This window comes from Apus apus, chromosome 1, assembly GCF_020740795.1.
Source record: "Apus apus isolate bApuApu2 chromosome 1, bApuApu2.pri.cur, whole genome shotgun sequence".
In the NCBI taxonomy this organism is placed as follows: Eukaryota; Metazoa; Chordata; class Aves; order Apodiformes; family Apodidae; genus Apus; species Apus apus.
In genome coordinates this window covers 127,808,857-127,943,844 of record NC_067282.1, presented here as the reverse complement: position 1 = coordinate 127,943,844, position 134,988 = coordinate 127,808,857, and the positions used below count along the sequence as shown (strand labels likewise).

The window sequence follows — 134,988 nt, the reverse complement described above, 5'->3', positions numbered from 1 at the left end:
AATATGATCAGCCATTCACTCATAATGAAAAGCTAATGCCTCGAGAGAATCCAAAGGTTGGAGTTCATATTGGCCTCTTATGAAGATAAAAGGGACAGAGCTAATTCTGAACGGATGTCATTTGTGTTTCCATGCGGCTGTGTCTTTTATCTTTTTTTAAAACCTGTCCTAAGCTGCAGCCCTTTTTAGTGTACAAGGATTTCTTAGTGTCACTGGATGGCCTGATAAAGGGCAGAAGAAGTTTCTCCTCACTCTTGGTGTCTGTTTTGGGGGGGAATTGGCTTCCAAAGAACCCATATATGGAGCCTACCAGGCTCTGCTATCTGCAGTCAAATAGCCATGCTCAGTTCTCAGATTATGCTTCTCAATTCTACCTGATCCTATTCCCACTCCACACATGGAGAACAGATCTGGAGTCAAGGTTATCCACCATGTCACTGCTCTATTAGAAATTCAGTCCCCCATTTCCCAACTTGGTGCTCTCATTACTGCTTCTTTTCATCCATTGCAAGCATAGGCTAGAAGTGGTAAGTTGATGTGTTTCCACTACAGTTTCTAGAAAGTAGGAATGAAAATTTTTCCCCTCTGCTCATTTGTTTCCTTAGTGATTTTGTATTAAGATCCTGTGCACATGAATGGGATACAGAAGACAAGAGAATGAGATAGGACTTCTGTGGAAGCCTCTCTCTTCTTTGGAGAAAAAAGGCAGGGACTGTGCAACCGACATGTCTTCCCTGGGATGAAAGGAAGAGTGAGAATGAGGCATTAAAGGAATGGGCTGGAGAACTGGTTGCATGTAAATAGGGCTGAATACTATACTTTATAAGACATTGAGGTAGAACTCTTTCACTGTTCTCTGAAGAGATTATGTTCATTAGAAATGTGGTCTCCAAGGCACTTTCTTCCTGGCCATGATTCCACAGAGATTTCTTCCAGCAGCAATGCTGACTCAAGCAGCTCCTCTCTTTTCAGGTGCTGGTTGGGCAGTTGTACAGCTAACTGGACTGTAAAACTGAGCAGGGTTGTTAAAAAAAGTATTTAAAACTTAACTGAGCTCCCCTACCACCTCTGGGCATTTGGCAAGCCCATAGACTTCTGTCGGGCCCACGGGAAAGAGTGATCTGCTTGATGGGAACACCCACAGAACTGGGCCGGTTGCTGGGGTGCTGGTCTGCCCTCAGTGATGGTGATAGACATCTCCCCCTTGCCTCAATGCTCTGCATGGCCAGCATTTCAAGAGGATTCATTATTGTCTCTTCCAGGTGGCCAGAGATCTGTAGTCAGTCTTTTCTAGAAGAAACTGAAGTTTGCCTTCGCTTTTTCTGCACCAGCTCAAGCAAGGGACAGTACAGTGATCCTGCTGTGCCCAGTAATCCGACTATTACTGTGTTTAGAACAGGCTAATCTGGAATATCAATATAGATAAATGTGTCTGCAGTATTAGACAATACGTTGCTCCCCTTGCTGATGCTGCAGCATAGATGGAAACGGATAGAAGACATTTCTGTTCCCTAACAGGTAGACAAGTGTGGGAGCATTGAATGGTGCATGCATGGGAGCAGAGAGTAAGGTTTGCATTCACAGGTCAGATAAATAACAAATCATTATAACTGATAGTGTGATTCTTCATATGTGTACCATACTTCACTGTTCAGTGGTGCTCTCAGTCCAAGCTAATTGCCCGTCTTAAAGTCTCACATGCTAAACATCTGAGTTAGCTCCAGGAAAGACATACCTTGAGTGTGTGCCCATTTCAGACATGAAAGTCTGAGGGAAGGCACAACAGAAATGAGCTGTGAGTGGATGAGTGTGTGATAATAACACTGTCCCTTTCTTTTCTCCTTTCCCAGCACTCCCTGTTCTGAAAGAGCTCTAGGCACCTTGACAAAATTTAACTCAAATGATCTTTTATAACTGGTCAGTATGTCCTTAAGTAAACCTTAAACCCATTGCAGAGTTAGGCAAGAGAGGAAATACCAAATCCTGACATCTCCTCCACATGCAATGCCCAGAACAAAAACACAGATGAATTAGAAAGTAACAAAAACATCTTGCGCTTATCCTTGAAAGTGTTTACCACAACTGGAATTTAGCATGTGAAGAGGAGAGGTTTCCAGCATCATAAACCATCAAAAAGGAAACTGTTACTTTACTGGCTGATTTCGGGTCTTTGACTTTAGCAAATATTCTTTTGCTAGGGCAATTAACTTTTTAATAGAAGCCTCAAAATAACTGGGATTTTGTTCACTACATAGCTGGTGTAGCAAAAAATGAAAGCCCATAATCCCTCATGTATTCAGCAAATTCAGGTGCAGTTCACCTTAGAGACTCAGCATTAGAAAATCTCAAACAAAAAAACAGTTTGAAAAGCATAAAAGGTGCAGGGTAAGAACAGGAGTTCAATTGCATTTTGCTGCTGAGAAACTGCTATGGTGTGTTTAGCACCTGAGGCATTTTCCCAGAGTAAAGATTTTTACAAAACATTAAATTCTCCGTGGCAGGAGGTATTCCCCACCTATATCCCATAGGATGGCATGCAAAACACTCTACTTCTTTGGGCTAGGATCAGACAAATAGGCTGTGACTCTCTGTTGCTTACTGTGATCTGTTTTGCATAAATCACTCTTCTCCTGAATATTTATAGAAAATTAAGAAGAGTAACACAGTTTTGCTTTCTCTGCCTTTCTGTGACATGCTTTTGGGGTGGGAAGAGTATTAAGCAACTCCTGATTTCACATCTTGGCTGAAAGCTGCATGTACTTCATGAGATACTAGATCACAGACTCGTAGAATCATCAAGGTTAGAAAAGACCTTCGGCATCATCAAGTCCAACAATCTGCTCTACAAGCCCCAACCACTAAACCATCTCCTGAAACACCATGTCCACCTATTTTTTTAACACCTCCAGGGATGGTGCCTCCACCTGCTGCCTGGGCAGCCTGTTCCAGTGCCTCACTGCTCTTTCTGTGAAGAAATTTTTCCTAATATCCAACCTGAACCTGCCCTCCTCCCCATTTCCTCTTGCCCTATCACTAGTCAGTAAGGAGGTGACGCAAACACCCACCTCACTACAACCTCTATTCAGGTAGTTGTAGAAAGCGATGATGTCTCCCCTCAGCCTCCTCTTCTCCATTCTTAACAGCCCCAGCTCCCTCAGCCTCCCCTCAGTAATATCTGTTCTCCAGACCCCTAATCAGCCCAGTTGCCCTTCTCTGCACCCTCTCCAGCACCTCAGTGTCCTTCCTATACTGCAGTGCCCAAACCTGCACACAGTGCTCGAGGTGCTGTGTGCAGCCTCACCAAGGGTGAGAATAGGGGCAGGATCACCTCCCTGGTCCTGCTGGTCACATTATTTCTGATGCACCAAAGCAGGTGCATATCTTCCCATGGTAGTTCTGTGCCTCTAGCTCTTCCCAGCCTTCCCTTTTTTTCTTTTTCTTTTTTTTTTCAGATACTTCACATTAAATATCTCCTGTTGAATCCAAGGGCACAAGTCCCATTTTGGCTGAAAAGGACTTCTCTGTGTATGTTTACATAAGATGTTTACAAGGCTAATTTCAACTCTTTGTATTGGAATCATCAAATACTAGGATAATTCAGTAAGCTAACCAAATGGGGAACAATTAGCCATCCATAAAAGATTCCCAAAGCCCTGGATGCGCTTATGGGCCTTTAGGTAGTACCAGATTTTTTAAAAAGCAAAACTGTGGGATTTTTGAGGATGTAGTTCTGTAGCTAGGTCTACTGCTAAGCTTTCTGATGTCTTCAAACTAGCCATTTCACTTACTCCTGCCTGCTGAACAGAAGTGTGACTGCTCCAAACCCCCCAAAAAACTCTGTCTGTATCAGTAGGCCACACTGAGCTGTGGCCCAGCAGATACTTTGAAAAATTAAAAAGAAACACGAATGTTGTCCCTGCTTCTGAAGACATCATGCTAAATGGTGCTAAATATCTGTCAATAAGGCCAGTCTCCATAAGTATTTCTCTTACATGAATACATCTGTGGGTTTTGCCCCAGTGACAGCCTACAGCAATGACTTGTATAATTCAGTATAACAGTGTGGAAAAGTTTTATTCCTTTCCTAACACCTTGGGTCTTTTCCATTTAATGTATTAGGCTTTTATGTTTGTGGAATGTCTTGTCCTCTGGATATTAGGTCAGACTCTGAGGCCTAATGTACTACTAATAAACATGAATTGACTTATTTTTAGACAATGAAATACCAGCTCCTGTTTGGTGTGACTAGAGTAAAGAGCAACCACTCAAATACCTCAGAGTGACCACTGAGTAGTGATAGCAACAGAATACAGAAAACTTCATGTAATTTCATGCAAGGGATTATTCCCTTGAAATCTGCTCCAAGAGTGCCATTCTTCATTAAAAGCACTAAAGCTGGCATCCTTACACAGAGCAAGCTGGGTCTCATCTTGCAAGAGAGATTTTTCTTGCAAAGAGAGAATCAATTTTCTCACTGGCACAGCCCAAGAACAGCCAGGAGCATGGGATAGCCTGAGGTGAGCCCTGTAGCCACATGGATGCCCTATATGCTTACAGCCTGTCTTACTGAGAATCAGTACCCCATGGAGCTGTCTCCTGCTCCTTTGGGATGTAGAACTACATGTATTTCAAAGGTGATCTCTGACTGTGCCTGGGACTACAATTTTAGAATTTTTATCTATCAGTCTGACAACTGACAGATAGCTTGATCTTGGGAAGTTAGCTGTGCTCTTAACAAAATGGTAAGGACACACATATTAAAAATGCTCGTGGAGTACAACTGCTCCTCAATGGTGAGTTAAGGCAGTTCAATGTGGCATTAAACCTAAGTCAGATTAAATAACTTCTCGTCTCTTGACCTGAACATCAGAGTGCTTCAGATAACTATATATAGGCAGTGGAAAAAAATCATTGCCTATAACTAACATTGTTTATAAAAGGCTCTAAAAAGGGCTATTTTCCATTGCCGAGTATAGACTCTTTCATTGAGTAGGAAGGCCAAAAGCCCTGCAGAACTCCCCTTATCATCTCTGAAGCTTGGCCGTCACAAGAGAGGAACTGCTACAGCAGTACTTTACACTCTTTCTTGGCTTGCATCTTGACCCAAACCTTACTGAAGTCAAGGAGAGTCTTACCATTGATTTCCATGTTCTTGGGACTGGTCCAGTGATCCAAGATGTGCACACTTGGCGATTTCTTTTCAGGCTTAAATATTTCTTTTTACTTCCAAGAGGCAGAACACACAGGATATTAAGCAGAACTCTGATCAAAACTTTAGAGTATCTTCACTTTAAGAGTGAAGCATGTATAGGTACTTATGACCTCTGTTATTTTGGGAATATTGGTTTTGGCACTTCTGTACATGGTAACAAGAGGGTGAACACTCACTCTCTTTGCTGAATAAATAAATGTGACCACAGCAATGTTGCAGGGAGTCATTCCAATTACACTGTAATATCTACCAAAAGTGTCATGGCTTGGAAACGGAGGTATCCAAAAACAATAGTTATGTTAGATTATGGTTGTGAGTCTTTTACAAATCCCCTAGGGAAAAAAAGAATCAAACTGAAGCTGGTGAAACTTACAATACACAAAGTAGGAGTCTATCTTCTCTTCTGATAACTGTGTACAGCTGAGAATGCAGAAATGTGGTCTTCTAAGGTGTATTGAAGGGGGCAGTCCTTGCATGTCAAGCTAGCTGCCTGCCCTGACGGGGATACCGATGTCTCTTTCCCATGAAATGCAAAGTGTGCCTTAATTTAAATAAATAAATAATAATAACAAAAATAACCAGGTGAATTTCTAGCCCATTTACAATAAATAACAAGTTCCCATGTCTTTCCATCTTTAAAGAGAGCATAAATCATCGTGTATTTTATTTGAAAAATGATCATAGAGATTGACCATGTTAAGATGTAAGAGGAGAAATGAAACAGATGCAAAATATTTACTTATAAAGGATAATGAATTTCACACTTCTCTGTTTCAGACAAAGGTATCAATTTGATATGAAAATAAGGAACTTATTATTTATTGCCCATCTGTTATGAAAAGGTTTCTTCTACTCTTTGGAGGGCTGTAGAATTCCTCACAGTGTAAACAAAGGTATTTCAATTCTATGCACCAACACAGAAAAGACTTTTATGGAAATTCCATTTCAAGTAGCAAATCATAGAATCAGAGAATCAGAATTATTTGGATTCAAAGGGACCTTAAAGATTGTGCAGCTCCAACTCCCCTGCATACGCAGAGACAACTCCCACTAGAGCATGCAGTTCAAATCCCCATCCAACCTGCTCTTGAACATTTCCAGGGATAGGGCATACACAGATTCTCTGGACAACGTGTTCCATTGTCTCACTACACTCACAGTGAAGAATTTATTCCTAATATCTAACTCTGCCCTCTTCCAGTTTTGATCCATTATCCCTTGTGCTCTCACTACATGCCCTTGTAAAAAGACCCTCCTCAGCTTTCCTGTAGGCCCCCTCCAGGTACTGGAAGGCCACTATGAGGTCTTCCTGGAACCTTCTCTTCTCCAGGCTGAAGAACCAACCCCAACTCTCTCAGCCTTTCTTCAGAGGAGAGGTGCTCCAGCCCTCTGATCATCTTCGTGGCCCTTCTCTGGACTTTCTCCAGCAGCTCCACATCCTTCCTGTGTTGGGGACTCCAGAGTGGGATACAGTACTCCTTGTGCAGTCTCATGAGAGCAGAGTAGAGGGGGAGAATCACTTCCCTTGACCTGCTGACCACGCTTATTTTATGCAGCCCAGGATACAGTTGGCTTTCTGGGCTGCAAGCGCACATTGCTGGCTCTTGTTGAGCATCTGGTCAACCAACACCCACGTCCTTATGAGTCTAACCCTAAAAAATCTCCAGACACCACTTTAAACCTACAAACAGTGTCACCATATATGGCTTTTGAAGTGTGGGATGCTAAGCACGTGTAAACCTTCATGTAAGTGGAGTCTGAGGATCCTGGTTCTAACGTTTCCTCTTTTTTTTCCATTTCTGTTCTTGGAATTACACTTCAGAGCTGAATTAAATATAATACATGAGCCCTGACACCAAGGCCATGTAGGTAATAAGAAAGACATTCTAGTAATTTATTTCAGGTGCCTCTCATTATTTGTATAAAACACATAAGAGATAAAAAGTTTGAGTCACTCTAAAACTGGGACTTCTTGTTGACTGGGACCTGACAGGAGGGAGGCTAGTGCCAAGCTGGCAACCAGTATCCAGGCTTCATCTGGACTTGAATTTTCCTAAGTGCCTGTATTGCTGGTAGCTGACAAACAAGGATATATAACCAACAGAGTATGAGCTTCATGCTGGTCATTAATTCCCTTTCATGAGCCAATGTGTCCCCAGAGACTTTCTTTTTCTGTCAGATCATTGCCCTGAAAGGAACAGATTTAAAATGTGGCTATCTGGGAACTTTGATGCATGCCCTTGAAGAACAGCTCTTTTTTGTGGAATGCTAGAGACTAAAGTTTCCCTCAGCCTCCTCCCTCCTCCCATCAAACATCAGATACAGGAAACAAGTGGGTAAACTTCTTGCAAGCAACTGCTCTTTCTCCACTCATTGCCTTCTATTAGGAAAGCAGACAGGAGAAGAAATGTACAGTGGTAGACCTGTGCTCTAATTTCATGGATGTGGGGGTCTGAGATCAGCCTTGCAGATCTAAGAGCAGGATTTTCCCTTTGGTCTTTGCATCTTGGCCGAGTTCTTGCTAAACCACTTGGTCTGTACATAAGAACCTAATCCATGACATCCTGCTGTGCAGCAGGCAGCCTGAAGTTTCTTCTCCGCAGAGCTTTGAATTACTAAGTTTGTTAAGAACAAGTGGTTAATTTGGAATGAATGCTGCCTTATCTAACTGATTGCATTTGGAATGGCTTCATGCTTCACAGTGCTTTTCAGATGCTTTTTTAGAGAGTTTAAGCAAAATACAGCTACCAGAGGATAAGCTGTTTCTGAAGACATTTGGCTCTTGCAGCTAATTTGTTTGCCAAAGAAAACTCCGTGTTCCAATTCTGTGAGAACCACTGGAAACATTTCTCTTGTTGTTGTCTGCTCCACTTTGCTTTCTCAAGCAAGTGCCTATTGTCTTCACTAGACAGGAAATCTCTTCTAAAGTCTCTCTCTTTTCTCCATCAGAGCTGATTCTTTTGCTACCTCTCTTTTCCTTTTGTAAATATCACAGGTTTCTGCTGCCAACTATTTTATCTTACTCCTTATCATATTGCTTTTCAGCCAACAGTCTTTATAGAAACCTTTCTACCTTTTGAAATAGTAACAGTGAAAAGGCAATTTCACATAATCTAAAATAAGCACCAAACAATTGTATGCTAAATAGCACTCCCATTTTGTGTAGGGCATTGACTGACACATACCTAGTTACAGGAAGCTGTGCATGAGGTATCAGTATATATGTTTGGTATAAGCATCTAATATGGGATGTAACAGCATTTGATACAGCAAAAGTTTAATTATTAATCTCCAATATAGTAAAATTTTATATGCATGCTTAACCAAATTCCTTTGTCTACATACAATCAAGGCAGCACAAATCCTGCTTTTAAACAATTAAACCAAACTTTATAGCATGCTATAAAGTGACTTGTTATATCAAAGTATAGTTGTATCGCAGGATAAGCTTATTCTACCCTTGTGTCCAGGAGGACACACACTCAAAGTTGCTTCATGTCAAAGCAATGAAGAAAAATATTTTAAAACTTTTTCCTTCTTCAGCTAATAAATGTTTTGGTACCTAATTTTTTAGGACTATGTCTCTGGAAAGGGCAGTCTGGCTCAGAAAGCAAAAGGTTTCAAACTCTCTGAAGTTCCTTAGACCTATTTATCTGCTACCTCAGCCAGAGACATTTAAAATAATCTTTGGAACATTTCCAGTCTAATTTTCTTATCCCTGTATGGCAAATGCTTCCCACCTCTATTTATGCCTTACAAGGAACCTTTGTTTTAATGGCAGCATGTAAAAAAATTCCCCTTAAGTAATTGCATTTGAATTTCTATTATTAAAAAGTCTTGAGATAATAAACTTAACACCATTTATTGATTACAGAATACATAAAGCCTTACCCTATTAGCAATGTTTGCATTGTGTATATTAAAAGTAAAATTCAGATTCCAGTTGCCATGTGCTCAGTGTCTGGCACCCCACCCTGATATTGTCAGAGTTGTTCTTGGGTGTAAGATTCTGCCCACGGGTCCCTTCTCATCTCACTCCAATGTATATTGTCTTCAGAGCTGTTGCTCCAGAGTGAAAAAGTGTAAGAAAAAGCAGATTCAGATGTAGATATTCATTAAGAGCCCAATTTAAAGATACATCTGGCAAGTTTTCATGGCATGTGAATAACATGTAATCAATCATGCTAATGACACACTGTAAAAAAAACTACAACCCACACAGCTACACAAAACATGAAATGGGAACTATTGGGCCTAAGCATAGGGAACTGGAGTCTGGGATCACCCTCACTGAGATGACTGTGAAAAAATACAAGTTAATGGTGTAAGTAAGAGCAGAATGAGTCTCACAACATTGCAGGACATTTCAATTAGTGGGGGAAAACTAACTACATTTCCTGAAACATACCATAGCGAATGAAACTTGCAAAGCAATTCCTCTGGTGCTAAGATGTTTGAGAAGGTCATGGCCTCTTATGTCTGGAGGCAATCAAAGATGAGTGGTTTATGGGTTCTGTGCAAGTCAGAGTTATTGCATATACAGGATTTTATTTGGTGATATGATTTTAATGAAGTTTTACGAAGTAAAATATCTCCAAAAGACTCTAATGTTGATTTCATATTGGTGGAAACCTGGGCAGAGAAAACTCAGTGTCAGGAGGAAAATTACAGTATTGGGAAAACAGTATGCTAAGATTAGCTTCTAATCTTGGGGGAAAATATTAAAAAAACTAGTGTTTCAATTCTGTCGACATTTAATAAATTATATTATTCAATATAAGCAAACAAATCCCATCAGCAACCCAATAGCTACATCCCTGAGAAAAGAAACCTCAGATATGTTGTTAGGGTGCCTTTACAGGGTACAAAGGTCTGGTCACACTGTATGGGCTCCAACTGTCCTATGCTGCCATGCTGTGATGATCTTGGGCAGCAAGGATAAGAGGAAGCCCTCCTTTGAAACTTTCTGATATTGCTTCAGTGTCTTCTGTTTTTAAAGCCTCCTTCCCATCTAGGTCATTGTAAGAGTAAGTAAGCTAATGCTTGAAATGTTTATCACTCATTAAAGCCACTGAGTTATGCAGGTGAGGAAAATGCTATCATTTCTTTAATAAAGAGCAGAAAACTGAAATGGAGCATGGCTATTCAGAAGGTCACTCTGCCAATGGTAAACCTACAAAGATGCCTGGTGCCCTGTCATTAAGGTGTTTCTGCTCCCACTTCAGAAATATTGACCCTGTCATTAAGGTGCTTCTGCTCCCACTTCAGAAATGCTGACAGTCTATTGACTACATCCCTGTGTTTCAATTATAAAGGAGAGTGATGTTATAAATCAGTAGTTAAGGTTACTTTTGCTTACTTTGACCAATCCAAAGTGCTCTTGAATTCTTTCAATTAGACAAGGGCATATTACGTGTATTGCACTGAATAAAACAGAAATATTAGAGTGAATATATGAGCAATGTCTGTTGTAACAATTTGAGATCTTTTAAGACATTTTGATTTGTTTATTCAGTGCTCAGAGTAAATCACCAGATTGGAAAGTAAATGTGCCTGTACCCCACTTCTTTTGTGGTAGAGCCCTAAGAAGCACAGCCTTCCTGGGTAACTTCTTGCATGTCAGTAAACTCAGTCCTGCGGACGTTTATAGACATGCTTAATTGTTTGTACAGGAATACACAGACTGAAGTCAATAGGAATACTCATATGCTTAGAGTTAAGGACATGCTTAAATATTTCCGGGACTGAGGCCTGCCTTCTCCCAATGGAGAATTATGCTCTTACACAGGCTTTTCCCCCAGTGTGCTTGTATAAATCTGGCCCTTTAAGTTTTACAGAGCCGAACTGCTCCACTCTTACCGTAGCCATTTTGCAACTGCTGACTGCTGGGTGCCTGTTCTGCCTCCTAACTGGTTAGTACCTGTTATGCTTTTCCACAGCCCTCTCCTTCTTATCCCTGCATCTCCCACATGTGATTGAAAAAGGTTCATTCAGCGGTAAGTCTGACTTTTCTTTTGTGTTTGATCATGGTGCAAATGCTGTAACACATCATTTGCCGTTATTAAACGAATGTACATAGCTTTGAAAAATTCTCTATTCTTTAGCCAGTACTGAAGAGCAGGGTTTGTTCCAGTATGCAGCACTTTACCAGATTACATTGATTAAGCAGTCTTGTGTAGGCTCTTTCCCTTGCAATTTTAAGCAAAATCTTTGGTTCTCTCTCTAGCTCTAGGCAGCTCACTGCTTCACTGTCTTTGGTAAATACTTAAAACAGGTGCAATACAGGTGCCCTGTTTATTGCATAAGTAAATTTCATTTTGCAGTATTCTTGGATTTGATAATAAAAGGCAGAGGTTGTAGCTGATGATGATAAGAGCCAGGGTAGCTCAAATACATGCTGCGTTTCAAGCAGATGTCAATGGATGCCGTTTTCAGATCTGTATCAAGAATTGATGCACCAAATAGTGTCAGTAAATGTTTCCACCCTTGATAGGTATCATATGTCAGCTAAAAATCTGGATGCCACTGGATGCTTTAGAACTAGCTCCTCAAGAGTAATATGGAATAACACTGGGATAAGGATACTGGCATAACAAGGATATTGGAATAATAACTTTGAAATAATAAAAAATAGTATTTGAAAATATTAGGAACTAAATTTGGAAGCCTAATCTCCATCACAATTCAGAATTTTTAATAAGAAAGATTGACAGGCTTGCCTACAAATTCATGTTTGATGAAGCAGCAAGGGATCTACACAGTCATCTCTTGTGAATTGGTTAGTCTACGTGAAATTTGTAAGTAAGCTCAGCAAGATAACTAACTTTGCTGGCACGCCAACACCTTGTACTGAGGGAGTTTGTGAGCAGTAGCTACTACGTCATAAAGCAGTCAGTCATTACACTGCAAAATGATCGTCTTTTTCTGTTTCTTGACTCTTCCAAGCTTTGCAGGGTATTTTGGAAGAGCTGATAAGACTGTAAGATAAATAACAGTAGAAGTTGTCACTGGTTTGAACTTGTCGTGTCCCATAGCTTGAGGAAAAATTTAAGAGCTGTGGTAGTGGGGAACACTGAGCTGGCAGAAATAAGAGTGTGAGGAGATAGACATTATCAGTGACTGTGTTCTGTGCTGTTACAAAACGTGGTGGTTGGGAAAAGCGTTTTCAGCTCTGGAGTTTGCAAGACTCCTGCATCTTGTTACTAGTTGTTCTTCTGTGGTGCTATGGGTGTTGTCAGGTGCTCATTTTCAAGCAGAGGTGTCACTGACAGATGAGGAAGCAGCTCCCTGCAACAGCTGTACCAACATCCTGCCTGCATTGCATCAGTTGTATCTCTGAACTGAAGTGCATGCAAGTGCTACGCAATTAGTCTGAATCATAGTACATTTCATGTCTATGCTTTATATTGGGTCATCCACTGCAGTCACAGCAATCCTGGACTGTAGGGCCAGGTGTGTTATCCTTGCAGCAGTGGAAGTGGTCAGGCTGAATGCTGGGCAGAACCAGGGTATTCATCACTACAAGGTTCAACATGCCCATGGGTTTTGTTGATTACTTTAAGTACCATCTGCAATAGAGGCTGCTTTCTCAGCACCCTGCCTTTGGTGCAGGTGCCATAGGAAGATTTTTCCATGGATTTGCAGTCCACATGTTGCCTTTTCAGGCAGTAGAAAGCATTATCTGGTACAGAAAAGATGCCTGTTTCCAAGTGCGTGCAAATGTGTTTTGATGTGCTGCCTTCCTACTCCTTGGCTTGTGTTATGGGAACAACATCAATATAGTGGGAAATCCTTTTAAAACGTCTAAGATTTCATTGTTACTTTGAAGACTGCTGCGCTGGCCTGTGGGACAGAGCTGTGTTGCCATCTGGGAGGAATGCAGCTCTGCTTTTCTCCACACGAAGCCATCCTGGCTGAGGGCCTGGCAGGGCCTACTTCAGATAAAGCAGACGGTGTCTTTCCATTCAACCACCTTTCATTCAACCACCAAAGAAAACTTTGTTCTGCCTTGCTGTACAGCTGTTATTTTACAGCTCTGTGTTCCCAGATTAAGGAATCGGTTATATTTATAACTTGCAAAATGTCTTTCCCATTAGCGCTTTCCTATTTGATCTGCGTGGGTGGCCTTCAGCTTCTTGGCCTCAACTATTCCTTAGCCTTAGTCAATCTTGCTAGTTTATCCTGTCCCCTGCCCAGCCCAGAAATGGTTGATTGTCTTTTACTCAATACATCACCTCTATTGTGAACTGCATGTTTTTATTTGAGGACGGGCATTTTGTCCCCACTGCCAAAAGTCCAAAGAAGTTGTCTCTTCCTCCCTTGCTCTCTCCCATCACTCCTCTGTCTCCCCCTCTTTTTTCACTCTTTGAAGCTGTTTGCCCTGGGCTTTAGATCTCCTAGGCACACTGTCGCATGACCCCTTTTGTTTTCGGTCAGTGTTGGCAGCTTTAACTTCATTTTCAGAGGTCACGCTTGTGCTGAAAACACCTGGGACTTTCACATAACATCTTAAGCTCAAATGCTGGTTTTGTGCTTCTCAGTCCATGTTACTTTCCTTTACCTAACTATGTTTTGTAGGTGAACTGTACTAGTCTTCCAGATCATGAAAAGCTTCTGAAATTGCAGACCACAGTAAGTCTGAAAAAATAAAAATAAAAATAAAAATAATAATAAAAAAAAATATATATATATAAAATCACAGCCATCTCATAGTCAGTGGAGCACCAAGAGCAAAAGGAAACAAATGTATATTAACCTGTGATGAACTATTGCAACTTTTGTTATTTCAAGGGAAAACTGATTCATGTTTTATGAGTACTTGACTCTTGCAGTGCCAGAAATCTCTTACTTTTAATCTATCAGTGCACATCAGCCCAGGAGGCAAGCAGCATGGTCTTCAAATGAGGTTGTGATCCCAACAGAAAAGGAATATATCCTCATTTTGTCCCTCTTTTACATCTGTGAAGGAATCCATCACTTGCAAAGCAGGAATGCCCAGCCTGCAGCATACAAACTGCTCCCAGCCAGCCAAATAATTCATTGCAATCTGGCTTTGGCCACCTTTCCTTAGAGTCCTTCATATGTGAGTGACAGACTAATAAATTAGCCTGGAGAACTAATTAGGAAGGAAAGGAACAGCAGTCTGGTATACCCTGAGTAGCACTCTATAGCTCAACTTTCATTTAGAATTGGTTGACTTTTTTTTTAGAGAATCAGTTGTTTCTTGTGACCGAGATGGTGACTTTTTTAACTACATGGCGTGTAATCTCAGACACTTCCCTGTATTAGTTGTGACAGTTGCCCAGCCCCTCCAAGACAGCCAGGAAAAACAGGGACTTCTAACCAGAACCAGAAATTAACTGTGGAGGAGAGAGGGTTGTGAAAGTAAGTGTTAGTGCTGTCTTAAGAGCAGTTTGCCAGCTTCAGTGACAGCTATTAGTCCCTTTCTTTAGCACCTCTGGTTCTCCGTGGTGAAGGATGCTCACCAATCCTGACAGCAAGGATGACATTAAACAGCATTGAAGTCAAAAGTGCAAGAAGGAGACACACAGGAAGATGCAGAAAGTGCTTTCATTATCCCACATGAAGGTTAAGCATCTGGAGTACTAGTCAGATCACATAAGACAGAAGAAGACAAGTGTTTGTTCATTTATTTCTCCTAGTATCTAGTCTCCTCTCCTGATAAGAACTGTAAACCTCCCTGGACCTCTTGTCATGGTCCTAACCAAATTCTCTGTTCAGTGTTTGAAAGGTCTTCTTGCCTGTTTCCTCCATCTCCTGACAATGAGGTAGTGTTTGTATTTTGCACTGGGTGAGAAGGAGATCTTCAAAGTGCCCCATTAACAAGCATTTACCTTTCTGCTCCTCAAGGGCAGGTCATAGCTCCTCTTCCAACAGGCACCAAGAACTGTGGCTGAGCAAGAGCTAGGAACAGAAATAAGTCTGCCTTGATTGTCTGCATGGTGCTCGCTGCCAGTGAGACAGGAGGCTGGCATCAGATATTTTAATGCAAATGGTGGCACACAACTGCTTGTTTCTAGGATGTGTTTCCCAGGGTTTCCCTGTTGGAGATAGCAGTGGATCCAGATTTAAGGACCTCTACATTTACATTATTACTTTTTCTTAAAAATTCTCCCATGTGTATGAAACTGGGAGATGGGCTGGGGACAATAGTGTTGCACATCTGACACCTTACTTTTTCAGGCCACTTTAGGCCTGACCCACTTCCCACTAGGAGGGATGCATGTGCCTTGGCCTCACATCACCTAGTCAGACAACTTCACACAAAATGCTCATGAATGTGAACTGAGGTGGCTAAACTGCAGATCTGTGTCCCACTCTCTGCCACCCAAGTTACAGCAACAACAATGGAGGGAGCAATACATTTTTTGGACTCTGAGTTTAAGACAGTACGGAGCCCAGCTACCAACAGTGAAAAGGCAAGAGACTCCATTTAAGACACTCCATTTCTAAGTGCATGATGCTTAGTTTCTTTCCTTTTTTAAACAATATAACTTCAGCAAAAGTGTTCATCCTTGCTTGTGGTGAGGGAGAAGAAACAATACTTCTGTGCCAAGGCTGCTATTAGTCCAAGTTCCAGATAAGCAGTCCTATGTTTGAGGAATCCCTCAGCTTTCTGTGTTTACTTTTAATCTTCCATACATTGCTGGAGCCAGATGACAGGGACTTGGAAAGGCTTAGGTCCTCATTGTAGCAACTTGCTTAAGTCTTTGATAGGGTTATATTAATGGCAGAAGAGATAAATTCAGAGAAATCAAAGGGAAGTTTATTTGGGCATGTGACTAGAATATTCATCCAGAGCATTCATTCTAAGCAGCTATATGAATCAGAGTCACTAGCAAGGAGAAAACAATCTCAAACTATTATCCAAAACATTTAATTTTCTGTTTCCTCAGCATCTTTCAGAAAGTGCTGCTGTCAAACCCTTTGTTTGAAGGAAAGAGTCCAATTTGCCTCCAAATATGAGATGTGGGCACCTGAGTACTAAGGTACTTGATCATTTCATCCCAGTTCTGAAGGTCTTTATGAACTTACCCACTGAATTACTTCTTGTCCTGGTTCAGCAAATTTCCAGTTATCTTTGCCTGTAATTTATATTCCTTTCCCCAGCTTCCCATCCAGGTGACTGCATGCACATCCAAGCATATTTGAATGACTATTTCAAGAAAGAATTTGTGAAGTACTGCCAAATGTTTTACTGAACTCTAGCTATTCCTTTATCTGCTGATTTTGTTCTTTGATTTAAGAAAACAAATTATTGGATTTGTTTGGTATGTTCTTCTCTTTATCCTATAAATTCATGACATTTTATTGATCATAGTTCAGTTTCTAAGAACATAATGCAAGATATGCTGGAAATTTATGGAGCTAAAAAGCTTGACAGAAGTTTGTAAAAACAAGCTTCTGTGGACCTTTGATGAAGTGTTAAATGTTTACAGATTACTTGTTGTATTTTGTTTTGGTTTACTTTGTCTTAGACATTATGAGCAAAATTTATGGGATGGTAACTACTAGGTTTGCTCATATTCTTGTTTTGATTGGTTTTTTAATGAATCTCCATTTTTTCCAGTAATAAAATCACTAAGGAACCTTATTATTACCCCGGTCCATAAAAATATTCAACCATGAGTTTAGCTTTAAGCATAGAGTAAATTTTACCAACCTCAAGAAAGCTATTCTTCTCTTTAAAATTGGACATACGATTAAAGGCTACTTTGAATCAAGACCTGTGCAAGCAGGCTGAGTGAACTAGATCCATTTAAATGCAGACCAAGCTATGAAACTGGCTCTCGGTAAATCCTGTGTATTTTTTTGAAGAATGAATCAATAAACCACTCCCACAGCCAGATGGACAGAGTAGGATTACAGGTTTAAGCAAGGAATTTGTTAGAAGTGGTTACTCTGATTATTAGCAGAGATCCACTAAATGTTTAAAGCACAGAAATCTCCCTGACAGCAGAATTTCAGCTCAATCTATTATATTTTACTTTCATAAGAAAGGAATGGATTTTACAAGGCAGTAATGAGAGGGACAAATCCTATGAGAAAATAATTTTTTTATATATATATATATTTATTTATATATATGTATATATAAGAATTATTGCTATTATCAAAGGCCATCTGATCTTTTTTCCTCAAAGATTACAAACTTTTGGATTTATTTTTTTTCACAGCTTCTGCTTTTCTCCCCTAGTGTCCTTGTTAGACTCCATATTTGACTTTCCAGTGTATTTCTTGGCATTAACATTTGTGTTATTTGCTGTATTTGCACCTCCTGAGCTGTAGTTCTTGAGAGCTGGTTGAGTGACAGAGCTCAGAGGGTTGTCATCAATTGTGCAGGGTCAAGTTGGAGGCTGGTAGCCAGCAGTGTTCCTCAAAGGTCAGTACTGGGTCCAGTCTTGTTTAACATCTTCATCAGTGACCTAGATGAAGGGACAGAGTGTATCCTCAGCAAGTTCAGTGATGATACAAAACTAGGAGGAGTTGCTGACACACAAGAGGGCTGTATTGCCTTCCAGTGTGACCTGAACAGGACGGAGAGTTGGGCAGAGAGGAATTTAATTAGATTTATCAAGAACAAATATAAGGTACTTCAACTGGGGCAGAACAACCCCATGCATCAGTATAGGTTGGGTCTGACTTGCTGGAAAGAAGCTCTGATGAGAAGGATCTTGGAATCCTGATAAACAGTAAATTATCCATGAACCAGCAATGTGCCGTTGTGGCCAAGAAGGCTAATGGTATCTTGGGATGCATTAGGAAGAGTGTGGTCAGTAGGTTGAGAGTGGTCATTCTCCCCCTCTGCTCTGCCCTGGTGAGGCCACATCTGGAATATTGTTTTCAATTTTGGGCTCCCCAGTTCAAGAGAGACCTCAAGAGAGAGGAACTGCTAGAGAGAGACCAGTGGAGGGCAAAAAGATGACTGGAAGATTGGAGCATCTCTTTTATCAGGAAAGGTTGAGAGAGCTGGGGCTCTTCAGCCTGAGAGGAGACCTGAGTAAAGTGCATAAATATCGAAGGGGCAAGTGTAAGGAGGATGGAGTCAAGCTCTTTCCAGTAGTGCCCAGCAACAGGACAAGGGGCAATGGGCATAAACTCGAACACAGGAAGTTCCATCAGAACATGAGGGAAAACTTCTTTACTGTGAGGGTGATGGGGCACTGGAACAGGTTGCCCAGGGGGGTTGTGGAGTCTCTTTCTCTGGAGACTTTCAAGACCCACCTAGATGCAGTCATCTATAATGTGCTCTAGGCAATCCTGCTTTAGCAAAGGGATTGGACTAGGTGATCTCTAGACATCCCTTCCAATCCTGATGATTCTGTGATTTATGGAGCCTGCACTGTTCCCACTGAGTAGGTCATTGCTTGGGGGAATGGAATACTTGGTAAACAGTTTGTGGAATAATGAATGACTTTGGGCCTGACAGAAACAGACACTTGAGATTATGTGTAGGCATTGTAATATCTTTGGCATCTATGAAGACTTTATGGAAAAGAAGATGAAGAAGAAAATCTCAAAGAAGTTTTCCAAGCTACAAAGTCAAGCTACATGCCTAGTTTGCAAATTAACTCATTCCTGAAGGCTGGTAGAGGCTACAGAATTGAGGATGTGAGGTTTACCCAAAATGAATCGTTTCAGTTTACTTCAGATAATAGTTCCGGAGTTTTTCTAAGGTAGTAAAAGTTGTCATGTAAATTACACTCAACATTTGATTACTGGAAAAAGTCTGGGAAAGACAAAACATTTCTGGTGAATTAAAAAGAAACTCAGATGGCCACCTCTGTTCTGCAGGACTGGGGTTCTTAATTTTATTTGAGGATAGACTACGGTTGTCTAAAGCAGTTTTGTTTCTGAAAAAGAACATCTTCACTGAGCTTGTAGTGTGCTAATTTTCCAGTGTACCTTGTGTTGAAAATAGCTATGGATTTCAGAGTTTTGCCTGGGCAGTTTCAGAAGGTTAAAGCAGGTGTCACATGACTACATGAAGTTTGGGATAAGTGCAGTTTTGAGCCATCATAAAGCTGCCATTTGCTTCAAGCACATCTCGATTTCCTTCTTGGAGATTTGGTCTCTCGACATAGGCATTTTTGATTAACAAGCCTAACTGCAGTTGCCCAGGGAAGTTGTGGAAGCCCCATCCGTGGAAGTGTTCTAGGGTAGGCTGGTTTGGTCTCTGAGCAACCTGATCTAGTGGGAGGTGTCCCTGCCCATTCAGGGGGGTTGAAACTAAATTATGTTTAAGGACCCTTCCAACCCAAACCATTCTGTGATTCTGTGAAATCTAGCTTTTACTTCTTTCTCATAATTTATTCAAACAAAACAAGACCAAGTGAAACTACATCTGAAAAAAGAAGTAACGTTAATTTAGAATGTTATTTAGCTGGTGTCATGAAAAGCCCCTCGGTACCTGATGAACTGCATTGAATCAATGAGTTCTGACAATAAACCCCCATGAAGGGCAGATATAGTTTAAAGCTGCTACAGCATAGAAGTATAGAGCCCCTGTAATCTATCATATAAAATAATTTTATTGGTATTCATCACATAGCTATGCAGGCAAGAACTATGTAGTACACAGAGAGACTGATCAAGCACAGAGCTCACCATCAGCTTTAAAATGTCACAAGCGTTAACTCCAAACTTAACTGTATCAGTAAAATCTGACTACACCTACTGAAGCCAGGCATTAAACCTGAGTGATACTAGAATAAAGTAGTAATTAGTTGTATGTGTGGTGGTTCTCCCCAAAACTATATTAATGACCTGAACATTTTCCACTATTTAGATTGGCTTTTTCCATACATCCTGGATGCAAGTGAAACTGTTCAAGAATAAATATTGCTGAAAAAAAACCACCCACTTCTGCCTTCCTCTTTAGTCTTTCACTTAATGAGACCCGGATCCAAACAAATTCATGATTGCCTTGATATTTCTTAAACTTGACCTATGAAATGGTGGTGTGGATCCTTCTCTTCAAAGATTCCATAGGAGAAGATGAAGGACCTATGAGATCACAGGATTAGCATATGAGATGATGGAGTTGACTTCATGCTCTCTTTGCCTGGATGCTATGAATGGGGAAGTGTGTAGTGCAGCAGTACTGTTATTGCTCTCCACTTTTGTGCCACTGACACTCCTCAGTCTCCATGGAATTGAGAAACAGAGAGGAAGGAACCATAGAGACTGCTGAGCCCTTCTCCTCAATCCACTCATGGTATTGCCACTTTTCCACTCACATATAAATACTCTCTGAGTCAGGATCTACATCAAAATACTTCACCATATATTTTTGTAGTGAACCACTAACATGATAAGTGGAAATCTGAAGAGAAAATAGATCACTGAATGACTCTACTAAAGGAGAATTTTCCTCTTTCTGTCTAACTTCTACTATCCATCATCCTCATATCCCTCTGAGAAAGCTACATGCAGCAATCATTATTCAGGAACCCACATCTTCATTTATGTGGAAAAAAACACAGCAAAAACCACATGAGTTTGAGAAAAAAACATTCCCATGAGAACTTTCTTTTGCATAACTGCAGTTATCTGATTATAGTAGGAGAAGGGTTTTTTTTCACCTTTACCCTTGCCTAAGACCTTGTTCTGACGTCAAGTGCCAGGAATCCAAGATGGCCAAGATTATTGACCTGGGGCATATATGCCTCTGGCTCAGATCCCTGCTGTCAGGAGAATCACTATGTCCTTACAGTCTATTTTATGTGTTTGAGTGGTCTAATTTTCAAGGAATCAATGTAAAAATTATTGCCCCAACCCTCCCATTTCTTCTACCTTTCAGTTCTCCAGTCAGCCAGTTTCTACCTCCTCAAGACTTCAAACATAAGTCCTTGTCATACCACAGAATAGACATTGTGACTGTGGCAGCTGAGGTCACACTCCCTGCAGTATGTACAAATTTCCTTCCTGGAAGTTTTCTCCTCAGGACATAAATTCAAGGATCATTCTCTGACCTGTGATTTGACTCATATACTGGGATTATGGTGTATGCTCTGTCAGAGATGTAGAAATGAACAACTGTCTGTCTTCTGAACTTAATGGGAATCACATTTAGTACCTTTGTGCAATAACAAAGATTTTTTAAATTGTACTCCATATGAGCAGTGGGCTGTGTCACATTTGAATCTGACTCAAGATATTTTGTAAAAAAAGCTACCATTGAATATTTTAAAACATTTAATCTTTGACCCTCAGAAGCAGATTCTGTCACTGTCACACATTTGATTTAACTATCTACTGTGCAAATGTGAGACTGAAAACTCTTACATTGTCCAGCAACTTCAAAGCCAAATTTCTGCTCCATTACCCACAAAGATTGCACACGGCAAACATCTACAAGCAGTAAGTTGAGGTGCTTGCTACACAAAATACCATATGTAAAACAAACCCAAGATTTGTATTAAAATTCTTTTCTCAGACACTGAGAACATAAATGGAAAACAACCAAAGTTATTTACAGTGCTGGACACAGTATTTTACTGCATAATTAAATGTACAGGTTTGGATTTGTGTGTTTTTTTTTCTTTTGCAAATTGCTGCTAAATAGATGTGCATTAGTCATATCAGACAGTTTAAAACATATTTTAAAACTTAAACCCTTGGAACTAGAAAAGAAATTAATGTTTTTTAGGACACAAATGTTAAAACCTTGGCTTCTTTTTTGTGGTAGATAATTATTTCAAATTAGGCTTCCCCTTACGTATTCAATTTGTATTTAAAACCTTTTGAGCCAAATTCTGCCCTCACTTCACAGCTTCGTAGTCCTAAGTGCTGAAAACAGGTCTAACCAAGAGCAAGACTTGATCATCTGTGTTCAGTGATCATAGTTCATTACTAATCAATGCAGTGGGATTGACCCCAATTAATAGAGGTTCCTTTTCCTATGAATTCATGTTTCAGATGATCTAATGGTATTTCTTTAACCCTTATCACAGGAAGAAAGAGTCTTTCATCTCCTGTTATAGTTGAACAATCTCTCTTGCTTTTCTAACTCTCTACAAGGTGTCTGCCTGGATTTTTCAGTGCTTACCTTCCTTTTCTCCCACCCTCCATGGAAATAGCTTAAAGAGAACTTCGATAAAATCTTAGAGAAAAAGATCATCATACCTTATTCCTTAGCAGCCTTCCCTGGACACATCAGTGTTTTATCTCAAATAGTCTTAAAGTAATTCACAAAGAATGGATCTGGTTTATCAGCAATATTCTCCCCTCCCTACGATGCAGGTAAAGAATAACAACACGCTGTGTTTTAGAGAGGTGACAACTGACATGCTGCAACCACAGCACCTTTTTACAGTAGGTCCATCCAGATTCACGTACGACATGCTTCTGGGCAGGAAAAAATGTGCACTGAGGAACTGTCCTTCTGTCAGAGGTCTGCTTGGCATCTCAACCCTTGGACATACAGGTAGCGGCCCTTCATTATGCAGCCCTTGATCAACTTGCAACTCAAGACTGAAAGCAGAGCAGGAGATTTGGGAAGGTGGATGTAAAGATGGCGTATGGTGGTCTCAGTCTCTTTGCTCGTTGGCTGCTGTGCACACGTTTGCTTCCCAAGCATGATTTAGAGCAGCCTGGTCTTGATCTCACCTAATTGTGTGCCTAACAGCTATAAAATAGGACCTTGTGATCGATATGTCCGGAAACATGAGGTCACGACATCAAAAGGCGAGTTCTGTAGTGAAAGTATGGCTTTCAGGTGTTGCTAGCTTCAAAGCTCAGCAGTAAAACAAAGGAGAAATCTGTATTTGGGAACCTTCATGGAAAGCGTTACCACTTGTTGTTCATCAGAAGTACCAAAGCAGCTAGTAATTAAAATAATAATAATAAAAAAAATAAAATAAATTATCTGTCCCATGAAAGTAATAAGTTTCAGGATTTTTTCACCACCAAGGTGAGTGAAATAATAACTGGGAACGTCGTTGCTGAGCTCTGCAATAACCTGCACAGAAATAATGCACAGACCTACAGCAGTAGCGAATGGCCAACTCTCCCAGGAAAGGTTTGCTTGACTTTTTTGCACCACATCTGTGCTTGCTTTGTCATTCTGCCATCTGCTGTAACCAAATACAGGCAAAGCATTTCAGAAAACAACCCCTCCAAACTTAAAAATGCTCCAACCCGGAGCACAGGTCTTTACTTCTCACAGGCTGTAGTGCTTGTTATCCTCTCCTCCTCCTCATCCCTCAGGCCCCCCTCCCCACATGCGTGATGAATTACATACACGTACCAAGCGTGGAGAACACAGAATCCCATTGATTTTGCCACAATGTTCCTATTAAATTAAACAAATGGTTATGCCCTTCGCTTTGCTGCACAAACGGATTTGCTGAAAGGTCAGAAATAGCAGGTCATTATCATTACAGTTTTATTTTTCAAACTCCCAATCAGACTTGTTTCCTGTTTAGTATTGTCTGCAGATACAAAATGTATAGCTGAGCAAAAGAGTGATTGCTAAAGCATCGAAATAGCAGAGTATGAGCAGAGTGGTTTTTGAGCACACACTCTGTATAGTCCAGTTTCTTCCTGGTGCAGCCGCACAAATCTCTTGGTAGCAGTAAAATTGCTGCACAGACTTCATTCCTGAACACATGTTCAAAGGTGATAAAATAAATGCAGATGGTTTCCCAAAACCACAGTGGAGCATTTTTTTACTGTTACTAAATGGACTGTAAAAAAACTAGGGGAAAAAAAGGATAAAATACAGTTTCACACAGACAGGCAATTTCAGAATAGCATTCGTTTGTTTGGGAGAAAAGCTAAACAAAATGTGTGTTTATATGAACTATTGGCAAAACAATATTGACACAGCATCTGAGCTGCCTAATGGGAGTGAGTTTTAGAATACTCAAATTAATCTAGTGTTGCAAGCTGAATATTTTGCTTAATTACTTTATACATACAAAAAAGTTGGAGAGGAACTTTAAATTAATTGTGCCATGACTGAAGTTGACAATAAAACCATTCCCAGCTACAGTGAAAAAACAGGATTAGGCCTTAACAAATTTATTACAGGCTTTGTTTACAAACATGTTACAAAATTATACAGCATATGCGTACACAGGATTTACAAGAACGCGTAACTGATGTCTGCGATTGCTCTGCTCTCAGGTTGTGATCTGCTGGTTTTTCTTCACAGGGGGCCTGATCCATCTTCCACTGGGGAAGGTGAGAATTTTTCCCTTGACTTCAAAGGAAACTGGATCAGATCCAGAGTGTAATACTTCCGTTCATTGTTATACTGGGGTGGGAAAGAGGCAGCAGATCTAATAACCTTACACACCATGTTTCTTCCTTATTTAATGTGTTTCAAGTGACAGACATTGCATTTACTCTGATAGATTTTTGCTGGCCACTTGTAAAATACTTTGTGTATTGGTAAAGTTAGGAGTCAAAGACTAGTTCCTGTTAAAGGAATTGTTGCTACAAATTGTTTTCTTCGAACGAATAGAGAATGAACCTCCCTTGATTTTCAGTGAGTAGAATAAAGGCATGAGAAGCAACTCCGATGTTTGCATGGCTACAAACCTATATTTTCTTGCCTATCTTCATTAGAATTTGTCTGGATTTACAGTGTTATAAACAAGCATCACATCCACACTGTAGAACCAAGGTAGTTTCCAATTAATGGGATATTTGATCTGTAAGTAACAGCGACTAAACAAGCTCAGTTTGTTTTCTTACTTCCTCTTCTCACATGGAGGTAGATCTATCTAGCATACTGAAGCATAGAGATCCCTAAAGTTAATGATCCATGACAGTATCTGCTCTCAATTAGACTCAGCATCTGAAGATGATCCTTATTTGGGAATTCAGGGTGCAAAATTAGATGTTTAACTTGCAAAATTTTCAGAGTGACAGGACTCCGAAAAATGCGCTTGTCCCTCCAAACTGAAAAATTAATGAATAGTGATTGTTTTTTCCTGTTGAAACTAAAACTTTCCTATTAGTAAAACTAGAAAAAGTTCTGTTGAGGATTCATTTTTTTTAATGTTTGCCAAGAAAGGAGAATGTGGGAAAAATTCTAGTCAGATCTATCAGATACTGAGTTCCTTGTTTGATTTCATACTCTCATTCCTTTAAAAGATTGCCTTCATATCGAATCTCTGAAGTTATTATTGCTTGAAGCAAAGTTAGGGTTTAGTCCCATGAGTTGATGATATTTCATGTGAGATAGGTACTGTGGCCTCATGTTGAAAATTGAGATGGTTCTCAAAACCTTTGTTTGTGGCTTCCCCTGCAGAATTATACCTACACACTCCAACATGGCTTTCAGACTCACTTCTAATGCTTGGCCTCATGAGCAACGTGTCTGGTTCTCCAGTGGATTTATGATGTATAATGCTTTCTGTAACAGATTAGGGGAGACCACACAATTTGGTGCCTTTGATGGCTTGTTTCAGATTTGAGATTGGTTCTCTGGGAGAAAAAAATCAATGAACAAAGGCATCCTGCAACCTTGCTTTTTGAGTACTCTGATTTCATTCTCATTTGTGATGCTGAACACACTACAACAGTGAAAGCTGAACTGTAAAAACCTAAGACCAATAAAGCTGTAATGTTTTCTGAATGGCATTTTTCAGCTCTGACTGTATGTTAAGGTCTAGCTAGACATAGATAACATATGCAGGCCAATCTTAATTCTGTTGACATCCATGACCAGACTCTCATTTATTTTTATGGGAGTGGGATCCCATCCAGGGCATTATACAGCTAATGTATAATAGACTATCTCTTCAAATAGTGAAATTATTGCTGTGCTCAGTGGAGTTACACAATAATACAAAGAGGAGTTTGAGGTATATAGACACTAGCACATTTGTCTGTCCTAAGTAGCAACTCACCTGTATTATTGAAGAGCTTCATTATAACCTTGGGCTACCCGGATGTTAGTCACCAGGCTGCTCAAAAAGCATGTCCCTATTTCATGTCCCTATAAAAGCTACCAGGTTTGTCGAGCAGTTCTACACATTTTTCCCTCTGTGAAAAATGGAGAATGGATTGCTGAGGAGAAGAACATCTTCGTACGGGTGCATAGCTTTGACAGTCATGCCAGGATGGAATATATTTCTTTATTAAAATTTGCAAGCCAAGGGCTCTTTTAATGATAAGACACCACCAGCTTTGTTTCTACTTTAAAAACTCAGATAGAGAGGAATGATGCAAGAATGCAAACAGAAGATAATTGATTTGTGTGAGGAGGAAGAGGCTGAACACAATAAATAGTACACTCTGAAGAAATTATATTAATGCACAGTTTAGACTGGGTCTTAGCTCCAGTAAATTTTTGCTGCAAATATTTCAGACTTTTTTCATATTATTTCTATGATGAGCTGGCAGCATTAGAAACAGTTGCAAAAGCAAATGTGCTTCAAAAACATAAACAAAAGTTACCGGATCATTGGCAGTCATTCTGAAATGTTGACAGAGGGAAAATGGTCATTTAGCTGACAAAACTGGCATCATACACAGACATTGTATTTTATGGCTACTTGATGCCTGTAGCATTGATATAAACTGCAGGCTGCAACACATATTTTGGTCCATTTTTGTTTTGATGATGAGGAGTCAACACTGCATCCAATTAATGTCCTGATTGAGGGATATAAATATGTACACAACTCTTGACATGGATCTGATTTTTAACAAGTTTACTAAATGACAGTCACTGGGTTGACAATACTGAATGAAAAAATACTGATTTTACACAGGTTTTACAGTAAGGTTATGGTATGCTGCTAACAAGCAGTGTCATAAACACAGTCTAAAAAACCCCGGAGCTGCCCACAGCAGATGCACACACCCTTTGCTCTTGTTTACTGAGAGAGAAAGCTTATATACTGTAGATTTGCTGAAGTTTAATAAATAAGGTCAACTTATAATATATAAAACAATATAAACATTTATATGCTACATGCATATCATATAATTTAAAGTAATAATTTATATAGCAAAGAGATGCAGATTTATGTTCTTCCTATTTTCCTTGACAAAGCGCACACGCAGGAGGTGTCTATTCTTATCCACCTCCAGCCTACCAATTTGTTGTTTTCTGAAGTCAGTGCTCTAACGTACGTTTGGGATGTCTTGCATTGGGAGTTCCAGTGCTTGTCATCAATGCCACGGCAGCCATTTTTTACAGGCTTGGCTTCTTTACACCTCGTTTCATAAAAGTATTGCTTAACTGGAGAGTTGCCTGTTTTAATTTCTCCCAGCACAGTTACCTGGTGTCCTCTAATGTCAATCGCAGACGATTTGTCCGTGACCCATAAACTTTCACTGTCACAAACGGAATATTCCCCTCGGTGGCTTTTATGCTCGGCATACCTTTTCCGCCGGGAGGTTCTGTTCACCACCACGGAATTCCCAATATAATCCTCCATGAGGTACAGTGGCGGTGGTTCCAGCGGCGTGTTGTCACTCAAGAGGACTCGAGGAGAGTTGTAGCGTTTCTGCTGCCTCAAGAGGTCTGTATCCATTGAGATAACTGGCTGGAAGTCTGATTTCACATTTTCGTCTCCATCCATGTCTTGCTGAGTGTCTGCTTTCTGCACTGTGTTTTGATAGTTTTCCTTAATATCTACCATCTGCTTAGAAAGCTTGTTTTTCAAAATGTCTGCCTGAATGAGTTTCATAATAAGAGAATTTATAGAATCTTCTGGCAAACTCCTTTGATCCATGTTGGTAGACTGGATGCCACGAAGATAAGTGAGAAATATCACATAAAACAAGATGGACATCACCTTGTTCACCTGTAAGATCTGCAGAGAAACAGAGAATCAATATAAAAACAATTCAATAGGGAAGTTTACTAAATGCTGTAGACTTCAAAAATTGAGATTTGTGTTTAACACGTCTTACATCTGCACATTAGAGATACAGACAGACCACGTGTTTCTTTGAATATAATTTTTCATTGTATTTTATAATGAATGTAACTGGGTTATAGCTTCATTTTTTTCCAGCGTGCCATCTATACTTCATACTTTTCATTATTACCTCACTTTTCCTCTTCCCCTGTATAGTGGCAGATATATCAGTTAGGCCCTTTCTCTACAGAGCAGTTAGCTACTCTTGGGATAGTATTTCCAGCTCTCAGCAGCAGAGATAGGCCAAGTTAGTTCTACACAGTCTGTTTTACAGAGTGGATTAGTTTCACATTTCAAGATTAGCAGATTGTCTAATGGTGTATAATGAAGAACTTCTGACTTTGCTTATTATTGTCAGTTTTTGTTTGCTGAAATCTCATGGATCCCTTAAACTGCTATTCAACCAATGGCTTGTGTTTAACTTTATCTTACTTGTGTCATCATATACTGGAAATAAATACTGTGCTTCAATAGCTTTTTTTCTCTTTCTATCTCTGGTACTATAATGAAAAAAATTCTTGAAGGAAAGGGATGCAGTCGAAGAGCAAGTGGGGTTTCTTATATTTTTAATTCAGAAACCAGTATTTAGACTTCTGCAACAGAAGTGAGAAGTTCATATGGATGCACAGATCGTTTTGTACAGGTTGCTTGCACAGTTGGGGTTTGTGGGGGTTTTTTTCTTTGTTTTTGTTTTCTGATTGGTGTTGTAGTTTTTTTTGGGGCGGTAAGTTTGGTTGGTTGGTTTCGTTTGGTTTTCAGTGAGTTCCTTCATTATGTTTATATGAATTGCAAAAAAATGGATTGTAGTTAGGAATTTGCAAGGACAGATGGAGGACCTCCTTTAATCCACCCCTTGGATTCTTGTTCAAAAAGATCAAAATGGACTCAAGATCAAGAGACTGAAAACTGGCCCTAAAAATGTGCTTTTTCTGTGTACTGTACTTAACCATGAGCAGCTCTATATGGATTCTTGTAGTGTCCCTGTCATTCTATCTTCTGAGCATCTTCTAGAAGTTCTTTTGTCATTTCTAGGCAAATCTTTCTGTTACCTTGTTTATGAAGTTGAGAATTGTGAGTATTCATCTAAGGTGATGGGTTTTTTCCCTGTAGATATCTGTGTATTTTGTATTTGCACTTACATCATGTGGGAACCCCTGTCTGTAGTACTACTTTAAGTGACTCATAACAGTCTTGAACTAGATTCTCCTGTGCTGCAAACATGTACACTACTCTTCAGACCACTAGCACTCTGGGATGAAGACACAGAGTTATAGAAGACAGAACAGATGGAGATGGACGAATCCTCAGTAGATCATCTAGTCCAATCACCCTGCTCAAAGTCAGCTAGATCAGCTTGTACAGGGCTGTGCCCTGTCAGGTTTTGAATATCTCCATGGATGGACACTCTGCAACCCTTCTAGGCAAACTGTTTCAGCGTTTCACCACCCTCACAGTAAAACATCAAACCAAACCACTCCAACAAAAAAAAAAAAACCCAGCTCATGTTTCAGTATTATTTCCTGTATCTCAAATTGGGCCCATTGCTTCTTGTCCTTTCTTGGGACACCTCTGAGAAGAGCCTGGCTCCATCTTTTTTACTCCCTTCTATCAGGTATTTCTGTTCTGTGGGCTAAAAAGCCCTAGCTCTCTCAGCCTTTTCTCCTATGACAAATACCCCAGTTATTTAATCATCTTCATGGACGAGCTCCTGTACGTCCATGTCTCTCCTCTACTGGGGAGCCCAGAACTGGACACGGCACATCAGGTGTGGTCTCACCAGTGCTGCGCTGAGGGAAAAGGATCCTCTCCCTCAACCTGCTGGTTATGCTCTGGAAACTCTTTTTCCCAGAAGAATCTGCAGAAGAATCAGATCTCTTAAACAGAATTTTTTCCATTTCTTCAAATCACCACTTTCTGCTTAAGAAGGCAAACAATTTTCTATTTAGTAAGGCAAAGAAAAATAGTACTGGAGAATCCTCTATCCACACTAAGCAAAACTCCCTTTAGCAACAGTGAGTCGTCCCCACTTCATAGTTTGGAACTGCAGCAAAATCAGAGCTACCCTCAGTGGATGTGTGATCTGTCCTTTTATGGACAAGAAATGTGTTTTCTCCATTCTCAGTTTGTCACAGTATGAGTTCACCTAAATCTAGACTGTTGCTTGCAGCAGTGTTATGCTTTGGAAAAAAAAAATACCAAAAACAAAACACGAAGTTTTTTAGTTACCATACAATTACTGTCATACCTAAACAAATACTAACTTAATGTAGATGGATCTCAGAGCCCAGACCTTGCTGTATAAAAAGACCTCTTCCTGCACAATTTGGTCTTCCATCAGTAAGTTATGTGCTTTTAAAACCAGCAGAAGTATTATAAAACAGATGTCATTCAGCAGATTTCTTACAGCACTCAGAAGGGTTAACCCACACTCAGTATGACACACAAGTCCATAGGATTGTGAGCAAAGCTCTGACAATGCTCAGCTCAAAAGCTGAAAGCATTATTCATGCCAACATGCAGCTGCATGTAATCACTGGTCTGCTTAGTTTCAAAATCGAGTGGCACTAGCAAAATACACAAGTTGGAGCAGGTGATGAGGTGGGAAAAGTAAGACTGGAGTTCCTGCAGACTCTCTTTAATGTCATGCTGCATGCAAAAGGGCTTGGGACCTCAGGATTGGTGCAGGTCAAATAAACTGTTTTTCTCATTCACGTAGGAAACCTGTTAATGAAAAAAATAAAAAAAGTATTTTTCTGAACCTCACATAGAATGTTTTGTAGACTTGGTGGGGAGGATGTTAAATATTACTTGTAATTTTATTTGTACATGGAAAGTTATTTGCTGCAAAAATACAAATCGTAGAATCATAAAATGGTTTGAGTTGGAAGGACCTGAAATATCATCTAGATCCACCCCCTGCATGGTTAAGGACACTTCCCACTAGACCAGGTTGCTCAAAGCCCCATCCAACCTGGCCTTCAACACTTCCAGGGAGGGGACATACAGAGCCAATCTACATTTTTCTGAGATGTTTTGGGGTGAAAAATTTCAAAAGAAATTGCAATTGCTTGATGAGATTACAGTTTTCAGGGAGTTCCTCCAAGACAGTTCCTAAGTGGCTTGTTCAGAAATTCTGGTCCATGACTGGAAATTGTCAAGCTTCCTGTGAAGTCCAGCATGTCAAAAGATGCCTACAGCACTATTCTAGCTAAGAGAAATGGACATCACTGGGAAAATGCAGCTGGTTTACTGCCTTGACTATATTTTGGATATTAGACACTTTAAAAGTGTATTGGTTTGCAGGGCTGGGCAATATTGCTTTCAGCAAATGGCTCTTTGCCCAAAACAGAACTTTGTGCCTGTCTGTATTGAGCATCATTTGCAATTTGTGCTTTTTACTTTTTTGTTGTAGTTACATGAATAGGAAGGAGAGAAATATGTAAAACATGGAAATGTTTGTGTTTTCATGTTTTCAAAGCAAATCCTTCTGATGTTTCTGGATGTGCTACAAAAGTTATGCAATGTAATTCACAAAACACAAAAAGTGCTTGCTCAGTATAGTGAGTGAGTATGTAGTTAGTAAGGTATCTCTAGAGAAGACATGCATCCAGAGGTAAGATTTCAACTGAGGTATCCTACCTAAAAGAAGACTGACCTAACTTACAGGCTCCTGGGGCACAGTTTGTATGGTCCTTAGCAGAAGCTACTCCTGCACAAGTATAGCTTATAATAGCTTGATTTCTGGTAGAAAGACACATTTTGCTCAAATCAAACTTCTAGTTCACTGATAATTGTGAAATATTTTTGCTGTTCTTCGAGGTCCTTCTTGTGATTTTCCACATATAAATCCCTGAAAAGGTTCACTGTAGCTACCTTTATGAAGTGTTGGCAGTCAAGTAAATGTGATGTATGGTCTTAGAATTGGACACAATAAAATTTGCATTCATAAAGGACATATAGACTAGATTTACTGCACTTAGGATCTGGGTCCCAAACAGGCATAGGCAAGCATTTCCATGGTGTCCTCAGAACAAGAGCACAGTCCAGTAGGACATTCCCTGGTCCAGTATCAGCTAAGGTAATGTTACTAGATACAAATAGAAATCCACAAATTGTGACTACTTCCATTTAATTTCTGCCCAATATCTGATGGTTCTGGAGTATTAACGCTTGTACTTTGGTTTGGTTTCTGTTTCCACAGGCTGTCAGAACAGCTGTGACACCCAACCTAGCCAACACTAATGCGTATGACAGCACATGACTTAAATGGGTCTTCAGCATGTATTGAATATAATGATACATCCGTTTGAACCAGTGTTAATCATCCTGCTGTGCAGTACCTACTACGTATCTATCCTAAAAACCATGTGGTTGAAGAACAGTTTAGATAGTGTGAATCCAGAAGATCCAGCACTTTCTCTGGATTTACATAAAAAGGTATTCCTTGCTGGCCTACCTGTTTATGGTGAACTCATCAGTTGACTAGGGACTCAGTGGCTGGAGGTAATGGCAGATCATTTGTCTCACTTTGTGCCTGTGCCACAAAGACTGCAGGCAGCTGCCCAGGCTGACACAGTCTTGCTGCTGGGATATCAATCTTGCTTTCTGTCTCTCTCCTGTATCACCCAATTCCTTTTCTATTCCATATATTGGGAGCTCAGCAGGGCTGCTCACATATTCCAGAAAGCTGTTTTTCCTAAGCAGCTGGAAAGCTTTGGATCAGCTCTGCTTTTGTGCTTTGATATCCTGTGTGCCCTTCTGGATCTTAGAACACACTTTTAATGCTTAGAGCTCTTGCTGGAGGTAATTAAAATGATGGTAAATAGAGTGTGGCTCTGAAATCACCCTTAAAATGAGCTCAGAAATCACTCTGCTATGTGCAATTTGGAAAAGCACTGGACATCCAGGTACAAAGACATACTGGTCGCCTCAAGTTAGCCGCTTTGTATAGTGTTAGTGTCCCCTCACTCAGAGATACTGCCCTAACTTTCAAGTGATTACCAGCATGGAACAGAAGGCAAGACAACCTTTAAAGGAACAAGGAGTAGAATTAAGTTACAATTAGCCCTTATGAATGGTGCAGAGGGTTTGTGGGAGCATGCATCACAGCATGGCAGGAAAACCAGCATATCCTGGCAATAGAGAGCCAGCTGTTAATTTGCACTAAACAAGTCTGACTCTGAGATTGCTGACATTTGTGGCACAGGGGCTAAAAACAAACACCAGAGGAAAGAAAATCTTATGCTTTGCAAAGTTTTATGATCCTTCAACTGTCACTTAGTTTTACTCTATTTTAATGATTTGTGTTCCTGCCTGTCGCTGCAGTGTTAGCAAGGTATTAATGCTGTCTAATCTAGGTGTCTCGGGGAAGGCCTAAATAAGCTTACCTATAGCTTCCATCAATAATTTGAATATCCAACAGACTCTGGCGAGTAACATTCTGCTCTTTTTAGACACAACACTTCACATAGTGTTGGAAAACTGTTTTGCTCTTGGTCATTTAAAAAAAAAAAACACAACAAAACTGTATTGCTTCATTTTGATTAGTCTCTGAACAGTCCACACAGCTGAAGAGCCAAGTGTCATTTAATATGTTCTGTGAAAATAATGAAATTCTAGTACTGTGAGATACTGCCTAAGTATTTACTTTTAAGTCATTGCTGAGCAGAATAGGAATAGAAAGAAAAGTGACTGGTGAATTTTACATTCAGCATTGTAATACCAAGTACGATTTATGTAAGTCAGCTTGAAGCATTTGGCACATTCTGAAAAATTTAAAAGCAGCTTTTGTTCTTCAGATTGAGCAGCTAATTATCATTTGTGGTAGCTGGCAGTTTATTCAGGTTTTGCAAAAGATGACAGTGTAATTATTCTCATTGCTTGCTAAGCACTGTTTTTACAAACTGACAGAAATCAACAAGTAGCTGAATGTCCCTTTGATTCCCTCATCTTAATAACTATGTTGAGAAGAAATGCAGCCCTTCTCCTGTGTGCTTAGAGAAACAGTGAAAAGGTACAAAACCAGAAACCTGAATATTCAAAAAGATGAGAGTACAAAATAATAACACATTAAAATTTGTACTGTATTTCAAAATGGTTATCTACTATTTGTACAATATGTGCCAGTAAAACAACATAATAAGGTGTATTTCTACAGGGTGCTGAATGTCTCTAGAGACACTATGACCCACCTGAACATTTCTACTTCTCAAGATACAGAAATTTCAACACATACAGATTGAAGATAAAGATTTCACAAGTGCCAGATACACTAAGCCTAAAAATTCAGAGACAAAACCAAGAGGGACTGAGTTAGGGCAGCTTTAAGTGTTAACTCTCCCATCCTCAGGGCCAACCAAACTGTAACTTAGAGTGAAGGAATTTGCAACTAATGCATTTCTCTTGCAGATGGGCTGAGGATGAGGCCACCAAAGTTTCTTAAGTCTCTGCAGCAGGTCAGTTGCTTTTAATCATACATTACTCAAGGATATTTTCAAAAGAGAAGACACATCTGAGCACTAAGCCTCAATAGCCTGCAATGAACAGTATTTACCTAATCTCTGTTGGAAATTGAGTTCAGCCTACTGAGTCACTGACATTTCCTTTTCCTCTTTAAATGACTGGCTGAGCAAAGCAGAGCAAGACAGCTGTACACCCGAAAATTAAAAACTCATCTGCACTTCGAACCAATCTATGATACTACATATGACTACTATTGTGACCATGACCCTATGAGACACCGAGGAAAGCTTTACCAACTGGTGACACCTTTCTGAGGGACAGTTTTGTGCTAATACATCTGCTGTGAGGAACAATTTGTATTCTGAACACTTAAATGTGCTGCACAGAAGCGTGGCAGTATCAGCTCGTTTCAGACACGGCTGATTGCAACGGCACATGTGTCTACATTTGATCTTTTCACCAATATATCTTTCTGGAGATAAAAACGTGATTGCCTTACACATACCTGCCTGTTTCCAAGAGAAAGGTCAGGAGCAGTTCCTCAGTGCTTACCTCACTACTTGGAACAGCAGCTGCTTCTCACACCTTGTGCAAAGTTAATTCTGTTATATTTTGGCCCCGCACCTTCCTCCCCTGCCACTGACATTGTCTGGAGTTCAGAGCACTTGAGAACCCCCAGAGGCATTTGACACTCCCCAGCATCCTCTAGCAATCCCACCAAGGGACCTGACTATTAATAATGTCCGGTACAACATTGACCTCACTAGCTACATCCCCAGATCTATAATCAACTACAGAAGTAGACAGGCTTTCCTCTGTCACAGCTACGTCTTTTTCTGTTTTGCTTCCTCTTCTCACTATTATTTTTGTAAGATGATATTTACTCCTGTCTTTCTCTGCCCTGGCTGCCATGGTATCATTTTGCATTAACCAGTTGACTAATTAATCTCTCTATTGAGAAAGTCAGGTTTGGGAAGCTGGACTCCTGATTTCTCCAATTTGTTGGAAGAGTTTGGTCAAGTAAAAATCTCTGTTCATTACCTTCTACATCTGCAAAATAAGGAACCCTGTGGAACGATGCTGGGGTTTTATTACCCTAGATAAATACCCTAACATCCTTTGCTTTCCCCCTCAAGGAGTTGGCTGTAGTTGCCAGGAAAAGTGAAGATTTCCTTTCTTTACACAAGGCGCGATAGCATTGCAGTATGATGTCCTGCACAGTGCATGGGAGGTGCCTCTTTGTTTTGAGAATAGTGAGGCATCTTAAGAAACATATTTCCATAAACCTTCTTAGTGCACACCATCCTGTTTTCATTTACCATTCTCATGTCACTGATACTTGAGCTGTCTATAAGCATTTAAGTTTGTCAATACTGACAAAGTAGGACGGCTGGTGTTATTCCCGTTTTCCAGGGTAACTGGACTACACAGAAATCAGACAATGATTGCAAGTTTATACAGGTATTCTGCTCCGAGTTGAGGAACAGCCCCGGGGTTTTCACATTGCACTGCCTGGACCAGGAAAGCCCATCTGGAATGCTGCATGGAAGTCTGATCAATGACAAGCATGAAATGCAAGGAAATAAAAACAATGCCATCTGAGGTGAGCAGTCAGCTGGATCTTAGTCATGACAAAGAATTGAAGTCATAGTTGGGTAAACAATTTCCTGAAAAGCTGAAGCATTTCTACATAATGTTCACTGTGTAGCTATGAAAAATGTCTAAATCATCAAGAAGTCTAAAGATCATATCCTTAGCAATAAATTGCAATTACTTGACTAGACCTGTGGTAATTTTACAAAACCAGAAGATTTGCTCTGACCTTTACACTTGCTGATTAACTGTTTGTTAGTTAAACTTCTTGTTATTTTTTGTTAATAGCAGCAGGGCCAAGCAGTAAACAAACAAACAAACAAAATTGCAGCTGAATTTGGAGGGGATGCAAACAGCAGTAAGCAAAGAGAAATACAATCTCTGCTGGGGAGACTGAGACATAAAACATTGGCAGAAAATTACAAAATAAAAGTCAAAGTATAAATTACAAGCTAGTGTGCTGGTAGAATAGTGGTATTGAATGACGATATGCAGAGGGGAAAAGAAATTTAGAAAGGAGCAATACCTGATCAGACCCAGGACTAATCTAAAACTTTGGAAAGGCACAGTATTTAATAAATGCAACTACTGAAGCACTGCATCACAGAACTAGAAAGGAATTAATGCTTTTTGTAGCACCACAGAAAAATCAGGAAAGCTGCTTGAAAGATTAAAGGTATTGTCATACGAAAAGAAAATTAGGAAAGAGAAGTAAAAATTACTAGAGTGGTTGTATAACTGACCTTTGAAGAAATTGCCTTGAATGTGCAAGCCTTTGCTAAGAGCTGACAGAAAGGGCATGACATGAAACCCAGTGCATAGATACGGAAAGTGTAAGCACCGGTGAAAGAAAGCATTCACTTTAGGGTGGGGCAAAGGAGTGCAATCAGGAAAAATAGGATTAAACCAAGGAAAGGGAAGTTAAGCTGATCATCAAAAGGAGTTTTCAACCTCTGCAAGATGTTTGTAACAAGCCCAAAGCCACAGCAAAGAGGTCTGGTTTCATGTTTCGTTGCAGGCCTGAAACTCCATCTAAGTCTTTTTTTAGAACAGTTTGAAGATCCATTAAGCTTTCAAGTCAACCTGGACCTACTTTGGTTCAACCAGGGCTGATTAACTGTCTTGTATTAAAGTCAGGCAATAGTTGCAGTTCCTCTTCTTTTTGTCAGAGACGCTTTGAGGGCTTAAGCTCTCCATAATTAAAGTTAAGAGTAGTGTTCTAGATGAAACTCACTGCTTTCACCTCCCCACAATTCTAGGGGGTTCAAGCCTGGTGTCTGTACATGTCAGAGACATTACTGTTTGGTGTATATTTCTGGAAAAAGCAAGGGAAGGCATGGAAAAGGCTGAGATGAAGTGGTTCACATTTATAAGAGATTGCTCTTCTTATTCTATTTTTCAATACCAGAGGTGGGTTTAATCTAACTTGGTAGCAGAAGGAGCATGGTAAGCAACTCTCATATCATCAGAATTTCACTTCTCCCATGTTAGGCTGTGAAAGAGCAGCCTTCTAGAGACCTTGCAATGTAGGCTGGTCTGATGTGTTTTTACATTTACATTCCCACTGGATATCTTACTTTGTAGGAAAAATAATTCATAGGGAAAAAAATTAAAATGTTAATATTTAGTATTTCTGATGCTAATAAACTCAAAAGGAAAGTTGTTTCAAACTGTGAATTTGAACACAATTATTTTGCTGGATTTCACATTGAAAAAAAATGGGCTTCTGTTTTGTTTTGGTTTAGAAACTGAGAACTTCCATCTTTTTCATATCTTTCAATTTATTTTTTCTTTTATGAAAACAGTGAAAGCAAGCAAGTAAACAGAAGAAAATAAGGGTTAAGCTTAAAACATGTTAAAGTATCAGTATGAAAAATCTTGCACCCTTCGACCTAGTTTATGGGTGCATAAAGACCTCACACCCACAAGGAAGCAGGGAGACAGTAATAGGGAATGTCAGTTAGAAATTACACGAGCTATTGTTTGATTTGAATGAAAAAATTCCTGCAGAGAACCTGAGATATTTCTGTTGGGGAAAAAAAAAAAAAAAAGCATTTATTTGGTTTTTTGACAGTTCTTCTGTGACCTTTGGATACAAACGTTTGCCTTGAGAGTAGGAAGGCTGTTAGGGCAGTATTGCCTCTCAAAAGGACTAGAAAAATTCTTAAGTTGCCATTTGCTTAGAGCAGCACTGCTGCTTGAGAGTTCCTCCCAAGCCATGTACTGCCACCCAAGGTGTGCTCCATGGGGCTGGGATTGTGGTGAGCCATGGTGCAGGAGGCCTGGTGAGGAAGCTTTGTGTCATTTCAGCCAAAGATGCTCCTGTGCTTCCTTTGCAAAAACCCATGACTCGGGTTTTTTAAGCCATACAGAAACACATCCATGGCCACTTTGTGAGTGAAAGTTGTTGTTTTCTTCTGAATTGCCTCTCCCTTTTCCTCATTCATGAACCTCCAAATACATGTTAGATGGGCAGATGCAAAGTATCTGATGCAGAGTTCTCAGGAGCTGGACTCCAGGCCTAATACCATCAGTAGGATGCTGAATTCAGCACGAACTGGGCAAAGTTTTTGCACAATGAGGCATGAGAGGGAACGACAGTGTAATTAGAGACAGTTGAAGTTTGACCCTATAAAATGCAACTGCATTGTTTGCATCAGGACCATAGTGACAAATTAGCATTGGAGTATATAATTAATACCTTTTGTGCTACCGTCTATAATTTATACATTTTCCATTATCTTTGCACAAGTACAGTAGCTTGCACACAACCAGCTTAATACTATATTTTTAAAGAAATTCTTAGTGAGAAGCAGTCTTGTATTTCTCACCTCTGTGCCCAGCAAGATCATGGAGCAGATCCTCCTGGAACATCTGCTAAGGCACATGGAAAATAAGGAGGTGATTGGTGACAGCCAACATGGCTTCACTAAGGGCAAGTCATGCCTTACCAATCTGGTGCCTCCTAAAACAAGGCTACAGAGATGGTAGATGGTGGCAGAGCAACTGAAGTAATCTACCTGGATTTGTGCAAGGCTTTTGACACTGTCCCACATGACATCCTGGTCTCCAAACTGACAAGGCATGGATTTGACAGATGGACCACTTGGTGAATAAGAGATTGGCTGGGGAGGGGCTTTTCATCAGAGAAGATAGTGAGAATACAAGGGGTAATGGTTTTAAACTGAAAGAGGTGAGATTTAGGAAGAGATTCTTCACTATAAGGCTGGTGAGGAACTGGAATGGGTTTCCCAGGGAGGCTGTTGATGCCCCATCCCTGGAGGTTTTTAAGGCCAGGTTGGATGAGGTTTTGTGCAACCTGGTCTAGTGGTAGGGTTCCCTGCTCATGGCTGGGGAGTTGGAACTTGATGATCTTTGAGGTCACTTCCAACCTTAATGATTCTCTGATTCTATGATTCTATGATAAAATACAGGTAAGTGTTTTTTGGGAAAATGTAAGCTAAGTTTATTTATTTGCATAAAATGTAAGCCTTTAGATTAAAGAGAGCTTGTATGCCTAAAAGTTTGTACATTCCAACAAGCTAAATAGACTGGTCTAATAAGAGAGATCATCTCTCCCAACAATGGTGCTCTGTTTTACACTTTGAAATCATGATGGCTGTCCAAGAACTGGTCCCAGCTGCACAGTGAGACCCCCGAATCCTTCTTTTGGAGAAGAGCTAGCAAATACACTGTGTGCCATGAAAGACTGTTGCACTTTTCCCCATTGCATCTGAATCTGTAAAAAGTCCATTGCCCATTTACAGAAAAAAGTACCTCTGCTAATTGACATTACTTTATAGCAAATTGTTTACATGTAGGCTTGTCCTGAGGGTAAAGACTGTTCCGGTAAATCTAGCTACTCTGCATTTTTTTCCTTGTAAAAATTTGCCTGAAGTGGAACTTTTGCTTGTGAGTCCCCTAATTCATCAATGTTCATGTGGATAAAATTTCCAGTATGCAGTTCTTGAGACACAGTATTTTTCGAATTTTAACTCTCAGTTAACACTCTGCTGTAAGTTTGACTATATTTAGGGGCTACTGCTTTATTAAGCTTGTGATTTGCCCCACTGGAATGTAGATTGCCCACCCATTAAGCTCACGGTTGAATACTCTGCTAAACTGCATCCAAAGTTATCTGCTAATTTGCAGAACTGAGTGTATCCCCACCCCCTTCCAAAGTCAAGCCTGATCTCTGTGTTCTCCTACTGCATTAATGCAGGCTCTGCATCTCTGCCAGGTCCAACACTCATCACAAAACTGCCTTGTTTTTAGCAACCATTGTGCTTTTTCTTATCTTTTGATCCAGATGACATCTTGCTGTTGATACCCAATGCCTCACTGCCGCCCTTTGCCAAAAATCTTTTAAAGAATAATTTTGAAACTGGGAGTACTTTAACAAATGCTGTCTCGTCCCAGGCCTATGATCTACAGATACTTGATAGAAAAACAAAGTTTTTAACTGGGCATGGAAAAGAGACAAATGAGATGTAGAGCAGCTGGCTAAAACATTGGCCTTGCCTCTCCTTATACAGTCAACAATTAGGATGTCATTTTAGGAATATTTTCTTACTGAAGAAATTCTGGTTATGAAGTGTTTTATTTATGAGCATGGGAATTTTATCTCAGAGTATGGGACCTAAAAATAGAAAAAGTGTTTTTTTTGAATACTTATTTTCATCTTTTGTTGTATGCACACTTTATATGTCTCATGAAAGAATCCTACTGACATCTTGTCACCACAAGGATTAGTTACATCATTGGATACTTGACTCACAGATTATATGAGCTATGAAGATGCTGCTGCAGGAGTTTACTCCTTTTGTGAGACATCAGATGTTCAGTGCTGTTAGAGGCAAGAAATCATGCTTGGACACACAACCCCCACTGTGATAGTGGAATCTCATGTAGTGACTACAGGAAAGATAGAAGGGAATAAGGGAAGGCTGCTTGTAGTCTTCCTGCAGGCATGGCAACTCTGCAGCATGAACCTTTTTTTTTCCATCAGTAAGAATTACTTTTGCTATTCTTTTACAGTTTGGAGACTAAAGCCCAGAGAGGTTATATGACTTCTCCCAGGCCATGTAAGCAGCCCAAGGTCATGTAAGAAGACAATGAGAGAGTGGGCATTCAGACCTTTGTCTTGTGATACCTTTGCTGTGGTTCGTCCTGCCCACTCGACTAGCCTGTTCCTTCTGGTTCTTCCCAGCACACTGTTGTCCCCAGGCAAAGCCCATTGAGTTATCTGGCCAGAATCAGAGCTGCTTCCAGGCTGTATTTTTTCCTATCGAAATGGTAGCAAAGGGAAACGGTCCTTACTCTAGTTAGAGGTAACTGGCAAGCAAGCAGAGTGAGGGGAAAAGGATGTGGAAAACATTGCCAGAGGTGTCCTTGGCTGGCTCATCTAGGAGATCTCAGGTGTCTTGAGGAATTAAGAATAACTTGGAATCAGCTTTAAAAAAGAATCAGGCCAAAGTAAATCGACCATAACAGTTCAGTAGTTTTCCCCAGGAACCAAGACAGCAATCAGGGGAGAGATTTTTGATTCTGCACATAGGAAAAGCTGGGTCCTAGACCTCAATTTTCACAGTAGAAATTCCTGATTAAAAAGGAGCCAAATGCTGTTGTGCTTCAGGAAGTGGGAGAATTAGGGATGCTTACTTTGGACGACAGTGTAACCTTACAGTGTAGCCTATACAAGGGGAGATGCACAGCTGCATCTCCCCAGGAGCAAAGTGCAGAATATATTGTGAGTCAGAGTCACAGTTCCTCCCTATCTTCCCTCCACCACCACACACACTCCCTTTGCTCTGCTACACAAGTAAATTACTTCATCCCTCTTTTATTTATTTTTATTTTTATTCTTTTTTTTGCATGGAGCAGTTTACTCTCCCATGCTCCCAGCCAGCTCCTTTGGCTAGCAAGGAAGGGGAGTGTGGTAAAGCTTGGGCCCTCTGCACTTCTGTCCTCTTTAACACCTCTTCTCCACCCACTTCCTCTCTGCAGAGAGTATTGATGAGCAGCCCCTGCTCTCCTTGCTGCAGGCAGAGTTGCATTGAACAAGCTGAACTTGAACACCCATGGGAACAAACTCAGAGGGGTGAGAGAGGGATAGTCCTCCCTCCCTCTGGTATTCCTGTCCGAGTAGGTACTGGCCCTAGGAATGTGTGGCGAGTTTAACCTAGCAAGTGTAATTTGTACAGATTCTGAGTTAAAGGCCTATGTTAAAATGATACAGGGTATTACCAGTGCTAGAAGATGGGGGAGCATGCTCACTGAAAGCTGTGGAAGACCAGCATCTTCCTAACCTGATTTCAGACTGTTACTAAAAAATATGGAAGGGAGCCCACTGTGAAAACAAAACAAAGCAATCACATCCTTAGGAACTTTTGGGAGGCAAACATATGGGGAAACTCTTTATTAAAGGCAAGAGGTCAGTCAACATCTTGGGATAAGTAGATGTAAAGGGGATAATAAATTCTCAGAACTTTTTGACAATGGGAATACAAAGCTTGGTTGAGCTACATGCAGGAGTAAAGAGCTTTTCCGATGGAAGCCAGCTTTTCCTGTGCCTGGCACTGATTGGAAGCCTATACATACTCAGGATTTATCTCCTGTGCCTTCCCAGAAAAAAAAAAAAAGCACACACTTTCCTCTTTTCTGTCCCATGCTTCCATCATCTCACCCTAAAGTACATCTCAGGGCTGAAAGCACATCAAGCCTCAGAAATATCCTCCTTGACTGTGTCACGAAGGCCCCTTCCTTGTTAGCATACATATGAGGATACAATTTATGATTTCAAACTTTCAGTAGGGCTTTGATTAAGATATAGGTGATTGGAAAGCAGAAGAGAACCTGGCAGGTCAAGACTGGGGTATTTAGATCACAGAATCACTGAATCACCTTGGTTGGAAAGGACCTTAAAGATCACCAAGTCCAACAGTCAACTTAACACCTAATCATCTGGACTATGGGACTCAAGTCCCATATGTGCATATGCAGAGGTTGGAATTATAAGCAAAATACTGTGCTAGAGTGTAGAAAAGATAGACACAGATTTTGGGATTTCTAGAAATTAGGAAAATCACAAAGCACATTTATTCCTATTTTAAATCATTAAATGGTATTATGCTTGGAGACAATTGTATATGTGCAACTCTCAAAAATTAAAGCTTGAGGCCAAATTCTGCTTTTGGTCATGCAGAAAGCAGATGACTCCAGACTGAGTTGCATATAACTGAGGTCATAATCTGGCATAGTGTCCAAACTGTCTCAGTTTTCTATTAAGCTAAAGTCAGTACTGGTAAGCTGTTACGAGAAAAACCAATAGGGAATGGGTCAGGTGTTAATGCTCACAATCAACATGATTCCAAATAAATGGGGGGAATTTAAGAAACAATGCTGTGTCTTACAATTAAGTTGCTTGTTTAGACTTAAAATACCTCTATTGACTTGACTGTGCTAATTCTGATTTACCTTGGTACAGGTTAGAAGAAATTGTGAGTCTGTGTTTAGAGGCTCTTTCCATGTCAGATCTCTAACAAGAGTGAAGAAAGGAAGAATATGAAAAATTCTAAGCAACAAGGTCGTAAATCCAAATTCTCTTCTTGTCCTCTTTTCTGTGCTTTGTGAACAAGCTGAAACTAAGATCATAATTTTTCCAAATTCTTTTCTTTCCCTGAAATTTTGGAAAAACATGAGTTTATGCTGTGAAAGTTGGAGTCTTTTGTTTTGCTGGCTCAGATTCTCTACAACTATGTGAAGGGAATAAAACAGCATTCCTGCAAGAAAGAGGGGTGGCTTGTGTACACTCTAGTAAAAAAAAAACCTTAAAATGAAAGTATCATTCCACAAAAAGATATTTTAATGTCACTAACTTCTCCTAATCTGCAATTTTTGGCAGTGGAGAAAAGAGTTTTATTCAGAGACAGTGGTCTCTCAATTTTCTTTCATTTGTTTCTAACTGAAGATAAATTTTCATACTACAATAAGGTCTTAGGGTCAAGATTTGAAATTTTAATTTTTCAATATTTTCCTTCAATTTCAGTAAAACTCCACAGTTGCATTAAGGGGTATAAATCCCTTGCACAACTGGGGTTAACTTTAAATCCCTTCTGGTGTGCACACTGAAGGTAAATATCCATCCTACTTATCTGTGCTGAGTTGTATAAATTACATGCTTTCTGTCAGGTGAGGTAAATCTGCATCACTATGAATTAGCCATTCCGAGGTTTTGGTTGAAATCTGGTTTCTCCTACAGGCACAAAGGGTTCAACTGAGAGGTTGCAATTTTGGTATGTTTTTTACTTTTCTCTTTTTTCTACTTAGTCTAGTCCTTGCTTCTGTCTTAAAACATTACATTGCAGGATAGAACTCGATATATCGAGTAATCAAAAAAGCACTGTACCTTTTTAGCTGAATATAGAATCGCAGAATCATAGAAACATCAAGGTTGGAAAAGACCTTCAAGATAATCAAGTCCAACTGTCCGAAATACGTAATCTAGAAGACAGTATCTGAGACACCTAGCAGGAGGTTGAATAAGAAGTTGTTCAAGGAACTCAAGTACAGCAAAACAGGACCAGCAGCCACAAATTGTCCCATGGCTCAATTTCATGATTGCTTGCTGGTGTCTATTTCTAGACAGACATGAGAACATTTTCAGGACATTAAGTTTTTCCAGATAGGTAACAAGAAGTAAAGTGCTCATTTTATACTAAAACAATCTTCACACTCATAAACATCTTACAGAAAACAAAAAATACAAAGAATGAATATTTTTAACCATTACATATTGAAAGAAAATACATAGCCATGACGATTTATTAGCTCTTGTCCTTTCTGTGCTGGGAAGCCAAAATTGCAGGCCTTCTCAGCAAAACAAAGCAAACTAAATCCCACAAAGACCACAGTTAGGAAGGGGATGGGGTTGGGGGGGAGAAGAAATACTACTTACCATAATTTCTCTTCAGAATCATAGAATACCAGGTTGGAAAGGGCCTCAATGATCGCCTGGTCCAAATTTTTCTAGATACAACTATAGTTTATATGAGGCTGCTCAGCATCCTGTCAAGCTGAGACTTAAAACAGTCCAATGTGCAGGAATCTACCACATCCCTTGGGAGACTATTCTAACGTTTGACTGTCCTCGTGGTAAAAAATTATCTGAATGCTCATAATGCTTGACTAATAATATATACATATATAAAACCACCTATAAGTAAATAGTAATCGTATTCGTTTTGCAGCTTACATGGTTCAAAATTACCTTATGAAGTTCCTTTTAGTTTTTTGGGGTTTTTTCTTGAAAACATGCTTCTTGCTTAAGTTATTCTTTAGGATAACACGTTCCATATGCCACACAGCCTTCTATGAAATAGTTTAGACTAAATTCTCCTTTCATCGCTGTGACCTAATTTTATGGACTTACTGCTGTGGAGAACTAATCTGGATCAGTCTGAGATCACACCCCCCTATTTTATAAATGTCATTTAACTCACCACAACTTTTTTCCCCTTTTCATAAGAATAAGCACAACCAAGTCTTTCTTTGTAAGTGTTGCTATTATAAACTCCCCTAAATTCTACATCTAATTGAACAGTGCTTTCTGACTCAGTTAATTATTATAGTACTTGTTTTCATCGAGTGAATTTTTAACGTAATGCAACATAGAAGCTTATTATCTTCTTTTTTCTTGGTTGCTATTCTCTGGAGGAGATGTCGAAGAGTAATACCAAGTATTTTTCTATGCTTTGCGTGCAAGATTAATTTCTTCCTCGGCAAATACTCCTTTTGAGGGAGTATTCTTTTTTCTTGGAATAGATTGCATTTAGGATCTTTGCAAGCATTATTTTCTTTATACCTTCTCATCAGGCTTCTGTGCAAGAAACTTATGCACTTAAAAATTGTCCAGACTGTTGAGTTCAGTAGTTAATTAAAAAATTCTCACTGTGGACTCTTTATGTTCCCTGTGCCACACCTCTCTCTCTATCACTAGTTGAGACTGAAGAAAAATCCACTGCTGTTGATGCAATGAAACTTTTGCAAACCAAGCACAAGTGACAAAAGAAGGGCCCTCTCTCTCTCTGATTCTGTTCTCCCAATATTCACGTTCTTCAAATATTCATATCTATAATCCTGATGCAATTTCTTTTCAGTGGTTTAATCTGTTTGCTATCAGTTTAGCTTGTGCTTGCTCTAGAAGTGGAAAAAAAGATCAAAGAGACACTTTCTAAGTAGACCACACAGAAAGGTTGCACCAGTTCAGCTATGAAATTTTGACTGAATCTATCTCAAAGATGCACTGTTTTATAGCAGGATCAGTCAGGGATTGCACTACTTCTTCTTGCCATTGACAAAACCATATGGGCAGAAGACTCTCTGAATTTTTCCTGGCAAAAATGGTTTTCTATTCCTTTAGTTTACTTTTCTTGTGAAAGATAGCTATACTTACACAAAGAATGATCCTGCCTCTGGCAGTTGTTACCTACAACAAGTAGTGGCCTGATGGAGTCAATCTGACAAATACTCAACTGTAGGCCCAGGCCAGACCTACACTAGAGTTGATCCTGCATAGCTTTTTTGTTTTTAAAGTACAAATCTCTGCAAAACAAACTCTATGTGTACAGCACTGCCACAGATACACTGCTGCAAAGTCCTTGTGTTGCATAGATTATGCTTGGGAAAAGGCATGGCTCTGTTGCTAGCAAAATCCCTTTTCTTGTCACGTGCTGTCATCCCATTAGAGAGCTTTTTTGGCAGAGGCAACTGGCAGAATTGTGGTTTAGACAACCCCTTCTGTTTCCCTCAACTTTATTAAATTTGTGATTTGAAATCTATAGTATTTACTTTCATGATATTCCTACGGAGCTGAATTGTGCTCAATTATTCCTGTTTTTCAGGTGAAAAACTGTCAAGCAAAGAGACAAGCAGACAGGGTTGCAGAGGTAGGGATAGGAGCTGCAAAACACAACCCCCTCTTCCAGTTTTGCTAAGCAGGTCCTTTCTGACTCCAGAGAAGTTCCTGAAAACCTTAGCCTTGGTGGATAAAGGAGACCAGAATTTGAATGCAGAAAAGGAATCTAATTAACAGAGAACAATTGAGCTTTACACCTCTACTCCAGTTCTTCAGCTGATGTGTGGTCACTTAGAGCTCTGAAAAGCTGAGATAGTGTTATTTAATGTGTACAGAAGAAATTGATGTTAGAATCTTAGTTATTTGTATTAGAATTTTTCTGGTACTGAGACAGTGGTAGTCTGACATCCCCTCAAACATTATTTCAGGTGCAACACCTCTTAGTGTTCAGGAGGAGTGCAAGTCTTGCATTTGAGTGTAAATTACCTCTCTGGCACAAATAAATACCAAGAAGCCAAAGTTTGTGTCAGGATCTCAGTTTTGAACTTAGCATGCATGGTACAGAGAGCCTCTGCTTTAATTTAGGACTTCCATTCCAGCTTGAATGGTGTAGTAGTCAGACCCTGCACAAATTGCTCGTTTGGTATTTCTGTTCTGTAATATTATCTTGATTTGTTTCTATAGGACATTTGATTCAAAGCCTTTAATGAAGAGTTGAGAAATCCTGTCTTTTTGCTCAATAGCAATTTATGTCTTCTGCAATGCTAACTTTTCTGTGTAGACTGCAGGACCCTGTTAGTTTACTTCAAAAAAAAGCCTACTTAAGCCCAGAACAAAAGCTTACTTCACACACTAATTTTCTTTAGTGTAAAAAAGAGTAGAATAGTCTGAAATACTATTTAAAATTGAGGAGACGAATCTGAGAAGCTGAGGGAATCTCAAAGAGTTAAAAGTAATTAATTTAATGAGAAAAAGCATGAGTCAATGACTAAAAGTTTATAAGATGACCATCTGAAAATATTTTGAGTTCAACAGATCAAAATAGCTTGCTTGATTTGAACTTTAAAAGAAATAAACAAACAAAAAATCTGTTGAGAAGCACAAATTGGTTTATTGCTGGGATTGAATAGACTTTACTTCCACACAGTTCAAGTTTCATTGATTTTACTTTTCTGATTCAAAATATTTTCAGAAATTTGGGAAGACTGGGAGGTATGGTGTGGTTGTTACAAAGTGAGACTCTCATTTGATTGCTAGATGCTAGCAAGCCAGTTGTCTGAAGGATAGTATAATTAGTGGAATCACAAGAATGCACAATATTGTCCAAAAGATGTGAGGGAAAATTATTTAAAAGTTGCGAAAGTCTATTTTTTCTCAGAATAGTGAAATCTGAATTTTGTCCAAATGACTAGATTTTCTGTAGTATAGCATCACCGAGCAGTGTCATTACTCTGGTTTACATCACTGTGAGGATCTGGCCCTTAAATGAAGATGGTCCACTGCTTTGTGAAACAACATCATTCAATTAAAAAAAATACAATAAACCTTGATTGTCAGCATTTGTCATACAGGAACTGTTTTATGGTTGATGCCAGTGCACTTTTACACTGGTTCTGAGATTGGTGAATTTCTTTCTTAATGAGAAATTTAAAAAAATAATAATCTCCTCTCCTCCCTCCCACCCATCTTTGCTCTTCTCCCAGCTGTCGTCACTGTTTATAGTTTGAGTAAGAAAAAGCAGATATTTACAAGTACAGCCAACTTCTGTGTTGGTATAGACTGCCTGAAGACATGTCTATGCATTGTGCATCCAGCTATGTACGTAAATATAACCTCTATTCTTGTCAGCCTTTCCCCTTCCCTGCTTTGTTTTCTTAAGCCACGTGTTAGATCTTTTCAGTCAGATTCTGAGCTTTGTGGGAGTGAGGCTGATGTCTTCATGCCTGTACATGATATCTGTCAGATGTCTAAGTGGGAGGCTCTTATCGCTCTCAAGCAGGGAAGACCAAACCTCCTGTTTTTATTGACCACTGCTGTGGCCTCTCTCCTGATCTGTGAACCTCCATGCTGGATTAACTGAGGTTGTGGAGCAGGAGAAATGTCATGTGCCTGTGTTGCAGCTGACTGTTCCACTTCATGGGGCTGCATGAAAGCAGCATTACAAGATGATTTTTGTTTTCAGCTGCAGTCTAATGCTATGGCCCTTCTCCTGACTGGATATATGCCCATCGGACAATTCCAGAGCAGCTTGATTAACTGCCAGCCCCAGATGCCAGAAGCATGTCCCCACTTCCTCTCCCCTTACATGATGGAATCTGCGGGGTCTCATTCACTATAATTCAGAAAAGTTGCATCTTACACAGTCTTTGGGCAGTGAGACCAGGTCTTAATGAAGGTCTCCAGATGTTATTGCAATAGCAATAATAATTAAAAATCTACCATAACTAAATGAATAATTACAATACATTTAAAATCTGTCTTTTTATATAGTCTGAAAAAAAATAATAAAATAAAAGTGGCAAAGAAACAGTTACAGTCCTATCAGACTGGGGCTTCACCACTATGCAGACTGTGTTTGTGGCTTTCCAAATGCTCTTGACTTCAAGTACTGCAGAGGCCAACTGAAAGCTGACAGTTCCCAGAAATTTTGATTTTTTCTCATTGCTCTGCTAGTCAGAAACTAGTGTCCAGTGGTTAAGGTCACTAACCTGTGTTCAGTTCCTAGTTCTCCTGGGAATTGCTATTATAAATTTGGGAAAGACATTAAGGACTTGTTTATGCTGCTAAAATTAACTTCATTGTTTTTTTACCGTAGCATTACTGACGAATATGTTACTGCCACAATGTTACACCAGGAAGGACAAAACTTCTTAGTTTTAGTCTGAGATGTACTCTCTCAAGTTGACTCTTAGTGGGACAGTTGAAGTTTTTTGGTTTTTCTGTTTATTTCACCTTCATTGTAGTTTTGGCCTTTTGTAACAGGAGTGCATTTAGTGGCGCTGAAGTCAAATAAGAATGCAGCTTTCTAATCCTACTTTTCTACCTGTGAAATGGGCATGACAATGCTCACTAGTTTTATCTCGATGACACTGTAGTATATTGTAAAAACTGAAGACTTTATTCATTGTGGAAGATGTTTGTGGGAGATGAAAGAAACTCTTAATCATGTATGTGAAAAAACATTTAGATATTTGTCTCAACTGCTCATTTCACTGATCTATGTCCCAAAAACTAAAAATAAAGCCTAAGGAAAGCTAGGTTATTTCTTGCCACTCTTTTCCTAGCTGTTGAATATCTGTAATAAAGGTTTGCAATAATATAGCTGTAAATTATATTGCTAGATGAAGACCTGGTAGACTCATGGTTGATGGAACAGTGATCAGATGGTCTGTGGGCAGCCTGAACAGTGAAAATTCAGTGATAACGTAGCCAAAATGTGGATTCAAGAAAGAACACAAACGTGTTCTACTCCTTTCAGTGAGTCACCACCTCTGGAAACAGAAGAAAAATAAGGGTCACAGGTAGCGCTTTCAAACTTTTCTGAAGGTGCTCACTCCTTCAGTTGCCAAGAGTTTTGGTGCCTTTGCAGACCTCAGAATGGATTACCAAAAATCTCTGTAACACTCTGGGAAGTGACAATAACATTAGAGCCTCTGTCCTGTGATGGCCTTTGAAAAAAGGCTCAGCATTTCTTAAGAGTATAGCTATTTGAGGAGTATTAATGTGATGAGTGCTCTGCCTCTGTGTTCTGTATCTGGACAGGTTCTGCTACATGTTGTCTAACAAAGAGACAGCTGTTCTAGAATGCAGAACTGATAAAAACTATAATTCAACATGATATTCCCTACACAGATGAACCACAGCACTATAAGATTTAGCCTGTGAAGTTTGTGTAGAACTACCTCTGCTGGCAATTCTGTTTTGCAGAGCGAAACCAAATATGTTTCTTGGTTGGTGTGTAGAATCACTGCAATAAGTTTCAGAAAGTAATTTCTTCCAATTTTCACACTAAATTCACAAAAGAAAGCACAGCAGTGACTTCTAGTAGCTACAGTTAAACTATGTTAGTAAAGAAAAAAGGTATCACCCTAAAAAAGAATAATGTTGACTGGTTGTAGTTACAGTGGTCCTAAAAGCAGACTGTCCTTGTTCTTCTCTCACACAGGATACATGTCATAACCAGAGACCATGATCCTGTGCTTCTCTTAATCTTGTATGTCTTTTGTTTTGGTGATTGGTTTATAATCTGACAGCCAGAAATATGAATCATAAAATGCAGTCAATGCAAAAAGAGTTCTAATTAATGAGCATTGATGCACTTTGTTCATATGCTTTTAGCTATCTTTGGGCCTCTAAGCAAATAGCTGTATATACTGTATGCAATATAATTCAAGACCAATTAGCTCCAAAAGAAGTCAGTGGGGGTCTGTCTCCTTTTGGTGAGATGGAATTGGGCTGATAAAGCTGGGAGAACCAGTGGAGAAAACTTTGGGAATACTTACTCAAAATTACCTAATGAGTCAGGGTGAAAATACATGATCCCTTTGGTATTTCCTAATCCTTCGTATTTCCAGTAATACAGCATGTCAAGATACTAGAGACCCGAGTTCATCCTCTAAATCCACATCACCTACAGCTGTACAAAACAGTGGGGGCTGTCATCTCTTTTCATCATTCATCTAAGTACTGTGTCAAAGGGATGTTAGCTTAGGGAGTTGAAGAGTGAGGTCACCCATGGCTCCTCTACTCTTTTGGTCCCTGATACTCCCAAACATGAGTATATCAAAGACGGCATGGATCACCACTTTATAAATACGATAACTATCAGATGTGAATAGTCTTCTGCATACCACATCCATCCAAACCCTTAGCTTCAACTCTAACTTCTTGTACTTTCAAATACACTCTCCCTTATAACACACATGTGGGAAACTCACATAATTCCTACTTTGAAAGCCTGGGAAGCCTGGGAGTGTATCTGAACACACTCTTGATATGTTTGCCTTTCCTCCACTTCTTTTTTTCTCCAGAGTTATCATATTCAGGCAGTGACTTTTCCCCCCAGCGTTCTCCCATTAAAATGACAACTTTATGACTGTCTGTCACTCTGACTGGAGCTTGACCGTCTGCCGCAGCATATGACTGGTGGCTGACCCACTTCGCACCCTTAAATCGTGCAAGGAGGACTTCTGAAATAACAAATCAGTCTCATTTGCTTGACAGCCATTAGTTGTGACTAAACCATCACAACAGCGCAAAAGACACTGTGGCACAGCAAGAAAAATGCCACTTCGTATTTGAACCATCTGGAAACCAAGGAATTCAACAAACATGAATGGAAGTTTGCTTTAAAAAAGAAAAACACCGGTCACTCCAAACAGTTATGTTTCAAAATAGTGCTCTAAATAAGAAAAATCCGCCATTATGTCTTGCAAAACTCAAATAAAATAAGAAGAGCTAAGTAAAGATCAAGCTAATTGAAGATGAGTACTGAAGAAACAGAACAAACAAACCAAAAAATATATCATTCTGCCATAATGCTTATTACCTGTGGATAATATTTTAGACTTAACAATAAAGGACACTCATCCAAATGCGAGCAGTCATAACAGCTAGTAACATTTTCATTAAAAACAGACTAAGCCTTGTCTTCCTGTCAAGTCCATTATGCTGCAAAAGTATAATTAAATGAATTCCAGCAACTCTATACTTTTTTATTTTTTTTCGACTGAAGCTATTTAACAAGCCAGAATTATTGCAAATATTTTATGCTTTTCAAAACACAAATGCAAACTAGTGAAGGAGAAAATATCTTAGAAGCAATTCTGCAGTAGACATTTTTACTTGCAAATTCAATTTCCCAGGATTTACTCTGTGTAACAGCTTTTTGCTGTTGTTGTTACATAGTGAATGGAAGAAGAGACTGTTCTCTTAACAGAGACAATATGAGCATTTCCAGATTTCACATGCAGCTTCATCTTTATGCTATACTCAGAAAGAAATACAATGAAACAGATTTCATCATCTTAACTCCTGTGCTTTCAAAGAGAGTACAAATGTTCCTTGTGTTTTCTAAAGATCTGTATTATCAACAGTGATTATCAATCTTCTGTTTTAGTTTTCATGAGAAGCACTTATAAGAGGGTGGGTCAAATATCCCAGTGGTCCGGTTATCACACGCCAGCTCTGGGATCAAACCAGGTTTGCACCTTCTAAAGTGATTCCATCATGGAGGCAAAGGCAGCATTGTTTGGGAAGACCACAATCCAAGGAACTACAGGATTTTCTCTCAACATTGGCAAATCTTCAGTTTTCTCATCCAGCTGCTCTCTACATTGCCTTCATTTAATTCCAGTTGGCACATCAAGACATTACAGGCATCAAGTTTCACCTCACAAATCCTAATAGCCATAAGGCCTGTATTTAATGAAGTGACTCCCACCTCGACAGAATGAGACTGCTTTTGCTATATTATTATGATAATCAACAATTAAGTCGGCATTTGCCAGCCATAACCACAGATGTCTTCTTTGAAGTGTGGGAGAAACAGCACTAATGTCAAATACTACAGTGTGGGAACACTTGGCATACACCACCAGCATAAGAAAACCAAGCATTTGGCCATGCTCCCGGAAGATACTGTGATTGAAGTGACATAAATATATAATTAGGAGAATCCGTACATCAACAAGAGCTGCACCCTCTTTATTGTAAAAGTGATGGGGAAATCACAGCATATTTCATTGTTCTTCGCTTCTTTTGCCATGAAGGCATCCAAGTCAAATATGCATATGACTTTGATTTTAAGAAGGCTTCTGAGAGGGCCTCCTTTAGCTTTGAGGTCTACATCTACAATAAGCAGAGCCTCCACAGCAATTTCTTTGAGCAACGCACCACTTTTAAATCATAGGCCAGTAGTAATGTTTGTATTTGGCTAGTGTATATCTTGCTCAGTTCCAGTACAGTAAGTTCAATAGGCCTGGAGCTGAAATGCAGTACAGCCATTCATCAAAAACTCTATAAAATGGAGTTCCAGGAATTTATAAATACATAATACAAATATGAGCTATGGGATTTTTTCTGTAAACACTCTATGTCAGCAATTCTTCATGTCTCCCCAAACACACCATAACTTCACCGGCCAGAGTAGCTTGTTCTAACTCTTGATTTCTATCTGCCTCAACAGTGTTGTCTTGCTTTGTATTTCTGCTTTTCAGTTTGCAATGAATGTGAAAGGGAGAGAGGAAGATAATTGTCACCAACACAATAGCTTACCTAGCTTTTCCCATGGGACAAGCAGGGCATGACCTGATAGGTGTGTGATCAACTGCTTGCTTTATTTCTGACATTTAAGTGTGGGCAGAAAAAAAATCATTACTTTTTATTTGGTTTTCTTTCTCGGAAGGAATGTTCTCTCTGTTTGTTTTCCTTTTATATAAAAACTCGTTTTCCTCTCCTTCATCATAAAATCCCATTTTTTAGTTGCCATAAGGGAGAGTCCAACACTAGAAAGTGTTTCCGTTGGTTCTATCTCCTACTGAGACCACCTGATTATTTTGGAGAGCGCTGAAAACAGATATCACTTTCTTTGCTTTCCAGGAGTGACCTCAAACGGACTTTACCAGTAAACAAACTTACTTTCATATATCCTGCATCGTTTTCTTTTGTCTTGTCTTAGCCCAGATTACACTGTGATGACATAAGCACATGTTGGTTTCTGACTTGAGAAGTCTTGTAAAGTGGAGAAACTTGCGTTTTCTTGTAGGTCTTTGGGTTTTTTTATTTTTTGCTCTTAGTTTGGCATGAAAGAACAACTCAGTAATTCATAAAGCACTGAAGTTATTCATTGTAGCCTAAGTAAATGGAAGTAGTGTTGAATTTTTCATTTTTAAGTGGTGATGCAGATTATAATACTGCATATGCAGTTTACAAGGTTCTCACCACTAACATTTGGACTCCATTTTAAACTTATAAATCATATGCTAAGTATAGAGCTTGTTTGCGTCTGTTAAATATTTCCTTCTCATTTGTTCTTATCAACATCCAGTAATGATATATGCATATGTCATGCAAGACAGTAAATATGCAGAAGTTCCAAGGAAAAGTTCAGTGCCATAGCTCTGCTGATTAATGTGTAAATGGTTGAAACTACTAGAAAAGCTAGGACAGTGATAACCTTTAGCATAGTCAGGAGGAACGAACACAGCAGATAAATGTGTTCTTGTGGAAACTGCCACAGCAGAACTTATGTGCCACCCAGCCTCCATTTCAAGGACTCCAGACAGATGTGTTCCCTAGTCCTCTTCATCCCCAGGTGTATTTCTCTCAATCTGGGAGGCAAGAAATTGCATTTTCGTCTTTATTTACTGCCAGCTGTCATCTAAACCCGTACTTGAAGGCTGTAGCAACAAATCCATTAAATACATGAATCTCCTGCCATTGTCGTTGTCAGTCATTTTAACTCTGTGCATCTATTTTACACAGTTGTACCACATGGATGAAGAGCCTTGCCTGCACAATGCAACTATGAGAATTAGCAGGTGAGGCTTTGCACAGTGCTGTTGCTACTAACACTACCAAAGCATTAAGAAATTGAGAAGAACCTCACTGCGTACCTGAGGATGAAGCTGAATGTTGCAATTGAGAAATAGGCTGCAGAGAAATGTATTAATAAACTGTCCAGCAAAATCCTGGTATCTTTCCAGCCAAATCATGTTGTTCATATGACCTGGCTACAGACTAAGAACTGTACTTACACCTGTGTTTCTAAGTGGCTGTTTAATAAGGAAAGAAAGAAGATATGAGCCAAAAACCCCATAATAATCAGTGTAGATATTTCCAGAAGCCTCTTGACACAGGAGACAGGTTAGTAAAGGCTGTTTGCCTTGTAACTGTCAGAAGGAGTTAAGGGCTTTATTCAGGTGCTCATTGACTGCTGTCTATTTCCATTTGCCCAAAGGAATTCTGCATATAAGGCTTACTAATTCTGCCAATAAGGCACATTACTCTGAGAAGGGAGTATGTCTTTGATAACTGAGACAAGCTCTGCACGGATGTTTTAAGCATCTCAAATGGCCCTTTACACATTCAGAAAAGTTAATTTATCCCTGCTTGTCTATGAAAAGAAATCCCAATTATATTGTAACAAGCAGCCTATATCTAATCTTCTTTCTTTACTGTTCAATCACATATATATATGGTATGGATAAGATATTTTACATGAGAGAAGCTGTAGTTCATGTTTTCCAGATCTTGCCATGTAGGTTTCCCCCACTGATGATGAACTCAAATTGCCAGAACAGATTTTTTGCCCTCTTACGTGACAGCAAAGCAAGAGCAGTACTGCTTGGATGAAGGATCAGGCAAGCACAGGATGTCCTTCTAACAGCTATATGTACTACAGCACAGAAACAGACTGTTTAGAAAACATGTACAGTTTTCATAACTGGAGGCAAGACAGATAAACAAGATATTCACAGAGACAGGTCTGAAAGCAAGAGGAAGTTGATCTCTTCATCTTTATTTATGAGTCTGTGATTTTCTTGACTGGGTCTTTTTCTTTTTGAGAAAGCTAGGGCTGCTGCAAGAGGAGTGTGCCTCATGTATGAGAACGTGTTTGCAAATTTATGGTTAAGAAATTAAGCAACTTGCACAGAAATGACATGATAGGTTATTTCAAGTTATGCATAGATTCATATTTCTGAGTTAATTTCTTTTGTAAACTCACTGGGAAGAGAAAGATAAAAGATTCTTAAAAAAACCTAACAACCAGAACAACCGGTTTAATTTTGCTGGACTTCCTAAACTATAGGGAATGGAAACAGCATCTGGGGCTGCATTAAGCTACAAGGTATGCACTGGTCTGCCATGTTAATGACATATTACATGCCTGTTTGCGTGTTTATTGAGATTGAGACTCTGAAGAAATGCCCCAGGTTGCCCTTGAAGGTCTCAGCCTTATGCTGATGGTAAGTAGGAGGCAGGGAATGATATATCACTGATGTGTAGCACTAAGGGAGCACTGCACTTCAGTGTATACAGGCAAGGCTGGGGGGGAAATAGTTCAGCATTTGTGTATTTATGCATCATTGTGTAAGAAAAGCCCAAGATCCTGTAGTCATGCTGTGTATGGGCAGAAATCCAGGTTTGCCAGCCTAACAGAGGATAGATTTAGCCCTGAATCTGTCTGTCTTACTAAAACAGTTATTGAGATGTAGTAAACAAAATATATAATGATGGTTTCAGAGCTTCCATGAATAATTGTGTGCAACCGTGAATAATTACCATTATCAAAAATGTTCTCTGTTTACATAACACCCCAGTAGATCTGCTGAATTCTCTGTAGCTTCTATACATACAGCACCAAGAAATGCAAATGCTTGCATCATGCTAAACAGTCATTAAAAGCCACACTCTGAAAGATGGTGTGGAGGGAGGTATTGGCTAAGAGAATCATAGCCTGGGTTTATAAGGAAGAGCATAGAATCTTTTATGTCTGAATGAGGTAAGATTATGTGGTTACATAGTAAAAACAACAGAAGTCCAATAAGAATCCAAACATACTCCAAAATTATCAGTAAACTGACATTATTTTCCTGGAAAGGTAATACTGGGATGAACATTAACCACTTTTAAACAATAGTCAAGGGGAGCAATACTAAGTAAGCATCCCATCCTTGCAGAAAACTAGCTAGCCCTCTCACAGAAGTCTAGCACATAGCAGGTGTTGAAAATGGAAATGCAATTTCCCAGCTAGGCAGACATCCAATATTTATGAACCAAGTCTGTGGAAGTAAGAAACTGCCAAGAGGGACAGAATAATTTAGCAGAAAATCGAGTGAGTGTTCCACTTCAAGAAAAACTGTCATTCACCTTGTGTCCAATCTTGCTCCTACTACTGTCTGAATATATTGTCTGGTGCTGAAGGAATCACACAAGGTATGAACACAAAGACATGAGTATCCTCACGAATGGATCCTCATAGCTACTTTGTTATCTGGCAGAACGAAGTGATGCATAAATGAGAAAAAAGACCAAAAGCCACCAAAACCACAGGTGCCTGAGAGGGAAAAAAGCCTATTGACATGCATTAACACCTCTAATACTTCCTAGGCAGTGTTTGGGATCTGGATTAAATGAAGTCTTGTATTGAATTTATATTCTGATTTAACAATGTTGCAATCTTGTCAGATATGCTTTGAAATTTCTACCACGTTGGCTGGAAACCTTCATGAGCAAGAGATGCTGCTCTGAGATTTCTGGAGCATGGGAATGTGACCTTTGCTCTCTTCAATCAAAGTCAAAACCAGAACTGCAGAACTGGAATAGCTCTGGAGAACCAAGTCTTGAACACACCTCCTGCCCAGCCAAAATCTGGACACTTGGATTTGCTCTGCACATATAAGGGGAAGAATTGATAATTGCCAGACAGAGGGATATCTGTGCTTGTCAACACTCCTAACTCAAAAGTCAACTCCCAAATTTGCTTGAGAATTTCCTGTCTCCTTCTGATAAGACCCCTGTCTCCTTTTGGCAAACTACCTACATTGAACTGCCAAATTATGCATAAAAAACCATGTTTCATGGGTAATTACACAAATTTGGATGCTGCTGGCTCCACAATACATGGCCCAGATGTCACTGGTTCAATACAGAATATTAAGGTGTGGAGAACTGAATTAATATATCCAGAAAAGGAATGCATTCAAAGATTTTCCCTTCTTCCTTCTGTCTGAAACTCACTGTGTTAGAAGACTAGTGAGGAGGCTGGGCTCAGACTAAGCTCTCAGAATAACAGACCCTGAGTGTGATCAGTGTGGTGGAAGTGCCCATAAGGGATGAGCTTCAGCCTTTGGGAATTTGTTTTAAGTGGGTTACAACACTCCTGCCTCCACCTCACTGTATTTGTTATTCAGGCAAGCATGCCAAATAACCTCCATTGAGTGACTGCATTTTTGTGAGCTGGAACTCATTCCTGGCTACTTTGTTGTAAGGACTTGGTCAGAGTCACAGCAAGACACTTTGAAGCCTGTTTTGACAAACATTCACTCTACCTTTCCCCTTTGGGCTCCTTCCAGCTGATGCCAGCAAAAACTCCTTCACGCCCTGAGATCTGCAGGCTCTCCTTTTGGAGAAGGGCAACAGCTCAAGCATTTGCCCCTTTTGGTGCCTCTCTGAAATGATGGCCCTGCTCACCCTACCCTTTGCTTTGGCTGCACGTGTGCAGCTTCACTGTCAGGCTGTGCTGCTGGATGTGTTGCCCACGTACAAAATGGGTTTATCCTCTCCAACAGACATGCCACTTACACAGCTCCCCATGGAGATACTAATTTTTACAGTAACTACTCCGGACTGAAAAGTCCAACATTTCATTAAAAGTGAATGAAGGTGAAAAAAATCATTATAGAAAGCAAAAGAAGCAGGGGGGAGCGTACTGAAAACTGGCAAAATTATTTCAATAGGCAAATTTTTTTTCTGTTGAAGAAAAACAATTTCTTTTCTTTCAGACTGTACTTGTTAATTTTTTAATGTTTTTTAAAAGTGGATTCACCATCTGAAACTACACAGGTCAATATAATTGGTAGTTTTATATCTAAAAAGCAAAAAGGGCTATATCAGTGTGTCCACAAAAATTATATTTGTGGAGGTTTAGAAATGGAGGCCAAAAGGACTTTTGCAACAGATATGTGAAAGATGAAATCTGTTCCAATTTAAATTACTCAAAAATTTTCTGTTCATCTGAGTGAATTTGCTTATACCCCAAGAGCTGGGTATATAAAAAAATAATGGAAAACTATAAAGAAAAGACATCAACTTGCCCCAAAGAATAAAAGAAACAAGAATGAGTGAGTGAGTGAGTGAGTGAGTGAGTGAGAGTGAGTGAGTGAGTGAGTGAGTGAGTGAATGACAGAAGGCCATGCTATGTTTTAGCAATACCTTACTAATAAGATCAATGGAAGAGCATTAAAACATGCAGTACCTAGGGGACTGCTTCTCCCTCTCAAAGAGCTGTCAGACAAGTACATTACTTTACCAGTGCCAGCACCCAGAGCAATACCCAGCACCACTATAAACTTGAATTCACTGGGTTTGTGGAGGCACTAAATAAGAAAGCTGTAGGAACTGGGGTGTCAGCACTGCAATTCTTGGTCTAGGCTGTGAATGAGTTCTCCCACGATGTACAATAAGTAAAATGAAATAGGAGAACAGGTTGATCTTGTTTGTTAACTAGAGAGCAAAACCACCTTTGAATTATTTTGGGGCAAGTAAACATCAGAAAGCAAAAAAGAATTAAGAGGTGACGGCTTTTCCAGAATTTCCCAACACAGAGAGTGTTTGAACTGACTCTCTGTTGCTCCTAAGTTGTTAAAAATTCTTTTCAATCACAAAATAAACATAAAAAATACTTAGTGGAACAGAAATATTTTTTAGCAATATAGGTATTGCTTTACTCCTTCCTGTGAACTCCTGCTCTGTCTTTTTATCCTGTTTCATTAAAGAAAAAATTCTGCCTGATCGCATTTCCTACTAATCCCTCCCAGCAATTTTTAATTTGCAACTTTATTTTAACCAAATCCACTAGGGATGCACAATTCTTGGAAATCCTAAATTACTACAAATTTCACAATAATTGGTGGAAGAAGACACTCAGGTGAGTGACTGTCATACTCAGAAAGAGTAAAGCTCAGTAGCTTTTAGGCTGTGCATTAGCATAGGCAGCACTCTCAAATGGCTAAAGCACACGCTAACTCTTGCCAAGCTACTAGTCAGAGAACATGAAAAAGAGATAAAAGACTGTGTAGGTGCTTAGAGGACAGGGAGGTGAGAGCAGGAGTGTAGGAGGAAGCGGAGGTATTGCAGAATTAAGGTGAATGAAGCTCAGTGAAGCAGTAGAGGCACAGGACACAAGTTCCTAAGAAACCAGGCTTCATTCATGCAACTGCCAACAAACTTATTTTGGTACTTGTGATATAATTTATGTTAAACTCAAAACCAGACACTCTTATACGAGAATCATATTATGTGCACATGGAAGTTCTGGTAAATTCATAGCTTGCTTTAAATTCATGCTTCAGGCTTTGCCATAAAGCATTTTAAATTATTATTTTTTTTTTTAATTTTTCAAGTGGTTGTGGGGTTGTTTGGTGGTGTGTTGGTTTTTTTACATGCACAAGAACTTTGACTCTGTGGCAATGAGATGTTGCCAAGCTCAAATTTGAAGAAAAGTTAGCACAGTTTTGATAATGGATAAACTACTCTGATTCTGCAGTGAAGACAACCATTATGCTAAATCTGTGTGAATGTTTACATCTAGGAAAGTACATAGCATGGTTCAGAGTTACCAAAAGCCTTTCATGCAATGGGAAGACAAGTAAGCAAAACAGTTAAAACATCATCTGATGAAGTTTTACATGTATTCTGTTTTGTCAGCTGTTGAATAACATCAAGGTGAAGTATTCAGAATAGAAATTGAAATACAACGTCATTCTGGACAGCAGGAAATAGCAAGCCTGTGCTCCTGAGAGGTGTCTTTCCCTATAAATGGCTAGAAGAATTTTGCAAAAGTTGTTTCTTTGTGTTTATCAGTGTGACACACTCTAAATTTTGCAGCTTGCTTTCTTAATTGCAAATTCCACTTCTCTGATATATATTGTAGTAGGATACTGAGTTTGAAAGCAAGGAAGCCTCTTTCCGTTCTAGATTAGGAGGTGTCTGCATTCAAAAAATTTTTCACCTGCTTGCATTCTTAGATGAAATATGAAATTAAGGGCACAGATGAAATGTGGAAGCGGCTGTGAAGCAAAGAAAGCTGGGAGTACCAGTAGGAACTGTGTTTGCTAAAAAAAATATCACAATCGCCCTTATAAATGCAGTTGGTAAGCTCTTCAAAATTTGGTTTTGCCAAGAAATAAAGGAAGTTATAAATGAGTTAAAGAAAGACTCATAATTGGGAACATCCATTCAGTTGGAAAGGAACTGTCAAAGAGGTCTTTTTTTCATTCATTCGTAGAACTGTACTTTCAGGATTTCTGGTATGAATTGCAATATTGCAGCAGTGTTCCATTAATATGAATCATTAATCTCATTACAATGTTCACAGCCTCTCCCTTAAAAACAACAACAAAATCATTAAAATAACTTTACTGGTAACTGTTTCAATCTTAACTGAAAGCAACTTTAAAGAGTCAAAAACGGCAGACATCAGCTTTGATGTTTTCTTTCACTTCATGTTGAAATGGCATCAGTGATTCCAGAGACAGTTAAATCTCTCAGAATGAAGCTGATTTACTTGAACAAAACCCTAATGGAGGGACAGGGGAACTGATTATAGCAATGCCAAAAATGAGGAAAAGACTAATTTAGACCAGCCATTGCTGTTTTCAATACCAGATTGTCTCCACGTGTTCTAAATATGGTGACATAACACAGTGATGATATGGCTGATGCCAGTATCATCTATAGCTTTCTTCAATGCAAGAGCAACAAGAGGGGGGAATTTTCCCTCCCCCCCTTTTACTGCCCCCCATCACCAAGACAGTAACACAGATAAAATTCATAGGAGATGAATTTATGAGTCTGACTTTGAGAAACTAATTGACTCACCTCCAAAACTAGACCAAAGGTAATATTTGCAGTGAAACCACCATGCTGCATGGCAATGATGTGGTGTAATTATGCATGTTTCTTTCAAATTAAAATGGTGTTTTAATACTGACTGAAAACTACACACTAAGGCTTAAGGCTTGGTAGCCAAATGCAGTCAGCAACACTAGAAATGGAATTGGCCAAAAAATTGTCATTGTGCTCATGTAAAACATGCTTTCTGTGTAATTCATGTTTTTCATCAGATATTCAAGATTTGGTAATATTTTTCTCATTTTCACCTTTAATCTTTACATTCTACCAGTAAATATTTCACTACATGTGTTTTTCATCAAATGAGATACTGCCTTTGTCAAACTCAACATATTTTGTTTCCCTAAGCTCAATAATAAATGATCAGCAATTCTCTGTATCAATATTCGATTGTAGCAATTTTACTCCCTGACGTGGTTATTCCTTTTGGGCTGTGCCCTCTGAAGGATAACGTGTCCAACAACTGGTTTAGTAACAACCCTCAGAACAAAATACTGTGGTGAATCATGACTGGAGGATTATATGTTGCATTACTGGAGATGCAGCTTGGAAGTCCCACACAGGCATCTTTTTTTTGTGCCTCTAAACAGTTCCAAAAATACTGGTTTTAACCATTAAAAGCTAATATTGATTTCTGTCTTTCTGAGAAAGGAATGCAGAAATTTCCTTTGATTCCTTTTTCTGTCTGAGCTCTTTCTAACCATCATCAAGGCACAATACATTGTAGCAGGAGGAAAAATGAAAAAAGAGGAATATATGTATAATATCAAGAGCAGAAAGAAGATGATGCGTGACAACACAGAGATGCCAAAGGTCTTCAACTAGGCTTTCCTTTCTTGAAGTGAAATAGAAGAGATTCAAACAAGAATTTGTCTCCTCACGAAGATAAGGAACACTACTGAAAAAAACCCATGAGGTACAATAATCATGTCTATTTTCTCCTTATGTCTAGAGGCCCTAGATGTGCTTAATACCACGGCACTAAAAGTAGAAGATCAAGGCAGTTACAAGGCTGTGAGGAAGAATGAACAAAATTTTGAAATGTATCAGCATCACATTAAAAAAAAGGGGGAGGGACGACAACAAAACTTTTTTACACAACGTATTTCAGACTTCAAACAAGCAATTTAAGGGGAGCTTGTGGACCCTGTCAGCTCAGATGGTGATTGGACACAAATGCGTCAAACTGAGGAAAAAAAATTAGAAATGCTTGATATATGTTTAGGGGGGAAAAACATAAAAAATAAAATAAAATTTAAAAAATTGCTTAGTTTGGAGGAAATGCAAGAGAAGGCCATAGCTGACTTGGTCAGCAAGCCATAAACCTGTAGGAACATACAGATATGGGAGAAAATTGAGGAATACAAGCAAAAATTGACAAAAGGCAATTAGAGCCAACTTGTAAAAGAAGCATAAAAGATTGCATTATGCATGGAAAAAAGTACCAGCTTATGCAGCTTTTGAAAACAATTATTTTGCAAATAAAAAGCAAAATTGTACTGCAAAACATGGTAAAACAGAACTGAGGGTATTTACCCTCTTGGCTTTATTCCAAGGATGTCTCTAAGACATTCAGTTTTATTATATTTTCAAGAGAGGTAGGTACATACAAGTGGAAAATGTGAGACAGAGGTGCTATCTGTTCATCTGTTTATCCCAGAAGAGTGTAGCAAGATCGAAATACAAACAATAAAATCTTTGAAAAATGGAATCCACAACACTCAATGATGGTGATTTCCTAGAACTTACATCCATGGTCCAAGGTTGACATATTGTTTATTTGTGTATTCTGGGGGAAAATGCTTCTTTGGTGGTCTCTCTTAATATTCTCATTAGTATGGAGAATGTCTATTATTTGCTCACATGTCCTTCAGTGGAAAGTTTAATGCAAGAATACCTGCTTATGTAATCATAAGATTAAAACCAAATGCATTGTGAATTGCCAGAACTGTAATGTAAAAAAAACAACCAAACAAACAAAAAAACAACCCCAAAACAACCCAAAAGAAACAAATAGAAAATCTACTTAGATACTTAGGATGTTGTCTTGTTCTATATATAGGCAGAGCACAAACAAATATATATACATGTACATGTCTATATATGTATAATACATATATATGTATTACATATACACAAGTAATTTCCAATATTTAAAGCAGAAATGTCTGTGGTTCAGAAACCACTGAGAGACTGAACAGAATATGATGGATTTTAGGCTGCCCATTTCCTACACCAAGAAGATTTACAGGTGCTATATTGCCATTTGAAATGGTTATAAGAACAAGGTCCAAATTACATATAAATAAATTCTAAACAGCATAATATTCAAGGATAATTACACAGTTAATGGACATAACTGGAGTCCAGACTGCAGTGTTAAGTGTACTATAGGAAAGACTGAGGCAGAGAATTTCCTGTGATATAAGAGATTAGAGTTCAGATGGATTTATTTTGTGTTTCTGTGCATAACTCTATAGTTTTCAAGATAGCCAAAAAATTAGATGACAAAAAATACTGAAAAAGTGGCTTTCCAAAGTAATTTCTCTTTAGCATAATTTAGCCCTTGTTGAAACTAGGTTTTGGTGTTGATAACTGACAAAGATGGGCCAGTGCTGAACAAACTTGACACCTGGCCCTTTTCATACAAGTATTTCAGTCTTTCCAGATGGCAGAGTTTACTTCTGTTCCCATCTGTTCCTTTTCAGTAGGAAAAAAGAAGCAAAAAATGCAATCGCTAAAACATTTCATAGCTTTTAGGAGGATCTTTGGGATTCTTTTTAAGTTCTTTATTCTGGAGCATGTTTCGGTGGAAGACTGATGATGGCACCTAAGATTATTTGCCCAAGATCAAAAGGTAATGTGCCAGTTTTGCTTTTTCAGATTTTGCTTGAGATAATTCATCTGGATGAAACTCACGGGGAGAAAAATAGAAAATGCCAGAGTCATCACATCAGCACATACTTGCAAAAAGTGTAAACAAAACAAGCAAGCAAATGAACCAGAGCAGTATCAGACTTGTGATTAGATAATGTTTGATGCCATCTAGCAGTGCACAGATGAGAGCAGAATTTCAGATGAAATTTTGCTAGTATGGTTTTGAAAAACTGCATCTACATTAAGAAGACTTTTTGTGCAGAAACAACCACTTCATTTCCCTGGGTATTCGCAATAGTCTTTCTGTTGAGTTCTCAGGTCTTGACTCCAGTCTAAATTTTCACTGCCTCAAGATGAACTTACTCCCTGGGGGTCCATTAAGCTTCTTCCTTGTAAGTGGGGTCAGGAGTAGGCCTCTTTTAAGCTAGTTATGTCCAGAGCTAGCAACTGAGTATTCACGAAAATTCAACAGAAGGATGATAGAAGCTGATAGATGGGAAAAGATGGGAAAAGACAGAAAAAAACCAAAATTAAATCCAACAGTGGAAATCTGCCAGGTAACCAGGAAATAATTTTGGATGCTACTTTGTAGTCTGCAAATTTCCATGTGTTACTAAAAAATATCAGTTAATCTGGAGAAAATTCAGAAAGCAATTGGAATAAACAACTCTCTAGGGATATTTATGAATAAAAATTAAACCAATCAGATTTACGCACCTTGCTGAAGGAAATATTTGAATATCCTAAAAAGCAAGATTCTGTCCCTACCTTTTTCTTACCAATTATTTGGTGCTATTACTCTAGACAACCAAGAAGATTTGTGACTCGAGTCATCCTAAAAGAGTACACTGTCTTGAGGAAGCTGGAAGAAAGGCTGTAGTTTAGTTCACATGTCCCACAGTCTGAACACCTGGGAGGAAACCTCAGCATGTTTGCAGGGACATGGCAGAACAGGTGGCCCTCACACTGCAGGCACTACACGGTACTGGCTCATCAATCGCTATTTCTTCCACTGCACCTGAGCCTCTTTACATAGAGGGGTGCCTTATTACAGAGTGTCTTTGGGCAACTTGTTTCTGGAGCTTTGCAATGCCATCCAAGCAGAAATAAGGCTAGCTGTCCTGGTGCAGTTTTGCTAATGGAAGGATCAGGAGACTCTCCTTCAGTAAAGGTGTTGTACAGTGCAGGCATACCAAATTTTATAAGGTCACTTTCTGGATCTCTGTACAGGTTGCTGCCAGGCTATAGACATGCTCCAGTTTTCTTTGGGAGAGGCTGCTATGCTTTTCTCTTGAAAAAGAGCTGTTCTACAAAAACAGATTATTTATTAAAATTATTTTCAACAATTATGCCATTTATTTTCACTCTTCCTCAAAGAATATTATCACAAAAAATGACCATTATAAGTTTACTAATAAAAAAAATTAAATTGAAAACGATTGTCTGTTCTAAAAATACCCATTGACAGCCATCCTACTGCCACCCAGGACTGCATTGTTGCTAACAACTTTCTCATGGAAAAGCACTCCATACTGCAGTAATGGGTGGCACTCAAGTTGGATCAGGGATGGTATGAGGATTTAAAGTGGATTGATGGAAACCTAGTCACTTGATTGATAAGACATGACAGAGCTTTGAAGAACATAGTGTCTGACTGGCCTGGATCTTAGGACCACAGAACATCTTAGGAGATACTGGACTGTACTAGGAGATGCATTTTGTTGGTTTTAAATCTCCAGTTATCAGGAATTCCACTTGACACCCCAAGCCCTGTGCATTTCAGAGTCCTCTGTGAGAGGACAGTGTTAGGATCTAGGTTGCTCCAAGTCAACAGGTTTCACTGGCTTTGTCCTTGTAGCTACAAGAATTGGTTTCCTGGTCTGTGGATAGCTGGTGTTCCTAGAAGCTCACAGATGGGCCAACAAGGAGACAGGGTTTTGAGCAAGGGGGAAGCCTGCCAGGTTTTTAAACTTGGTATCCAGGGGGACTTAGTTGAGATTTAGTAGAAAAATAGGGGAATGGTTTGTTTCTGAGGAACTGGTAAATTACATCAAATAAATGGTTTTGCTATAATGTTTCCAATCAAGTATACCTACCATCTAATGTAGGCATATTATCCTCCCCTCTGAGATTTTTATGATTCAATGTACTAAAATACTTTGGATGTGCATCCACGGTTTTTAAAAAGGAAACACCAAGACTTACATTCAACATTTAGTCTCACTTATTTTGGTAGGATTGCCTGGGTGCAACTGAGGTCAGAATTTGACCTGAAAGCAGGTGGATTTACACATTTGTTCAGCTGAGGACTCCTGCTTCTGTGTAAATCAGAAAGAAATGCACTGAGTTCAGTGGACCTGCTAGTGTTAAACCCACCATCAGAGGCTAAGTCAGGAAAGGTATAATCTGAATCAGAGACACATAGAAAGATTAAGTTTAAACAAATGAACTCACCAAAACCAATCAGATTTGGTTAATGGTGATTCAAAGGACAGCAAAAACTGAAAAGTCACCAGCTTTTATTTCAAAGGAATGAGGCAAATGAGAACAAGTTACAAGAAAAAAGCAAAGTGAATGAAAAGATTTTGTAGTAGAGGAAATACAGAAAAAATGAGAACATTCAGAATATTTCACAGGACTTTATAAAACATATCTGTTTCCCCAAAATGCAAGTTCTTCCAAGTTCCATCGTGACACCAGTCACTCTATATCACCTAGAACACAGTCTCTCCAGGGCTGACTTTCAGGTGGCACCTGTACTAGTAAATCAGGGCCAGGATACTGTGTCAAGCACTGGGATACAAGACCTACTTCATATGGGCTGCTTTATGTGCAAGTGCCACACAGAAGAACTGAGGAATGTGTTTGGCAGATTATGTTAGTCATCACATACACCCAAGCAGAAAGGGTGACTCTTCTTTAACACACAGTATAGGTATTCATGTTCTTATTTACAAGGATGAAAATATTTACAAGAGTTCTAGTTTCTAGGACTTCCAGACCCCCATAGTATTGGATTCATTGTGCTTCCATCATAATAAATGTTAAAGCTTCCATTTGTTTCTGAAGTCTTAGCTCTGTTTCTGAAAATCCTTCTTTCTGGGCCTTAGGGCTGTCAGGTTCAAAAATCCAAAAGCCCTCACTGGTACTAATGCCAAGGAGTCTTTAACTATGGCTGCGTTCAATTTTGTGTAAGTCTGAAGAAGCAGCTAGGTAGTCCCTGTGAACAGGAGATAACAAGTTTTAGTAACATGCATTGCTCATCAGATGAAAACTTCTTTTTCTTATTTTTTTTTTTCCTGAAAAAAAGTAAAATTTGTTCAAAGTCTTGAGGGATCTCACTTCTTCCAGTCTACGTCAGCTGTTTTCCCCATGTTACAGAAGAAATAGGTGTTTGAGAGAGAACTGAAAGTAGAGGGCAAGTGGATGGAGTCCATGGCTGTCAGGAGGAATGAGGCAGGAGCACCATCAGGTAGCCTGGTCTGTGAACAGATATGGCTTGTGTGAGTGGCAGAGCTGAGGTGGAGAATGAGTTACTCAGCATGCCAATGTGGTGAGAAGATGCCTGACTCCCTGACAGGAAACTGGGTACTAAGTTGTGGAACAATTCCAAGGGCAACAAGTTGGTCAACGCAACAAAGGACAATTATATGGCAGTCTTTCATGGCCTAAAAGGAGGGCAAAGACAGTGCTAGGAAGGCCAGAAAGAGGAGGAAAAATAAACTGGATGACAAGTCTATGGGGCCACATGGGATTCACCTAAGGGTACTGAGAGAGCTGGCAGAAGAGATTGCCAAGCCTCTCTCTATCATCCACCAACAGTCCTGGATAACAGGGGATGTCCCAGATGACTGGAGCCTTGCCAATGTGATGCTTATCTACAAGAAGGGCTCGAAGAAAAATCCTGGGAACTACAGGCATGTCAGCCTGACCTCAGTACCAGGGAAAATCATGGAGAGGCTCATCTTGAGTACACTCACATGGCAAGTGCAGGATAGCCATGGGATCAGGCCCAGCCAGCATGGGTGCAGGAAGGGCAGGTCCTGCTTGACTAACCTGATCTCCTTCTAGGAGCAGGTGACCCACCTGGTGGATGACAGAAGAACTGTGGATATTGTCTATCTGGATTTTGGAAAGGCCTTTGACAACATCTCCCTCAGCATTCTCCTAGAGAAGCTGGTGGCTCATGGCATAGACAGGTACACTCCCTGCTGGGTGAAAAACTGGCTGGCTGGCTGGCTGAGCCCAGAGAGCTGTAGTGAATGGGGTTGGATCCAGCTGGTGGCTGATCACCAGTGGTGTCCCCCAGGGCTCAGTTTTGGGTCCAGTCTTGTTCAATATCTTCATTAATTACCTAGATGAAGGGATGGAGTGCTTCCTAAGGAAGTTTGCAGATGATACTAAGCTGGGAGGAAGTGTCGATTTGCTTGAGAGGCGGAAGGCTCTGCAGAGAGACCTGGACAGACTGGACCGATGAGCCAAGGCCAATTGTCTGAGGTTTGACAAGGCCAAGTACCGGGTCCTGCACTTTGGTCATAACAACCTCATGCAAAGCTACAGACTTGGGGAGGAGTGGTTGGAAAGCTCCATGATGGAAAAGGACCTGCGGGTGCTGGTTGACAGCCAATTTAAGATGAGCTAGCAGTGTGCCCAGGTGGCCAAGAAGGCCAATGGCATCCTGGCCTGCATCAGGAACAGTGTGGTCAGCAGGAGTAGAGAGGCAATGGTGCCCCTGTACTCAGCACTTGTGAGGCCTCACCTCCAGTGCTGTGTTCAATTCTGGGCCCTCACTACAAGATGGATATTGAGGTGCTGGAACGTGTCCAGAGGAGCTGGTGAAAGGTCTGGAGAATAAGCCCTATGAGGAGAGGCTGAGGGAACTGGGATTGTTATTTTGAAGAAAAGGAGGCTGAGGGGAGGTGGGAGTTGGCCTCTTCTCCCAAGTGAATAACAACAGGACCAGAGGAAATGGCCTGAAGAAGGGCCAAGGGAGTTTTAGACTGGATAATAGAAAGAATCTATTTACCAAAAGAATGTTTGGACAGTGGAACGGGCTGCCCAGGGAGGTGGTGGAGTCACCATCCCTATAAATGTTTAAAAGAAATGTAGATGTGGTGCTTAAGGACATGATTTAAGCACTGAACAGGTAGATTAGGTTATGTTAGGGGGATTTAGGCTATGGTTGGACTTCATGATCTTCAAGGTCCCTTCCAATCAGGATGATTTGATGATACTATGATTCTATGTTCTTGCAGAGCAGTCACATATTGACGCCTCCTCTTCCATTCACACACACACACACACACACACACATGCATCGGCTGTGCACATAGGTACATTCAGCTTGTACAAGTTTCCTATCTACTCTACAAAACAAACCTGACCTGAAAACTGGATGCAAGCCATGAACTGGTAAATACTGGTAAATGATGACTATTGAGGTGGGGGTAGTGACCTACCACTCTTTTCCATTGTGTTATTGAGCAGTCTGAAAACTTTGAGGGGTAAAACTGTGGAAAAATCACAGAATCACAGAATGGTTTGGTTTGGAAGGCACCTTTAAGATCATCTAGTTCCAAACCCCCTGCATGGGCAGGGACACCTTCCACTAGACCAGGTTGCTCAAAGCCCCATCCAACATGGTCTCGGAACACTTCCAGGGATGGGACATCCACAACTTGCATGGGCAACTTGTTGTAGTGTCTCACCACCCTCACAGTGAAGAATTTCTTCCTAATTTCTAACCTAAATTTTCCCTCTTCCAGTTTTGATCCTTTACCCCTTGTCCTCTCACTACAAGCCCTTGTAAAAAGTCTCTCCTCAGCTTTTCTGTAGGCCCCCTTCAGGTCCTGGAAGGTGTCTACGGAGCCTTCTGTGCTCCAGGCTGAACAACCCCAACTCTCTCAGTCTGTCCTCATAGGAGAGGTGCTCCAGCCCTCTGATCATCTTCATGGCTCTGCTCTGGACTTTCTTCAGGAGCTCCATGTCCTTTTTCTGTTGGGGGCTCCAGAACTGGACAGTACTCCAAGTGAGGTCTCATGAGAGCAGAGGGGCAGAATCACTTCCTACGATCTGCTGGTCATACTTCTTTTGATGCAGACCAGGACACGGTTGGCATTCTGGGCTGCAAGCACACATTGCCTGCTCATGTTAAGCTTCATCAACCAACACCCTCAGGTCCTTCTCCTCAAGGCTGTTCTCAATTCATTATCTGCCCAACCCGTATTTGTGCTTGGGATTGCCCTAACCCAGGGGGAGGACCTTGCACTTGGTCTTGTTGAACTTCATGAGGCTGGCATGGGCCCACCACTCAAGCCTGTCAAGGTCCCTCTAGATGACATCCCTTCTCCCCATGTCAACCACACCACATCATACAGTTCAACGGTGCACTCAATGCCATTATCCATGATGCTAACAAAGATGTTAAACAGCACCGGTTCCAGTACTGACTCCTGAGGAATGGGGTTGAGTAGAGAAGGAATGGGTTGCAAATAGATAGAAAGGCTGGAAAGGACAGGAAAAAAATTGTTATACAGGACAGAGAGTGGTTAGAAAAATTAGCATCATCCTTTTGGAAAACCAGTCAGGTAAAATAAGACTGCAAATTGTTGGAGAAATGACTGCTGGAAATAATTTTGTACTTCTTACAGGAGCTGAGAACAATAAACTGAATAAGTGTTTTCTAACTTTTAAATGTACAAATCCAGGAAAGACCCCTAGCACACGAAATGAGATGTTCCTCTTAATGACCATAGTTTTGTTACCTAATCCAGCACAGGATAAAGTTTCTTTTTGTCTAAGATGGTGTCACTGAACTTCAGTTTTGCTGCTAACTTGCAGTTAGATTCTATGCATATTCCTTAGGTGTTAGGAGTTAGGAAACTGGGGAATGGTAAAGAGAGGACACCCAGACAAGTTTCCACATTCTTTCAAAGCATTTCTTAAATGTTTCCACACCTTTGCATCTAAGGAACTTTTTCTTTTTATGCAGCTGACTATACATTCTCCATTTTATTCCTCTAAGCCATCAGTTTTACCATTTTCATTTAGAATTTCTGAAACCAAGCTTATCATCAATCTCAGCATCTATCAGTACTACAAGTTTACCACAAATACAGCATACTGAGAAAACTAGTTAGACATCTCCATCAGATTTACAAGGGCTGTATTTGACAGCTAAAAGTCATAACATCTGCTCTTGGTTTGAAGTATAAACCGAATACTGTCTGAAGCCTGTCCCTCAAGGGGACAAAAGCTGCTTTTGTCTTGTGAGTGTGCTTGTCCATCTCCAGGCTGAGACAGAAGCTACAGGAGAGGATGCTATCTTAGAACTTGTCTAACCACAGTCCTGTCCAGAAGCAGCTGCTGGATTTAAATTTCACACCGACAACCTCTGAGTGTAGACAAGCTTTTAGGCATTCATGTAGAGTACAAAGTACTTCTTTCTGTAACTCTCCAGTTAAGTGCCAGTTACCTCTGATTAAGTTGATTTAGATGTCCTGTAAATATGGGTGAATTTTTGTAGGGCATAGCATAGAAAAATATATTTCTGAGTTGACGAGATTAACATTTGCTCACATGCTAACTCAGCTAATATAAGATTAAACATTTCAAATCTATAGCAGGGACAAACCAAAAATAAAAGAGGTGATTCTACCCCTTTAGTCATCTCTTATGAAACCCCACCTGGAGTACTGTGTCCAGTTCTAGAGTTGTGGAAGCCCCATCCCTGGCAGTGTCCAAGACCAGGTTGGATGGGGTTTTAAGCAACCTGCTCTAGTGGGTGGTGTCCCCGCCCATGCATGGGGGTTGGAACTAGATGACCTTTAAAGTCCCTTCCAACTCAAACCATCCTACTACTCTCTGAATTTATTGCTTTAAGGGTGTGAAAGAGCAATTGAGAAGAAGCACGTTTATTGCTGTGCTTCCATTATAGGCAACAAGTGCAACTGAAGCACAGAAAATATTGGAGGAGTGTTGCAAATCTGTAGAATGCAATCCTCCAAGAATGTTTTAATAACTTCTGGTACAGGCTTGTAATAGATAAGACAAATGGCACTTTTTCTGTGGAGTCTTTATATTGACACAGCTAAGCAGGCGGTGGCTCTCTCTAAAGTACAGGCTGAGTGGCAATAAGCTGAGCACACCGATTTCCTGGCACCGCCTGATGCAAACGCAGACTTACCTGCTGTCCTTTTCATGTGCATTGAAATGCAACCAACACATCACTTCTCTGAGCTCCAGATGACTATCAATGAATTTTGTTTCAACATGTGCAGACTCACAACCTTCCCCAGCACAGTTTCCCTTGTTCACATGTATCTTTTTTGCACGTTTCCACAGAAGGGATTCCAATGCAAACTAAGAAGACGAATGGGGAAAGACCCTTTCCTTGTGCATGAAGAGGTGGAGAGGAGAGAGCTGTAGAGAAGGTTAAGAGAGGAAGAAGTATATCTAGTTCTGATCTTTCCAGACACGTGCTGCCCTGAAGGAAAGGGTCACCTTGCTTAATTTACTCATGCAGCAAGATGGCTGTACAATTTGAAGGGCAGGAGAGTTTTAACTGAACTGGTTGCTTGTGTGTGTTATTCTTTTAATTCCTTGGGAAGCATAATCTTCCTTGAGGCTTTCTGCAGAGGAGTCCCCTTCCTCTATGGACTTAAGGCTCATTATACAATCAGGAACATGAATTCCCTTTAACACTCATTTCACAACCTTGAAACCACTTCATATCCACCCCTGGCACTTCTTTCTTCACACGCACATCCCATCTGTCCCCTCAGAAAGCAAAGTATCCCCACATCCCCCACCAACAGATGTAAGAACATGGATGGTTGTGTCCCACACAGAAACAGCTGCCATTCACCTCTGTCATGCCTACCCACATGCTGCTTCTTTCCACTTTCCACTCCTACTCGCCACAAGGAGACATACACATGGCCCCACACCAGCAAGCATCTGCAGAGACACCCAGATGTTCCAGCCCTTGCAAACACATTTCTCTGGCTGTGTCATGGCTACAAAAGAGTCCAGGCAGGCACAAATACCCCGTGTTCTTCGCACTTTAATACAGCTCAGTCACTCATGCTTTGATCCCCTTCCTGCAACAATCCAGCATTAATTGTACCCATCAATCCCTTTCTCCTTTCCTGGCTAGTTGGCAGGTTAATGCCACCGTTTGATTCTGATTTTCTCCGTGGTTAGTCAAGGAGGAGGCACAGGCAACAGAAGGACCAGGGCATTACCCTGGGCCCTGCTGGTGGTAGTAGGCTGAGCAGGGTGCAGTTGGTGTTTTCAGCCCAGCTGAATCCCAGTGTCCAGGACCACTGGCTACTGTCACTCATCTCCCCCTCATGAGCACTGTCCCCAACAGCCACAACCTGCCACAGTGGGAAACTCATCACCACCAGAAGAGGAAGTGGGTTTTGACTGAATACAACCAACTCCAACCACCACCAAGAAAAATAATCCAGCCAGAGAGCTTGAACTGTACTCTGCAGTGGGAAACCAGTGCATAAAGTAGGACAGCAGGTTCCCAACACAGTCCATGACTGCAAACACACTAACTGCCTATTAACTAGGTATTTTGCAGGCTACCTATTTTTTGGCAGGAATTGATCCCTGGAATAAACCACAAAGGGATCCATGCAATTTTATGTGACTGTTGCCATGTAAGGTCTGGACCCAGAGGCTTCAGCCTTCAAGTCTAGCAGTACAGTGGGATCAGACTACCTTCTCCCAGTGCAAGTCTGGCAGGACTACTCACGATCTTCTAATCATTGATCATAGATCATAGAATGCTTTGGTTTGGAAGGGACCTTAAAGATCATCAGGTTTCAACCCCCCTGCATGGGCAGGGACACCTTTCACTAGATCAGGTTGCTCAGAGCCCCATCCAACCTGCCACAGCTTCTCTGGGCAAGCTGTTCCAGTGTCTCACCACCCTCACACTGAAGAATACTGCTTTCATTACTTCTAGTTGATTCTTTCCAGTACAAAACATCTTTTTTTTTTTTTTTTAATCCATTTTCTTACTATCAAGGTTTAACAGCATCTATGGGTGGAAACGGGCACATTCCTTTCCAGCATAGGACTGTGCTTAAGAAGACACCAATGACTTAGGCAAGCCAGAAAATTTGAAGATATTTGTAGAACAGATTTGAAGAATGGAGGTGGTCAATATATGTGACTGTTTTGAAAGGAAAGATGTTCTCACACCCAAGATGTATCCTACGTTTTCAACCTTTAACCAGCTGCACATTACTCCGTTATTGCTTCAAGCCGTGGAGAAAGCTATTACTTTCTTGTTTCATTTGACAGACATCTGTACTCCTTATGTACATTTCAACACAATGGTTGTTCACCCAACAGCCCTGTTAATTACATAGTAGCCCTGTTAACTGGTCCTAGAAAAATTGCTCTGCCATTTTAAGTCAGCAGTAGTATGCTGAAGTTTTAAGGCATGAAAATAAGGAGCATTGGTATGTCTCCAAATGAAGCTGCTGTAAATATTTTAGTTAGACATCCTGGGATTTTCTCAGGATTATTCCCTATTCTTTAGAAAAAGCCTGCAAAATCTCTAAAGGAGCATCTGCCTGCTGTGCACATCGTGCAGAAGGCAAGCACATCTAACACATGTTCGGTCCTATTGCTACCCACGCACCAAACCGTTTTCTCAGTTAGTCATATTTCCCTGCCCTCCTTCTCAATGCAAACATTGCTTCTTAGCACTCACGCAACTCACCCCTGTTGTGTGTCTTACATAACTTATTTCAACACTGAGAGTTGTGCCACAAATGCAGTGGACACGTGATTGTCCCATCGGCCTCTGATAGCCATCTTCCACACATCCTTACAGCAACCCAGTACTCTTCCATGATTTCAGCTTCTTCCTGCAGACTGGCTGGATCATTCTCATCACAGGACTCCCTCTACAGCTCTGCCAGTCACGTAAGCAAAACATCTGTCCCTGACCTACACACAAAACCAGCACTTCAAATATCCATGCAGCTATTGTCACTGACTATATGCATTTACCTGTGCCTTCTACTTGCTCACCCCTTGCACTTAGCTCCCCACTTGCTCTCATGCTGCTATGTATGCATGTACTTCTCTTTGCACACTTACACAGCCTCCCTTAAACTAAGAGGCAGATAACTCAGATAACTTCAGATGGCTTAAGCCATCATAAACTTTTTCCCACTCCTCATCACTCTTCCCTCCCCCACAAGCCGCTTTCCTTCTCCCAGGCCTCACACTCAGAACTGCAATCCTTACCTGTACTTCCCTCATTTCCTTGGAGCATGCTGTCTGCATAAATCTCTCTTATCAGACACAACTTTTCACTTCTTTCACCTTCCCTTCCACAGCCTTTATGCACAAACTGTCAGGTACTTTCCTTGCCTGCACACCATCATGTGTTAACCTACACTAAGCTTCTCACCCCTCGTAACATGAACTGTCATTCCCATTCACTTCCACTTCATGCCCTGTAGATCCTAACTCCACTCACCTCCCCACACACTTCACACTTTACTCTTTGTGTTAGTACAGCCATGTGGCCTATATGATCTTCCAGGTAGTTATCCCTCCTGTTCCTTCTCCTCCCAGCCCTTTATATCTTCAGTAATTTATCTGCTAGCACATTTGTTCCATTCCCTCTTGCTGCTTCACTTAGCCAGTACCTACCACAGAGGTATAAGTACATTTGTTACACTTCTCTGAACAGAAAGTCACTCCGTCTTGATTTGTGTATGTGTTCTCCTCCCACCACATCCCTCATTGTTCCTTACTTTCCATTATTTTCCCCAACTGCCTCCCTGTAAGATACTACCTGTTCTTCTGCTGTATTATCCCAACTGCCCAGTAAGGAGGCATCCTCTGTTTCTGCTGGCCAAGACACTCCTGCACCTTTGCACTACTTTCTCTGTTTTCCTGCAAGCAGTACAAAAGTGAAGTACATAGAATCATAGAATGTTTAAGTTGGAAGGGACCTTAAAGATCATTTAGTTCCAACCCCCCTGCATGGGCAGGGACACCTCCCTCTAGATCACGTTACTCAGGGCCCCGCCAAACCTGGCCTTGAACACTTCCAGGCATGGGGCAGCCACAACTTCCATGGGCAACCTGTTCCAGTGTCTCACCACCATCACACTAACGAATTTCCTCCTGATGTCTAACCTAAATATCCCCTCTTTCAGTTTTGATTCATTACCTCTTGACCTCTCACTACAAGCCACTGTAAAAACTCCCTCCCCAGCTTTCTGTAGGCTTTCCTGTAGGAATTATGCCTCCTGCATTCCTCATTTTTTCCTATTCTCATGCTTCCCAAGACCTGCCACATCTTTATATTCCTGTCACAGTTCACCCTGCCCCCATGATTTCCATTATCTTGAATTTCATCACAACACCTTCATATGCCTTTTCCCTCAGTTCTGCCTCTTCCTCACAACCATGGAGCACATGTCTATAACACTACTCCAGCAGCCTTCCAACATCCTCTGAGATTTCTCTAAGCAGTTACCCCCTCACATACCTTGATGGGTTCCTATACCCTTTTATCATCATCACACTCTATCCCCATCCTGCTCATTTTTTCCTCTGCATTCCTCTCCTCGGTCTGTGTTTCCATCAACATGCAACCCTTCCCTTTCATACTCTAACACCTTCCTTACAAATACATCCTCATATCTATTTTTTGATAGGACCAAAGGTGTCTCCTTTAGACGCCCCCTACAAGCATCATGTAGCTGGTTATTTTCCATACCTTTCTCCAAATAGACAACCGTTCACATTTTTTTTCCTCCTCCAAACATCCTTTGTGCCCTGTGCTTTCACCTTTCTCCCTTGACTCCCACTCCACACTCCACCTCCCCCTGGCAGACCCTAGCATCCTTGTATGTCCCTTTCATATCCTCACCCGGCCTCCGGTCTGCACCTTTTCCCATCCCTCCCAAGTGTTACTTCCCCTTCTGAGCTCTGAAACTTTTTCCACCCACGAAGATCCTCTTTTTCCACTTGACCCACAGCAGTTCCCCTTTCAAGTTGACCACCTTTGTGTGGCTCACCTGCTCTTATTATCCTAATATATAACACTCGATACATAGCAGTTTATTTTTTGGTGTATCCGTGTATATATATATATATATATATATACACACACACACACACACATATAATATATGTATTTTGGTATGTATAACACTCTCTCCAAACTCCTTCTATCTATCTTTCTACATACCATCTAGTTCCTTCCCAGAAAAAAAAAAATAAATAAAGAATCCAAAAACTACATGCATTGTATACCTCAACATATAGCAAGCACCCTTCTACACAAAGCACTCCCTTCCTGGCTCTGCCAGTAAATCCACTTCTCCCTGTATTTTAGGTCCACCACCTGCAAGCATGTCCAGTTTTCCTCCCCCTGCCACGCTCGCACAGATTGCTCCTGGTACTGACACGTGTATCTAAGACAAGTCTTTTTACTACAGGCAGCTGGAATCATGCCGAACTCTCTTCCATTCTCTACTGCTTTTGTCTGCTTTGCCACAAAGTAAGTTTTTCTTTGTTTTATTATTAGCTTTTCCTTTTTCTTACATCTTATTTATAGGTGTTTCTTGCACCACCCCTCCACTTAAAGGCTTGCACAGATCAGGTATTCTGTGCTTGAGAATGTATCCCGTTTGTCTGGGTATTTTCCTGAAGGCACAATGTAAAGACAAACTTTACATACCATTTGCACTCCTCATGTAACAAATCACACGAGCCTAAGAGCAAAGAGTGCTTTCTGAAAGGTTGTAAACAATTGATTGGACCATATAGCACACATCCCTGTCTATTTAAAAAGGAGGAGGGGAAGCAACCCCCCTCACACACACAGTCATCTCTAAATAACCAGTTTTGCAATACAGGAACCAGAGAATGTGCGCATAGCAGCCCTATTCAATCCAAAATATCCATCTCTCCAGATACTGCATATTTATAGTTCAAGAGATAGGACCAACACAGCTTTCCCGTTTATTTTAATGAAGGATTAAGAACTGATCAGAAAAGTATCTAAACCATTCAAGGACTTTTTCCCCACTTGGCTAACAGCAGTTTGGTGTCTCCATAAGGACTCGCCAGTAACTGACGCTTTAAGCTGCATTTCAGCTGTTTAGATGAGAAACAGCTTTCTATTTTGCTCTCTCTATGTGCCTCTGTGTTGATTAGTTGTGTGCAGCATTCCTAGAAGGCACTTACCAAATGCTGTAAATTGCAGCGTAGGAATAGTTTTCCTGCCATCCTAGCACAAAGTGAGTGTATCTTTTTCACCTAGACACAGATGTGCAAGGAATCCTTTGATCTCCAGTTCCTCCCAGAGAATTTAGTGTTTGGGTTTGAGGAGAGCAAGGATTGATTCAAAGGTCATGAATAGGGTTTCCAGTGTCTGGCACACACACACAAAAGAAAGCTCTCGTTAAGTTAGTTACCTGAGACAGGCAAGGTCTAGAAATAGAGAATTTTTACTTTGCTTGTCAAGGGCTCTAACTTTCCCTGAGGGCAAGCACACTACGTATGCTGAGGCTGGTTCTTGTAATCAATGCTCAAGACTTGCAACCCCTTTTGTTATAATCTGAAGTTGCTGGTTTCCCTCTTAAAATAAAACTAAGAGTCTCCTTTGCTTTTGCCTCCTAAATCAGATTCCTTTAGCACCTCATATTTCTCCTCCACTGTTTCTTTGCCAGGGAGCTGAACAACAGTGTGCAGAACAGGAGGAGAGAGGAACCTCAGGACTGAAACAAGCTATAGGGCAGTTAGGGGTGGGGGAAGGAGGAGGCACAATGGGAAAGGCAACAACATTTGGGACAGATCTACTGCTTACAAGACCCCCCCTCCTCCCCATTATACTTCTTTAAAGGACCCCTCTCCCCCCTCCTCCCCTCCCCGCCCTCTTAGGACCCTATTAGAAAACGTCAAATTTCCCTTACCGTGGTAGGAGTAACCATGGCATCCGTGTAAATGTTTCCAGAAAAGTCGACATGAAGAGAAAGGTGGATGTAAATATGTTCATTCAAAGTCCCAAAGTTGGTCTGCTTGGGTTGTGCAGAGTTGCTCTATGGGAGAGGAGCCTTAAACTCTGAGTCCCGTGAACATAATCTGCTCGATTATAACAAACCAGCTCAGCCAGATGGCTCTGTGCTCTGCAGATTAACCCCTTTATTGCCACGCTCTGCTTTCCCTACCTACCATTTATAACCTTGCCTCATTGGGGAATTTCAGAGAATAAGGCATTTTTTTGAAAATTACCAAACCGTCATAAAGTATTTTTTTCCCCACGTGATCTAAAAAAACCTAGCATGTGCCTATTTATTTTATTTTTTATCAAATTGACGGGTTTATTCCTCTTCCTGGCAAATTTTTTTCATATTTTTAAGACCAGTATTAGCACCAGAGAACATTTTAGATAATTATTTTGTTAAATCATAACTGTCTCTTCCGGACTGCGATTCTCAGAAGACAAGTTTTTTATTGCAGGAATGTCTCTGTGTTTGCACCCTAATGGTCCATCCACTCCCCCCCACGCCCCTCTCCCCACCCCCACTGTCTCTGTCTCCCACACACACACTCACACACATGCACACGCACACCCTTTGGTCAAACTGCCAGCATGTGTTGCTATTCTTACCCATATTCAGAAGTCATTATAGGACATGTAAAACAGGTGAAATAGAGACAGAACTAGAATGCCATAAGCCCCTTCTTTGGCTCTTCTTTTATATATATATATATATATTTACATATTTAATTACTTCAAAATCTTAAACTTATTTATTTCCTCAGTCAGTATTTCTGTCAACCAAGCAACCCTCCCGATACAAAACTAAGTGTTGGGAGAAATACCCACCATTCAGAACAGACCTTAGAATGGATTTGTGTTCAGATATTCCCCATGTTTCGATTTGCAGATTAGTCCATTAAGAAAAGGATGGTAAGTGCCAAAAACATGGTAAGTTCATCAGCAACCAGCAGCGACTGGTTTCCAAACTTTTTATTTAGAGTGATCGCTCACAGAGATGGCTGATAAATTTAGCTGCATGCCTCTAAGTCTCCCTCTAAATTTACATGCTTAAGTCATCTTTCTTTTCTATTTGATTCAAGCATAATTGAACATGTCATAACCATAAGAACATGGTCATGTAAGATACAATGCTTCAAATCTTAAGAGTCACCAGATTATTTCCTTAAAGCAAACTTCCTTTAGTAACTCATGAAGTTTTTTCTTTTGTTATCTAACCAAGGAATTTTTCCTCCTTCCCCTCCCTGTGAAAGGATGGTTAGTCCTCCTGTGCTGTGAAAGCACTATCCCATCTTCTTTGAGACATTTTAATTTACCTAGATAGTTGTAACAGTTTTATTGAAATATTTTCCGCTGCGGACTGAAACACGGCTGGTGTTGTTTGTTGGGGTTGTCCTTTCAATCATAAAATAATCCTACTCAGGGAACTTTGAACTCTACGAATTGTAGGTCTCATAAATTACACCTGAGTGGCTTATTCCCTCTAACTGCTCGGATGCAAGAGTCGTCTTCCACTCTTGGCTCCTAAGAATTTTCAACTAAAACTTACTGCTTTGCCAATCAGAAAAACACTGAAACCTTGAATAACTCTAGAGTCTTTGTCTTCCCCATTTCTCTGAATGCAGTTTCCCTTCTTTTTTAGAGCTTTTTCAGCTAAGAGGAGGGAATCTTGTCCTCCACAGCCCCAGCATCACAGTCAGACCTGAGAAATGCCTAAAATATGGTTCAGCTATTAATCTCCTGAAGTAGAAAACCGTGCTACGGATAGCAAATTTTCTTGTGGGTGGTGAATGCTTTCTCAGAGGTAGGCAAAGGGTTAAGTATCTGAATGCAGCACTAGCCCGGGAACTTTGCATTTGCAGCTAGCCCAGCAGAAGAAGGAAAATCAGACGCCTGTGTCGCTAAGAGTAAGTGTCCCAGGCAGAGGAGCTGCCTACCAGTGAAGGGACACAAGCCTGCCAGGGCTAGGCAGTTTGCACAAGAAGAGGGGTTTTGCCGTGTACTTGTGTCTAGCTCTATGGGCAATCAGACGCCTTGTAATTTGAGATGTGACACCTTAATCTTGCCAAATATGTGTGCACTGTAAAAAGCATTGTAGACTGGGTGTGTGAGCTATATAAAATGGAGACATGTTTGGTCCTTGCAGCTTTCCAACCTCTCTTGTAAGACGTTTCTGTTGTTCTGAAGCTGGTTTTTTTCTGGGTATTTTTATATCTTCATCTGCTATTCTGGGTTTGGGTTTTTTTTTAAAAGCTAACCCTCAGAAGAAGTGGATTTTTTTTACAGCTTATACAAGTTACGGAATCTTTGATGAGAAATCATAAAAAATGACAGCTCCCTAATTATCATCTTATTTTACATGTAGCCCTTGGATCTGAGGTTCTGACATGGCAAAAAAAAATTAATAAAAAATGTTACTTTGAACATGTCTCTGTTGTGCCTGGAAGAATATGAAATATTGCTTGAAGCGTGCTGTAGGAAGGAATCTTTACATCCTGGGGATTTTAACTGGAATAATTAGATATTGATCTGATTAATTAGGCTCTTGATCAGACTTCAAACTATGTAACAGTTTATATAGTTTTAAGATGTGGGGTTTTTCTCTACATATTAACAGACATAGCTGTAATTGCGTTTGGTGTTTAAAAAACGAATATTTATAGAGAAGATACGCATTTATGTGAATGGATGAAAATTTTATTGGTGTAATGCATGCCTTGGATCATTGTAAGAGCAAAGCAGGGAGTGGGTTTGCCTTATTAGCTGATACCTTCTGCAACAGCACCACTTTGTGGTTGAAGTCCCGAACAGATACTGAAAGGGGGAATGTTTGTAGGGACACCGCATGTGCTTCAGCAAGTTTACGCTGCTCCCCATGGTAGTTTTGATATTCACCAAAAAACACACATACATGTCATGGAAATATGTTCCAGCCATACGATCCTTCATTTATGAGATGCCGGTTTTGAAGTAAAGGCAAGGAAGAAGAAGTGGAAGCAGATTAGCTCTGAACATTTTGTGTAGCTGAGAACTTCTCTTCAAGAGGCTGTTCACCTGTCAAATGTCAGAACCACTTTGGTCAGAGTTTCCAGAATTTAATAAAGGGTCTGACAACATCTCTAGAATATATTTTTCCTTGGAATGTGTTGTAAATCTTTTAGTAAAAGTAAAAATTGATCCAAACGTGGGCTTTTTCTAATTGGTAAAAATGGTGGTGGGAAAGAATAGGTTATTTTAGAAATTATACATTTAAATTTTATTTTAAAAATACCATTTTTGGCATAATTTCAGAACTGAAAGAATTGCTGAGATTTCATTGACGTTGGTGTTCCCGTACGCTTGCACTAGTCCTGAACTTGAGCTATCTTGTATACTCACATTTGAGTTTTCTTTGCATTCTTGCACTCAGGGTAGAGAAATAAAACAAGAAGTATTAATGAGAAATTCCAAGCAAGATTCACAGACAGGGTCAGATTTGGTTCTGATACATATTTCTTGGAAAGTTGTCTTCTGAAGTATTTCCCCTTTCATTAAAAAAAAAAAAAAGTCTTAAGTATATTAGGTCAGCTCATAAGAATTAACATGGTAGATCACAGATGACACAGTGAAAAACACACACCCCGAGCTGCAGACCTGCCAAGCGGTAGGATGGAAAAAATGCAGGGCAAGAACCATGAATCAGGGTCACACCCTGGAAGCCGTTGCTCTTCAGAGCTAGCCCTAAAAGCAATGCACTTTGCAGAGTTCTCTTTTATGTAGTTCACCTGTAGACCCATTTTCTTGCATGAGAGTTACCAAAGTGAGATTAAATTATATTCTCAATATAGTACTAATTCAAATAATAAGTAACAGACTATTCGGTACCCAGTAAGTACAACTACTAGTGCTTCTTCATTTCAAGTATTCTACAGACATGAAACAAGCAGTATTCAGCCAAATCCTGTTTTACAAATACTTTTCATTTCAAAGCTTCTGTGTTTAAAGAAGTATAGGAAACTGCACTCCTATATCAAAATAAAGCTATACATTAAGTAATACACAAGAGGGGAATTCCACTTGCCAATATAGAGCTGTGTTTGGCAATAGAGCTATGGACCATTACAAATCACTCTACAATATTGATGTGTTACATCACTTGCCAGTTTAGCACATATTTTGGACTTGTGTAATATTTTTCTTTTTCTGATGGTATCTAATTTTTTCCAGATACAGTCTTTATTGCAGGAATAATTAAGAATTGCTGCAGCAGAACAAGGTTAGTTAATGATAGGCACCATTTCGGGAGGCAAAAAAACCAACTCTTCCTTTTAACAATAGGCATACTTTTAGCAGCTGCTCATTTGTTGTGATTACCAAATTAGCTGAAGAGACCTCACGTAAATGTTTGTAAAAAAAAAAGAAATTAATTTCTTACTTATATAAATGCTAAGAAAAAAAACCAGTAAAATTAAAACTACATTAAGAAATTTGGTTCTAGCATTTATGCTGCAACTGGGAAAACCTTCATTTTTAATAATCAAGATAAGGAAGAAGATAGCTGGAATCACAGCACCGTTCTTTTGCAATAAAGATGAATTCCACACTGTGTGGAATATAAACTGTATTCCACACAATGTGTCATGTAGTTTAAAATATAACAAATTAGGAAAAATGAAAAATTGGAATTGCTTACCAAAGAAGCAAGAACTTGCAAGGTGCTATGATTGAATACTTCAAGGCTGTAAAATGCTTCTTCACAGACCAGCTTATATCCTGACTGACTGGAGCAAGAACTGGTAAATTGCAGCAAGACAGGTTCAAGTTAGACATGATGAAAAACTGGAGAGCCCAGACTCCAGAACTGGTTGTCCAGGGCAGCTTTGCTATCTGCCTTATTGAAGGTCCACACCAATAGGGTAAAAAAATCTGTCAGGATCCACAAGGATGCAATTTATCCTGCACTGGGGTATTATCGAGGTAGTCCCTCTTAGCTCATCTTTCCCATGACTGCATAAGTCACATCATCTTTAAAAACAAGCATTTTCTGGAACATCATGTACTTAGTGCTCTGACCTAGCTTTTGAAGAAAACGCTCCAGTTAAATCCTTTAGGTAAATCCTAAAGTTAAATCCTTTAGGTAAATTTTTCACCATGAGGACATTGGAATAGTCTCCCAAGAGAAGTGGCAGATTCCCCCACACTGGACAGTTTTAAGTCTCAGCTTGACAGGGTGCTGAGCCACCTCATATAAACCATAGTAATACCTAGAAAGGTTGGACCAGATGATCCTTGAGGTCCCTTCCAACCTGGCATTCTGTGATTTTACAATTCTGTGATTCTATTACTTTATATACCTATATGCCTCAATCTGGGACACTAAGGACTTTATAACTGGGGAAAATGAGTGCTACACATAACAGAGCTGCTTACTAAAACACTAGTACACACTAAAATTTCCCCAGCAAGGAGGTAAACCTCAGTACTGTTATTTCCTTCTGATTTGATGCTTCTGCATCTGTGAGGTCAAGTGGAACTATAATATCTGAAGCAAGTTTAAAGAGAATGAAGGAAAAGGGGAAGACATACATTTTTTCATAATTAAAACCAGATAAAATAAAAATGATTTACCATGAAGTCAAGCAGTTCCAAAGGTCCTCAAACTGTTGCAGGTTTGCCAACATGGCATCAACTCTGTCTGTTAAATTCAGTCAGGCAACCTAGCCTTGAAATGAAGGCCACAGTTCCATGCAGCACATCTGATAACACTCTAGCCACAGGGAAATGTGGCCTGACTTTTGTGTTTACACTCCTAATCTTAGTGTCAAAAATAGGTGTTCTTTTCACTTGTCAGTTTCCCCTACCGGAAGAAATAGAAAATAAAGCAAAGGAAAGGAACGAAGGTTAAACCGTAAAACGCTCCACGAAAAAATGCTCCCCAGCCTTGCTCACTCATTTGCAAGCAGCAACAAAAGTTAGTGTAATGATGAAAATACAATTGGGCAATGACATTTTTCTTAAACTGTTTCAGCTAAGGTTTTTCTTTTTTTTTTTTTCTGAGATTATTTTTGCTAGAACAGAAAAATCTTGATTCAAAGTGCAATGGACAAAGTGTGTTTAATAGCAGAAATCAACTTTTAAAGTCAGTGGGACATTTCTCAGTACTAACTTGTGTACCCTGTAGTTCGTATTTGTGTGTGCTGACCTTACAAGGCACTTTTGTTTGAATTGAAGCAATTTTTAGTCAAACTTTTTATCTGATGGATGCTGATGCCCATTTGGCTGAGCTTCTACATTTTAATTCTCTAAAAGCTTTGTGTGAAATCACATCTGCTGGAGCAGGGGCAGGGCAGCAAACATGGCATGGATCAACTTTCAGGCAGCCTAAAACTTAAAGTCCTGTTTGAGCTAATGCAGATATACAGGCAGAGGATTTTAAACAATTCTGGTCCAAACTATGCTCTGTCAATGCTTGCCTATCTTTTCAAAACCCAGAATATTTCCCAAACTTAGTCAGTAGACTCATCTATCTGCCTAAATACTCTCTTAGGTTCTATAGATAAAACATAGAATGCATCTGCCTGTAGTATTAATTTTAAGCTCACTGTGATTGTCTGCACTAGTGAACAGTTAAGCAGTCCCTGGCTTGAATGAGGACTGTTTCAAACACTGGTTTGCCCAGCAGCTGTTAGGTAGGTCTGGTTGCTGGACCATTTCAAGACCCATCCTCAGCAGGCAACCTGCACGCCCCTACCCTCTTGTAGGCAGGTTGTTAGCATGAACGTAGGTTGCTCCTTGACCTCAGTGCTCATTGACACTTAGTTTATTAGTAGTAGATGTAAACAGTCATTTCAACAAGAACTTCCATGTGCTGTAGGAGCAGGACGTGTGGATTGGTTAACATGAACTATTGCAAGAGGCCCCATTGAGCAAGTGGCATGGGCTTAAGAGGAAACACAGAAGTCCAGAGCCTGCTTTCAAGCTCAGACTGGCTCTCTCTATGGAAATTGAGCTTTCAAAGGCAACTTTTATCATAGCCACAGTTTTTTCCCTGGAACACATGAGGCTTCAAGGACCAGAGCCTGGAGGCATTATGCAGTGCTGAGCTCAGGAAAGATCTGTGACAGTGGTCTGCACGGAGCGAGAGAGACACTGATGAAGACAGCTGGTCAAGGATGCACAACACTTGGAGTCAAGAGCATTCTGTATGAACTGTGTGAACAGACAGTAGGGTTTTTCGCATGTTCAGAACCTTTTTTAATCTCAATTCAAAGAAAGAGAATATCTTTATTTCATAGCCATGTGTCACTTTTTTAACTGAGTAAGTGGACAAATGTTTTCCACCCAGAACCCGTTCTTCCCCACTTTCGTTTGAAAGGAGAGAAAGAAGAAATTCAGCCTGTAAGGAATCAGGGGGAATAAGGAAAGAAGCAAAGGCATAAAAGATTTTTAAATTTTAATTTCTTCTCAATCTGAAGATTTTATGGCATGGCATTGCTATGCTTTTGACTCCAGCTCTTGTCAGAGGAGGAGGGGGGAAAAAAGGCTGAATGGAAAAATCCAGCATGTTCTTTTCATTGAATAGTACTACTGACAGTTGAGGCTGATTTGGCTTCAGGCTATCCATGCCTGAAGTCAAGTTTAAGTAAAGTTATTAATTTATAACTAAGTCTTTTCCATGCCCTCTAAGGCAGCTTATGCCAAATCCTGTTCTGCTATGTTCATGGCAAATTTCTCTTCCCAAATATCATCAATGTTTGACTCACGCCTGTGATTGTATAAAAGGTTCCTACTCACATGTTTTGTTGTCTGTCATGTGTCTCATTCCAGTTCTGTGGTTGAGCCATTTCTTTATCAAGCACCATGAGGACCAGAATAGTAAATGATGTTAATGCCCTGCAAGGAAGGAAAATGAAGAAACCTCCTGTTGAGCAGAGGACAACAGAGAGTGTTTATTACAGCAAGATGGGCATGGTCACACAATTGTCCCTGCCTAGCAAAGCCTAGTGCATGAGTCATGCAAGCTTGGTTAAACAACTAACAATAGGAAACTTTATGAGCCTTTACAGCTTTTACTAGGCTATTGCATGTATGGTCACTCTAACACAACACACAGTGTTATGTTTGATTTTCATCTTTGTTTTAGTGCTTAATTCAATGTTTTTTCTCCTGGCTGAGAAGTTCCTTCTGAAGGAGACTCCCAAGTATGGATGGCTTCTCTCAGTAGCTGGTGGTGTTTTTTAGAGATTAATTTCTTCAGGCTAAACAACCCCAACTCCCTCAGCCTGCCTTCATCAGAGTGGTGCTCCAGTCCCCTGGTCATTTTTGTGGCCCTTCTCTGGACACACTTAAACAGGCCCATGACCTTCTTGTGTTGGGGGCTCCAGAGCTGTATGCGGTACTCCAGGTACAGCCTCACCAGGGGAGAGTAAAGGGGCAGAATCACCTCCCTTGATCTGCTGGCCACACTTCTTTTGATGCAGCCCAGGATGGAGTTGGCCTTCTAGGCTGCAACTGCACATAGGTGGCTCATGTCCAGCTTTTGATCCACTAGTACCCCCAAGTCTTTTTCCACAAGGCTGCTCTCTTACACCTAGCCTGTATTGATATCTCTGGTTGCCCCAGCCCAGGTGCAGGACCCTTCACCTGCCTTTGTTGAACCTCATGAGGTTCACCTGGGCCCACTTCTCCAGCTTGTCCAGGTCTCTCTGGATGGCATCCTGCCCCTCTGACATACCGACTGCACCACCCAGCTTGGTGTCATTGGCAAACTTACCTAAGATGCTCTCAGTGCCTCTGTCAGTATCATTAATGAAGATATTAAACAGCACTGGTCCCAGTATGGACTCCTGAGTGATCCTGAGAAGAAACAAAACATTTTTGCATTGTTAGTTCTTCTCCAAATTACAGATTCTTCTTGCAGCAAGGCACTAGTCAGTGTTGCAGTCAGAACACAGCTGATAAAGACAAATATTTTGGCTCCCATCCCCTTAAAACAGAGCAATACTCCAGGAAACTCTGATTTCTTCATGGAAACGTAACTATGCTGGGCTAGGCCCAGAATGTTAAGCAAGTAATCACATTTAAATTTGGCCATGTCAGGCTCCACATCCTCAGTGATTAGCTCACTTTCTTCATCATATCTTGATACCTTCCCTCCATCTTCCCTAAACTTTCTCAACCTTCTTCCTTCTTCCATGCAAGACTTCTATCTTCTGAAATATCTCAGGAAAGGAATGGATGTTGTACTGTATCTAAAAAGTTAACAAGTCTGGGTTGTAACTGAACAAGGGAGTCAATCTCATAAAATCCTCCTAAAAATGCCCAAGCTAGTACTTATACATTTCCTAGCATGCCATGCAGTTCTAAATCCTGTCCCCCCCACCCCCAGGCTTTTGTCCAGTGATGTGATACCTACAGCAAGTTGTAATTGCTTCACTTAGAAAAAAATAACCATGCAACATGCCTTACTCTACACAGAGAGAAATGCCACATGTCATTTCTGTTGCAGTCCTGTCTCAAGTTCTTTAAGGCAATTTCCATGCTTCAGTGTGGTTTTCCCAGGGTTGGTATTCTGAATCAGCTTAATAAAATGAGGAACATTCAAAACTTCTATGGAATTATCCTTTGCTTACTAAAAGGCAATAGACATGTCCCTACTCACACATAAATGGCTTGTGTTGTTACAAGACCCTCTACTGATGTGGAGGTTTAGCAATTAATGCTTGTGTCACAGACTCGTTTATGGCTGAGTGGGGTGCAGAGATTGTTGGGAGGAGAGGGCAGGAAAAGAGGGGATAGTCATGCTGTCCCGGTGAAAGGAAGATATACAAACCATACAAAGATTGGGGGTTTCATTTAAGTGTGAATTTAGTCTGCTGCATGCAGAGAGGTCTGCACGGCCCCTTGCCTAGTGGGGTTGTGTTGTCTGTGTTTTTGAGATGTTGATACAGTGCACTCCGTGGTTATGAATTTCAACTTGCACCCAATAGGTGCCTCAGGCTAAAATCTCCTGGTGGTTTTTCAGCTTATGGATCATTTTCATCTCCCAACAGAGATGAGGTGGATATGCCAAGACTGTGTGATCTACAGTGACTTTTTTCTCAAGTGCTGGTTCATCACTGCAACTGCTGTTGAGTGTGCAGGCTGCTGGCACTGGTTCCTATTGATAGCCAATTTCACCTCCTTTCACTCTGCACACATGGGATTGTGTGTGTAACACATTCCACGGACTCAACCAAGTGCTTAACACATCACCTACCCTTTCATAAGAGAGATTCTGGATTTTGTGTGAGAAAAGTGAAGTACAGGGCAGTGTGTAGGAAGTGGGAGGCAAACAAGAACACGAGTGAATGGAATGGCTAGTTGGAGAAGTAGATAGTACTGGAAAGCCCAAGAATAGCTGCAGTTAGAGAAATTTAGAGAAAGAAAGATAACTCTGTGTAGACTGAGGCTAGAAATCATGTCAACAGGCAGAGGAGGATGATAAGACATGATTTTGCTGCTTCTACAATGGCCTGAGGCACAATCACTTTTGCAATTATTTCACGCTACCACCTACTCAGGCCAGTTGCTAAATGATACAATTGAGGATAGAGAATATACTCTATGTTAAAAAATGCACCCAGAGTCTAGCTCTGACGTGAAAACATAGTCCTTTGCCACTAGTTCCAGATTACTATAAACAGTTCCTGCTGGTACTTTTTTCCTTTTTCTGGCTTTCGTTGGGGTTTTTTGTTTTCTTTTTCTTGTTGTGGGGTTTTTTTAATTCTCCTGTGCCTGCCAACGTTATATACAAGGCAGGCAAAACTACATTTATTATTAAGGGTTAACACAACAAGAGCAGAAAAGCATACTTCAGTCCCCAGGGAAGTGGATAAAAATTTCCATCCCCTGCTGGTGGATGGCTTTTCTGTTGAGAAATGTCCTTGCTTTTGGTCTACGTTGTTGGAGGAAAAATATGAAGCAAATAGGTCTTTTTCTTCCATTAGATATGATTATGAAAATCTTCCAGCTTTCTGAGATTTGAGTATGTATACTGATCCTTTAACTGCATTGTGACCAGCTGAGAGGTAAAATGGTCCACTTCTTAGGTTCAGAAACTTCATTTATCCTCCAAATTTAGCATCAAAGTGTTTTAAACCCACTGAGAATACAGTTGCTTTGCATCCAGCTGAAAACAAAATTAATAAAACTGGTGAGCTCAAGGTAATTTCATGCCCATGTTATATCTCCTCTTCATTAGCAGAGTGATATAGAAGTGACTGCAGCATAAATCGAACTCCTGCCTTGGACTACTTGTCTGAGTGTCTATGAAAACCATTGCATTTCTCTTTAGGAAGGAAGCTGAAGAGCAGTATGTTATTAGCACATGAATTTCAGTTCTGAACAGTCTTCAAAGCATAATAAATGTTATTTATCTGCCTCTAGTGTCTGGTTATGTATGTAAGAGATGGTGAGTCATGGTCTGTCTCTGCAAAAAGGTAAAGCAAATATGAATGCCATCTTTATAAAATCTCACACTCTCTTAAAATGTTACAAATAGAAGTAAGTCTGATACATTTCTCTGTACATATATTTTTTATCCCTTTTAGTTCCAAAGTTTAGGGAGTTTTACACTTAGAGGGTTTTGCAATTTCTGAATAGCTTTAATATCTTTACAGATAAATTTTAGTATTTGCCTTTTTTGCCTTTGCCTAAAACTTAATTTCTGTTTTCTCTCCTTAGCCCACAGATCTTTGTGTTCCATTTCTTTAAGCATTTCCCTTTAGCTTTCTAGAGGGTTTTTTACTTTATCTAATTAAAATAGAATGAAAAACCTCAAGTGAGTGTTTAGAGACATCAGACGATGTTTTAGAAAGGTGCTAAGCTGTGTTAGATCAACAGCAGGTACAAGTAGCTGTTCCTTCTGATTAAGTGAAATTACAAAAATTTATACCACTAAAATTTATACCTTTTTGTTCATGTTCTCTAAATAAAAATCTGCCTAAACTTTTCCTCCCCTTAAATGCATTGGAATTTTTTTTACAATAAAACACTTCATTACTTCATGGGAAAATCATCCAATTAAAGAAGCTCTGATGATTGAGTTAAAGGTGTATTGCTTTATGGCAGGTGAGGGTCAGGTCTTCATTTTTGCAATGCGCTGGCCTCTGAACTCCTTTTCATTGTTACTATAATTACTTCTGTCTTCATTTAATGGTGAGCAATATAGCATATAAATTACCCTGTGATTTTCAGAGATTCAGTTCTATTTCTATCACATCTTCCAGTGACAAAAAGCTGTGTTGTTACAGTCCTCAACAAGCACTTATGTATTTTAAAACAATAATCTCTCTAGATTGTATTTATAGGCAGCTTGTGTACGTATATATCTCTATATGTCTTGTTATTAGAGCAAATATACATATAGATGGTTATTTATATAGTGATTACAGGTAATATGCTCAATTCTATCTATGCACTCTATACTATTTGTATTCCTCCCACTTCCCCCACAATAACTGTACTTCATTGTGCCTCAAGCTCTTTAATCAATATAGGTGAGGAAATGCAAGCATTCCAATTTTAAAAGTGAGGACGTGAGTAGAATAAGCTTCAGTGCATTATTCAGTAATAAAATTAAATTAAGAGGTGGAAGGTGTCATGGGGATGAATAAAGGAAGGAGATAGCATCAAGTGGATGTTTTCCACTGCCAGTGGGGACTGTGCCAAAGCTCTCAAACCGTTCCCGTTGGTTTCCTGCAGCACCTCTGAATTGCACCCATTAGCAGAGACAAGAGTAGTCTGGCTACCAAGTGAATTAAAGAGGAACAAAATGCTGGCACTGGCTGGAAGCTGGCAGGAGTCCTGCTCATTGACTACTGCCTCAGTGTGTCCCTGGCTTTCTCGTGCAGGTTTGATCTCGAACGTGCCTTACAGTGTTGTTGTTGGCACATGGGAGGGAGCTGAAGAAGGCAAACAATTCATGTAATCACCACTCCAGCTCTTCAGACCAGTATTGCTTTCTCATAAAAAAAACCACCGGCCCAGTCCTTCAAGGAGGTCACTTCATTCAGCTGCTGCTCTAGCCACATAGAAGTCCCTTGCAGGTGTAAGTCAGTAATAAGGCCAATTAAACCAGTGGGTTTGCAGTAGTGAAAAAGTAGGATGCTTAAAACCACAACCAAGACCTTTGATTTTAATAGCAGGATGCAGCACCTTATGGTATCTGCTCTCATGGTAGCCAAAGCCAAACAAAGATGAAGACCCTGGATACTTCCAAAACAATTTCTGGATTTTGACCAGAGGAACCTCTCTGGAGGGACTGTAAGATGTCTATGACAGCCTAAGGTTAAAGATACTGTCAGAACAAAAAAAATGTGTGGAGAATGAACTCAGAGACTCTCTGTGGATGCTCTATGCCACTTGCTCCTCTAACATGCAAAGAACAGACTGTCCCAGCCCCTCCATGCAGAGATCCTAATACTGGGACTACCTTATGTCAGAGGGGTAAGCCCCACCCATCTCTCCCTTAGGAAAAGGAGAAGCCGAGTTAGTCATTATGGAAGACTTTTTCTCTCTGAGCAAAATCTGCTCATTGATGACACATTTTCTAGATATGTATATATTTGTTATTATTTATTGATTAAAAATTCAGCCTTAAGAATATTTGACAAAAGACACACCAGGATTGTTCATGGTCAGCCTGTCAGGCCCATGTGAGTTTCCAAATTTTGATCTTTCTTATTCTGGGTAGGTTCTCACAGCTCTTAAATTAGTCTAAATTCTTTTAAGTCCTAAAAATACCCCAGAAAATAAGCAAATATCTTTATATAAATACATTAAATATGACAATCAATAGACTTAAATATTATTAATAGCTAAATTCAAATATTAGTAAATGCAAATGTATTAATAATGTCTTTATTATAATTATTTAAAATTAATACATCTCTTCTACAGATTACATTTAAATTCCATTTATATGTATTATTACTTAGAGACACATATGTGTTCTTTCTTAGCCTAATACGTTATCTTTCTTTGAGGTTAAGCAATTGCAGAACTCTACTTGTGTTAATTTACCCCACATCCAGCTAAAAGAAAACACCTATCCAAAACACTAGATCTTAGGTCAGTCTCAAATGACTAAATCACTGACACTATCCTGATTTATAGTGGTGGTGGATGTCCTTTAGTGCATCTCTTAATTAAAAAGAAAACAAGCAAACTAACAAAAATAAAGCCCTCCAAAGATCTAACTAAAAGGAAAAGTTGGTATTTCCATGGTAATTGTAAAGAAAATGTGATGGACTGAATAACAAAACGGAAAAAGCCAATGCAAGTAGCCTGGATTTCACAGCTCTTTCAACAGAATTAGTAAAAATGCTGAGAGTTCTGTGAATATGTGAGTTCTGTTACAGTGTGTGTGTGGTATGCGTGTGTCTAAACGAGATTTAGAATTGTTGTTCATTTACATAATACCTGAAATCAGTTCTTCTGTGTGGGGTCTATGTACAAAACCCAGTATAGAATTAGATTTTGTCACCATATTATAAGAAGTAGATCTGAGAAGAAAAATTACTGATTCGATCTACAAAGACCTCTTTTTCCCAGCACAGCATTTCCAGGTGCTGCTCAGCTGAACAGCATTCTACTCTTACTTAATTTTGAACTAAGCAGGAGCTGTGTTTTTCCTCATCCTGCTTAAATAATCTCTGCTTTTATCATGCTCATCTATAATGGCATCAGGGCTCCAGGGTACTTAATTCTTTCTCCAGAAGTTTTTTTGAAAGCAAAAGTAAAAAAACCAAACCACTAAAGAACAAAACATATATATGACAATAACCCCTTGGAATGATGCTAAATAGCAGCCAAATATAGGGTGAAATATCATTGTGTTGACAATGGTAGCACTCACCTGGTACACCTCAGAAAGTGTACACTCGAGCTGAAAATAAGCACTCTGTGTCACAGTGCATATGTGGATCTCTCAGTGGGGAATATGGACCCTGAAACCATCACCTTCTACATGATTAGGATTATTAGTCCCATTTGCCTAGAAGGCTTCTACCTATCTAATAATTTCACACCCATGTCAGCTTCCTGTGAATGTCCCATTGCTACTAAGTTGTGAAATCCTGTATATTTTTTTTTTTCAAATCTGTGGTGTTCTGCTGAACTGCCTAACAAAACAGGTGTTGCTTATGTGTGCTAAAAAATCTTGATCCTGTAAGTGTACACTCTATTTTCAAATGCGAGTTCTTTACAATATCACTGCCAAAGCCTAGAATGGCAAGATACAATGTACATTTCCATTTTTGCAGTTAAAAAAGTAATTTACTGGTCACTATCTGCAAGGCCATAATATCTTTATTGACGACCTGGATGAGGGGATCAAGTCTACCCTTCATAAATTCACAGACGACACCAAGTATTGGGGGAGTGTTGATCTGCTGGAGGGCAGGAAGATACTGCAGAGGGAACTGGACAGGGTGGGTTGATAGGCCAAGGCCAAAGGTATGAGGTCTGACCAAGTGCAGGGTCCTGCAGTTTGGCCACAACAACCCCAGGCAGAGCTACAGGCTGGGGGAAGAGTGGCTGGAGAGCTGCCCAGCAGAGAGGGACCTGGGGGTGCTGGTTGACAGCTGGATGAACATGAGCCAGCAGTGTGCCCAGGTGGCCCGGAAGGCCAATGGCATTCTGGCTTGTATCAGGAATAGTGTGACCAGCAGGACCAGGGATGTGATTCTGAGCACTGGTGAGGCCTCACCTCGAGTACTGTGTGCAGTTCTGGGCCCCTCACTGCAAGAAGGACATTGAGGTGCTGGAGCAGGTCCAGAGGAGAGCAACGAAGGTCAAGGGATTAGGGGGAAAGTCTTATGAAGAGAGGCTAAGGGAGCTGGGGTTGTTTAGCCTGGAGAAGAGGAGACTCGGGGGGGACCTTATCACTCTCTACAACTACCTGAAGGGAGGTTGTAGTCAGGTGGGGGCTGGGCTCTTCTCCCAGGCAACTAGTGACAGGATGACAGGTCATGGGCTGGAGCTGTGCCAAGGGAGGCTTAGGTTGGATATTAGGAAGCACTTCCTCATGGAGAGGGTGATCAGACATTGGAATGGACTGCCCAGGAAAAGCTGGATGTGGCACTTAGTGTCATGGGCTAGCCAATGTGGTGATGTTAGGTCAGAGGCTGGACTTGATCTCAGAGGTCTTTGCCAGCCTCAATTATTCTGTGATTCTGTGAAAACATGCAGTCCACCCCATAGCTGTTAGCTAGGGGACCCTCCTGGAGTGTGGGAGATGCACAGAGTTCAGACTGGGGTCTCCTGTTCCTCAGGTGGGTACCCTAAACTGAAGTCAGTGATTAATGTAGTTCTCTTTCATCAAGAAAAATCTGAACTTCTCCCTTAATACCAAGTAGGGTTTGGAACTTCTGGTTTTGTTCAGTTATTTTTTTACACTAATGTGTAAGGATGGAAAAATAATTTCCTGCCCAAAGCTGTTTTAAAAAGAAAGATCTAGATTTTTAAAAAATAAAATATATTAATGTCTTCTTCTCTTTTGTAATTACTGATCGTACAGCACTGTCAAAGAAAAATATTTAAAATCTTCCTCCCTAAATTGTAAAGTGAGTTAAAATGTGTACTTTTAAAAGACTATTGGTTTCAGTCATAGTCTAATCCTTTAGAATGGTTTGTTTTTTTCTCTCTCTAGTACTATAAAAAGTCACTTACAATTAATTGTGAATGAAAATAGTCTCAAATTCATTTTGTTACTATAGCAGATACCCAGAATGCCAGGAAAACAGAAATCAAAATCAAGGAAATCAGCAGTGTCTGTAATAACAGCGGCCAAGGGTCAGCTTGTGTATTGGGAGGCTGTAGAAAAATCAATGTGACAGTGGTTTGTTTTGGTTGTTTTTGCTTCTTTGTGTTTTTCCACCCTTCCAACTCTCTGATCTGGAAGGACAATTGCCATTCATGTTTTTACTGAAAAAGTGTAAAAACTCCTTGCTGTGCACTTAGAAACAGGTGTTTCTTTTCTGCTTTCTTTTCTTCTGCCACACACACACACCCCTTGGTTCCAATATTTTTGAGCAAATGAAAAATATTTGAGGCTCAAAGAAGTCAAGATGCGACTAATATCTTGCTGTATTTAAAAAAATTATACAAACTTAGCTTCCAAATCAGGAATTATCAATTGATGGGAGTTTAATCTCATAAAAGTTTCATTTCATTTGAACATATATCTAATTATATTCTTCTAAGGGCTTGAGTTTCAAACAGTCAGGCCTTAGAACGGGCTGTCCTTTTATTTCCATTAAGCTACAGTGGATAATGGGTAGCTAGATTTCTAAATATGTGATGTATCAATGGAAGTAACACAAGTCTGGAGGTGTTTTTGTGGAAAGATATCCTGTCTCAGAAAGTCTTTCTGAAACAAACAGTACCCAGACAAAACTTCTGCTGCTTTTCATTGGGAAGGCTCAAATGTGGACCTCTGCATAGTCATAAACGCCTCTGCAGGGCTGGGTCCTTAGAAACTGACAAATTAGAAGCTGTACTGATGAGTAAGTACAATCTGAATGCACTTAACAGCATCCAGGTTATGAGAAAAACGTGGCATTAAAATTCCCAACACACGGTTGCCTTGCTCTTGTTCAACAACCAGCTATCAGAATACTTCATTTCTCATTGACATGGAAAAGGAGGATGGGTGGTGGTTTTATGGCTTTTTTTTTTTTTTTCCATGGGGCCGAGAAACAGAGTATGGGAACAAAGGTTAAAGCTGAGACTCTGTGGCCAGGGAGGGAGCAGAAGGCCAGCTCAGGGATGACACACTTAACACGATGCATTCTTCTGGGTGGAAAGACTTTGGCACACTTTCCAGAAGGACTTGAGCTGACATTGTGATTTGGAAACATCGTGGCCCCTCACGCTTTGAGAGGGTACTTGAATTGACACATTGGCTCCCTTCCAGGAACATTGAAACAGATTAGTAGAAAGGAAAGGCTTTCCTTTCTAAGAAGTTATTGTAATTTTTGTAATTCAAGATGTAGCCAAAAATGGGCACAAATTTGTACTGTATAGCTTCAGTCCTTTATGACTCAGTTTTTTATGTTACATCCAAACAGTGGGATAGGCTGCTGCCAGAACATGCTGGACTTTTTATCCAAGTCTCCATATTTCAGTTGTCATAACATCCTGGAATCAAGGAGATGCTTGCAATCCACTGCCAACTGAGCTTCTTCTGTTGCTGGCACATTCTCAGCCCTGTCCCCCCTTCACCTAGGAGTCATGGAAAATCTCCAGGTATACACCTTCTTCCTTGTATCTTTAATGCTGCCACAACACTAATTCCCACCACAAATTCCTGTTAACAAATGAGGTAATCTCAGGGAGCCCATAAATTCATGCTTTGGTGATTTCCTCTGCTTTATAATTAGGCTTCCATTCATTAAATAAATCAAAGACATATGTTGTCTGCTGGCTCAGAAGTAGCAAAACAGGTACAGGGAAAGCTTACAGCTATCTCTCACCTGCTCATACTGCCTAGATGAGCACAGTCAGGCTGCAGGATCACAGCAAAAGGGAGGCAATCAGGGACTTACTGAGCAGACAACTGCTCTAACACTTCAATGCAAGACACCAGTCTTGCAGGCACATTACTGGTGTGATGCTTTCCACATATAAAACACTTCCAGTGAGCTGCTGTTATTTTAGGTACTCATAACATAAACTAGATAGTTATCTCCATCTAGCTGTAGGAATTATGGTTCAAAATTTGAGTGAATGGGAGGGGTAGGATTTATCTTCTGGAACAAAACCTGCTTGGTAAAGAAATGACAATATATCAGACAGAGAAAGCAGGAGGAGGGTCTTGTACACGCTAAGAGATCTATGTGTCTATTTATTTATAGAAATGTTTAAACAGTTGCAGGAATATTCTCAATCATATCATTTTTCTTTCTGAGAGTATCTGTTGAAAGCTAACACTTTACTCAGACCCTAGTAATATTTAAATAATAACCGTAGCCATTTGAACAGTGCCTAGTTATTCCTTGGACCAAGAAGGAGTTCAGTGGCTCTACATTGAAAAATGTCTCAGCATCATTCTGATGGCACCCCATAGACCCCACGAATGTAGATTCTGAATTTTCACAACTGGAAAGGGACTGGGTTTAGGTTAACAAAATATTCTGGGTTTATTTTCCTGATCCAAGCAGTGACACCAAGACAGTGCTGTTTCTAACTACCCCAAAACCATTCCTGATAAAGGAATGTCTCACAAGATTAAGAGTAATCACAGACTTAAAACAACAGAAAGCCCCTGCCAAACCCCTTGGGGCATTGTACAGTCTAGTTAGAAACAAACTAAAAGATGGTTAAAACCACTTCATAACAAGCTCTCAAATCAAACAGTAAAAGCAATTAAGTAAACACCAGGGAGGGAGAAGAGTGATTAAACTAAAGGAAAATATTGGCTCAAGAACAAATGAATATAACCTAGACAGGAATACATCTAGGCTGGAAATTTGATAAGCATTCATAAGTTTTCAAGGACAGAGGTTCTTGCAACAGCTGTTCAACAGGAGCAAAGGGGAAGTAAGGCAATAATCCAAGTTGTTTTTAAGGTAGAGATCCATGGCTCTGTTACCAAGACTATGAGATGTTCCCCAAGATTGCAGCAGTTAGGTCTCAATGATCCTGTAAAATTCCTTTCAATCTTCTATCCTATGGTTCTAAAGAGAAGGAATTCAGAGTTTAAAAAAGAGGACAATAAACAGAAGTCAGCTGTCAAGCTCTGATCTCTTCTTTCTTGTAGGATGGGTCATTTATGCCAGCAGCTGGTGGGCTGCAGGCTTACATGAATGTACTGAAGAACTGCTTTTTAAGAGGCCCAGGTACCTTGCTGACTCTCAATCAACCATTTTTATTGTATCTTGGCCCAGTATGTTGGAAAGTGTTCATCTCTAGGAAGGTTGAGCCCTCCTGAACTGCAACCTGGCAATGCTCAGAAGGGCCATGCCATTTGTCAAACATCACCTTTCTTTTTACTTGGCTCTAATGCTGCAAATCTAGCTATTTTAGTTAAATAGCTGCTCTGTGCATCTCACTTGCCTCCCACATCACTCTCCAGAGTTCTTCTTTTGAGGTCCTCCATCTGGGCCATTGTCTCTGTTGAAGGTCTCTTCTAAAAGAGTCCTTTATTAATATTGCTTAGTTTGTTAATTGCCCAGGACTATAATTATCTTCCTCTGTTGGTGTGCTTACTTAGCCTGAATCTTAAGAACACTTTCCCACATGCTACACCTCCTCCTTTCTCCTTTTGTGCTCTCCTCCTCCCCTCTGCCCTACATCATCTTTCAGGAAGCAATATATTGTGCCTTCCGTTTACATCTCTGTCTTTCAGCCCATTTTGGAACTGAAATCCCCATTAGGAATAGAGACACAAATGATTAAACAAATCTTAAAACAGAGACCATGTGTTGGAAAGCAATGAAATGCTGCAAAGTTCTAAGGAAAATGATATGCCATTGAGCTAGTGGTTTGTGGAAGGTGCTGCCCAGGGAGGAGTTCAATCCTGGTGTTCTGCCACAGGGAGGAATTCCTACGTGATTGAATTACTTGTCCGCAGCTGGAGGAACTTTTTGACCACTACTGTACCCTCTGGGCACGCATCAGGCTTTCATTTTTCCATTAACCTTACCACCTACCCCATAACAGCCAAAGTTCTTCTAGAGCAGTAAAGATCCACTTAGCCATTCAGAGGGGGAGTTGAGGGGGCAGAGAGGCTGAGAGCACTGTATTGGAGATACATTGGGTTACTCCCTATACATTGCATTTTAAAGAAGAGGTTTTATATGCTTCAGAACAATAAAATCCCTGCTTGACAACCTCCATCTAAGCAAAAGGGACCTCTGTTAATAATTTTTTATGGGTTTTTTTAGACCTAAATTGCCTTTTTTTTCTTTTAAATTTGTTGTGTATGCTGCTGTGTGAGTTATTACTGGACTACATGTTTCTTTCAGGGAACAAGCCATTTTTAAAAATATTGAAGAGTGAAATGATATTGTAGGCCTATGCCTTGAAAGAGAATCACATCATGGTTTCCTGTGGCATTTTGAGTCACTCTGCTTGCTGTTGTTGCAGGTTCTGCTGATGGTCAGGAGCAGATACAGCACTGGTTTGAATGAATCAAGTCAGGTACTGGTATCAGAAATATACAGGGCTTAGCAACATTTAGGCACTGAATGGGTAGATTAGGTTATGGTAGGTGGACTTAGGTTATGATGATCTTCAAGGTCCTTTTCCAACCAGGATGATTCTATGTTTAAATGATTCTAAATGAGATGATGACAGTATTCCAGTGTTTTACTCTTTCCTCACTGCTTGCTGGGCAGTGTAGCGTGGGAAGTAAAATTGATCCAGCTGAGCTATTACATCACTTCCTACATATTGAACATGATGTGGAACATGGTACAGGGGAAGCTTTGCTTCTCTTTCCCTAATAAGTTCAGAAAGAAGTTTTTCAGTACCCAGGATAATCAATGATGTGCTGAGGCCTTTTCCCCTCACATCTGATGGGGACCGGAGAGCAGATTATGACCAGAAACCCAGAATCTGCTCTCAGTCTGCATCAGGAGCATCACAGCTGTGCAACTCTGCTTGCAGCAGCTCAGAGGAAAGGCAAAAAGCTGGATTCAAATAACCCAGAAAGAGAAAATCTCATTGTAATCAAAAGTATTGTACTGAAAGGAGTACAAAATTGTCTTTGTTATACAATTCCTGGTGTTTTTCTATACATTTCTTCCTACTTACATATGAGTGCGTATATTTAAATTGACTATTCTTCTAATTTCTGTTTTACTTGAAGAAAAAACAGTTTGAATGTACTACTTGCCTTGCCCAATGCAATTTTTTTTAATACAGACTACAAGTAGAAAATATAAAAAATATAAAAGAAAAATATAAAATGAGAGAAAAAAAAAAGAGAAACTTATCTGAAAGTCAGTTGTTAAAACAGGGTTGTCAGTATTCACAAGGAAAATAATAGACTGTGGTTCTTAATTAAATATTACATCATTGCAAGTTTCTTTGTAAGGAAATGTCACTAAAAATTGGGAAACAAGTATTTATCCAAAATGTATCTCTGGAAGGCCTTGGATATCTCTGGATAACTTTCCTGATAACATAGCTGAAGCAATAGAAAACCTAAGTGCAGCTTTGTAAATATGTCTAAATGCTGTGCAGCTGGAATGCATTAAGAAAAAAGCTCGAAATTACTCATTTTCCTAAGGATCGTGATACACAAGGGTATCTTACCTTTCTGAAGGTAAACTTTCCTCTCCCAGCCAAACACACAGGGCTTAACTTTACACACTGAAGTAATTCCCTCAGACTCCTTAGGATTATCTGTATGACTAAAGATAAATCAGTGTGCAAGTGCTCACGAGGTTTTCTGCATTTTGTGTGTGTGAGATGGATATATCTGCTAGATTCAACACATTGTCTTGTGATGTCTTACACACACTAAAGGAATAAACATTAATGGAAGTGGCATTCCTTGAATAATTACCAGAGCCTGGGAAATCGTTTATAACACTAACTATATTAAAATAATTAAACAACGTTAAATTCCTTTTCATTTTTTTTTATATTGCTTCTTGATGTATTTTTGTTTCCTTGCCACTTACAATTGCATTCTAAATCCTTTACAAAGGGACTTGGCTTGGCTTGAAATCTGAATCAGTTTTTATGTAAGCTTCTTCTGTTGCCTTATTTCTTATTCCTAATTTATTTGGCCAGCTCTAAGTCACCCTAACTCCAGAGTTCATCTGAGGAATTGCTGCCGAACCATGTCATATAACCTAGAATGTGACATGTAACCAAATTCTTCCTATGTCTGTCCTTTCCACTGAACATCTCTCGTCTTTTTGGCACAGCTGCAAGATGCTGGTTTTCTGCCAGCATAAGATTCCCAGTACTAATATGGGTCTTGTTAAAAATTCCTTGTACAATGCTTGAGCGTAATATGTTCTGAGCCAGTCTCAGCATCTTTCTTTTGATTTTTAAAGGCAGCTTAGTTTTCCTTCCAGTTTGGCATGTGCAGTTTTGTGCCTGCAGCTGTTTGGAGCTGCATTTTTGAAGGCACATAATGAACCTGCTGAAGATCTTCCTTAGATCCCAATTTGTCAGGAGACCTAGTTCTAGCTTTGTTTAGACAAGTCCATGCTGTATGTTTTGCTGGACAGATTTATTGTCTTGAATTGTGCGGTGGCCTCATTTGTGTGCTCTGGTGCTGGAAATACCAGATCATGTACCTCTAGATTCTAAGATGTAACACTCTTACTAGTTTCCCTACTTTTACACCTATCTTCGGTCTTTTAAAGGAATGTGATGCTGAGCACCAGCCACCTCACATATCAAATGAAATAATGAAGAAAACCGAGTCCCTATTCAGTCTGAAACATGATTATTTTGAGGGTTTTTTTCAGATGATAATACCAGCGATTTCTTCTGAACTGACTTCAGGTCTTTCAGTTTATAATCCAAGGGTCTGAGGCATGCCTGGCTATTCATTTTAATTTTTTTAATGGTTTGCCATGGCGATGATTTCTTTTTTGTTATCTGTTTGGTGTATAGTGTATAAAACAGTAAACTTAATTTCTGGTGTATCACTGTTAATAGTCACTTTATCTATTGAAGAAGCACTTTCCTGAATCAGAATTTTATCTTGCAATAAAAATATATTAGCAGTTCTTCTATTTAATGATGTTTTCATCTATTCTAAAAAACGTCTGATGACAGATGCATGATCAGAAAGGAAGATTTACCTGATGAAATATTTTCATACAAGCTTTTATGAAATACTTGAAAGATTAAATTAAATCTATAAAGGCATATAAGTTATTCCTGAACAAATAAAACATACTCTCTAGAAAACTAGGTAATAAGTCTTTAAGCATCTGTTAAGCCCAGAAGCTGTATTTTGGCTAATGGAAGATATTAATGAAACATGAGATATGATGTGCAAGGTGAGACCAAGGATCCATCTGTCCAAATATACAGGGAAAGTACAGGAATGTGTAAAGCAATCTGTATTCTAGGATGCTGCATTATTTTGCTATAATAAATAAATGTTGTATCTGTAGGATGGTGTTTAACATCTGCCCAAGCTCCAGGAATTCTCCTTTACCTTTTAAAGTGCATCCAAATGTTTGGTGTGTATAATTTTCTGTGCTAATGAATTCTGTAATTTGTGTATTTTGTACAAAATCATTTCCTATTTTTCATTTGATTCCTGCCTCTGGTATTCCCAAGCTCTTGTTCTATAAGAAATAATGAATGATCATTCCCCAGTCACCCTACTCACATCATTCATTATTTCCTAGATCTCAGTCAAAGGCTGGAGAGTTACAGTCTATTCTGTCCTTACACTTGTGGAAGCCATTTATTCTTCTGACCACCCTTGCCAACCTTCTCCTCATTGATTCTATTTCTACAGAATTAATCCTGAGATGCAGCAACCTGAAGTGTGTACAGTGTATCACATGCACACACAGTGGCATATTAAAGATTTCTTTCTTTTTCAGTGCTCTCTAGTGCTTTGAAGATAACGCCATCAGTGTCACTCAGGTATCTTACCTAGGATCAGGAGCAAGGAGTACTCACACAGAGTAAAAACCTACCTTGATTTATGAATCCTGCATATGATTATTCCCATGTACATTATTTTCAATTGATCAAAATTTCATTTCAACGTTTCTCTCTGTCAAACTTCTCACTTCTGGATCATTTGTGAACCTTCTGCACAGCACAGCTGCTAGAAGAACTGCTAGTAGCTTCCTGTACCCATGTACCTCTTGACTCTTTCATGAAAATATAACAGGTCTGTAAGACATTACATGCAATTGAAGTATGCAATGCTTCTGTAGGACTGAAATCTGAAAAATGTCTGTGTTGTGGTTTGGGCCCAACACAACAACAAAGAACAGCCCCATGGCTGCTCACCCAACTCACCCCCTCACACACACTCTGGGATGAGGAGGACAAAGCTTGTGGGCAAAACAGACTTGGGGAAAAAATAATAATTTAATTTCACACTCGTCACACACACCCAGGACACAGACACACCCAGAGCAGGGCTTGCACGTGTTACCCCACCCCTCCCTTCTTCCCGGGCCCAAATCCCTTTGTTCCCGGTTTCTCTCCCTCCTTCCCCCCAGCGGCACAGGGGGACAGGGGATGGGGTTTAGAGTCACTTCACAGGCTGGTGGTTCCTGCTGCTCCTTCCTCCTCAGGAAGAAGGATTCCTCACAGTCCTGCCCTGCTTCCCCACGGGGTCCCTCCCATGGCAGAGTCCTCCACCAACCTCTCCGTCATGAGTCCTTCCCACGAGGTCCAGAGCTGCTCCAGCCTCGGCTTCCCACAGAGTCAGGGGCTGCTTCGGGAACAGCCACCTCCCCTGGCCCTGGGGTCTTCCACAGCTGGGCAATCAGAGTCCACTGGCAGCAAATTCTCTGGCCACAACATCCAAGTCCAGTGGCCAAGTTCACCCCTCCTGGCACCTTCAGGGAATGTTCCACCATGTTCCTCCATCAGTGCAGGGGCACAGCTGCCATCTCGCCATGGGTTGCAGGGAAACTTCTGCTTGGGCACCTTCTTCCCCTTCTTCCTCACCAACCACCAGCACCGCTCTAGTCCTCAGACACAGCTCTTCTCTTCTCACCTCTTATCTCAGTTCTTTCATATGTTAATCACAGAGGAGCATCTATTGTCCCTCTAATGGCTCCTTGGCTGGGTTTGGAGCAGGGGGAGCTTCTCAGCTTCTTACCAGAGCCACCCCTGGGGCCCTTCCCCCTCCTACCAAAAAACCTACCAAACCAGAACAGTCTGACAAATAGACTGAGTTTCTATTCATACCTCTACATATTCCCTTGTGTATTGTACCAGTGTGTGTGTGTATTTGCACATGAGACAGAGCAAGATACAGACGGTTTACACAATGCAAAAAGGATTCCTGCAATTGACTATGGAGAATGATCTGGAGGAGCTGCAATGCAAGTGTTCAATATCTCCATCAATGACAGAGATAGGGGGATCAAGTGCACCCTCAGCAGGTTTGCAGATGACACCAAGCTGAATGGTGCAGTTGATACACTTAAGGGAAGGGATGTCACCCAGAGGGACCTTGACAGGCTTGACGAGTGGGTGCATGTGATGTTGTAAACTTCATCAAGGCCAAGTGCAAGGTCCTGCACCTTGGTTGGGGCAATCCTCAAGATCAGTACAGTCTGGAGGATGAAGGGAAGGAGAGTAGCCCAGCAAAGAAGGACTTGTGAATACTGGTGGTTGAAAAATTAGCCATGAGCTGGTAATGTGCGCTTGCAGCCCAGAAAGCCAACTGTGTCCTGAGCTTTAGAGAAAGAGGTGTGGAAGGAGGTGAATCTCTCTTTTTAGACCCCACCTTGAGTACTGCATCCAGTTCTGGATAATGCACTTTGAAAATCTAGCTTTAAATTCTTGCTTTTATGACCAAAAGACTCCAAAAGAAGCAGGCTTGATTTTGGGACTGGAAACCTCCTAAAACACAAGTACATCGTCATAGTCCTGGTTCCATGCATTGCCAGCAGCTTGGTGTCCGAAGCTTTCAGAGGTAAAAAACTTCACATCAAATCTGGGAGCAAAACCTCATGTTTCTATCTAGCTAATTCTTCCAATTATAAGGTAGCAAACTTATATGTGATACTTCATGCTTACAACCTCAAAGATGAATTTTTTATACTTAGGGCATTTCCCTTGTTCAGGTATTTAGAACAGGAAACTAGCCACCTCAGACCTCTTCCATAAAAAGAAAAAGGCTCTCCCACAGGATGACTCAGATCAGATGTCTCATATACTCCAAACTGATCTTTGGAAAAGGATTAGTCTGTCCCCTGGTTAGGCAGAGAGCTTAGGGGGAAGGGAGTACACAAGACTTTCTTGGTCTCTGGTAGGTTAAGCACACACTAACTCTGCAATCCCAAATTTCAATTGCCACATCATCCTCCTCTAAGTGGACTAGAGGAAAAGGACTGGAATCTGTCAGTAGATTGAATCCTGTATATTTACCCAAGTAGCATAATATCATGTCATAGTCCTTTCCCATTTATCCAAACAGTTACAGCTTTTTTGCTATGTACAGCATCTATCACCCTATTTTCCCTCCCTATATACTGTTGGGTTTGTCCTTTTCTAAATTGTGTGATGGCTCTAACATAGATCAGATACAATGAAGAGACAATATATCCATCCCCAGAGATTCAGCAGGGTCTAAATAGATTATTAGGCATAATTTACATATTTGTTCTCAGGAGAACTACATGAGAAAACTCTCCATTAGCTGCCTGCAATGCTTTAGGTATATATTGTCTCAAGCAAAATCTGCACCTAACCTTTCCCTGTCTAGCCTTACCTAGGGGATCACTGTCTACCCCTAAAAGAAACTCACAAGATATGGAGGGTATAAGTAAGCAAAACTCATTTGACTTTCACTGAACTAAGAGCAATACAGTCATGCTTCTGTGAAATCGGTGGATTTGTTTTTGTGACTATGCCAGAAGGAAGTATTACATGTGTATGGTACATCTCCCTAGGTTTGATTAATTTGTCTGTGCCAGGGTACTGGCCAAAACATGCTGAACACTCAATTAATTACTGTTTCTTGGAAGATGCACAGACACAATATATTCAGAGGCTTTCTGCTAAATTATTAACTAAAACCTTAGTTTCACAAAACTTAGGCACTGTTTTGCTTTATAATGAAACATAACCTATTTATATAATGTTTAGAATGAAACATTTTAAAGTGCTTCTGGTGTTTTTAAGCACTTTCATAAGGAAAAGATTCAGATCTTCCCAATCGGCCATCTAAAGACTTAGCACCTAATTCTTATCCACCTCACTTCAGCACTGTGAAAACTGAGGATTACAGCCTCTAGAGCCCTTGTGTTGAATCTAACCCCGGATGCAAAAATCACTATTGTCCTAAAAGCTGATTCATAGGAAGCATAGCCTGGAAGAGTCTTCAAGAAGCCACCTGCTCAAAGGCTAAACTAGCCATGCCATTAGCCCCCCACAAGAGGTATTTGTCTAATTTGAAGAGCTCCCCATAACTTCACAGTTAATGCTGTCTGTTCTAGGACTTGTTTTGGCAGTGTCCCACCTTTGCTGTACTTGATGTCCATTGTTTTTCATCCTAGTTACAATGCCCAGGGAGAACAGGTCTTTCTTCTACACAGTAACCTTTTTAGACTTGAATGCTCTGGCTGCGATTGCCCTTACTCCTCATTAACACCCCTAGCTCTCCTGTTCTTTGCTCACAGGTCATGTTTTTTAGGCATCCAGTTGTTTTTACTGCTCTACTCTGGACTTTTTCAATTCCCCCCCTTCTTTCAGAAGCACAAAATGGTTACTTTTACCCATGTGCAACTAAGAGCAAAAAATGCAGCAAAACAGTGACAAATTAATGCGTCATTGATTTGTATCTCTTTCCCTGGTATTTGATGGCACAGCAGAAATAATAGGAAAATAAAATTACAGAGACCTGACTTTTACTTGGACCAGTCCTGCCACATGGCTCCTTGCATACTGACAGACTTTGTGTGGAGGAACAGCACTGTCCAAATTCTCGGAAGTACTAAGAAAAAAGAACTAAAAAGCAGTATGATTTTCACTCACAGAATTAATGCCTTTGTTGAGCTCAGGAGGCGGCAGTCAGTAGAGGGATGGTTTCTTTTTTCACTTCTTTGCCTGTGGCAAAACATTCCTCTATTAATTCATTGCTGTTTATAAAGTGGTTTGACTTCCTCACATGAAAGACATGACATAAGTGCTTGGTATTAGATGATTATTAATTATTTTTATTCCTCAGTACTTTTCAGGCCAAGGACTTATTATAGGCCTCGTAAAGTTTAGCACTTCAGCCTTTGTACTTTGAATTAAAAAAAAATAGAAAGGAAGTTCAGTCCCTCCAACATAACAGTGTTATCTTCTATGCAATCCTCAGAGAACTTATATTTAAAGGAAGAAGCAGAAACATAAACCAAAGAGATTTCTCAATGGAATAAGGAATTGTAACATTTTTAAGAAAGAGGTCACTGCTTGTCAGATTTTTCACCACTGTAACTTGATGTGGTTCCACTGATTTTGTTTCAGTAGTCTGTGGTCAGCATTTTCAAATTTAAGCTCCAAGTTAATAAACCTTTCCAAAGTACTCCAAATAAACCTTTATTTGGGGGCTTGAAAGCTATTTTGCATGTAAGACAGACAGGCAGTCAAAAACTGGATATATACAGGAATCAAGTTATGTGAACAGATTAAAAAAGCTAGGCCAGCACCTCAGTTCATTCAAATCAACTTTTCTGCTTGAAAGTTAGCAAGGCTATGCTGATTTATGTCAAGAGAGATTATACAGCTGTCAATGTTAGAAACTTAACTTACGCACCCAATCCAAACCGAAATGTCAAAATAAAGAATAAAAGAAGTGATTTAAGCATGTTCTAACTACACATTTCATGTGCATTATTGTCACCTCCATCTAGAAGAATTGTTGTCATCTGATCTAATTGCCCTTTTTTACCTGATGAAAGCAATTTTTCACCTTGGAGGTTTTGTATTTGTTGTGACTGACACACAGGTTTCCTTATTGTCTAAAATCACTGAATTGATACTTGCTGCTATTGTCCCTGGTATATATTCATTTATTGCTGACTGGAATTTTTCATATACAACTCCAGCAATTAATTTTGTCTTCAGGTAGAATGTGTTTGGATTTATAGATGTTGGTGGCATTTTTCCACTGACTTATCAATCAGAATCCAGCCTCTAAACTTAGGAGACTGGAAATCTTATGAGACACACTATGCAATGCCCAGCACTGTTAGCACAATTTGTTTGGCAACGCAAGGGAACGCTATTCTTAGAAATCTTTCATCCTAGGCAAGCTTTCTAGGTAAGGTTTATGGCTTTTCTCAGTTGCAACAAGCAAGTGCAAGGTAAACTGAGCTCACAATGACCTCGTTGTTAGGTTTGGCTGTGCTCTTGCCCTCTTTTTATTTTGACCGACAAACAAAAGAAAACATTAATTTAAAACTTCAAAAAGCACCTTCAACATCACCTTGCCTAGGGAACATGGAAAAGGGCTGCTAGCAACCACAAGCAGTTCCAAATTTAGAAGTGATGCTGTCCCGAAAGCAGGGCCCGTTACCCGGTGTGCAGGAAGCCAATCCACATACAGAGTTGCTTTAATATCCAGTTCTGCACAGAAAAGGGAGCAGGGTGGTGTTCCAGAAAGCAAGCTCAGTTTCCCAAAACACAAGTGCTACTTATACACCCAAAACTGTGAGAAAGAACCTTATCTCTAACATTATTCTATCATTTGCACACATGATTAGTCAACCAATTCCTTGCTTCAATGTAAAGTGGCAATGCTCAGGAATTTCACTACACATGCTCAAAGACTAAGGGATTGTTGTTATTAGGGGTCCCTCTAGCCTGTGGGTGTGAACTTTGGTGTGCTAATGGCTCATTAATATATTAATACGGTGATTTTAATTACTCAATGTGTTTTTCCCCAGTGCTCAAGGCTATAACCAACCTAAGCTGTGGGGACTGCTCCTTTCCATCCCTTCCACCTGTCTTGCAGGTGTCCTGCAGGCCTGTCTCAAGGCTGGGCTGTTGACTTCTTGGGGAGTGTTTTTCTCTAACTGAAATCTGATTTTGTCTAATTCTTACTGTTTCACTGTTATCTAGGACTTATTTTTATAGTGTGACCTTCATATTTTCTTTTATGTGATTTTCCCCCGAACTTTACTTATTTCAATGAATAATTGACATCAATGTGATGCGGTTAAACTTTATAATGGTTTGTGATCAACTGTTTTGCCCTTGCTTATATATTGGCAGTTGGATTTGAGGAGTGAGCAAAGGCTGTAGCTACTTCTACAGAACTACAAGAGTACTAGTTTGCAGAAGCACTCTCTCCAGCAGATTGCCTGACCTTGGCATGTCCTCAGGGTCGTTTTGAACACACACAGACTTTGGGGCAGCTGTTGTGGAGTGTGCCAGCTCCTGTCTACCATCTCATACTTCAGAGTAGTAAGTCCTTTATCTCAAAGCTCTGGCAGCTGAGGCCTGGTCTTTGTTAAATGGCCAGTTTCACTTCCCAGAGTGGATCAAGAAACAGTTTTCTTTTTCTGGTGTCTTAAGTGATTTCTGGAGAACTACAGTCTACCAAGCTTTTGAAGAACACTTCTTTGGGAGCTGTCTGTGTCCTTCTGGATACCTCCCCTCTCCCTCTCTGTCACCATTGTTGATTAGAGAGGGCAGATTACTCTGTCATTGGAAATAAATTTTAGTTCTTGTTGGATACAATATGTGTACCATGGCATGACTGTTATGTTTAATACACTGGATAAACACCCTGACCTCCAAATTTTGCTTTTGGCTTCCAGATCCTCACATATGCACCTCCAAGTAGGTCCTTCACAGGCCATCTCTAGATCTTTCCCTCAAATAAATGGAAATGCCTCTTGGTAATGACCTTTCCAATAAAAACTGTTGAGTTTAACAGTTCCTGCTGGACATAATACATAGCTCTTAAACAGTCAGAACTTTATAATCCCCTGGCAGTGTTTATTTCTAGTTTGGTTACAAACACAGATCACCCTTCTGAGAACTATGAGCAAGTTCAGTTCCTTATTTCCACATTCAATATTCTTGTAGTTACCAGAGTAAAAAATTGTCAGGCTACATACAGTATTGCAGCCAAAGTTTTTCTTTTCACACAATGAACTCAAAATTGGTTACCCATAGAGATTTTCCAAGAAGAATTAATCCTAAACAGGTTCCCCCAGGAAGAAGTGAAAGCATGAAAACAAATGTTTGTAACAAAAGAGTTCTAAGCTGGGCAATCGTGTCAATGGAAGCATACACTTTGCAGTTAAAGAAACATTTTAATCTCTCTTTTTTTATCTATATAAAAGCATTCAAACTAACAGTACGATTAATGCATTTGTAGACTGCAATCTGCTGAGGCCAATCTGGATGCCTGGAGGCTGAGAACACCATCCCATGATACGTCTGGGAACCCAGGCTATCCCTGTTCTTGCTGTTACACACTGTGGACTGACTCAGTCCCTCCCTTATCATTGTCCTGGACCCATCTGTCTTCACACAGAAACAGCTTCTCACATGTCTCCATGCAGCTTTTTATTCATGTGAGGTTGGTTTAGGAGAGCTAGAAGAAATGTCTGGGTTGGGTCTCCATGTAGATTCAAAAAGGACTTTTTCAGGTCTTACTATCTAGCAGATTCCCCTGATTTTCTTTCCTAACAGGCAAAGGAAGTAAAAGAGAACAAAAAGAGCTTCTTCAAATATATCAGTAGTAAAAGGAAGAATAGGGGAAATGTGAGCCCACTGCTGAGTGAGGTGGGAACCCTGGTAACAGAGGATGCAGAGAAGGCAGAGTTGCTGAATTCCTTCTTTGCTTCAGTCTTGACTAAGACCAGCCCTTATGAGCTTCAGACCCTGAATACAGGAGAGGAAGCCCAGAGGAGCTAAGACTCTCCACTAGTCAATGAAGAGTGGGTCAGTGTGAAAAGTTTTGGATGTTCCTACATCTCCCTTGCTATCATGATGTTTCCCTAAATAGCATCACACCTTTTTCTTAAAAGCACTCAGCTTTTCACATCATTATTTTCTTACATTCATTCGTTCATTTATCTCAAGTATAGCTCTTCCTGTTTTATTCATTTCTTGATTTAGAGACAACAAAACGCAAACAGTCAGCAGCTGAAGGCTGCTGTCTTTATTAGCAAAGTTTAACTTGGAACTTTATATGAAATTGGTCATGAAATACAAACCAGTATTATTTAACTCTCTTACCAATGTTTTTCAGTTTATTTTTTAAAAAATAAAATGTAATAGTACACTTGGGAGTTTAAAACCATTTTTTGGAACTAAAATACATTTTTTTAGCCTGTCTGTGCTCACCTCTTCCGAAGAACACAAGCAAATTGCCAGTAATGCAAGAAATTCCCAAGGTTCCTCTAGTAATCTTAATAGATGTCATCATCAGAGGTGAGAGGAAGTCTTTTCTTCCTAATCTTACCTCAAGGACCTTAAGGACAGGTAAAGTTGAAATGGCATGCCAAAGAGGGGGAGTACATGAAGCTAGTCAGAGAAGTTCCCTGCCTGTGAAAAGACAGGAACAGATGGAAATGGAGCTATGGACAGTTGGAAAGGAAAGGTGAAGTAGTAAATGTGAGCAGGCCAACTGATTATGTGGTTGTGGATAATGCAGCAATACCATACACAATATCCTATCATCTGGGGTTCATCTTTATGCTCCCTGAGGTTTGCTATATTGAAAATTTCAGATTTCATTTTCCTCTTTCTGAGTTACTAGAGAGAGATTGTTATGGCTTTTACTTTGAGTTTGAGCAATTCTTCTAAGCATTGCCTGTCAGTCTGTTCAGTTGTTCATGATGTTTTAACCATGGAGTAACTTAGAGGGACTATCCACTTTTCTAACACTATTTAGAAGGAAGGCTTTACTGAGAAGGGTTAATTTTCTTCCTAGAGCTGGTACAGTGCTATGTTTTGGATTTAGTATGAGAAAAATGTTGATAGCACACTGATGTTTTAGATGTTGCTAGGTCGTGCTTACACTAGTCAAGGACTTTTCAGCTTCTCATGCCCTGCCAGTGAGAAGCTGGGAACAGGCACAATGGGATAGGGGGATATTCCATACACTTTGATGTCATGCTAAGTATATAAACTGCAGGAAGTTGGCTGGGGTGACACCACAGCTCTGGAACTCAATGGGTATTGGGCAGTGGGTGGTGGCCAGTGGTGCTTTTCATAATTTATTTTTTACATTCCTTTTTTAACATCTTCCTTTTCTGTTCTATTATCTGTCTGTATCCCAACCCATGAGGTCTACCATTTTTCCAGTTCTGTTCCCCATCTCCACTGTGAGGGGAGTGAGTGAATGGCTTTGTGGCTGTGTTAGCTGCCCACTGGGCTAACCCACAACACACTCTGTTTTTCTTGAGTGATGTTTTCTCTTGAATTGTACAGAAAAAAACCAGGACTAGAGTAGGGCTGCATTTACACAGTGCAGTCTGGTCCATAATTTGAACTCCCATCTAGAGCTGTAATATAAATAATAATAATAAGGACATCAATAGAAATACTGGTGAAAGCTGGTAAATTGTTTCAAATTTTCATTTTTCAAAAGCAGAAAAAAACATGGGAGAAACCAATCAATTATAGATTTGTTTGGTTTTTATGGTTTATTTTTGAAATTTCAGAAATGCCTGGAAAATTATTACAAAGCTCCTCCCTTGATTTAAGCTACCTTCCATTATGTTATTTGTTCTCTGTTAAGACATGCTAGCATTTAAAAAATAAAGGCTGGCTGTGGCCTCAACAGTTTCCCTTACTTGCCATATCCAATTTATCTTGCCATTCCTTCTCTTCATTGCTCAGGATCTTTCTTCAGGGTTAAGAATGGGAGCACTCACCCTTTACTGGGTTTGTTGAAATGGGTATTTTGCTACAATCCAGTTGGTAGGGTAAGACGAAAGGATGGTATTATTCAGGCAAAAGACAGAACAAGCAATGTAGGCTGAAACACGACAGTGGCTATCTGATGACTTCAGCCATCAGACAAAGTTTTAGATGAAAAGCCAGCAGGCATAGCTTACTGTATATGTGGTTCATGAGTAGTCTTCTATCATGGAGGGCAGGTCAAGCATCTGTAAAACATGAATATGGTCACCTCAGAACCAATAAATCAGTGGATCACTTGCTATGCAACCACAGACTCCCCTGTCCTTGTTATGCCTCTATCCCAGTTCTCCTCCCCTGTGCTGTCAGAGGTTTATTTGCACTAATGCTCACATTTTGGAGCTATAACAAAGTAACCACAAAAGTGATGGTGGAGTATTTATTGTTGAGTATTTATTGCCTATGCCTCTGGCAGGATCCCATCACCTACAGAATCAAAATGTGAATAAAGGCCATACGTATTTGTAACTCCAGGTTCTGTCCCAGCTATTTGAGCTGACATGCTACTACTGTCATAGAATCATAGAATCATAGAATGGTTTGGATTGGAAGGCACCTTAAAGATCATCTAGATCCAACTCCTCTGTATTGGTAGGGATACCTACCACTAGATTAGGCTGTTCAGAGCCCCATCCAACCTGCTCTCCAACACTTCCATTGGAAGGGGTTTCCACAGCTTCCCTGGGTAAACTGTTCCAGTGTCTCACCACCCTCACAGTGAAGAATTTCCTCCCAATGACTTATCTAAATCTCCCCTCTTCAAGTTTTACTCCATTACCCTTTGTGTTCTCCCTATAAGCCCTTGTATCTTGCTACAAGCCTTTGTAATTTTTTTTTTAATTACTGAGAGTCAGAGGGCTGACTTTTCTTTCTTGCACTTGGCTGACCATGTTGTCAGAACCTATTAAATATTGATAGTTAATAAGTGAAAAGCTAAGCTCTGTTTACAGATATGTGGCTTGTATTAAAGTAGAAATTTACTACAGCAAAACAGGAGGAAGACAAAATTAATCTTGCAAACAACATTGTTAATGATTCATACATTGTTGCTAGATAGCTTTATGAAACTGAAACAGTAATACAGCTGTCATTGCAAAGAGAAGCAGACCACATTAAACCTCAGCTACAGTCTGTTAAGAGAGTGAGTCAGAAAAGTTTGCACAATATGAGTTTCTTTTTCTGAAATGAGTAGGCATCTGCCTCCCTGGCTCATTAGAGCATCTGAAAACTGCTTAAAGTTGCCATAACATAAAACGTCCGGAGTGTTTTAAAGGTACAGAATTTTTCTCTGATAAGTGGAAGACACTTTCAGAAAATTTACTAGCAAATTAAAAATTAACATTTGCATCCCACTGTGGAACACTAAATATTATTAGATGCATGGAGAGAAATAGGATGAAAATAATATGGATATAATACTATGTGTCCTTAAGTGCTTAAGAAGTCCAGTATGTAACATTTTAGCAGTAAAGAAATAATCCTGTGACAGAGTCCAAACAGAGCATTCAAAGGAGTTTCCTCTGTGCTTGTAAGCTTCTGCCTGTTGTAACCTTGTTCTCAGGGAGCTTAGAAAGTGTTTAAGCTTGCAGTTTGAAAATTTGTTAGCATTGTTTGACCAAAGTGCCCCACAACCCCTGCTGAACAGTAGCTCCCCTGGGACTAGGCACTCCTGAAATGGCTAGGCATGAACAACCATGGACCTTTGTCAAGCCAGCACCTGTAGATGTAACTGGAACTGGTAAGAATAGGCTATCAAACCCTTTTATGGCAGCTTGGCTGAAGAAGCAGCAGCATTTACTTTTCAAAAAATAAGCATTTCTATGGCATTTCAAATCTCGACAAAACCCCTGAATTTTCCTGCTCCTTTATAGGACATATAAACGTGGGGGGTTTATTTTCTAGTTATGTTTCATTTCACAAGGTTTTTAAGGTCTCTTGGTGCAAATTGTACCTTATTTCACATTAGTGTCTTATAGGTATCAAGTCAATGCTAGATATGTAGGCACCCTTGTGGTTAAAGAACAGCACCTTTAGGAATGTATTCATTCATCCCATGAAAATGGGATGAGCTGCCTTTTAGGGTATCCTCTCCATCAGCTGCTGAACAAGTCTTGGCAGCCAGTGTGCCCTGAATGCCATACCCGTATGCCTGATGTTATGTGAGATGAATGCAGGTCTTTGTGATTCTACTGAGTATTTTTGGAAAAAACATTTGGTATTAACCAAGTAAAACACTGAACTCTTTCTTACTTGACAGTTTTCAGAGTTCTTGTTTTGGCAGATGAAACCTTTGCTGAGATTCTGAAACAAATTTTGAACCATGGAGTGACTGTTAGGTACAGAAATAATAATTTGTTGTCAGCAGCAGGCATAGCAAACAGGCAAAAGATAGATCGTGGTGGCCCTGAAGATGTGGGTGACTTGATGAAGGTAGATTATGCAATCCACAAAAAGACTATGGCAGAACCAGGCATTTATGTACCTTCTCTGAAATCATGATGTCTTCTCCTAAATCCTTGTGTCTCTTCCATAGTCTCACTGTCTCCTAAGGAGTTTTTTTCTCCTAGAGGAGTAAATACACTCCCTCCCTCCTTCCTTTTGTACTACTTTAAGGACTTAACAGAGTAAATCAAATTAGCTTCTGGAAATAGGGCAATACAGTACTATAACCATGAATTATTCCATCAACTATAACTCTGTTATTCTAGCCTAGAAGCTATCAATTCCTACTAAAAACTGCCTACATGTAAGTCAGTTGCATTCACTGAGTTCAGTGTCAATGGACTCATGGCAAAGGGAGGCATTACTTACTAAAACTTGACAGGGCTTGTATTGTGATAGAAGGTTATTTGGTGTCATGTCTAGAAGCCCTTCACTGCTACTGAATGGAAAGAAATGAAACTTCAGCTAACTGTGCTTTGAAGCTGTGTTGGTGTCCAATTCAGTAATGATAGCTGGGGTTATTTTACCAGGGGTATTGACGGTGGGGAGGCAGCAGGACATAGAGAGCAAAGATGGAAGCCTGCATGAAAGGATACTAAAATGGAGTAGGTGAGGAGCACTTACTTGAGAAGGTGCTCAAACTATACAGAAAATGCAGCTCACTGCATCTCTTTCTAGTGCCACTTTTGCTTTAGCATGCTGAAGGTGCTGTACACCAGGTCCCCTCTTTATGGTCATATGCCCAACTGTCTGGGCAATAGCGAGACTGAGGGAGAATATATGCATTTGAACACTTTAAGAGATTTTTTGGGAACAGCAACATTACAACTGTGTGCCATCGGTCATACTTTCCTAGGGTTTGTGGGCTCGAAGTTTTGCTGAGCTCTGTGATTTGAATTGTAAGCAGACTTAATTGTGCAATTCTTTTTTATTATTATTATATTTTTAATCAGAAAGGAGTACTGTTTTTCATAACTAAAAACAACCTGGGCATCTGAAACACTCACTAGGAGAGGCGTTTTCTGATTTCTATTTACACCAGCCTTTTCCCTCTCTTAGTCAGTTAATGGTACTAGTTTCAAAGAATCCTGGCCTCAGTAAGTTTAATACCATGCTGTGGTTTGTATCACAGGGTTTTCCTCGAGCACATGAAGTGTATTGCAATCCTCTGGCATGACATTAACTTGGGAGGAGAAGTCCAGGAGCACACCTTCTGCATGCCAGCTACAAATTCAGCCCATGGATTGTGGCTAGAGCTCATTTGAAGCAAAGCCACCCTGAAATGCATATAAGGACGAGTACAGATCACTTTCCATGTGGCATTTTAACCCTGAAAGTTATGCTTATGACCAGAATAAGTGGACATACCACATCACCTTGAACCATGACAGGAGTGTGTCTGGAAGCATCCTTATGTATGCTTGCTCTAAGTCTTGTTCCCAGACTATTTCTTCTGCACATTTACCATCCAAACTTGCCCTTTAGCAACCTTTTTATCATGGCTTCTCCTGAATGATGTGGACTGTCCAATAGCTGAAATAAACACTATAGAGCTGAAAAAGACCAGGCATGACAGGTGTCCTTGGCTGAGCCCCAGGTGAGCCAAAACAAGCAGCAAGGAAGGCAGTGGACCACCTGGGGAGTTTTGTTTTATACTGGAGCCTGGGCCTCAGGAAACCATTGCTGCGTAGTTGTATCCAAATGCATGTACACAGGAGGTATTAGGAAAAATCAAGGCTGTGGACAGATTTTAAAACATATTAAATCAACCTTAAAGTGCAAAAACCCTAAGTTGCTGCAACTCAGAATATGCAAGCATGTGCAAGCACAGCCTTCATGGTGGAGAATAATTAGCAGCCGCCTTTATAGAGTAAAACTGGTAGATGGAAGGATGACCTGAAAGTGGTGGGTAATGTTACCAGAGTCCAACTTAGCTAACTCTGAAAAGAATATGTGACTGTGGACACTATATGCCCAAACACATACAGGGATCTATTAACTGGTTACATTCAGGTTACAGCTGCTACTTGTTTTTCAGAGCAATACACAGTGATTGGTGGATAATTCTAAATGTGAACAACTGCATTTTTTGTAAAGATTGACCCTGATCTTTTACAAGTACTGGACAAGTATTCGACTACCGTTAGTTAATACAAGTGATTTTTTGTGGAACTCCTGAAGGAAAACCAGAATTCTTATTTCAAACCATGTTTTTAAAATTGATGTTGTCTCTTCCTCTACTTTTACAATGGTTTTATATCAGTGGGATTTTACTAGAGTCTGTAGAGTTATGTTAAGACTGCATGGTACAGTGGAGAATCAGTACTAATGAAGAAGTTTATTAGGAAAAATTATCTTTGAGGTTTGCAAAAACTAGTTTGTTAAAGACAGAAAATGTTCAGTTAGCAGTCCTTCATGGAGGGTGATCAGAATCCATTTAGCTCTTTGAGGATCAGTAATATTAATAAATAAAGTGGAAAATTTAGAATGCCTTAAAATGGGCAATGAGTGTAAACTTCAGGAGACCTGCAATAACTATAAAAAATACTTTTCTGATGTATCTTTAATGAGAAGTGATTAATAGTAACAAATAGAATTTGAAATCCTTGGGGAGAAAAAAATTTAATACAGCTGTAAAAATATGGGGTCAGCCCTCTCTTTAGCCCTGTTATGTTTAATTGAAGATGCTTGAATATACATCAATGAATGTCAGAGGGTCAAAAATTAAGCAGTTGTGTGAGAGCAGATCGTATTTACTGAGGTAAAGGGAAAGGAAATTCCTACAGGAAAGGGAACACCAAATCAAGCACAATAAAATAATCAAATATGATCTAGTCCAAACACGGGTAAGGGGAAGAGCAATTTATCACTAATAACCTAATTATAAACTAAAGTTAAGAGCCATGGGTGGTAGAATCAGGAGTCCTGATGAATGACTGAAGAAATGGATTATTTTCATATTAAGAAATATTTTCTGTCTTTTCAGAGTTAAAATGGAAAGAAGAAGTATTTAAAGCTAGTAGGGTCACAATACTAACAGTGAGTGGACTGAAAAAAAAAATAATTCTCTCTTTTCTGCCACTTCACATATTATCTCAGGGCCTGATCAACCAGATACATGCAGCCATGACTATGAGATACTGCTATGTGTGAGCATATTTAAGTCATCAATGAAATTGCCTCTAGTACTCAAATCCATATTGAAGATAAACGTGAGACTGGACCCTTGGGTCATAGCTTCACAGAAATTTATGGGTGCATTTAACTTTATGTACATTAGTAGTTCTGTTAATTTCTTTGAGACTGTCTACGTGTGTAAAATGAAGCACAGCTTGAAATTTTTTCTGAATTGTATCTGTTTTAATCTTGTCAATCTATGCACTGGTTTGCATATGTAGCCTGATCCTCATCCCCGTAAGTCCTTAATAATTTGACAACAGTTGGAGTAAGGCCTGTATTTCTGTAGGATTCTTCATTCACCTTTGAGACCCGAATTAGTGAGGATGGGTATCACTTGGAGAGCAACACACAAAGTGGGTATGCATTATCTGATCAAGCACCATTAGGGATCTGGTGTGTGAAACTGATGCTTGGCATATATGACTCAGAAAGTATAATCCCAACAAAGCAGTACATGGAAGTCAACCTGTTTGTCTTCACCATGCTAAATGCTTCTTGATTTTCATGCAGATCAGCAGTGAGTGAGGCAGCCCATATAAATGTCAAAGTGGTTACTCTTAGGTGTACATGCACTGTTTGCTTTATTCCTCTATGAATTTTCATTGGAAAAGGAGAGAGGGGATGGTGATAGAGTCAGTGCTCTGCTCCCCCATCGACTTAAGATGACCCTTTGATTTACATATGAAGCACTGAGACAGATTGAAGAGAAAGCCACATTGACTGCAGGCATAGCACCTGATCTGAGAACTTCTGTACTTGAGTGGGTGTCCTTGAAGGAAAAGACATCTAGCAGAGGGTTAAGAACAGGTCCAGGCATGCTCTACCTTTCCTTAAAAATGGGAAGCCTCCAAAACTAAATCAGAAGCAGAACCTGAAGGATGCCTGAAGACTGTTATCCCATAGGATGCCTACTGAAATTCAAACCTATTTAACCAGGCCTTATGTATGTGGTAAAAAGTTCTGAACTATTGGTATTATCCATACACTGTTGTGGGTTTTTTAGGCTATAAACTTCCTGGCTAACTGATAAATCTCTTAACAAAATGCTTTTATCTGGGGTGTTAGTTAAACTGAGTAAGTAATAGTCTAGGAAACACACATATGCATATGCAGGGGGCTGAAAATTTGAAAGGCTTTTATTGGTTCTAATGATAAGAAGAGGTTCCCAAACCACCCTCAGTGGAGCTAAACACTTTGGTGTTGCTAAAAAATTTTGTCTGATACTCTATGATTTTATTTTTTTCCAGTAGGTTTTCCAAACAAAGCCCAAACATAGAAGATCCTTTACTTCAATGCATCCTATATCTTAATACATAACAGTAACACCAAAAGCTGTGTCAGCCTTTAAAGCATGCTTGATGTGTTTATGAGTAGTTCATTTTCACTTGAATACCCTATTTCTACTGCTGTAAAGCTGCATTCTGCATCTCCAGAAACGATGCCAGATTTGTTTCCTATCAAAATCATAGAATCATAGAATGGTTTGAGTTGGAAGGGATCTTAATGATCATCTAGTTCTAAGCCCCCTGGATAGGCAGGGACACCTCCCACTAGATCAGGTTGCTCAAAGCCCAGTCCAACCTGGACTTGAACGCTTCCAGGGATGGGGCTTCCACAACTCTAGAACTGGACACAGTACTCCAGGTGGGATCTCATCAGTAAGGACAAGAAATACCTCTTTTATTTTTGTTTTGTCCCTGTTATAGATTGGAAATGTTTTATCTTACATTAACTGAGTTAGCATGTGAGCAAATGTTATTTTTTGTTGGCAAGACACCACCAGCACACATACTTAATACTACAATTGATTTTCTAGCATTCCTATATTGTATAAAAGAAAAAAAGTTGATTATAAAAAGTCTGAATGTAAAACTTACTGAGGCAATTAGATAAAATTGTTGTAGAGCAAAAAAATCTCTTTCTTTGAATAATAAGCACACTAATAGCCAACATGCAATAAGAATATACTAGTTCTAAATTCTGCTGCATGTGATCTTGTATAACCTGACCAATACCAACGAACTCCATATTCTACAGTGTGTAAATAAGGGTGGAACCTGGCCCATGGGCTAACAAAGTGCAGCAGGTTGCTGACATCATTAAAGCCTCTAGCAAAAATAAAATCTTTGGAAGTTAGCAGAGGAATAATGTGACTAATTGAACTTTACTGCATTGTCTTGGATCCCATTCAGTATTGAAATAATTGGAGTCAAAAAAGTAATGAGGATAACATCATCAATAATTAGTAGGGGGATCTGACCTGAATTACAATTGGCATACAACAGCCTGTTGTTAAGGAATTGTATTTAACAGGAAAAAATAACAATTTAATAACTAGGTTACTCAAGGTTACTCTGGGCTCTCCTGAACCACATCAGCAATAGTTGACTTGAGCCAAAAGTGTCCTAGGGAGCATATTTACCAGTAAACACTCACTGTAGACTGGAAGTTAGTGTTTGAGACTGTTTACTTACACAACAGTACAAATATACATGTTGTAGATCAAGGTGCATATATTTTTGGCACATAAAAATTCATAAAACAAAACGCTCCTTTAAAAAACGTATCCTCAAGGTTCAGACATCAGACTATTTATTTCAATAGAGAAGGATTATTTTTTTAATAGAAAAAAGGCTAGTGCCTTAAGTTGATGGTCATAGTGTACTATTAAACATTGTGTTCAAACAAAAGTGCTGATAAATGAGAAAGTACTTTCTAATAAGAAATAATTGGGCTACAAGCAAACATCTCAAAGACAGATTAACCTGTGGCTCCCTCTTAAAGGCACAGCCATAGAGCTTTAAAAAGAGCAACTGAAGATTTCTCCTGCCAGCATCTTTACATCACAGTGAGTGTGTGCACCCACAGTTCATAGAGCATGTTTTGCACGTAATAGGACACATCCACAGAGAAGCTCTGAAGTGGCAAAGAAGACAAATGAAGGTTTAAAGTGTTTGAAAGCCCTGATTGGGAGGGTCTTAATGCAGAGGATGGAACACAGGGCAATTTCTTGCCGCAAAAAACTCGTGTCAGCTTGGGCACCCTGGTGTCAAGACTCATCAAAAGTTTTGCTGAAGAGGTGAGTAGCAGCCTGGAAAAAAAACCTCAAGGCAAGGCTGGTTCCACATTTAGACTGACATTTGGAATCCTCTAGGGTGACACTTCCTACATGAGGTGCCGTCTTTGGCAGCCTTTTTAACATCTCTACTGAAATCCCATTCAGAAAGCTGCTTTGGAAGGACTCTTCTTTCTCTCTTTAGGTTGGCTGCAGAAGGTGCAAGCTTTCCAATTTGATCTAGCTTAATCTCATCAAAGGTAACAGAGAGAATGGAATGAATAATTACTGTACATTTCACACCATAAAAGTCACAGATATAACTAATGTGGTGGAAATTTTGCAAGCCTATTACAAACATAGTGATAAATTTTACAGGAGAATTTTGAACCCACATATAATGCAGCTAAATATATATTTATACATATATATGTACATAATCATATTCTTTGCAGTTGAAGAATTATGAATGTGCAGTGGAAGTGGTATTGCATGAGCAAATTTTTTCCAAGGAAAATGATGGAAACTATAATAAGCAAACTGCTGAGCTATGTCAGTGCAGAAATGCTTCTGTTTGCAGATGGAATTCATGTGGAAGGTGGAGAGTTACAGTTTTAAGCCTCACTGCTCCAAGGAGGTGTCAGCTGAGGAACCAAGAGGGTTTCTAGCAGCTACAAAGTATTGTAAAAGTAAAGATAATGGCGATTTTCCTAACCGTCCTTCATTGAGGCAGAAGACCTCTCACCCCACATTTTCCCACATCCCTGCTGCCTCTGCAACTCACCTGTTTGCTGTTAGTTCTCCTTGGGACAGGAGCAAGGAAGTAACAGAGGTAAATGGCCCATGAAGGAAGAAGTGACATGGAAGAGCAATCTGACAGGAATCACAGCATTTTTCCTAAACATATGCAAAACATATGTGAATTTATAAACCTAAGATGGTTAGTTCTCTTCTTTTTGGTACTGGATGCAAAGAAAGGAATGAACTACCTCTGGACATAGGAATGCTGGGTGCCTTGAAAGAAGATTACAGGAGGAGGAAGACTATGTATTCTTACTACTTGTAATGGCTATAGATAAGGATTTCAGTCAAAGAAAAGAACAGAAAGACTTTGGATTTGTCAGGTAAAAAGCCTAGTGAAACACAGCTCTGACAGCAAATATGTGGAAAGGGAGATTTGCTGCGTGAATGAAAAAGTCTTTAGTTCTTGCCAAGTAGGAGTGGACAAGAAATCTTGGGATTTTTTAGTCCACAAGGATTGGCTTGTGACTATTTTATGGTCTGTGAGTTTATCAGAACTGGAGTTTTTTTCCAAAGCAGAGAAAGAAGAGAAAAAATTGGTATTTGCAGCAGCTATTGTGAGATATCAAGGGGGTTTATTTTAGGACATCACTCTAAGCGAGATTATTATTCACTTCGTAAGCATTTAGTGTTACAGTGAAGTAAATGTTAATTAATTTGTGTTTATTACCAGAATACATCACCGTATGTCTATTATGGAGTTCCATATGACATATTTGGATGATTAAATAATAAGTAATCTCATTCTTTTGAAAGGGTATTAAAGGATATGTTTTGGGAGTTGATCTTCAAAGTAGCATTGTGAATGATGATCTCATTTTTTTTTCTCTCATGCAGGTAAACAAAGGAACTTCTCCTTCATTATGATCTTGATTTTAGTAGTCAAATTTCCTAAGATCTCTTCTACCTGAATGTACTGATTTCCATATAATAAGATTAGTAAAATAAAGACATTAGTAAGTGTTTAGAGGGCTGAACTTAATACATCCAACAAGAAGATAACTTGCAGAAATAGAATACTTGGAAATTCACTAATTACTTACAGTCGAGGTATCATGTTAGAAATTACTATTATTTCCAAACAGGATCTCTTCAAAAGCTTTGAGGAGCTTTACCATACACAGACACACATGCACACACACATACACTTTGCTCATTGCTGGGGCAAGGGAACAGCAATCTGTCCTTTTTCTGTGGTTTGGAAACAAGAGAGGCAGGTCTGTACAGCAGGAATCATCTTTCCAGCATGCCATGGGAAGGCAGGTGATGTAGCAGCAGGAAGCTTTTACCTTCTCCAGCTCAGTAAAAGAGGACGTGTCAGTCTATGTTGTCTGTGCAATGTGAAGGTTTTAAGCCTGTCTCTCTGAAATCAGTGAGGGATGGGAAGGCTTTTGTTTCCCGACTAAGGCACAGAAGCAAGGGAGGTTGGAGTCTCCTACTTCCTAGCCTGCCAACAAGCCAAAAATTAGAGCCCCACAGGAAGACTGGTTTGTCACGTCGTGCTGATAGCAGAGGCTTGCAAAACAGCCCATCTGCTGCCACTGTCATGCTGGTGCTGTTATAGAGAAGAGCTGCCAGAGAAGACACCCCACTTCTGGGCTGTTTATTGAGTCCTTGGGAATAAGATGCATGGTGTGTTCAGAGGGGCTGGAGTAGACTGTGGGAATGGGAAACCTGATGGATTTGGGGGCAGGGAGAATGTGAAGCTGCTGGATTTTCTGGGAAAGTGTGCATGAAATCAATGGGCTGTTGTGGGGGGTGGCGGGGAGAAGAAGGAAGAATTTGTAATTCAGATATTTGTTCTCTGATAGGGAAATCTAATACTGGTGGATTTGCTTTTGAGAGCGAAAAAAACCTATTTGAGAAGAAAGTTACTTGCATTACCAGAAAATGGTTGAGGGAACCCCATTTTAAAATAACTGGATGCCTAAGCCTGAATTAATGAACCAGGAACTGCTGTTGAAACAATGCAAGGAATTTCCAAAGGGAAGACAAAGGGAACCTTGGAAAATCAAGAAGGTAGGAAAAATTATCATTTTCATAATCAAGTTCAAACAGATCAGAGATACTTTTGCTAGTTTATTTTTTCTCTCTCTCTTTTTAGAAAACCTTTTCCTCAGAAATGAATGTTTATGAGAAAATATATTCAGTTATGACCCTGTCAGTTCTTTGGTTTGAAAGGGGGGAGAGGAGGACTGGATTGTGTTTACTTTTCGAAAAAGAAAATACATCAGAACTGAAAGGTAACAATTAGACTTTGCTTCACTTTCCAGATACATGACCCTAGAAGATAAATAGGCTAAGATCTCATAGTTTTTCATTGTGTTTTTCACATTTTTTTCATAGTTTGTTTTTGACACCTGAAAGTTCTCAATAGCTCAAAATGAAGAGGGGAAAGTAACAGAAGCATGTGAATTACTTAAAGTGCAAAACCTAAAAGCTTTGGCCAGCTCAAATTCTAACATGTCTGTTCTTCTGAGTTATTATCACCCATATGTAAATGATAGTGTCATTGTAATGTCTTTGCTGTTGCTGGAGAGTGAATTAGGAGAGGAGATTTTGCTGATGCCAGCTGCTATTAAGCATGAAATTGCAGTTTTCGTTTTACCCCTTATCTCAGTGTTCATATACATTTTACCCAAACTCTGGCCAACGGGAACCTTTTCATTGGTTTCATAGCACACCCAGATCCTCAAAAATTTCCTTTATAAACTTTTTTTCATCCTGTTTATTTCTAGAAAGCCTGAACAAGCAGTGTGTATTTTGTAGTAAGACATGATAGTGCATAGACAGCAGCAGGTTTTCTGGCTTGATTTCCTATGGAAATAAGATTGATGTTAGCAACCACCTTTGATGTTAGTGTCTTTGCTGTTCATAAACTTGAATTTTTTTTTTCCAATTTCAGCTAGATCTGATAGATAACTTTAGTTTTCTGAGACCCTAAACTGCACATATCAATAAATTGGTGACTGGGACAGAAGAAGGTCCAAAGCAGTCTTTACTGAGACAAAACCTGGAGCAATAGTCTAAATACAAAATCAGAAACCAGAGTGGTGGCAGAGCAGCAAGCCAATGTTAATGCTCTAGTCATGAAATGAGATTTGGCCAGGAATTGTTATTCTGAGGAGAGCTCAACCACAAATACTGGAGCTTCAGAAAATCAGGCTTTAGGCATTCTCCTGATTCGTGTTCCTAGGAAAGAAGATGACTTGTGACTGAGTATCTCTTGACTAGATATGGATTTTTTATTCTTTCATTTGAAGAGAATTAAAACCTCATTCTAAAAGCTTAACAGGAAGTTCTTTTCTAGGCAAGACTGGAAATCCCACACATCCATTCATCTTTCTCTGAAGTTCTATTCATGCTTAATGATCACATACATTTTTCTTTTTATTTAAGAATGATAAAATAAGAAGTTATTGATTCCTTTTATTAAGTAAAAATTCAAATGTTGCCAGAATGTTGTGACTGGTACCAGAGGTCACTTGAACGTCACCATTTATAGTAAGAGATTAGAAACTCTGTTAATGATAAATCTGGAGTTTCCTCTTTTGAACTGGAACATCTAATATTTTAAAGTCAGAATATTTTTTTTAATTTTTTTTAAATTCAAGAGTTCAAACAGTGAGAAGAAAAAAATTAAGAAGAAAAAGGGCTGTACCTTGATAGGAGCAGTCTGGGGAACAAATGCAAGGTGTGCAACAACTGACTAGGGAGAAGACTGACAAATTTTAATTGTGAGTCAGCAGATTTATCCTGCTGCAAAAAAGGAGTCCTCATACAGGCTGTATAATTGGGAGTATGATAAATAAGGCTTGGGAAGTAATATTTCTTCTCCATATGAATACAGCCTCATCTGGGATACTATGTCCAGCTAAGGGCAGATAACAGTTCAATAAATGTCTGTACCATTGGCAAGGATCCAGAAGTGAACAACACGAATTATTAGAGGTGCTTAAAGCATGGCCTGTGAGAAAAGATCCAAAGAGTTGGGTTTGTTTAGTCTAGGAAAGGGAAGAATGTGGAAAGACATGATAATAGCCAGTAAGAGCAGGACAAGACATGATGTGTTTGAAGTGCCTCAACAGAATTAGGCTGGGCATTAGCAAAAAAAGCTTTTCAGGGGCAAGATAGTGAAATGCTGGATTAGCTTGCTTCAGGAAGCTATGAAGTCTTTCACTGGAGATTTAAAGAGCAATTTAGATAAACATTTGCTAGGTGAGTTATGAGACTGAAGTTTGCTTAAATTTAATCCTGCCTAGGGTAGAGCACGGACAGGTTGACCTCTTAGAGTCTATGACAGCCTACTTTTTTATCTCAGTTACACTAGAGAGTGAGCAATTTTTTTACCTTTGACTAAAATAATAATGTTTAATCTTTCACAATATTTTTAAAGTGAATGGTGCCAAATTCTCTGTTTCCTCACACACAGTATTTCCACTTACATGCACATAAGTGCATGCAAACCATCATTAATTTGTCTTATTATCATCCTACTGTTCATTATTCTGCATATTTTATGTCCAGAAAAAAGTGACCTTAAAGTTATATTATATTTAGAGTTCCCTATTCATAGAAACTATAAACTGTGTGATATATATTTTAAAATACATATCAATATTTAAAAAAACTGAACTATTCTATTAATAACTGACTTAGTAAGCACTCAGGTAGCTTTGTAAGACTGATATATTTTTACTCATGATAGCTTCATCTGGAATATATTCTGGGTTACACCTTCTAACATGGAAAGAACATAGAATTCTGCTGGTTTTTACTATTTTTAACTGTGCAAAATAATGACAGATAAAAGGTACCTAACCTGGACTTTGGCTGGAATATCCCTTCCCTTTTATCAGTTTTAAATCTGCTGACTTTCAATCCTAATACTTTTCCTCTGTTCCTGAATTATAGGTCAAAATATTAAAACTGCATGGTTTGCATTTCTTATGCCAGTCCTTTCTTGTGCATCCCTTCTCATTCACCACTAAAATCCACAGACCTACTATTTCCAGTCTGTCTTGCAGATGTGTCTTTGTAAATGTCAAAACAGGGGGTTGACTGGGTGCCTTCCAAGCAAAAGTATGTCACATGCAATGAGAGGTGGAGAGGCAACTGAGAACAGCATCTTTGGAGAAGCAGAACAGAAAGATGGCTTTAGTTTGATTTTTGGACCATTTTAGGTAGCCAAGTACACAAGAATTACATAGACTACAGGTTATGTGGTATTTTCTGTTATCTTAAATGTGACATCAACTACTAAGAGTGATGGAAAAGCTTTGTAAGACCCTTTCAGGAGGATGATAATGCATCATCTGCTTTAAACAATAGATTTCATCTTTGTAGCTAACTATTAGAAATTGAAACTTGAAGAATGCAACTGAATAGTAGGAATACTGTAACTAATACTCTGAGGAGAAGCAGAAGCAAGTGTTAATAGGGAAATATAGTTCTTTCTTAGTCCTGCAGACATAGCTGGAAAAGAGAAACAAGCTACTGACAAAATATTCGTCCTGTTTGGTCTGTCAAAGTATGACACTTAGAGACAAATGTTTTGAAAGGTCTTAAATTATTCTAGTTGGACTGGTAATTTAGTTGAATTGAGATTTAAAAAAAAAAAAAAAGTAGTTAAATTTTTTGGAGGAGAATGCTATTTTCCTATGTATGTGACAGACAGAGGTCAGCATGCAGGTGACAAGATTGTAATGAGCTATAAAACCAGTGTCTGTATCAAGTTGATGTGTTTTAGTATCTACAAGAATCACAAATGTCAGTTTTCAAGATGCACATTTTAAAGATGTCTTTCCCTGCAAAATCATCTCTGTCAGCTTAAAAATAAAACTATTACTTAGTGAAAAATGTACTGTCAGTAATGGATTTTCTCATCCTTCATCTGTTGTCGAAATATTCATCCTGGTGCAAAAGAGTCCTTTGGGTTTTTTTTTTACTAGCTTTTAGTGCAGTGGATAAAGTTTGTCTTATATTACATGCATAAATATAGGATTCATGCATCCTGCAGTTCTGTTGTGAGCAGCTACTAATTATTGTGATTGTATTTCAGTAGGTTTAGAAATTAGTACTTCCACAAAGGTTGTTTGTTTTGGTTAGCATTGGTTGACTACTATACAAATAATTTAAACTCCATCCATGAGGACAACAGGCTGATTTTGTAGCCCAGAGGCCACAGCAATCATCCAGGTGGTCAGAGGAGACAAAACAGGGGTCTAAACCTTAGTTTCCCTCAATGGCACAGTTGTGCTGTCTACAATATGTATTGCAGTGGTAGGGCTGGTATTTCTTATTCCTCCAAAGAGGGGAATATTTTGTTCCAGTGCAATTTTTGTTCCAGCATGTTTTCTCTTCCAAACACAGCAGGACAAAACAAATGATGAAGCCTCTAAGATGTTAACAAAAATGGAAATTCCTGTCTTCCAGGCAGCTCTAGCTGGTGCCTGCTGCCAGTTTTGGGGAAGACGCTCATACAGCTTCAGAAAATAAACAGCAGGAAATAACCTTCCATTGGAAAGGTCACCAACTATATGGCATGTCTGTGTGTCCATATGTAGTCTGAAGAGTTCTGTGATGTATCAGTCACCAAAAGCCATTCTACACGTTGGAAACACAAGAGACTCAAAGTTTTGGCTTGAGCTACACCAGTCTTGATGTTGCTACATTTTCTTGGGGTTTTAGTCAACCTGGAAAAAAATGTCATTGCCATTGTATGAAACAAATAATAAACTGTCCTATTCTTACAGTTCTCCAGCTGGCTATCAGTTCCCTGCATGGAACTGCAAAACGACATCTAAGTTGTGATTTATTTTTATAAATTAAAGCACATCATGCCAGTCCAGTAAGACCCTGAGTACTTGCTACAGCCAGTTACTGTGGAAACTGGTTAAACAAATAAATGTTTGGATAAGGATCTGGAATAAACTCCACCATTAAAACAAAATAAAAATAAAAATCGTTAGACCAAGACATCCCAACCACTTCATCTGTTTGTTGCTAAATCTGTATCCTTCCTTGGAATTCTTCACTGCAAATCTAAAATGGAATAAATGAAAACTGCTGTTCTCCCACTTAACCTATAGCAAGCAGCCTTTAAGAACAACTCTTCTCATCTGCTACATTCCAACCATATTTAGCTGTTTTTATCAGAGCTGTGTGGTAGGAAGTGATCTATGGGGATTTTGTAACACTGAAATATGAGGATATGCAAGTACTGCTTTGAATCCAATATAATCCTGCATAAAAACTTGTCTCATTGAAAGCAAATTCATAAAAGCATACCTGTACACACCCTTCCTGAGTTCAACTCTAAATGCCTCTGTTAACTGTAATTCTGCTTGCTGTGGCAAATCTTGCTTCCTCAGGGAAAATCATAGCATAACAAGAAACCAGTATCTTACCATCCTGTGCTTCAATCTTTCCGAACAGAGTGAATAGAACAAATAAGAAAATTCATAGATGGCACACAAATTAAAACAGCATGTTTTAATACTTATCAGTTAATACAGAAATAGCCATGTGTATAATTTTATGCAAACTGAAAGGGACACTTTTAAACATTCTACTGACTATTTTAGAATTTAATTTTAAAAGCAATACTTCAATTTATGTGGATTCAAATAAAATAAGAGGCATGCTATTTGGTCTGTTATCATGGGACACTGAAGCCCATATTAAACATGTTATCAGACTAAGTTACTAATTCTTTTTCAGTGTTCAATATTTTTATTAGAGCTATCTAAGTTTACTTTATTATTATTATTCACACACGCACAAAAAAGGTATTTCTTTTATCCCATTTACAGTTACAGCTTTTTTTCCTTTTCTTGCTGTAATCACAGGCTTCCCAAGCAATGAGGTTCCAAATCAATGTGCTATTTGGCACATTATCTGTGTTTATGTTTCCGATTTCTAGTAGTAAGGAAAAAAACTTACTATGGCAATACTGGCTCCAGACCTCCTAACTTTATACACATGGCACAAAATGTTCCAGTCTGTCAAAGAGCCTCCAACTGTTGCTCAGGTGCATTCTATTTATAGTGAAGTTAATGCAGGCCACTTTCCCATAGGTTTATATATTAAGCTTGATCCCTGGTGTGGATATTCTTGTAGCTAACAAAGACTGGACCCATGCTCCACCCTTTCCCTGACTGAAGAACTTATAGGGTGTCTTCCTGCTGTCCAACAGCTAATTTTCACAAAGTGTTCCAGGACTTGCCATTTCTGAGATCTCTGGTGCTCTGCAAAATATGGTTGAGATTTGATCTTTGGTTTAAAAGATCGGTGGCTGCAGCGGAAGCGGAAAAGGCAGAAAGGAAAAGCAGATGCACAAGGAGAGAGGCACAGTCACAGATATGCAGACCACAGAGGAGCAGAAATATGCTGGGGAACCCCCAAAACCTGAGCAGAGCCAACAGGGCACCCTGACTCAGCTACTCCCAGGGCTGTTGCAGGGGGAGAACCATCCCACTGTCTGGTTATGAGACCCACCAGATGAGTCAATGAGAGATGTTTTTCCCAGTCACCTTACAGACTGAGGGGATTAGAGGAGTATGGGAGTCATCATGGTACGCTGGGAAGAGCATTTTTTGGGATGGGAAGAAACCATGGGAAAAGGAGGGGTGCGGAAAACAGATACAAGAAATTATAAAAGCAGCTGTCACATGTAAACAAGTTGCTGGTCAGGAAACTTGTTTGTCTTTGCTCTGTCCTGTCTTCTTAGTAAAGACTGTTCCCAACTATTTTCCTGATTAAGGGGGTCTCTATTCTATGTACATCTGTTTTTCTGGAGGCCTAAATGCCAGTCACTGGAGAGGACACCACAAGATACAGGGTCTCATTTGTGTCTGGTGCTGGCTGGCAACTGGAGACAGTGAAGAATGAGCCTATTTTGTCTATGTGCATGTCAGGTCAAGTACTGGAGTGACCATAGGTCTGGGCAAGACACTGAAGAGACCAGAAGGTCTAAGAGACAAATCCTGGGAAGGCCAGCTGCTAGGTCTGGACAAGCTAGCAGAGACATGTGTGTGTGCGGGGGTGTGTCTGTGTGTCTGCATGATGCAACTGGAAGACAAGAAAGTCCGAGGGCCAGCTACTGGATACACAAATTGTCTGAGGTGCTGTACAGTGTGCCTCTGTGTGTGTGTGTAGGTCTCAGTATCAGCAGCTGGAGTGGGGTTGAAGGTCTTAGGGCTTTGTTTGCCCAGGTCTTAGTAAGTGTTAAAACCTTTACATCCAGGAGCCAGCTACAGGATAGACTGAGTGTCCAGGACCAGCTACCACAGGGATTCCACATATAATTTCCACTAACAAGCTTTCATCCTGAGCAGCCAGAGAGAGGCATAGGATCAGAGGATCACAGAATCATAGAATCATTTAGGTTGGAAAAGACCTTTAAGATCATAAAGTGCAACCATTAACCTAACACTGCCAAGTCTACCACTAAACCATGTCCCTAAGCACCACATCTGCACATCTTTTATGTCCTTCCAGGGATGCCCGTTCCAGTGCCCAGCAATCCTATCAGTAAAGAATTTTTTCCTAATATCCTATCTAAACTACCCCTGGTGCAACTTGAGGCCATTTGCTCTTGTCCTATTGCTTGTTACCTGGGAGAAGAGACCAACTCCTGTCTCACTGCAACCTCCTTTCAGGTAGTTATAGAGGGCAATAAGGTCTCCCCTCAGCCTCCTTTTCTTCAGATTAAGCAACCCCAGTTCCCTCAACTGGTCCTCATGAGACTTGTTCTCCAGAGCCTTCCCCAGCTTCATTGCCCTTCTCTGGACTCGCTTCAGCCCCTCAATGTCCTTCTTGTAGACAGGGGCCCAAAACCGAACACAGTACTTGAGGTGCAGCCTCACAAGTGCTGAGTACAGGGGCATGATCACTTCCCTAGTCCTGCTGGCCACACTGTTCACGTTACAAGCCAGGATGCTGTTGGCCTTCTTGGCTACCTGGGCACACTGCTGGTTCACAGTCAGCCAGCTGTTGAGCAAGAAACGGTTGAAAGTGTGAGTTGACAAGTCTGAACATAGAAATATGGAGACACTCAAAAATGATAGTTACAGCAAATGAATTTTTTATAAAGTATTTAATCAAAGTGAAGGTCTGAGCTCAGGTACTGAGGATGGAGGAAGGAAAAAAATTGAGCAGATCATCTCAGAGTAACTGTGATACTGTAAAGTGCTTGGTGCAAGTAAGGGTGTCTTCTGCCTTTCATGCACAGTGGGGAGTAGGGTGTCCTCTGATGAAGAATCCACAGAAGCGGTAGTCATAGTCCGGGCAGCTCTTGCTCCAACATCCAGGGTTGGATGCAGCGTAACT

General features: G+C 39.9%; 1 protein-coding gene across 1 annotated transcript; it reads right to left on the bottom strand.

The window, feature by feature from the left end:
* Positions 1–24,243: 24,243 nt before the first annotated feature.
* Positions 24,244–80,636, bottom strand: NTF3 (neurotrophin 3). Its single transcript, XM_051608241.1, has 2 exons — positions 80,515–80,636; positions 24,244–28,014 (listed from the first exon to the last, which is right to left on the bottom strand). Exons 1-2 carry the CDS (start codon positions 80,530–80,532, stop codon positions 27,220–27,222), a joined length of 813 nt encoding a protein of 270 aa, XP_051464201.1. The 5' UTR covers positions 80,533–80,636; the 3' UTR covers positions 24,244–27,219.
* Between the last annotated feature and the right edge of the window lie 54,352 nt (positions 80,637–134,988).